Source organism: Mesocricetus auratus, unplaced genomic scaffold (assembly GCF_017639785.1).
Source record: "Mesocricetus auratus isolate SY011 unplaced genomic scaffold, BCM_Maur_2.0 Super-Scaffold_100004, whole genome shotgun sequence".
NCBI classification, from domain to species: Eukaryota; Metazoa; Chordata; class Mammalia; order Rodentia; family Cricetidae; genus Mesocricetus; species Mesocricetus auratus.
Window position 1 is genome coordinate 30,489,229 of NW_024429189.1, and position 144,179 is coordinate 30,633,407.

The window sequence follows — 144,179 nt, forward strand, 5'->3', positions numbered from 1 at the left end:
CTCCTCACCCAACCTCCCAGCCCCCTACCCAATCCCCACTCTGCTCCCCAGGGAGAGTGAGGCCCTCTGTGGGGTTCTCCAAAGTCTGTCATATCATCCGGGGCAGGGCCTTGGCCCTCCCCCATGTGTCCAGTCTGAGAGAGCATCCCTCCATGTGGAATGGGCTTCCAAATTCCATTTGTATGCCAGGGCTAAATACTGATCTAGACCCAAGGCCCCAAAGACTGCTGAGGCCTATTCACTGATACACATGTTCAGGAGGTCTGGATCAGTTCCATGCTGGCCTCTCAGCCATTAGTCTGGGGTCCATGAGCTCCCCCTTGATCAGGTCAGCTGTTTCTGTGGGTTTCTCCAGTCTGGTCTTGACACCTTTGCTCATCACTCTTCCCTCTTTACAACTGTTCCCAGGAGTTCAGTTTAGTGTTTAGCTGTGGGTATCTGCCTCTGCTTCCATCATCCACTGGATAAGCTCTAGGATGCCATATAAGGTAGTCGTCAATCTCATTATGGTGGAGGACATTTAAGGTAGCCTCTCCACTACTGCTTAGATTGCCAGTTGGTGTCATCCTTGCAGATCTCTGAAAATCTCCCTAGAGCCAGATATCTCCTCAAACCTCTATTATGGTATCTCTCATCATACTTTCCTCTATTCTTCCCCTGACTCAACCATCCTGCTCCCCCATGTCCTCCTCTCCCCTCCTCTTCTCCCCATCTTTCTCCTAGCCCCATGCTCCCAATCCTCCCAGTTCAAGAGATCTGTTCCATTTCCCTTCTCCAGGGTACCATGTATATCTCTTTTAGGATCCCTCCTGTTTTCCAGACTCTCTGGCTGTGGGATTGTAGGCTGGCACTCCCCTGATCCATGTCTAAAATCCACATATGAGTAAGTACATACCGTGTCTATCTTTTTGTGACTGGGTTGCCTCACTCAGGATGATTTCTTCTAGTGCCATCCATTTGCCTGCAAATTTCAAGATTCTAGTTTTTTTTTGGCTGAATAGTATTCTTTTTTTTTTTTTTTTTTTTTTTTTTTTGGTTTTTCGAGACAGGGTTTCTCTGTGGCTTTGGAGGCTGTCCGGGAACTCACTTGGTAGTCCAGGCTGGTCTTGAACTCACAGAGATCCGCCTGCCTCTGCCTCCCAAGTGCTGGGATTAAAGGCGAGCGCCACCAACGCCCGGCTGGCTGAATAGTATTCTATTGTGTAAACATACCACATTTTCTCTATCCACTCTTCAATTGAGGTGCATCTAGTTTGCTCGGTCAGTGGTGGCAAAAGCCTTTAATCCCAGCACTTGGGAGGCAGAGACAGGAGGATCTCTGTGAGTTCAAGACCAGCCTGGTCTACAAGAGGTAGTTCCAGGACACTCTCCAAAGCCACAGAGAAACCCTGTTTTGAAAAACCAAAACCAAAAAAAAAAAAAAAAAAAAAAAACTAAAACAAAAAAACTTTGAAAATCAGTATGGAGATTCCTCAGGAAAATGGGAATCAGTCTACCACAAGACCCAGCAATTCCACTCTTAGGGATATACCCAAAAGATGCACATTCAAACAACAAGGATGTCTGTTCCACTATGTTCATAGCAGCATTAGTTTTAAAAACACAAACTCTTATTAACCACTGAGCTATCACTCCAGGCCCAGTAACTGTTGACCATATTTTCTTAGTCTTTCTTTCTTGTGGGTTTCACTAAAGAAGGGGCACGATTCTGTAATCTGTTCTCTTCCTTCATCCAATAGATCCATGGAGATATTTGATTTAGGAATGCCTTGCCTTGATTTAGGAATGCCTTGACTTTTTTTTTTTTTTGAAGTTTAGAAACGCTTTAAAGATGAATTTTAGCACATTTGAGAAAGTGGGAGTAATCCGTAAACAGGGTGAATGACCTAAATGGAGACTGTATCTAGCCCCAGGTTGTGATAGAAACTTACCAATATTAATTTCTTGGGTAACTTTGCTTTTTGAATATCTAGCACAGAGCAAAGATAAAAAGGTAAAAGGCCGTTTATTGATAATTATGTAGAGACATAAGTAATTTTTTTTCAATACTGTAAACAGCTGAACTTAAGAGGCAGGAACAATGGAAAAACGTCAATTTTCCTTTAGATCTACAATCCTTTTAAGGCAGTGAAGGCAAAAGGGGGTAAACTGGGACATGGAAAAAGTTTGTTTATCGCTAAAACCCTCACCGCTGACCCTTATTCCCCCCACTTTGCTTCTCGAGAGACCAAGATAAGTTTAGTTCAAAGTTTTACTTTTTGAGGAGAGCCACAATGGCAAGGAACAGAATCAAGGAGATTCTGGGCTCCGCAAACGTAACGCCTCCAAAATTTCCAAACCAGGGAGACCGCGGCGAGGTCGGCTTGGCGCGGTGAGAAAAGCAGGAGGGTAGAGCCGTCCGCCCGACTTCCGCCTCCCGGGGACTGGGCGAGCGGCGGCCTGCGCGTGCGCCGTGCGCTCCTCTCCCCAAGCCCGCCCCACTCCCCAGCGGTCTCCAATTGGCGGGGCGGGAAAGGAAGCCGAAGGAGCCGGGAACCCGGAAGTACTTCTCGGCCGAGGCCTGGGCGACTCTTTTGAATGGAATCGGGCTGATTCATCGCCGGTTCTCGGATCCAGGTCCTTGTTGAGTGTGAGGTGCTGCTCCCGCCGCCAGGTTGCTACAAGGCCAGGTAAGGTACAGACCGCGACCTCCCTCCCGGCGGCCTCAGCCGAACCCCGAGGCGGGCCCGGGCAAGTCCGGGAGCCAGCCGCACTAGGCCGCCGCAAGCCCCGGGCTTTCCTGAGTCACGTTGCCCAGTCAGGTTGCCGATGGAGTCCGGGGCCTGATGGAGAGCACCGGCCTCTTGGTCTTCACTTCCTTTGTCTCCGGGTCTCTGGCTGGGTCAGGTCTGGATGTCATCTCCTACTGCTTCTCCCTAGCTTGGGAGCTTTTTCTCCATCCACTGGCAGAACCCTGTTTATGACCATTTGTGTTCGTCTTCAGTTCCTCCTGTGTTGAAAAACTTCCATACAGTCCGAGGAAGCAAAGGAGAGAGGATGGACTGAATTTCAGTAGAGTGCGAGTTTTCGTCATCGTTTGTCCTTTGGGCTTAAAAGCTCCCAGAGAGGCATTGCTTTTAATCCTGAATATTTTCAAAATAAAGTTTGATTATTCCTGCTGTGCCATTACTTGATGTATTGCTCCATTTGAGTGCTGGTCTGTGGATTACATTTCCTTATTGAGCAAAGTAGAAACCAACTACTGCCCCTGTGGCTTGTTGGAACTCAGTTTTCCTGTGAATGGAGCTCAGTGTCTCTGCCAAAAAGAATAACTTCAGCATTTCAAAGGAGTCTTAAATTTTGTGACGGTTTGTTTACTTATGAATTTTTGTTTGAAGACAAGGTCTCTTTATTTATGGTTATAATTAGGTACACCATGCTGGTCTTAACCTTCCTCAGTTTCCCAAATGTTGCAATTTCAGGTTTGTGCTCTCACCTCAGCACAGAGTGGAAAAAAAAAATAGGAATTAAAATAGCAACAAAGTTCCACCTGATGGTGAACAAGACAGCCTGGTCTACAAAAAGAGTTCCAGGTCAGCAGGGCTACACAGTGAGGTCCTGACTCACGACAAAAAAATAAAAGCCCAAACAATAATAAAGATTTCTATAAAAGGCTTTAAAATTAGCAAAGAAATACAGTTGGAGTGTGATCACTCCCAGCACTCGGGAGGAAAAAGGTTAGGGAACCACCATAAGTTTGGGGCAGCCTGGTCTGTGTGCTCTGGTCATAGGCCAGGCAAGGATAAATGGAAAGCCCTTGTTGTCTAACTTCAGATAAAAGTATATGTGGGATTGTGTGTGTGTGTGTGTGTGTGTGTGTGGTGTTTTTATTGTTGTTTGTTTTTGAGATAGTGTCTCCCTACACAACCCAGGCTAACCTCCATCTGGTGTGATCCCCTTACTTCAGCCTCCCCAGTGCTGACACAGGAATGTTCCTCACCACCCAACCCAAAAGTTGGTTGTGCTGCTGCAAACATAACGTAATGCAAGCAAAACAACAAGACAAGCACTTAGCCATGTTGGAACTGGAACCTGTGATGCAGTGTCCGTGAGGATAATGTAATGCTGGTCTTCTTGCCATGTTGGCTCACTATATGGTTCATTTTGATGTTTGAATTGTGTGACTTAGGGCCTAGAGAGATAGCTCAGTGGTTAAGAGTGTGTACAGTGGCATTCACCTTAAATCCCAGCACTCAGGAAGGAGGCAGAGGCAGACCGATCTCTGTGAGTTTGAGACCAGCCTGGTCTGCAGGATGTTCCAGGACAGCCAAGGCTACACAGAGAAACCCTGTCTCATAAAACCAAAAAAGAGCAGAGGACCCAGGCTCTGTTCCCAGCACCTGTGGCTCACAACAGATTGTAACTCTAGCAGATGTCTTCAGGCAGATGTACAGATGTGCAGATACCAGCCCACCAGACAAAACTAAAAATGATACAGATAAATTATTTAACTTATATTGTGTAGGCTGTTGTATGTTAAGATATACAGTGACTCATAATTAACTGTAGTTAAGGTATGCTTGGTGAAAAACTGAAAGTTGTCTGGAATTTGTCTAAAACAAAATTAAATCTTGCCAAAAGTTCATGAAAATTTTGAAGTCATTATCTTTTATTTTAGTCTCGCCTATTGGATTTGTGACATCCATCCCAGCCTCCCTCCCCCCCCATCCTTGATAATAATACATTGCTTTTCTAGTCAAAAAGCTGGATTTTAACAGCGATGTTTGGGTTCATTGTCTTTTTATACTTGCCATAGAAACCATATACTTAGTATAGTACATAAGTTCAGAATCATGTGTTTGAAAGTCAGTAACAAGGGGCAGTTGTGCCTTTTTGACTTTGAGTATTACAGAAGTGTTTGCTTGCTATTCAGGGTGTACCTGGGAAAGCTTTGCCCAGGTACTGAGTACTCACACCATGCTTGCCTGCAGTATTAGAGAATTCATACTTTGCATTGTGATAGCTTGTTATCCCCATCTGTCATAAATGAAATCGTTGGGTTGAATGATCTCTATCAGTTTTAAGATCGCTGTAACAATGTTGGCATTTATTGAGTACCTAGCATATTCCTTCCAGGCTCTGTGTTTTAGACACTTTCTATCAGTTGTGATAACAGAGTTTGCAAGGTTACATATTTTGTAGTTGAACTTTAGGGACTAACTCTAGAAGAAAGTAGCTTATTCTATATAAGTCAGTGGGTAGATGGTGAAGTCTGTTTTTAAATCTCAGTTGATTGATGCTAGAGCTGTTCTTAACTGTATTGCTGTCTTTTCCTATTGCATTCTTTAATCTTGAGTGTACGAGGTAGTACTTTGCAAGTATTTTGCTTAAATGTTGTACTTAGTATAGTAGCTATATTTCTTCTAAGACTAAATTCTTAGTCTTCTAAGTGAGGGTTGGAGTGGAATCTTGTCCTTTAAATAATGGTTCAGAGGGAGAGGGAGAGGGAGACGGAGGGAGGGAGAGAGAGAGAGAGAGAAAAACAGGAGAAACAGACAGACAGACAGAGAGACAGATGGGGTTGGAGGAGGGAGAAAGAGTCTGGACAGCCTGCAGCAGTTAGTTCACCACTGTGGGTTCTGGGTTTCAAACTAAGACATCAGGCTAGGCAACAAGTTCTTTCCTGCTAAGCCACCTTGCTGGCTGCTCCCAATCTTGCTTTTTAAATTTTTGTAATTCCGGTACTCAAGAGGCGGAAGTGCTAGGATTGCTGCAGGTGTGAGACCAGCTTGGTTTACAAGGTTCAGGCCAGCCAGGGCCATGTGGTGAGACCCTGTCTTTTAAAAACCCAAGGTGGAAAAAAATACTACTGAAAGAATTAAATTAAAAATTCACTCTTTCTGGTTCTGATTCTACTGGATAAAAAGTAAGGAAAAAATTCCTACCTTCCACAAATAAGAGAATAGAGAATTGAAGATGTAGAACTATAGTGAGATCACAAATACAGAGTAGTTTAAAAGGATTTACTATTAGTTTAAGAATATTAATGTTTTCATAGAGGAATAGGAAGTAAACCAGTGAAGTAGGAGACACGATGATAAACCTGAATGACTAAACACTTTGTGATTTTTATATGAAGTTTATGCATGTTTGGTATGTTGGGATCCCTAGGAAAAGTTTGAAAGGTTGAAAAATCCAAATTAATGCAACTTAGAAGGATCTGCTTTTTAGGTAGCCATTGTTTCAAATCGTTCCTGGAAATAGTTGAGAAGTGATTTAAAGCTAACATATACATGTTCTAAATTTGCTGCATTTTAGTCAAGATACTGCCCTGAAAGGTTAGGTGGTGAGTCATCAACTTTCAAGTAGATGCTTGTTTTATGCTCTCCACTATAAGGGTAAACGTTGCTGTGTGTGATGGTGTAGTGGGAATGTAAAAACACTTCATATGGTGTTATCATATTGGGGTGGAGATAAAGGGCTCAGTGCTTAACAGTACTTGTTCTTGCAGAGGATTCAGGTTCAGCTCCCAGCAATGACATGTTGGCTCAAAACCATTTGTAACTAGTTCCAGGAGATTTGACACCCTCTTCTGCCTCAAAGGGCACCAGGCATTCATATGGTGCACATCCACACATGCAGGCAAAACACTCATACACATAAAAAAAAAAACTAAAGAAAATATCAAGGCAAATCCATTATGACTGGGCTCTTAAATCTTCAGCTTTTTGATAGGTGTAAGCTTAGTTTAGATTTATAAACCTTGTACATTGCTTCTGTTTCTGAGAATTGAAGGTGTTCTAGCCAAGTCGTGGTGATGGCTCACACCTTAATCCCAGCACTCAAGAGTAGAGACTGGCAGATCAATGTTAGTTGGAGACCAGTGTGAGGTCTGCAGTGTGAGTTCCAGGACTATCAGGGCTACACAGAGAAACCCCATCTCAAAAAACAAACAAACAAAAAAAGCGTTCTCTTTCATGGTATGGTGCACAGCTTAACTTGTGAACCTCTTTGCTGAATTCTGAAAATGTGTCTGTCTCCAGTGTGATGAGTTTATTTCTGTGACATACCTGGGGTTGTGAGGTCTACTAAATGGCTTCAAAGTGAGAAAGGGTAGCTGTTGTAAGATGGTGAGTGCTGTTGATGCATAGCAGGTAGCATTCCTTGTTTGCTTATTATATGCCTATGGTTGTGTTGAATGTTTCCTGTGTGCATTGGTTTCTTTATTCTTCTAAACAGCTGCACAAAACATATTCTCTTTTTTTCTCATTTTGTGGATGAGGAAATTGAGGAGGAGAGGTAACTGAGGAATATACTGCTAATGAGTATTAGAATCAGTTGGCATTTCTGGTTCTGTGGCTGCAGGATGATAGCACTTACCCCTCATATACTAAGAAGAGTAGTTGTCTCATTTATGTTATCCCAGTGAACTGTTTTTATTTCTTGCCCTTTTAGATCATCTTGCTAATAATTTAAGATAAGAAAATAAAGGGATGGTGAAAATGGTGTTTGAGATGTTTGTAAGGTGTGGTGTAGCAAATGTTAGTGCTTATTCTGTAGTTTCTGATTTTGAAAGTATAGATAGCTCAGGTGGGCAACATGCTTTGTGAGTGTAAGTAGCTGCTCACTATTCACCATACATGAACCTGGAATATATATATTTATATGTCTCTTGTGAAGATGAGTTCAATAGGAACTGGATCTGTAGTCCAGTAATAGAATGCTTGCCTAGCTTGGAAGAAACTCTAGGTTCAATCCTCAAGACTGCCAAAAAATCCTGAAAGTGTAAGTACAATTTTAGTAGGACTGTGTGAGTGTGTGTGAATAAAATAGACATAGTAAAATTTATCATTTTAACTATTTTTGATGTGTAGTTCTGCAGCATTTAGTATATTCTCTTTGTTGAATCACTGTGTTACTACCAACCATTTCCAGAGCTTTTCATTTTCCTACCTATAATACTTTTAAAAACATTGACAGCTCATGATTTTGTTGAATGAAGGAGAGCCATTATATTTGCCTCAATTGTAAGACATCTTAGTTTTAGAGTTATAAATACCAATTAGAATTGACAAATGGTATTACATGAAATTACAAAGCTTCTGTACAGCAAAAAGCTTATATGCAGAGTGAACAGACAGACTGCACAATGGGAGAAAATCTTTGCCAGTTATACTTCAGATGGAGTTAATATCTAGAATATATAAAGAATCACAAAAATTAAACACCAAAACAGCAACCCCCATCTCTCCACACAAACAGTGTACACACGCATAGATATACACATAAATTAAATAAAATAATGTCTGTTAAGGAAAAAGCAGGCAGTCAATAAATGGGCAACTGAGTTGAACAGAGTTCTCAAAAGGTTTTCAGCATTTTAGCTACTAGGGAAACAACAAAGTAAAACTACTCTAAAGATTTCATCTCATCTCAGGCCAGTGACTAAGAACGACAACAAACACCCATGAGAGTGCTGGGGAAAGGAAATTTATTCACGCTGTTGACAATAGCAAGGAAATAGAACAATGGAAATGTGACCCATACAGTAAAGTTTTATTAAATTAAAAAAAAAAGATTGTGAAATTTGCAAGAAAATGAATGAAGCTGGAAAATAGCACATTAAGTGAGGTCACCCAGGCTCCTAAAGACAGATACCACATGTTATTCCTCATGCTCACCTATCTTCTGATCTTCATAGATGTGTGAGGCTGAGTGTGGGTAAAGATCGGAAGTAGATGGGGGCTACAGATGGGGAAGCAGGGTCTGCTAGAAAGGAATGGGGACGTAATAGAACAGCTGAAGCGTGAGAGTGGGAAGGGAACCCTGGGAATGGAATGGTGTACACCGGGGAGGGCACATGGAGATGGGGAAGAGGAATGATGGGACGAGTGGGGGAATAGCCAGAGTCAAGTATGTATGGAAATGCTGTGTGTTCAGTTGTCTCTATTTCATCTAGTAGACTTACTGCGTATTTCATACAAGTGGAATCACATGTCCCCACTGCTGTGATAAAAAACAGTGTAGGAAAGAAAGGAATTTTGTCTTACAAATCCAGATTGCCCCGTCCATCATCATTTCAGAGAAGTCAGGTTAGAAATTTGAAGTAGGCAGTTCCTTTACATAAACAGTTAACAACAGAAATGAATGTATGTCTAGTACTCAGCTAGTTTTCTTCTCTTACATAGTCTGGGACGCAGTACTAGAGAATGGTATTGCCCAATTTCTGGGTGTATCTTTTCATATAAATTAAGGCAATCAGGGCAGTTAAGACAATCCCCTACAGACCTGTTCATAGGCCAAGCTAATCTAGATAAGCTTTTACTGAGACTCTGTTCAACTCAGTGTAATTCAAGGATATATCAACTTGGAAGTTAAAACCGTCACACATGACATACCACATATTAGGCCTGGCTCACCCCTCCCTCCCTTTCTTTCTACCCTGCCCTCCCTTCCTCCCTCCTTTTCTTCTTGTGCTAGGGATTGAACTCAGAGCTTTTTACACATCAAGGCAAACATTCAGTGGCTGGGCTGCATTTTCAGGCCTTACATGTTTTCAGGTTCAGCCAAGTTTTAAAATGTATCATTGCTTTGTTCCTTTTTATAGCCAAGTAATATTTCATGTATTCTACCATATGTATATATGATAGAATTTGTTTATTCATTGTGTAATGGGCATTTGGACTATTGCCACATTTTGGCTGTCATGAATACTAATGCTATACACATGAATAAAATAACGTGTCTTATTTTAAAGACCTGTTTTAAATTTTTGTGGCATATATCTAGGAATAGGAATTTTGTGTTTAAATTTTTGAGCAACTGCCAAATTGTTTACAGAACTCCTTGGTATTTAAGTTTGAAAAATTTTCCTTAGGATATTGTTATCTCTAGATGCATAGCCTCAGATTTTGTTTCTAGCAATGCTTCTCAATTGAGAATGATGGTGTCTTTCCAAGGGACATTTAGCAATGCTTGGAGGCTTTTTTTTTTTTTAATTGCAACTGTTAGCTATTTCTGCTAACATATACTGAGTAGAGGTCAAAGATTCTTCTAAACACCCTGTAACACATTGGACAGCCCCCACAGCACAGTGTCAGTAGTACAAAGTCAGTGCTGATTTTTGACCCAAACTTTACTGTGGTCAGAGACAGGAGCGTCTGCTACTTCGTGTTCACTTGGGATTTTGCAAGAAGAATGAAACTGTTTTTCCTCCGTGTTTATCCCTTTTCGATTGTGGGTGGAAAATGTAAATTTCTAAGTTCTGAAGTGTGTTCAGAGAGGGAAGGAGGGAAGTAAAGATGTAATAGTGTTTGTAGCCCATTGTTTTCTTATGGTTTTTGACAAGGTCTTTTTGTGTAGCTTGGACTGGTTTGAAACTCAGGGTCTCCTGCATATTTTTGAAAGATAAATCAATGCTTTGGGCAGCACAGTAGGAATTAAAGATGATAGCGTTACTGTGATTTATTTCCCTCTCGCATTTTATACACTTTACATTTTTTATTATTTTCATCATAGTTGTGAATAATTAAAGGATGAACTAATTGCAAGGATCCTGGAGGTCAAATTTTCAAGATAAAAGAAAAACAGCACTGGTAGTGTCCTATATGTACAAGTGTAAAAATTTGTATTGAACCTGGTTATATAATAAAGTGATTCTTGTTCTTTTTAATGAGTAAATATTATTCTTTGAGGGACCTTGAGGAATACTGAAAGCAATAAAATATCAGTCCTGAGGGTGAGTGGCAAAAGTAAAATACATAAACACAATGTATCATAGTAATCTCTATGCCCAGGAACTGTGTAGGTGGTAAATAAGTTCACGCTCTCAAGAAACAATTACTAAAAATCCGTTTTAGAGCTGGCAGTATAAGAGGGCCTAGCATGGGTGAAGCCTCCCGTCTCCAGCATTGGGAGAATGTTGAGTTCTATTTCATTTGCAGAACTTTGTTTCTTTTAAAGGTTCTTTGGGGTGGAGATATGAAATGTTCTCAACTCTCAATTAAGTACTTTTCTTTTTTAGGAGAGAAAGAAAAAACTACTTGTGAAAAATTATACCTTCCAGAATTAGCAAGAATTGGAGTTAATAAGAAATTTGTCAAATTCAATAAATTGAAGCCTAACACAAACAGGTAAGATTTAAGACTGTATTTTACCTTTAACTTGTTTTAGGATCTGATAGATGCTGTGTAAATGTATTACTTTTAACAGGCATCAAATTATGAATATGTGTGGTAACCAGATTTTAGGAAGTTGTGTGATTTAGAATATTTATCAATATATTTCATTTCCAAATGTTAGTATTTTTATAAAATGTGTTCATCTTAAGTGTTTTAATTTGTTAAATATCTTTTCTTGTTTGCTGAGACATCTAATTTTGTGAAAAACACAAGTTTGACCTGCCAGATTTTCTTTCCCTCTGCTCCCCACATCGCTCATGTATATTCACAGCATCTGGAGTCTGTGTAATCTCATTAGAAACAGCACAGGGAACGTAGACAAACTAACACAGCTGGGAATCGATTGACTTTGGCCTAGAGTGAATCTGTGTATATGTATTCTGAAGTGTATGTTGCCACCCCCATTGGTTCTTTAGTTCTGTGAGCTTGAAATGGGCCAAAAGAATTTTAGAGAAAATATCTTTACTTTTTTATCTTTATTTTTTGGTTTTTTGAGACAGGGTTTCTCTGTATTGTTTTGGAGCCTGTCCTGGAACTCACTTGGTAGACCAGGCTGGTCTCAAAATCACAGAGATCTGCCTTCTTCTGCCTCCCGAGTGCTGGGATTAAAGGCGTGCGCCAATGCCTGGCATCTTTAATATTTTAAAATATACAAGATCATTTAAAAAGGATTGTACTGAATGACTATTCGAGCTGAGGAACTTGGTGGGGATGTCATTTGTAATTATAATTAGGCAGATAAGTATGGTTGTGAAGATTAGATTTGGTCTGAAACACCAAATTTTCTTGCCATTTCATTTGTACAGATGAATTATCTGTTGTGAATCTCACAGACATGTTTTGTGAAAGAAAGTCAGACAAAAAAATATCTGTAGTTCTGTTTTTATACAATTTGAAAGTAGCAGAGCTATTCTGTGCCTTTACAAGCCAGAATGCCACCTGTCTGGAGTGGTAGAGACTGGAAGAGGGCTTCAGAGTAGTGTCTTGTGGCTTTTTAATACAGGCAATGATGTCATCAAACCGAGTGCTCACTTTGGAAGTGTCCCCAGCTTTATCTTTTATGAAGTTTTGATTGTTAAATGTTAGCAGGATTAAACTGTTACCAACTGGCTCAGCAAACATAATTGGGCAGAATTGTAATGATTTAAGTACATTATTGAGGTTTAGCTTGCAGCAGTTCTAGTTGGTAAAGCATGAACAAAAATTCCTAATCTCTTAACACTTAGTTTAGTTTATGTTATAATTGGTGATGATCTAAGTATACATTTAGTAAGAAGGTGAATTTTAAGACACAGTAGTAGTTTTTAAGTAAAAAAATGTTACTTTGTTTTCATTTTTACATACTTTGTTACACTGCTATTCTTGAATAATTTGATTCCTTGTTCTGTAAGTACAACTGCCATTCTTTCCTTTTGTGAGATTCTCATGCTTATGAGTTTCCTCTTCAGTTATTCCAGATGCTGGAGATAAACTGATACCTCAAAGTTGTAATAATTAACTCTGAAATTGTGATTGAGAATAGCAGCCATGAAGGGATGTGTATCTCCACAGCGTCTGAAAGAAGTCTATCTGCGTGGGTTCTAGAACACTATCATAATGCATTTAATGTTTACCCTATAGTATTTTCTTTTAATATAATGAGTTCATTTTTAAGAAGCCTTTGATGCTAATTCAGAGATCCGTAATCTACTCACAATGTCTTTCACATGTAGTTTTGATGGTAACTGACAAGCTGTAAGTTAATTAGCACAGCACTTACTAATGAGGATGTTAAAATTTAATTTAAAAGTGTAGATTTTTATTTGTACACTCTGAACAAATTGAAGGAAATTCAATCATACATATGATAAGCATTCTAGGCACTTCCCCCCATCCAGGTGCTTTATTAGATAACAATAAGAAAATATAATTAACTTAAGGATAGCAAAGTTTTGAAAGTATGCTAAGATTGCTTGTCTTTAAAACTGGGGATAACCCAAAACCAAAGCAGTGAAATAAGGTCTGTTAATTAGCATGGAAGACAGCTTCTTGAATTAATATGTGGTGTTAATTAACAGGAAGTCTGATGTTGTGTTGTAATTACCACCAATATTTTTGACATACTGAGTGACTGAAGGTGAATTATATAGATAGCAATTGAGTAAACACTTTTGTGCTTAGGAACATTTTCCTTTGTTTCTGTTTTCTAGAAATATGGACAGACTTCTTAGACTTGGAGGAGGTATGCCTGGACTGGGCCAGGTTAGTATGCATACTGTTTCCTAGTGTGTAAGCAACAAGCTTTTATGTCCTTATCCAAAGAGGAAGAGTCAACAGACTACCTCGTGGTAAGGGAGAACACACCTTATTGGTGGTAGTTGAATTGCAACATCTTCATGGAGACATTTTTATCATTTTTTCCTGGTAATAAGAATTTTTGTTGTTTAGTTGTTTGGTTTAAAATGGTGGGATATGTGAGCTTATAAAGTTGCCTTTTCAAATAAAAAACTTAAAGCATGTCATTTTTGAGTTATAATACAAACTTTTTAATGTTGCACATGACTATTATAACATGGCATACTTTGTAGTGGATCAGAAAATGAATCCATTGACTCAGTATGAAGTCCTAACTCTAAACTTATACCAGTAGTTATGGTGCATGGGTGAATTGATAATAGCTATTTTTCCTTTAAGTTTGATATTTTTATGCTTTCTTTTATACTGATAATTAAAATCAAACGCTCTTTCAGTTTTACTATCACTTATTTTGTTCAGTGCTACAGGGCAGTTGATTTTTGGATAGGTTTGTGTCAGAAGGTCTTCAGCTAAATAGGTATTTCTCTTTTGTTGTGTTGAGGCTCAAAGCCAGGCCGCACATGTGCTAAGCAAGTGCTTTGCCTCTTTACGTTCTGGTTATATTTCTGGCTATCCGTGTCCTTAATTAATGAACGGTATTAGGTATCATTCTCTGCCTGCAACTGTGGTCTCTTAGCTCCCAGCTTTCCCTCATTTATGTATTATTGGTAGTATTTTGTCTTCTTTCATTCAAATTAAACTGTATTTAGAGGAAGAAACATAGTTTTGAGACTTAATAAATGTTTTAAAATCATCTTACGATAATCTCTGTTAGGCCTGTCATGATTTGTCATTGATAAATACTTTTAGAAGGTGCCATCTTTTTGTGATTCTCTTTTATAGTATGCCAAAGCAGACTTTTGTTAGTTTTGAACATTTCTCATGCTTCTTTATCATTAGCGAGTTTCATCATGAGACTTAATATTCTTTGTGTAAATTCACTTTCTGTCATGGAGATACTACAAATTTATGTGCAAATTTTAAGGCATTGCTTTAGCAGAAATCTTTTTTTTTTTTTTTTTTTTTGCTTTAGCAGAAATCTTAACTGAAGTTGAGTCATATGTGAACACCGAAATAACTTTCCTTAATTACTAGATATAAATTGTTATTTATTTTGTATTACAGATCTGCTCTGAAAAATTGCTATACATGAAATACTGGTCACAGATTGAGTTATATTGTTTCACAGTCATCTCTGTACACGTTTATAGAATGTGGAAAACTCAATGTTTGCTAAGTGATCTCTCCTCTGGTTCTGATTTATTAGCTAGCCTCAGGGCTTCATTTTGTGTGTTTGTTGGAACTTTAATATGTGTTACTAAAGAACCTACTATTTCATGACTATTTCATTTATTTCCTCCACATTACCTTCTGAGAGCTTGCCATCTCACCAGAGAGAGGAGATAAATGAAATAGTCATGAAATAGTAGGTTCTTTAGTAACACATATTAAAGTTCCAACAAACACACAAAATGACTTTCCTTAATTACTAGATATAAGTTGTTATTTATTTGTATTACAGATCTGCTCTGAAAAATTGCTATACATGAAATACTGGTCACAGATTGAGTTATATTGTTTCACAGTCATCTCTGTATACGTTTATTGCTGTGTTCCTTTAGCAAAATAATAGTACTATGTTTTTCCCTGGGTTTATGACCTGTATCTAGTCCTAGGTTCTTGGCCACTTTAGCATTGTTAGGTATGAATTCTGTCTTATGAACTGGGCTTTAAGTCCAAGCCATAAGTGGTTGGTTACTTCTGTAACGTTTATGCCATTATTACACCAGTGTATCTTGCAGGATGGTCATTGTTGTAGATACAGGGTTGGTACCTGGGAGATAGTGATGATTACCTTTCTCATCAAGTAGCATGCAGACTACTTTCTGGTACCATGAATGCTCGTCAGTGGTGGGTGAAACGTTTAGATAGGCACGGAGTTCTCTGATTTTAATGATGTAATATTGTCTTTAGCAGTAGGTCCTTACTTTCAGGTTGTAGAAAGCAACCAATAGCCTTGACCATAGCTTGTGATGTTTGGGGGTTTTCATGCCTTTGGCCAACATATCAAAATATAGTCCATTCCTTACATAGGAGGTTTTGCTTGATTGCATAAGATGTCTAGTTGGAACATTAGTGCCCCTACTATTTGGTGGCTCTATTTAGATTATTCTTGTATATGTATATATTAGGAAGCTTCTACAGTAGTAGGTGTTTCAAATGGCCTTTAGTGTTAGTTATCCCTCCCAAATATCCCCTTTTCTCACATTCCCTTCCCTATTTAATCTACCTATTTTAGTTTCCCCTTTGTCTTGCCATAACAATGTATTATTCTGTTTCCCCTTCCTTGGGAGATGCTGTTCTATCCCCTAGTCCTTTACTCTATATCTAACCTCTGTGGTTATTAGGATTGTAATACAAATATGGAAAGCTAACATCCACATATAAGAGAAAACCTGGATTATTTGTCCTTTGGGGTCTGGGTTTCTAGCTATAACCATTCGCCTGCAAATTTTATAGTTTCATTTTCATTATCCTTTCATTAGTTGCTGAACATCTATGCTCTTTCCAATTTCTGGCTATTATGAGTAGAGCAGCAGTGAACATGCATGAGCAAGTGTCTGTAATAGAATGTAGAGTCCTTTGTTTGTATGCCCAAGAGTGGTATAGCTGAATCTTGAGGTAGATCCATTCTCAGCTTCACCACACTGATTTCCCTATTAGCTGTACAAGGTAGCTCTCTTTCCACCAATGAATAAGTGTTTCCCTTTCCCTGCATTCTCACCACCATGAACTGTCATTTATTTTATTGATCTTGACCATTCTGACTGGGGTTAGAAATCTCAAAGTAGTTTTAATTTGCATATCCCTGATGGCTAAGAATGTTGAATCTTTTAAAAGTGTTTCTCAGCTATTTGTTTTTTCATCGATTGAAAATTTTCTGTTCTGTACCCTATGTTTTTCTTTTCTTTCTTTCTTTTGTTTTTTTGTTTTTACGAGACAGGGTTTCTCTGTATTAGAGGCTGTCGGTCCAGCCCGGTCTTGAACTCACAGAGATCCGCCTGCCTCTTCCTCCCGAGTGCTGGGATTAAAGGTGTGCGCCACCACCGCCCGGCTCTGTATCTCATTTTTAATTGAGTTATTTTCTTGATATTCATTTTTCTTTATATATTCTAGATGCTAACCCTCTCTCAGACAGTGAATTGATACAGCTCTTTTCCCATTCTGTAGGTTGCTGCTTTGCCTGAATGTTGGTGTCCTTTGCTGTAAAGAAACTTTTCAGCTTCATGGGGTTCTGTTTATTAATTATTGTTCTTAGTGCCCGTACTAGTGTTCATTCTCTTGTGATAATGAGTTCAATGCAATAGTCAGCTTCAGGAAAACTGGTCTTATATTAAGGTCCTTGATCTGTTTGGAGTTGCGTTTTCTGCTGGGTGAGAGATACGGATTATTTTCATTCTTCTGTATAAAGCCATCCAGTTTGACCAGTGTCATTTGTTGAAGATGCTGTCCAGAAATAGATCCATGTATGTTAGAGCTTGGTTTATAATGTAGGTGGCATTACTAGTAAATCAGAAGGCCTACCCAGTAAATGCTGTTGAATTAAGTGGCTTTCAGTATTTGGGACAATGAAAATTGGATCCCATCCTATGTATGCACAAATAATCCCTATGTAGTTCTCAGTAGATTGAACCATATACATAGAAAAACAAACTATAGTTTTGGACAGCATTCCTGTTGGGTGGCTATTATCATCCCAAACCAAAGTAGGCATTGTTAGGAATGGAGAAGTGGAACATTTGTACCTTGACAGAGAACATGAATGGTGTAGCTGTTATGAAAAATAGTGTAGTAGGTCCTCAAAACATTAACAATAGAATTTCATTACGATACAGCAGTCCTATTTCTGAGTATAGGACCAAAGAATTGACAGCAAGACTATAGCATGCTTATCGGTATTTAAAGCAAATTTATATAGTAGCCAAAAGATGGAAACAACCCAAATATCCTCCAGCAGCTGAATGGGTAAATGGGATGTGGCATGTATTTATTTGTACCATGAAACGTTATTCAGCCTGAAAGGAATGAACTTCTGGCATATGCTTTAAGATATACTTAAAATTGGCCTGGAACTTGCTGTGTAGACCAGAGCTCAGATTTACATAAATCCACCTCCCTCTGCTTGCTGAGCATTGAGATTAAAGATGTGTGCCACCATGATGATACACACATTTTAAATGAAACAAGGCCAGACCAAAAAGGCCATTTTGTTTTCAAAGAAACTTTTATATCCTTCCATCCTTAGGACAGGGCAAAGATTACAAGTTGGCTGCCTTAGGGTGATAGCATTACTTTTTTTTTTTTTTTTTTCGAGACAGGATCTCTCTATGTAGCCCTGGCTGCCCTGGAACTTTCTCTGTAGACCAGGGTGACCTCAGACTGCTAGAGTTGCCTACTTCTGCCTCCTGTGTGCTGTGGTCAAAGGTGTGTGCCACTAGTACTGCAGGCAGCCTTATTACTAGTTCTTTTTGGGAAAGACAGACTTAATGCTTAAAGATTACCAGCAGAGGAAAAAGAAAAAAATGACTACACATTTAGCAGAGTGACAAATTATTAAGACAAAAAAAAGAGAGAAAAAAAACACATTTTGTATTTGTAAGGTTAAGGATATGCAAAGATACTTGGCATCACTAAATCAGATAAATGACAAAACCATTAGTTTTGTGGTGGCTCAGGTTGGTCTGGAACTCACTGTCCTGCTTCTGTGTCTTTTGTCCTGGGATTTCAATCATATGTAATCATCTGTGGTGGTTTGAATGCGAATAGCCTCCATAGGCTCATGAGTTTGAATGCTGGTCCCCAGTTCATGGAATTACTTGGGGAAGATTAGGAGTTGTGTCACTGAGAAGATTTCAAAAGCCCATGCCATTTCCATTTCGTTGTCTCATAAAAGTGGTTTTCCCTTATTGGGGGAGTGGTGGTACGTGGAGTAGGAGTTAGTTAAGGGTTGTGGCTCAGTGCTAAGGTGTTAACTAGCAGGAGCTCACCATGTGACTCTGGCTGGCCTGGTACTTGTTATGTAACCCAGAGTGACCTCAAATTCAGAGATGCACCTTCCCCTACCTCTGCCTCCCCATGTAACTACAGTGCCTGGCTAGTTAGTGTTTTGAAAGAATTCTGAAGATGGGATATAGTTAAGTCAGAATGGAAGTAGAGACTAGCAGATCCTGCAGTGATGCTTTACAGTAACTGTAGATGAGAATATTATCTTTTGTTTTCACCTTCATCTGCTAGAAAAGGTATACCATGGCATAATGGCATGAGCCAGCATAGTTTGTGTAAGGTTAGTATTTGTAGCTGCTACATTTGATGAAAGTTTTAGTCTGCTATCAGCACTGGTGTGGCATGAAATGAACAGATTTTAAAAGGCTTTGTTTCTATTGACTGATAATTTTTCATCCAGATAAGTGCCTCTGTTTAGCTTTTTGAAAACTTTTTCTTTTAATATCTGATGTGATCCCCATACACTTATAATGGGCTTTACCAGATTACATATATTCAGTATTTTATGGCCGTAGACTAAAAAGAACCTTACTAAACACTGTTAGATTAACTTGGCTTTTTCCTTCCTGATAAGTAGAGAAATGTCAGGCTATTTTAATAGTTTTATTTTTTCGTTTAACTACAAATAATGGTGATTTTACTACAGAAACAGAGCAAAAATACCTGGTGTCTTTCAAAACTAGTTCCTGTAGTTTCTAATCATTTTGTTAATATGCTTGATTGATGTAGTGTTGAGGGAGAAGAAGGGTCAGGTCAAACGTGAACCAATTTGTGGTGTGATTCTGAAAAGACACCACACTGAAAATGTGGTGCTCTTGAGGGTACTCTTCTAAAAATAAGTAGAAACCATTCCTGTGGAAGGCATTGCAGTTAATTTGTGCTGTTTTATATGAACATTCTAGATGAGAAGTTTTTTTTAAGGGAAACTTGTGGTTACAAAATTTCAGTTTTGACCTGAAATTATATAGGTTGATTTGTTTTAGTTCTTTGGAATGTAAGAGAAGTGGTGATGTATTTTACTTATACTGAAGCTGTTCTGAAGAATATTCGAATTCTGATGAGATAAAATCATAATTATAAGAAAGAGTGAAATGGTGGATCGATATATCTGATTATCTTTTTATGAGATGGAACACAAAAAATCTCAGATATTGCAGTATAATTCTAATAGTCCACATTTTTGAGGATGTTATGATCTCAAAAATCCAAGTTGTGTTTTCTTCCTTATCTTCTACATTGTGTATGTTTGTTTTTTTGTTTGAGGTAGCATCTCATTGTATAGCCTAGGCTGGTTCAAGATTCTCCACCTAAGCCTTCCAAGTGCTGTGATTACAGACACCTGCTACCATGTTTTTCTATTGACCACTTCTGGCACACTTTGGACTTCCTATCTTAGTTTTGTATATTGAATTTATAAGTTTTCATTTCATGTTATCATTAAGACAGTTCTGTGTTCATCATACCCACCTAAAACTTGGGCATGCAGGACTGGAGTTGTCCTTCACCTCAGACCTTCATGGTTCTTTGTGGGATGTTGTCTAGGTTGAGTGCTCCAAAAGCATGACATTGAACAGAGCCGTGGTCTCCACAGGCTGCTTTTCAATATAACGTTTTTAGTTTCTACCAGTGATTTCACAAGCCCTCCTTTATAAGAGAGAATGCTTGTGGGAAGAGTGAGCTGAGCAATTAAGGACACTAAAGAGGAAATGAACTGTTAGGATAACCTTACTTGCCCAGGGCAGCTCCTGGATAATTAGTTCTTTATCTCTTTGTATTGTATTGTAAACATTACCTTGAATAGTTGAGAGGAAAATGCTTATAAAAAAAAATCCGACAGGAAGGTTGGAGAGAACATTTGGTGGTAAGAGTTCTTCATGCTTCCAAATGACCCCAGTTTTACCAGCATATGAGTAACTCTAGTTCCAAGGGATCGGACACTGTCTTCTGGCCTTCATACTCCACGTTCACTTTGCGCTGCGTGTACACACATTCTCTCTCTCTCTCTCTCTCTCTCTCTCTCTCTCTCTCTCTCTCTCTCTCTCTCTCTCTCTCTCTCTCTCTCTCTCTCTCTCTCTCCCTCTCCCTCTCCCTCTCCCTCTCCCTCTCCCTCTCCCTCTCTCTCTCTCTCTCTCTTTCTCTCTCTCGCTCCCTCTCTCCCTCTCTCTCCCTCGCTCACCTCCCCCTCTCCTCTACCCCGCGAAACATATATGATAGGATTGGGTGTAGCTCAGTGTTGGAGCACTTATCAGATAGCACAGTTCCCTGGGTTTGATCACAAAATCCAGTTGTTGATAAGTGCTTCTTTCTATTTGTAGAAAATTTCTGCTCCCATTATATAACTGTCCCTTTGGGGTGTTGGTCTTACTTTAGTCTACACCTCTTCCCCATTTCGGATTGCCATTGCTTTCCTGCTTGCAAATTCTGTGTGCTGTACACATTTCCTATTTCCTACTTTGTAGACCAAAAGGGGCCTTTGAATATTTTATTGCTGCTTTGCTACAGTGCTCTAGTTTAGAGGCTCTCAGTTTGATCTACTACAAAAATTGTAGGCACATAGGAAGACTACCAGGTACTCGGAATTATGAATCATTGCTCATGGAATTTAGAGCGAGTGTGTGGGTACTGAAAGAGAATCTACTTAAATATTGAACATTGTGTCAAGTTTCCTGTCTAGTACTTAATACAGTTGGGTCAGGTGAGTACAGAACTAGTAGACTAATAGAACAGTAAGTGGTTTTTTTTTTTTTTTTTGGTTTTTCGAGACAGGGTTTCTCTGTATTGTTTTTGAGGCTCTCCTGGAACTAGCTCTGTAGACTAGGCTGGTCTCGAACTCACAGAGATCCTCCTGCCTCTGCCTCCTAAGTGCTGGGATTAAAGGCGTTCTCCACCAACGCCCGGCCTGCACATTAGGTGTTTTGATGTGAGATTTTTTTTGTGTTCAGTTTCCTCAATCATTTGTCATAATAACCTTGCAAAGTTAGGGATAATTATTGCTATACTATGGTTTGAATCATATAGTAATAGGAAGTGTAGCTAGAGGTCTTTCAGATGCCAAACCCTGTGCTATATCTATAGTTAATGTTTCCTTAGGTAGATAAAAGGTATTGTTATTACTGCCTATATGCTTCAAAAGTTAAAATCAAAGCACTCAAATTGTAGTTGAAGAGTAATATACTTTTTTAAGTTTTAGAAGCTACAAAGAGTTTGAAAGGGTGTGGGAGCCCGTGTTTGTGGGGCTTCAGTCAGAGCCAGCCAACTTGTCTAGTTTGTACCTGAGAGGGGGAGTGTGGGTGAGAAAGGGTAGTAGGTAAAGACTTTTAGAGAAAGACAGAGACACAGGATAGAGTCAGGAGGGCAATCTAGTGAATACTGAATGTTCCAAGTTTATTCTTCACCATTAAATACCTTAATAAAAAAGGAGAACATGGTATCATGTGTACAGAACAGACTTTCTTCCTCAATTCTCCAAGGATTTGGTAACCACACCTTAGATTCAATTTCTCCTTATCTGGCCTTGAGGGCCAAGAGTTACCACATCTCATTCCAAGTCTGTTGTTACTTAGATAAGACACTCAAGGCAAGATTAAACATCCTACTGTAGCCATGTCTTAGACTGTTAGGTTTTATGACTTATTGAGGACAGTTTTGAACTCTCTGACTTTGAGTCAAAATGAAGTGGAGCCATCTTTATGGGCCCTGATGAAAATCAAATTTCTCGAAACCACCTGTAGCTCCAGCTTAGGGGGGTTCCGTTGCCTCTGGCCTCCATGGACACCTGAACTCATGTGCACATACACTTACAGTACACATAACTAAAATAATGAACATAAGTCCTAAGAGTAGAAAAGGGAGGGCTGTATGTCGTTCTGGCATGAAACACTTGGTCCATGTGTTAGGGATATTTAAACAATGAGAATAGTTTTTTATTTCATTTCCTGTGATAATGTGTATCTGGGCTTATTGATGTAGGTTCAGGTTACAAATAGTACAACTTCTAAAAGAAGATTTGCATCTCTGACTCCTAAACAACCGTTTTTCTCACTACTCACAAACCCTGAACTAATTGCCAAAATATGCTGGTTTACTAAAAAAATTCTTCTGGGAAAGAAGCCTTTCATGTTAATACAATGACCGTTAGGTTATACCTTGACTCGTGCAATGAGAAAGAGGCACAGGGAGCTGGTTTATTTGAATAATAGACTTGCCAATTAGCCATCAAGTGCTTCCATCTGTGAAATTGTTGATCAGATGGGTTAGCTGGGATGTTTCCAGACTAGGGCATCATAAATGGCACTTGAAAACTGTCACTTTGATGACGAGGTTTCAAGTACTACACTGCTTGGTGCTGTGGAACCTTTTTTTCTCCCCTTTGCAGCACCATATTTTTTTAGAACATACTGATCCCACTTATGAATTCCGTGGCATCCAGAGAACTCGGGAGACCTGCCACCGATGTAAAGTTCTGCTTAATCTGCTGCTCTGGCCTGTGCTACTTTTAGACCACAGTGGTAACAGCTTCTTTCATGGCCTTCGCAGTCATGGTGGTTGGTGATCTGACTGGCGCAGTCAGGCAGTGCTCGTTGCCTGTTGGCCATGTAGCTGCACACTGGCAAGTTTCTTTGTACTTTCCCATCAATAAAAGCTCATTTTCAAATGTCTCCTTTATAGAAGTGTACAGTAGCCTAAGGCCACATAAGTGTTGCAATTTCTCATGTAGCACTTGCGTGAAATGACTTTGGCATCTGTTCTTTACATTTTATAAGGACTTAAATCACTTAATGGTAACTTACATTTTAAAATGTATTCAATCATATGTACAATATACATATCTAATTATCATAAATCAGAAGCTTTTGTTGTAGTATGAGAAACAAACAAGGTGTTTTTATATAAGCAAATAATTACTTTTAAATATACCTATATTAAATACACAAATGTTGTGTTGCAGAATGCAGAAGTTATATTTGCTGAAGTTGAATTCTCATGTCCCCTCTGTCCTTGCTCCCTCCTAGAACAACTGTTACCTGTTTCTTTTAACTTATCCAAGATCCTGCCTGTCACTGGTGTCTGGAGTTCTCATCAGGTGTATGAAGTGGAAAGGAAGGTAGAGATATGTAGTCACATACCGACATCAAGTCTTTGAGTAAACTGATAATTACTGAAAACTAAATGTTTATTCAATTTGAATTTGCTCAAAGCTTCTTGAGAAAATTGGTTACTGTATTGGGCAGTATATTGTACATACTATTTATAGTCTACCATTAGGGTTATCCCACTCCCTGTCTCCCTTACCTGAGTGCTGGCTTTGTGAATGCTGGGTAAGTGCTTGCTCTACCATGGAGCTAGATCTTCAGTCCTAAAGTTTGGTTTTGTTGTTTTGAGTATGATGTATGTAGCTAGTCCTTATAGGTAAACACTCATTTCTTATCACATTTCAGGTGGTTCCTATCCTTTGGAAGTTGTAATAAGCCCCTCTAGGAGGTACACATACACACCTCCAGAACCTTAAATTTCTAGAATGGATTAGCTTGGTGTGGTAGAAATACTGCAGGCTTTGGCTCTGAGTTTAGGCAACACTGGCTAACTCTGAGTCTCCGCATCTTCATTTATGACAGGTACTGTTAGTTGCTTTCTGTTGCTGTGATAAAGCACTATGATCAAGGCAGTTAATAAAGGGAAGGTTTTGTTTGTGCCTATGAATCCAGAGGGATAAGAAGCTTGATAGCAAGCAGTGCAGCAGACACAGTAGCTGAAGCGGAACATCTCAAACTGCAAGCAAGAAGAGCAAAATGGTGGTTAGACCAGGCCTTGTAACTTTACCCCAGTTACCCCAGTGATGGACCTCCTCTAACACAGCCACACCTCTTAAGCTCCCAAAATACCACCACCAACTGGCTACCAAATATTCGCGTGCCCATTACTGTGGGGGCATCTCATTAAATTCACCACAGATACAGTAATATCTGCATTGCAGTTATTAATGTATGGAATGGATCTGTCAAATGGAGTTAGAGGCTCAAGTGAGAGGTGGTAATGATAGCATTGTTGTTACTTATTTTGTTGATAAATGAAACAAAACAAGCCCAGAGGCCCGTGGGAACGTTGAGTACAGTGGAACCTTTGGAATGGTAACTAATCTTCAGATTGTAAATGTGGCTGGTCATTCCATCCTTTACTTACCTGGCCTCCTTGAATTTCTAGTGGCTGTTTGTAAACTATGTTCATGTTGCAGAGTTTGTGTATCAACTTGCAGAACTGTACATTTCCTGTTGTTAGTGGTGCTTTGTCTGTCAGGCAGTAGTTAAATTTAGGAGGAGTCACTGTCTGAATACAAAATTGAATGTATTTGAATAGTGTTTGGCTTATCAGTAGAACACAAGAAAAAAAAAAGCTGCCGGACAGTGCTGGACCACGTCTTTAATCCCAGCATTCCCAGAGGCAGAGGAAGGCCAGTCTATGAGTTCAAGGGCAGCCAGGGCTACATAGTGAGCCCTGTTTTGGGGTGGAGGAAAGGAAAGGCTCAGGATATTTAGATTAAACAGTTTTAGGTTTTTTTTTTTTTTTTTTTTTTTTTTTTACGAGACTGGGTTTCTCTGTATTGTTTTTGAGGCTGTCGGTCCAGCTCGGCCTCGAACTCACAGAGATCGCCTGCCTCTGCCTCCCGAGTGCTGGGATTAAAGGCGTGCACCACCACCACCCGGCCAGTTTTAGGTTTTAAAATTTCTGTGAGTTTTGATATAGTTTGTCTCTTTAGTATTTACAATGATTTTGCTTATTTAAAAAAAACTATTATATTTGAAAAGTTAAACTTTATAATTTGGTTCCTTGGTCACATGTGAGTTTATATTAAAAGCTCCATGCAAACATTTAGCACTGTCATTTGAATATTTTAACTTTAGAAATAACTCATTCAGGGTGACAAGGTGACTCAGCAGATAAAGGCATTTGCTGCCAAGTCTGTTGACCCGAGTTTGGTCACTGAGATTCATGATAGGAGAGAGCCAATTCCCACATGTTGTTCTCTGACCCTACATGTGTGTCATGACTTCCTTGCATATGAGCATGAAGAAACAAAGAGGTATAATGTATTCAAATTACATTTTTTAATGAAGTGTTTGTTTGAAATCAGTAACCTAAAGTTTTCCAAGGATCCGCATTAAGAATCAGTTTCAGACATACTCTGTATTTGTATGAGTGAGAGGGAAATGTGTTCTGTTTGTTTTCCTATCTTTTTTAGTCTCTACCTAAAAAGCATATTTGTGTATTAAACTCAGTTCAGGGAAAAACACAGTATCGAACTTTTACATCTCAATTTAGTATACATTTCTTAAGTGTACATGTTATATTGAAATTAGATTTGCTATTTTTTGGTAGGCGCCAGTAATCTTAAGTATTAAAGGTTTATTGTTAGAAGTAGTAGGAGGAATAGCACTTATGTGCCAGGCTCTATACCAAATGTATTCCATATGTTACCTCATTTAATCCTTACATTAACCAGTATCATGTGGTATGATTAGCACCATTCACAAAAAAAAAAAAAAAAAAAAGCGAGTCTTCGCTTAAATGCAACCTCAGATGTAGGCTTTTGGATTCTAAAATATCATTGATATCCTCATTGATACATTAGTTTGGGAAGGAATTAATCAGATTGTTGCCAGGCTCTATCATCTTAAATACTCTACCTGTATGTTAGGTAGGTTAGCAGTGTAAGTTGTCATTTACAGATGCCACTGCAGTTGACTTGGAACCATAGTAATATGTTTTTCAGAGTGAATAAATATAATGGCGCATTTGCTGGGCATATTGGAGTGCACACATTTAGAGCCTAGCACTTGGGAGGCAGAGGTAGGAAGATCTCAGTTTGCATCCAACCTGGTCTATATATTATCAGACTTGTAGCTTGCACAAGTTATTCATCTACTTATATTTCCTTATATTTGCATTTGACCTGGTTAAAAGGTCAAGAAATAATATTTCCTATGTTTGAAACAAAGGATAATCAGTACTCTTCAGGACCTGTCTGGGTCTCTGAAGCATAAATGAAGTCTCATGAGACTGGATTAGTTAGCCACCAAACTGAGATGTTTTACAGCCAGCCTAGCACTTACTTCCTCTGAGAGTCTTTATTGCATGTATCCTCCCACACAGTAGCTTCTTGGCTGCTTTTGCACACCCTGGCATCATGTAAATTCCATTTACTATAAGGTCTTCACCAAAGCAGAATAGATACTCATGTCCTGTGCTTGGAGCTCTACAGCTTCAACTAAATACATGTTTTCTTTATGAACCTCCTGACTTCAAGTATCTTGTTACAGCAAGGAGATGGGGGAGACAAAATATAATCAAACTGAGTCTCCAACAGTGGATGAACAATTTAAAGAACGTGATGCATGTACATACTACAGTATCATCCAACAGCAGGAAAGGATGAAACAACAGGGTAGACCTAGATAGCATTGATAATGTGAAATAAGCCAGGCACAGAAACACAGACAACACATGGTCCTACATACGTGTAGGAGAAAAAAGTTCATCTCATGAAAGTAGAGAATAGTGGTTCCTAGAATCTGGGAAGTAGAAAGGGGAAGGGGCAGAGAACAATCAATATGTGAAATGCTATAGTTCTGGAAGATTAAGTTCTGGTGTTCCCTTGACTGTATAGTTAAGAAGGTACTATATGACAAATATACCTAGAAAGGAGGGTGTGCTAAACACACTCAAACACACACACACACACACACACACACACACACACAGCTACATGTTATCATAGTCTGATCATTGTACATCCATATATCAAAGCATCATATCCCATAAGTATGTATAATCATTTTGATAAAAAAGAAAAAGAGAAATGCATTTAACATATCTGCCTGCCAATCATCAGAGCTTAGTAACAGAGTACAGTATAGATTACTCACTATTTGCCTTTCTGGTTATAATCATGATGAGGCTGGCTGAGAGCTTTATCTCACCGCCACTGACCAGCATCTAAAGACTGTTACCATAGCTAACCTAGGAAAACCAAAACTTAAAGGGTAAAGTGTGGTTTCTTCTGACTACCCATTATTGTAAATACATGTAGTAGGGTTGAGAACATATCAATGGAACCACTCTAAGTCAGGGACTGTCTTTAAAGTGGTAAAAGCCAAACAAAGGCTATGTGCAATATGATTTCATTATTAACACAACAGGAAAAGAAATCTAATGTATAATGACAGCACAGCAGAAAGTAAAAGAATCACAGGAGTAGGTTGTCAAGGAGCATAAGTACATTGAATGATGGGTGTTCAGTGTCTTGATTGTAGGAATGTTTGCATAGTGTGTTCCTAGATATCCATGGGATCCGCGTTTTAGAATCCTCCGTAGTTAAAATCTTTGGTGCACAAGTACTTTAGCAAAGTCACAGTATTTTCATTAGTATTTATGCACAGACTCCTATATAATTTAAATCATTTCTAGATTACTTGTGACATGTGCTGCAATGAAAATGCTATGAAAGGAGTCGTTCTATATTGTCTAGGGAAGAAAAGGTCAGTATAGATGCACCTCCCCCAACTAATGGCTGTAGCTTGTGTCAAGTTAAATAAAACTAGTCAGCTCAGTCAAATTGCTTTACAACTGTCTCCACAGAGTATCTCTGGACCTTTTATCTTCTTAAATTGTAACTCTGTACCCATTAAACAAGAATCACCTCTTTTCCTGCATTAGTTATTTTGCTGGGGAAAAACTACCTGAGCAGAATCAACTTGGGAAGGAAGATTTATTTTAGCTCAGTTTCCTGCTTGGGGAGGCAGATAGTGATGGTGGCTCCTGCGTTGGTGGCAGATGCAACAGGAAACTAAGTATTGAGGCCAGAATAAGGACTACCTGTCATCTTCTAGCCCTGACATATGGCCCTTCTCCTGACAGCCTGGCCTCATGTCCAAAGGGGTCCACAGCTTCCCAAACAGAATCACTAGGTGGGAACCGAATGTTCATATCCATGTGGGAGACATTTTACATTTACACTATATATAACACTCTTCTCTGCTCACTGCCAGTTTCCATTGTATTTGCTAGTTCTAAATGTGACTACTTTAAGTACTTAGGTGACTGAGGCATATTTCATGTATGTGGTCTGGTTTCAGAATTTTCAGTACCTTTTAGGGCTGAATAATAATTTTTTATGTGTTGTCACCACTCTAGAGGTGGTGGGACCCTGGGAAAACTGAGCTGATAAATGAGGCAGACTGAAGTCTCATGCAATAGGCAACTTTATTTAGATCCTCAGGCAGTTTATACTCTGAGGGTGAAGAAAGGTCACCTGAGTAAAGTTCTGGTGAGATAAGCTGTGTACAACCACAGGGACAAGCTGCATGTGGCAAAGACCTGTTCTTCCATAGAGACGTAGAAAGGGTAGTGTAGACATTTGATTGAGTAACACCAGCAGTAATGAGGAGTAATCTTAAGTAAAGTCACTCCTATCTGTTACACCTGCCACGAAAGGACTTCCCAGGAACAATTCTGTGTCTTACAGAAGCGTGTCACAACACTCTTGTTTTCTTGGAGTGTTCTCAAGCACTCGGAATTCTCCTCATTGGGCTCCATTCCAGGACCGTGTTCTGACAGTATGTGTGCACAACGTTCTGGTCATCCATTCATCTACTATGGGCTGTCTCCTGCTCTTGGCTACTGGAAATAGTGCTGCTACAAACCCAGCAGACAGACATACCTGTTTGAGTATCTATATTCAGGTTTTTTTTTTTTTTTATAATGGAATCAAAAGTGAGTGGCTGGTTTTTAAAAAATTACTGTGCTGTTTTTCCCAGCAGTTCATTACCTTATGGAAAGATTTAAGGAAGGGAAAAAATCTGTCCATGTAGTTTTCATTCCAGTTGTTCTTTCCTTTGCGAAGATCATTTCTCTTGAGCATCCTTTTCCTTCTGCCTAAAGGACATACAATTTTGTGGTGCACATATGCTGTCCACCCTGATGGTTAGTCAGTCCTTCCACCCAAGCTTTCGTTTTAACTTTCTGAAAAATAGTTTGCTTTTTAAAAAATATTTTTAAAAATAAATCTGTTAATTTTAGGGGTCTTTATTGTAGGCACAACCACCCTATGTAATTTCAAGTATTTTCTCCCAATCTGTGACTCTTCTTTTCTCCATCTTGGTGGTGACCTTTGAAGAACAAAAGCTTTAATTTTGATGAAGTCCAATATTATCAACTTCCTTGATTTTTGTTTTTGATATTGCATTAGCTACTTTTCTATTGCTGTGATAAAACATTATGACCAAGGTAACGTACAAGAATGCATTTGATCTGTCATACAGTTTTTAGAGGGTTAGAGTCTATGATGACTGAGTGAAGGCTGAGAGCTCACATCTTGATCTACAGCAGAGAGAGAGAGACAGAGAGACAGAGAGAGAGCGCGCACATTGGGAATCACAGAGACTTTCTGAAACTTCAATCCACCCACCTTGACACATCTCCAATAAAGCCATGTCTCTTAAACCTTCCCAAATAGGTCCACCAACTGGGGACCAAGTAGTCAATCATAGGCGCCTTTGAGGCCATTCTTATATAAAACTGCCACAGGTGTTAACCCTTTTAAAAGAAACATAATTTAAGCCATGTTCATATTTACTTGGTGGTGTTCCCCACTGCACCCCCAGTTCTGGGCATTGATCCTAGGACCTCACACATACTAGGCAAGTATTTGATTTCCAAACCACATGCCCAGCTCCAAAGTTTTGGCTTTAATATTTAGTTCTGTGAACTATTTTTGCTTAAAGCAAGGTGGGAGTCCAAATGTCTACTTTTTCATGCAAGTATATTTGGTTATCTCAGCACAGCTTATAGCAAAGACAGTTCTTTCCCCTATTGGACTGAGCCTTTTGTCAAATAGTTAGCTGTAAGTACTAGGGTTTTTCACTGAACCTTCTGTTATATTCATGCATCTACTTTGTGAATTTACGTATTTTTCCCCTGGTATATTAGTGAAATTGTTTCCAGTGCCCCGGGAGTTTGACTTTTCCCTCTAATCCTTTAGGGTGATTCTCTAGACTCTGGTGATTCTTCATACACATGCACTGGTTGGTACATAGCTGAATTCTCCAAATCTGATAACCCCTAGTTTTAAGATGACTCCAGCTGTTTCAGTCTCCCAGTGATCTTGACTGTCGCACTTCATCTCACAAAGCCCACCCGACTGCCTGGATTTTCTACCCTGTACTTCACCCTGGGAAATGTCTCAGACTGTAAATTAGGATGGCTGTGGAATGGGATCATTATGTTTGTTGCCTTGCCTTGGCTGTTACTTTGTTACAAACTATTGATTGACATGGTTTTGTCTTTTGCAGGGGAGGGTAGAAATCTAAATTCAGTTCTTGATGTTTTTTGGGGGGGTCTTCTGTTAGAATGTGATGCCACTGAAAGTTTAAGTAGTTCGGCTGGCCTTGAGTAGTTGGTTCCCTTGCCTCAATTTGAGGAGTGGGATGACTGACAAGTACCACCACCCCTTCATTTACTTTTTAAGAGGAAGAATCGATGTTGGAATAGGTGTTCTAGAACAGTAGTTCTCAACCTACCTAGTGCTGTAACCCTTTAATACATGCAGTTCCTCATGTTGTGATGACTCCAACCATAACATTATTTTGTTGTTACTTCATAACTGCAATATTGCTGCTGATATGAAATGTAATGTAATCTTGTGTTTTCTGATGGTACTCGGTCCCTTTCTAGTGAAAGGGAAGTTTAACACCCAAAGGGATCACGACTCACAGGTTGAGAATTGCTGTTGTATAAGGAGTCTTTTCTATTTGAACTTTAAAGAAATGGCTATTAAAATACTATTTGATGATAAGAGATTGCACTTAAATTGAACAATTAATTGAATCCAACTTAGCAGAATAAATAAAATGAGGCTGAAGCCTACATGTTTATGTGTAATTAAAATGTGATGTGCAGGGCAAGATTTTTATGTGTGATAGTACTAATAGTAGAGACAGATTGATCCATTTACATTGACGTTTGAAACCTATTTTTCTCTAACATTTACAGTTTCCTTTAGTTAGGGTTTGTGGAACACTTAATATATGTTCAAGGCATTCTTGTAAATATTATGATTATTAAGTCATTGAAATGTTTGCAACTGTGTAGTTATGCTAGTGTTATAATCTTAATTTTTCACATGCATAGATGAAATCCTAGATTAATCAATCCCCAGTATGTTTTAAAAAATAGAAAGTTCAGGAGCTGGCCCAGATGGCACACACCTGTGATCCTTGTACTCCAGAGAACAGAACAGGATTGAAGCATACCTGAACGGAACAGTGACTTGTGATGGAGAAGAGGAGAAAAGAAAAAATAAAATCAAACAGTTGGTTTGTTTCACAGGTTGTAGTTTACTAAACCATTGTTAATCAGAGTAAACAAACTCATAAACAATAATCTGATTGTCTTAGTAGCTGAAGAAGGTGTACATAGTTGTGTTTAACAGTAGAATTATTGTAAAGTAGTAAAAATGCATGAATGATCATCACATTAGTGTCATTGATTTATACTGACATAATAAAGGAAAAGCAATTTGAGAAATTATATATTCTAAATGAATGCCTTAGTAAACAATTTGAGACATAAAAATAATACTGTATCACCTATATACAATAAAGAAACACATGATAAAGCCAGATAAATTGGTGCGTGCTTCTAATTCCAGCACTTGTGAGGTTGAGGCAGGATAAAGAGTTTGAGGCCAGCCTGGGCTTGTAGCTGATGACCAAACAAAGCTTGCTAATTGTTGAGCTAGAATAGTTGCTACATCTGGGTGTAGAGTGGGGCTGCAAATGGTCCAGGGAGAAGGATGCAGCTGCTTTAGTGATTTTTCTTTTAGTTTATTTTATATTTTATAATAAATTTTACAGGAAACAAAGGAAAGGAATTGGTAAGACTGTGTGTGTGTGCCGGGTGGTGGTGGTGCACGCCTTTAATCCTAGCACTCGGGAGGCAGAGGCAGGCGGATCTCTGTGAGTTGGAGGCTGGGCTGGACCAACAGCCTCCAAAACAATACAGAGAAACCCTGTCTCGTAAAACAAAACAAAAACAAAAAAAGTATTTATCTGAAATTAATTGAATTCATTATCTTGCATTTTAATATGGTCATTCTATTATGAGCAAATGCTATGATGTTTAATTTTCAGGAAATATTGATTGCTTTTATATTTTTGAACAGTCTTACATTATTCTTTTTTGGTCAGGGTCTAGCCAGTCGTTTGAAGATTAGATACCATGTTACTATTATAAGCTGTATTAATTCAGCTTTGGGGTTTATGTCAGATTTTAGAGCAATTGGAGGATCTTAGGTAATTTCCAGTAATCATCAACAAAAATTCATTAGAATGAGATAAAAATGGCTTTGTGTCTACACAAATCTGATTGTAATAAATCCCTGGTGTATTTTGTTGCAGGTTTGGTAAGAGTCAAGGGTTTTGAATTTTGAGATCCAGCCTATAGGTATTTCATACCTTCCATAATAGACTTGATATTTATCTAACTGGACAAGCCCCACCTACAACCATAGTGTACCCCTCTATTTTCTTGTCCCCACATAAGTAGTCCTCCAGTGTCCTCAAACTGTTTTTACGGGGCTTCTTCCTAGTGCTGCCATTGCTAATTCTGAGGGTTATGTTATCGGTGTGGCTCTCCCTGCACGCCTCCCAAGCAAACCTCCTACCATCAGAATTCAAGAACCCTTTAAAACAGAGTGCCGCTGACTTTCCTCCTGTGTTTAAACATTAGCTATGTTTAAACCTTACTGTTGCCAGGCGGTGGTGGTGCACGCCTCTAGTCCCAGTTGGACTCGGGAGGCAAAGGCAGGAGAATCTCTGTGGGTTCGAGACCAGCTTGGTCTACAAGAGCTAGTTCTGGGACAGCCTCCAAAGTCACAGAGAAACCCTGTCTCGAAAAACCAAGGGAAAAAAAACAAACAAACTTAGTGTCTTCGCTGTTGTCAGCTGTCTTCAGTGTTGGATAAAAGTTATACTACTCTGACCAAGATGTAGTGGGGTGTTTTATAAATTAATGAGCAGTGGAGAGCCACTGTGACCCAAGGGGTCTTTTTACTTCCCTAGGTATGGAAGGATAGAAGGGCTGTTTACTTATTTACTTACTTAACTCATGAGCTTTTTTTGTTTTGTTTTGTTTTGTTTTTTAACAGTTTGAGCTCCTGGTGCAGGTGTCTTATATTTTAAAGTAGCCATTTTATCCTACATTATTTTAATTACTTTAGTGTCCCATGCTATTTTGATCATTCTTTATAGGACTGTGAGATACTCTCTAATTTTTTTTGTGTTCTTTCATTATTAATATTTGCTACTTATTTTTCTTCTAGTCTTTTTTTTTAAACAGCAGCCTTTCTCTTTCCCCAGAAGTTATTTCAGTGTGTCTTATGCTTTAGAAACAACTGAATGACTCAGCATGACAAAGTTTTCTTTTTAGCCACACTGTGTGTGATGGTTCAGCTGGGTTCTCTGATACCATCCTTATCCTAGGATGCCAGGTAACAACATTATCACTCTTTGAAAGTTTTCATTGGACACAATACAGGTCAGGGCATTTCTGATCCTCTTTCAGTTGCTTGTTCATACCTAACTATAAGAGGTCAAGTTTGTCTAATACTTTTAGATGCCCAAGAGAACTCAAGAGTATTTTATACATAGCAAGAATTGTCACATGTCAGGTCTCCACACATGATTGATCTCATCCTACTTTGTGCTTCTGTGATATTTTGTAAACTGTTTACTTAGTGAGTTCCAGACCAGCCAGGGGCTACATTGTGGTACTTTGTCTCAGAAAAAGGGGTAGGGGGAAGATGCGTGAACCTTACTCAAGAGCAGTCATGCCAGAGTCTCAGGCTGGGTCTAGGCATCGGAATCATTTTAAATGACATGCAATTTCGAAGTATAAATGGGACTAAGAACCATTGATATGTTCATTGCTCATTTTCTGGAGAGACCCTTTGAACATCAGGCTTTACTTTGCTTTTATTATTCCTGAAGCTTACCATGTTTCCTGTCATTTTGGCCCCAAACCTGTGTTATATATTCATTTTTATATTTGTGTATAAATATAATATGTAGTTTTGGAGACACTACATTTTTAAGAATTAGCACTACATCTAATTAGTTTATCATATACATATCTAGTTCTTGTCATACTGTCTGTCACACAGGTTTTCTAAGTCTCTCTCTGCACACACACACACTCTGATACCCATGCCCACATTCATGTGTTTCTCACATGTTGTACTTTTGTCTTTTCTTTCAGTAGATGAGATAAATAACATTTGGGGAAGAAAGAAACGTGAGGATAACATTTTTAAAATACAAAGCAAAACTGCACACAGACAGGCAAGGTTATCAGTGTTCATTTAAACACCCTCAGGGCTTGGCTCTTGTGGCTGCTGTCTCTAACAGCTGACCACAGTAGCATCCACTTAACCTCCAGCTCCTTTGATCAGTGATGCAACTAATCCAATCCTGAACTGTGCCTCCTCCTCCAGTGATGCCCATTGTTTGGGTGTTTGATAATCAGATTCTTATAGTATGTACTGAAAGAGTATTACATTCTGGGGATAGCATGTTAAAAGCAAACCCAGATTTGAGATGAGACAGATACAGTATACACATTCCATAACTAGAATGATATTCTAATTTCACAATAATATGGTTATCTTATCCTTTGAGTAACAAGTCTTCTTTCTTTTCATGTGTGTCAGCCAATTATAAATTATTTTATTTATTTTAAGAGGTAAGCTTCTTATAAATGCAAAGTACAAGTAAGTTTACTTAATGTCTACCTTTTTGTGGGTGATGTGTGTGGGTGTGTGTGCATACTTGCACTCCTGTATACACATTATGGAGATTAAAAAGGACAATTTGCAGGAGTTGGTTCATTTTCCTCCATGTGGGTTCCAAGGACTAAGCTCAGGTAATCAGTCATCTCTCCAGCCCAGAAGGTCTGCCTGGGTGTGCGCTTGTGTGAGTGAAGGCAAGGGGGTAACTTTGGGTGTCATTTTCAGAAATGCCATCCACCTCCTTTGAAATAGTGTTGCTCTGGCCTGGAACTCGCCAATTAGGCTAGATTGACTGGCCAGTGAGCCCCTAGGATTTTCTGTCTCTGCCTCCTGGGTGCTGGGATTACAAGCACTCTCCACCATACCCCACCATTCCAATCTTTTTACATGGGTGCTGGGGATCAAATTCAGGTTCTTTTTTTTTTTTCTTTTTTTGGTTTTTATGAGACAGGGTTTCTCTGTATTGTTTTGGAGGCTGTCGGTCCAGCCTGGCCTCGAACTACAGAGATCCGCCTGCCTCTGCCTCCCGAGTGCTGGGATTAAAGGCATGCGCCACCACCGCCCGGCTCAAATTCAGGTTCTTGTAGTCACAAAGCAAGCACTTTATTGACTGAGTCATACTGCCAGCCCCAAAGGGTCTCCCCTTTTAAAAAGTTCTTTAGAAAAACATCCATTCAGATTGAAGCAAAATTAAATTATGTTTGACATCGAAGTTTCTGCAGTTTAGCAGCTCATATTGTTGTTTGGGAATCTCTGAACAATAATGCATAGGACAATCACTGCCATGTGTTTGTGCTTTCTTTTGCTTTGCTCCCTTCTGTTCCTTCCCCACTTGGGAAAGGCTTGTGTATTCTTCAGAATTTAGCACAAGGGAAGATGTTTCAAATTGGCTATTGTGATTGTGTGCTGTCTTTTATTTTTGTCCTTGTTCTAATGTGTTGCAGTCTTTATTTTGTTTCTTGGGTGCCTTCTACTTTGCAAACTTTTTAAAGGTGGAGAATTGCTTCCTTTTCATAGCCATATGACAGAAGGCCTCCTAAGCTTGTGATTATTGAATGAATAAATAAAAGCGTGTATTCTATATATCCATGTATATATGAGTGAAAAAGGTTGCCTAGAGTAACTAGGATATGAACTAATGAATTTTAAATGCTTCACAGAATGATCATTTGTAACTGATTTTGTAATTTAAAATAGGAAGAATTAGTTGGATGGTATTTTTTAAATGGGGCCAGGCCAGCAAAATGGCTAAGCTGTTAAAAGTGACTTTAAGCTTGACAATGTGAATTTGATCCCTAAAGCCTGTGATGGAAGGGGAGAACTGAATACTGAAGGTCGTTCTCCCAATTTTGTATATGCAAGCTTGCTCATGCATGCACATACACAAAAGTGTGTGTGTGTGTGTGTGTGTGTGTGTGTGTGTGTGTGTGTGTGTGTGTGTGTGTAGAAGGCTGCTAAATAGTTGCGGTGTCTCTCCCCCCAACCCCCTCTCTCGTTTTCAAGACAGGGTTTCTCTGTTTTGTTTTAGAAGCTGTCCTGGAACTCACTCTGTGGAGCAGGCTGGCCTAGAACTCACAGAGATCCGCCTGCCTCTGCCTCCCGAGTGCTGGGATTAAAGGCATGTGCCACCAACGCCAGGCTGTTGCAGTGTCTCTTAATGAACAATTTTGATGCTTCAATATTCTGTCTTTCCTGGTCTCCTGTGTGAGTTATAAAAGACAGTGTAGTTTGCTGCTCTCAGATGTTTATAGTTATCTTTTGGGTTCTAACATTTGAACTCAAAAAAAAAAAAAGTCACGTTTGACCCTTTCCTATCATGTGGATGGTAGTAGAAGTCACACAGAATGGAAGGCTTTGAGTCTGTTCTAGTAAGACAGTTTATAGATGTGTATTGTGACTGATATTCATGACATACACACACATTTTTAAGTAGGTGAAAATTGTTTCAAAGTGACTGTCAAAGGGTGGTCTTAAAGGGAAAGAAGTGTCCGAGTTGTGCAGCAGACCCTGGGCCACCAGTTCTTACGTTACTTTTATCAGCTCCCTCATGACTAGGTAATGGTGTCCTCTACGTCTCCTGCAGCATATCACATCACTTTCACCCCATGGCCGGTTCCCCACTGCACGTTTGTGTTTTTAAATTATTGGCTTTTATGGTGCCGCTTAGTTTGTTGTGTTGGAGAAACTCGGTAGGCTTATAGTGGAAAAGTTTTCCAAAGGGAGCTGAATTTGTCAGATAATTAGAGGGCTTAACCGGAGGTGAAAAGGATAAAAAGAATATTGTGTAAGAATATGCTGGACTTCCCAGTTTTTGCATTCTTGAACCATTGCATTTTTCTATCATTTTAAACTTCTAATGAATAAGTACATTTTTTTAGTTATAGTTACTCAGGACTGCAGAGGTATTTCAACAAGAAGTAAAATTATCTCTCTACCATCATATTGGTAATTATTTATCAATTTATCCCAAACATTTAGTGTCAGATATATATAAGGTGTAAGTTTTCAGATGTTTACTTCTCGGTCTGATAATGTTTTCAAGATTATTCAGATTCAAGATTATTCAGATTCAAGATATAGCATATGTACATTAATCTTCAATTTTAGTATTTTAGTATCTTGTCTATATAGTTTTTTATTTCTTAAAATAAAAATATAGGTAATATTAGTATTTATAAATGTGGCATTTGAAAAGCAGTGCATCATTATTTTGACATTTCCATTCTTATTTTCTTCCCTTTTTTGTCTCTTTCTTTTTAAAGAATTAATGTGCCATCTGGAAACCTGAGATCATGCCATAAAAGGAATTTTGGCTTTTTTTGGCAACCAGTCATCAGGATATGCTGTGACTGCACCTTATCAGAATAATGAAATATAATTAGAAAGGTGTATTAACTCCTATGCTTCAAAGCAGGTTTATATGAGAATTTTATATGCACATTGAAAATTAAAAATTTCCTGGCAATTTATCTCAAATGTTAATATGATTAATTGTATAGTTGTTGGATTCTCAAGCCTGATTGTAAGTGAAATTTCTTAGGACTAAAATGGTTCTGAGCTATTTCTAAACACTATGCTAGGTTTTTGTTCTGGTGTTAAAATAAGCAAATACAATTAGTTTATATGTTTATCTGAGGAGAGAGTTGCAGCATTACATTGCAATTAACTTGCTGTGTTCTTTTCTGAATAATGCAGTCACTGGAACTGTCAACCAAGGACTCCTCCCCCCTCTCTTGGAACAATTTTAACTCTAAAAAGTAACAAGTTTTTTAAAAATTAATTGAGAGCAAATAGCTGAAATCATGTAGCGAAAGGGTTAAGTCCACATGAAAGAATTCATTTCCACTTTAATGACCTAGCCTTGCTGGGTTAGGACAGTGGGGAGCATGCTTCTGACTTGCTCTCCTATTGCCAATTAACACCTCCTAGAACAGGTTGCTTCAGCTAGTCATTGAAGCTCAGGCAGCAGAGAGAGTTTACATGCAGCTTGTTTTTCACACTAGTTGTTTAATACTCAAAAATTAAAGTATTAAAAGGTTCTTTCTTACCTTGCTGGCTAAGAGATAAACAATACAGTGGTAGTTAGTTGTATATGTTTGGATTCACTTATTATTTTGTGTTTTTGTTTTTAAGAAGTTTTTAATTGATAAAGCTGATGGTGGTAGTTCACTGAATTTATGAATTTTATAATATAATTCAGGCCTATAAAATTTAAAAATATTTTCTGTCAACTGCTTAGCATACTGCACATTTGGGTTTGTTTCATATTAAAAATACAATCACCTTCATTTGTTAGTAAAGTCTCCTTTCTCTTTTTTAAAAAGCATGTATTTTAATAGACTTTTAAAGATAATTCCAAAATTTAGACCAAGTATACACCTTAAACAGTTATAATAAAAAATAAGTCTGTATGACATTTTTATGCTAAAATAACAATTTTGAAATGTTTCATGTCATTTCCCAAAGTAAATTTATATTCTTAGATATTTGGGGTATGTTTTAATTCACAGATACTATTTATTTTACATTTCTTTTATGTGACACTTTGGTTCATGATTAATCAGCAGGTATTTTAATAACATAATAAAATTGGCTAAATAATTGATACCAGTTCACACTAAGAGAAAGGTGGAGTAATATAACTAATAGTGTTAACAAATTTGTTAAAAGGCCTGAGTAGGTAACACTTTGTTGGCTATGGTTTTTATGCTGTTATAATGGCAAATGCCTTTTTTTTCCTTAGCACTTAGTCAACAAGGACTGCCCAAGTAAAAGTCACAGCTTTTTTTTTAAATGCTAGATAAGATTTTTAACCTTCTAAATGAGGAGAAAACAAGACAAAACAGAAAACTCATGTTTCACTTAATTTAGCTATATTTAATATTTGTAGACGTGTGGTAATTTCTGTTTTACCCATTGCACAGGGATAAGCTTTGTGCTGCTGTAAAGTGCATCGTTTTACATCACTGGTGGATAGATGTTCATCTGAATAAAGGCTAGTTATGTTGCCTGTGGATCAATTATTGACCCTACAGTTGTTTAGGTAATTGACTCCTATATATCTTCAGCTTTCAGATGTAGACCCCTTGTCCCCACTTTTAAAACATACTTTAAGCAGTCAGATTTAAGCAATTCCAAAGTTGACAGTAGGAATTGAGTACTGCAGAATTCAATAACAAAAGCCTGTCAGTTCTAATCTTTGTGAGGGATACATACATGTAGTGGGTTTAAAGAATCATATAACTGTAAGTCATTCTAATTTATATTTTTGTTTAAGACGTGGTCTTGCTATATATCCTATGCTGACTGTGCCCTCCCTGTGGCCAGAGTGGTCTCAAATGTGCCCCAGTCCTCCTGCCTCAGCTTCTGGGATTACAGGTGTGTGCTGCCATGCCTGGCAGATCCTGGGTTTTAGATAGGAACATTCCTTTACGTTTTAACATGTAGCCTTAGAAGACATCCAGATGGTCCTTACTTTATGGATCTGCTAGATATGTGTGTGTGTTGATTTTGAGTGGAATTGTATGAAATACAGACTGACTTTCTTTAGTTCTGGATTTTTTCCCCCTTGCTTAGATTACCTCTATTAAATTCCAGTGCTTTCAGTCCTTGCAGAAGTTGCTTAAAAAAAAAAAAAAAAAGAACCCTCAGCATTTAACCTATCTAAAATGTGCTTTGCATTCGTAATGTGCTGGAAAGTAGTTGTCATAAGGTCAGTAGAGTGCACATGAAGAGTTTGCACAGTATGGAAGCTGACAGTTTTGTAACTGTGCTCTTGATTAAGCACCCGAAAGAAGATACCTTGCTTTTCATTACTGTATGTTGCTGAGTATACAATTAACCTAATAGTAGTTAGGGAACTTACTGTATTGTTTGATTTGATTACCCATCAACTGTTTAATCTGAGCAGTCATACTTGACCTTGGTTACAGGAACTTCATTTTAATCTTTTTGTGTCTTGGGCTAGCATAAGGTTTTTCTCATAGTGAACCCCAGCTTACTAGCTTGGATGTTTTTTCCCATTGGCTTATAGTTCTGTACACGATGTGGTCTAAAGTCATTGGGCCTCAGGGTTTCATCAGGGCTTAGAGACATGGAGGGCTGGCCTCTTTAGAACTCTGAGTTCTGAGCTGTGTCCATAACTTCTGATTCAGTAAGAATGTGTATTGCTGACAAGTTTCCAAGTGATACACGTGGGGCTAGTTCAGAGTTGGTACTTTCATTATTAGTCTAACTGTTGTGTTCTGTCAGGTTTTTTGGGGGGGGGGTAGGGGCTTCTTTGCCAAACATCCTCAGTTTTCTTTTTTCTTTTCTTTTTGTTTTGTTTTGTTTTACGAGACAGGGTTTCTCTGTATTGTTTTGGAGGCTGTCGGTCCAGCCTGGCCTCGAACTCACAGAGATACGCCTGCCTCTGCCTCCCGAGTGCTGGGATTAAAGGCGTGCGCCACCACCGCCTGGCCTCAGTTTTCTTAATATTTCATGTGTGTCGTGATTTTTCTCATGATCCTGTCCTGTGTAGCTCTACATTTTGAGAGTAAAGGGTTCTTTAAAAGTGGAGTATCACTGGGCATTGGTGACACACACCCATAATCCCAGTACTTGGGAGGTAGAAGCAGGTGGATCTCTGTGAGTGTGAGGCCAACCTGGTTTACAGAGTGAGTTCCAGGACAGCTGCAGCTGTTACACAGATAAACCCTGTCTTGGAAAAAAAAAAAAAAAAAAGAAAGAAAGTGGGATTTCTTGCTTAAAAGTCAAGAACTGGCCAAAAATCTGCATCCTTAAGTGCTTAAAAATACTTTGCACTAGTAAACACTTAAGCCTACCTGTTTGCTTTGAGGATTGATGACTAGTGACTAGTTAACCTTCCCTTCCATCAAAGCCTTTCATGCCAGTGTATTTGGTGGCTACACTCCTTGTAAATTTCATTTTTGTTGCCTCAGCTTTATTGAGCTACAATTGACAAAATTGTATGGTCTTAAGTTATACATATGCATGATGATTTGATTTGCATATATTTTGTGGAATGATTCTCACAGTCATGGTAGTTTCATATGCATTACCTTTTTTCCCTGTGGCCCTCCGTCCCTCCCTCCCTCCTTTGCTTTCAGGGAGCCTTCTTTCAAGATGCTAAATTAAAAATATCTCCTATAGCTGGACTCAATCGTGCACTCTTCTAAGCCCCCTGCACAAGGCAGAGGCAAGGGGATGTCTGTGAGTTTGAGTTCCAAGACAGGTAGAGCTACATAGAGAAACCCTGTTCCTATAGTAACAGATAAAGATACTTGCTTTAAGTGTATGCTTACTGCTGTTAAAGATGACTAAAACCATCAGAGGATGAGGCTTTCAACTATGTTCTTTAATTGTAGGTTAAGTTCTTGGGTTTATTTGCATTATGTAAAGACAGTTATGAGCATTCTAGTTCCTGCAAACATCTTTGTTTATTTACTCAAATAATTTCTAGGAGTGCAAAAATAGGTCACTAAGTTTGTATAACCCTAATGCTGTTGCTATACATTGTTCAGCTGCTATTGATGGATTATACCAGTTCATATCACTACCAGTGCTGATCAGTGTTTCCTTTATTACCCTTTCCAAAAGTGGACACTGTAAAACTTGTCTTGTTGGGGGACAAGTCTTAATGTGTTAATTGGTATTTCTTTAATTAAAGAAGGTCAGCTAGGGAGGTTGGACACTTTTCATGTTTATATCATTTTGTATTTCTTATATAATTAGCTTCTATATTCTTTGCCTGTGTTTCTGCTGAGGACTTAGTAATTTTTAAAATTTGTATAATGACTTTTTTGCATATAGCTAATATGAGACAACTAATTTTCAGACTATTTTCCTTTTTAATATTCAGAAATTACAGTTTTTCTTTTGGTCTTTCAAGACAGGCTTTCTTTGTGTAGCCTTAGATTATGTTTTTAATTGTATATTCTTTTGTTGATGGTTTTGTACCTATCAGATGTGTTCCTGCTCACATAGACATTCGTTACTAGAAAAATTTTTGCCATGCATTGATTTTCTTTTTTAATGTAAGTCTTCAATCCTCTTGGTTAATACTGTAGCATGATATAAAAAGGAGATTTAGTTTTAAGTGCTTCCACTACTAAGCAAGATAAAAAGAAAAGATAGAATATGTTCAGGTTTATTGCGGCAACTTGGAAAGCTAATGAAGTGAAATGTCTAAAATAGCATAGAAGTCTAGTTAGGTTCAAAATGGAGATAACCTGAGTTTATCAATACCCTGATTGAAAAAGTTACAGAAGCCAGCTCTAAAAGTTGCTATAGAGCCAAATGTTTTAATAGTGAATTCTTTGAATTTTAAATTCTAGGTAATTTAATATGTGCACAGAACAGGATATAAAAATTGAAAACTTTGTAACTGGAAAATGTAAAAGTTTCCAGATTATTTTATTTATTTTGGTTTTTCGAGGCAGGGTTTTTCTGTAGGTTTGGCTACTGTCCTGGAACTTTCTTTGAAGACCACACTGGCCTCGAACTCACAGAGATCTGCCTGCCTCTGTCTCCCAATTGCTGGGATTAAAGACATGTGCCACCACCGCCCGGCCTCCAGATTATTTTATAAATTCTTCATATTGATACCAGAACCTAATAAACTTAACAAAGAGAAATGGGCCAGTGTCACTATTAACCTGAAAACCAAGATGTAAGTACAAACTATTTAGTTGGTTTTAGAAGTACAAAGAGGAGTTAATACTATACAGTATTATTCTGTTTCAGTGAAGAAGCAAAAGCCAAGTGAACTACCGTAGCCACTGTGACTTTTACAGAAACATGCAGGCCTAAAGTGCGCATCCAAACTCAACATTCAAATGTTTCGAAGTCACAAATAGTAAAGCACTCAAGAGAGAGAGAGAGAGAGATTTGTAGCAGTTTGATTTTGGGATTCTGGGTGCATAATTGGTTTAAACTGCAGATGTTCTGAAATCTGAACATGTCTGCTCCTGAATTGTTCAATTAATTCAGTTTCTTGTTGACTAATTTTCTTAGTCTTTGCATCATTACTTTTAAGCAGTATATTCATGAATTTCTACTTTAAATGAACTTGGAGCACGTGTACCTTTGTAACACAGGACATTGTTCATCATTGTATTTATTCATAAACAGTTTATTTCATCTTACCTTATCATTTAGTATTTTTTTATTTTTAAATTTTCTTGTTTTTTGATTTTTTTAAATGAGTATATGTGTTTTAAAGACTTAATTGGGTGGCTGTAGGAGAAACCTTTTTTACTGTCCGGTACACTGACCGACTCTTGTAGTTCACTAAGCAAACCTGTTTTTAGAAAACGGAGAAAGCAGGTCTCCCCATTGTGTGTCAGCTGTCCTTGAACCCACAGGCTTCCCCTGGCAGTCTTCAGTAAAGCCAGAATGGCCTCAGCCCCCAGCTTCTTCCAGTGCCTTACAGCAGTCTCGTGTTTAATTCCTTTCCCTCACTGACTTGGTAAGATTTACATACACCGTGCTTTAAGTTTTCAGGAGTTCAAAATGTCAAGCATCTTTCAAATCTGTACGTCTACAATAGTCACCACTGAGCTCTATCCCCCTCCATTTGTAAGAGATAATATTTTATTCTGTGTCACTGTATGAAACCTACAATAATGTTATTTTGCCCGTTTCTTCTTGTATAACTTCAGTTCTTTTTAAATCTTGTCTTTCTTTCCTCCAATACTATATTACAAACAAAATCACATTCTACTGAGAGGTTTTCTAAAATGTTTGTTATTCCAATTTGTAGATGACTTTTTGAATTATCAGTATCTAGTCTACAGAACTATTTACCAAAAGTCTCTAGTTGTAGATTGTCTATAATTCCACATTTTTCCCTGTTGAGGGCTGTCTTGGTTGTTTAGCCGCTTAAGTTTTTACATTCCTCTCTTAACTCTGTGTCCATGGTCTTTAATGACATCTCTTCTTTATTCTCTCATTGAGTCTTATTCAGAACAGGTGTGTTTGTGTAGAAACATTGTAGCCTGGATGAGATGCTCACTGCTCTCATGGTCTTCATATTTATCCCATTTTCTCCTCCCTTTCCTTTTTTCTGTCGCACTGTACATTTAACTGCTATCAACCCCTCTTTACTTGCCAGTACCCCACCCCAATGCGGAGTAATTTTATTCTCTGGCTACCATGATTAAGAGATAAAATAGATGACCCACACCAGAGAGATCAGGAAGCGGAAGGCTTTGAAACCAAACCAAACTGGATCAATTAGCAAGACTTTGGGGGAAGGGAGGGAAGGAGAAGAGGAGCAGGCAGAGACCCTGTTGGGGGTGGAGAGAGGAGAGAGCAGAATAGTAAATATCATTGACTGTTGTCCTACAACAGCACTCATACCAAAAAGGGGCAAGGTTTTTCCTAACACAGGGCTTTCTGTTAGCGTGATTGTGAACCCTAAGAAAATAGATTGTAAGAGAAACTAAGCTCTCTCTCCAGTTGCATGTGCTTGCCTCTGCTCATAACTGGTGGAAATTCTCCTTTTCAGTTCTGTTAGCTTTTTTGATTCATTTGTTTTTCAGGAAGTATTACTGAGTTCTTGCTATGTGCCAGATACTTTTCTACGTACTGATTATATATAACACATAACAAAGGCAGTTTTCTTCCATTGATGACTGAAATAGTTTCTGGATTATATCAGTGATATATATAGGTAAAATGAGATCTCTTTTTCTTTTTAAAAAATAATTCTTTTTCTGGCAAATTGAAAAAGGCTATTTTAATATCTATACATGACACACAATTTTTAAAGTTGTTCTGTTTCCAAGAAATAACTTGAATATGGTATTTATCACCTTAAGGCTAAAGTATAACTTCCACAAATGTATCATCGCATTTGATATGATGCAGTCTTCAACTTTTTCTTAATCTGTCTTTAAATTTTTTACTAAATATTTATTTGACAACCAATAGAGACTTGTTTTATATATAAAGGAGTTTTACCTACACATATGTCCTGGACCTGTGGAGACCAGAAGGGATGTGATGTCATCAGAAACTTAAGTTACAAGCAGTTGTTAGCCATCATACGGGTGCTGGAATTAAAGCCTGGGTCCTCTGAAAGAACAGCCAGTGTTCTTAATCACTGAGCCATCTTTCCAGCCCCATTTCTTAACCTTAAGTTCTTAGCTAAGTGAATGAAATTAGATTATTAAAACTTTTATAACTTCAGCAAAAATTACTTTTGCTTACCAGTTAGTTTTCATTTTGAAGGAAAGTGTGTTCAGTGATGATAAATGAATAGTTTGCGCTTGACAACCATCTATGCTTAATGCTTCCAGTAAGTATTGTAAGATTTTTAAATGCCCCCAAATGTCATGGAATTTAGTTATACATAGAAGTACATGCATGTAGACAGTTAGTGGAGTATGAGTAAAGCAACTATTTAATTTCAACAAGTAAAAGCATTAAAAGCAAGAGAGAATGAGTAGTTAGCATATTTGACACCGTATAGACAAATAAAAAGGGTCAGGTAGAAACTGTTCTACACATCCCAGTATTAAAGAAACACAGACAAACTTTTTTTTTTTTTTGGTTTTCGAGACAGGGTTTCTCTGTGGCTTTGGAGGCTGTCCTGGAACTCGGTTGGTAGTCCGGGTTGGTCTCGAACTCACAGAGATCCGCCTGCCTCTGCCTCCCGAGTGCTGGGATTAAAGGTGTGTGCCACCAACGCCCAGCTCAAACTTTTTTTAATGATGTGTACTGCTTGGCATGGAGTTGTATTTACTGACTGCTGGGGTGAAGGCACCTTGAGGGTAAAAGACTACAAGTTGCTCAGTGAGGCTCATTCTGACAACCAATAGAGACTTGTTTCTCTTTGTGAATAAGAAGGATCTTTTGGGAGAAACTTGGTTTCATTAGCCAACTAAGTTATAGTTATTGGAAGTATTTTATGCCACCTACCTGACCGTATCTAGTGTGTTCCACCTGAGGTGGTTACATTTGTTTTGTGTGGGAAGGGAACAACTTCATTAGGCAACTGCAGAGCGTGTTCATCCACAGCTCTTTTCACCTAGGGGTTAGAAGTCTTCTCCCGCCTTGCCTGCACTCCATCCCTGGATCTGCAAGGGATCTCTGTCCCTAGTCTGCATGCTGTCTGCAGCTAAAGGGGAAAGAGCTCAGAGGATTTGCTGATTTTGTTGATCAAGCTAGTCCAGTAGGTTTTGGTATTCAGATTATATTATCTTGTAATATGTGGTAATGTTACAGTAATTGACAATAATTATTTTGTAGCCAAGGTAGAGGAGTACTTTTTGGAAGTAAACTTTGGGCCCATTGGAAAGTTGTCAGGGAACTGAGTTTTGTCTGTTGCTTTTAAACTTTATGAAAACATTTCTAATTATAATAGTTTATTATTTATGTTGTAATTGGATAAAAAGATAACTTGATTTTTTTCCTAGAATGTTTTTAAAATAATCAACTTTATTTCACATGTAACTTTAATTCTATCTTCTCTAATCTGAGTGTTATGAACTTGTTTCTAGGGTCCACCCACAGATGCTCCTGCCGTGGACACAGCAGAACAAGTCTATATCTCTTCCTTGGCATTGCTAAAGGTAAGTAAGGACCAGAGATACTTGCCTTAGAGCCTCCTTTGCAGTGACTCTTTTACTTTGGCATTTTTATCACCTTAATTCCCTCAGGCATAAGTATTGTTTAGGGTACATCTGTAAAATAGGCTTTTATTACCACAGAAGCAAAATAGGTTATTTGTGTGTGTGTGTGTGTGTGTGTGTGTGTGTGTGTGTCTGTCTGTCTGTCTGTGTCTGTGTCTGTGTGTGTGTTTCTGTGTGTCTGTGTCTATGTGTCTGTGCGTGAGCGTAAATGCGTGCATGCATACGTGCATGTGGAGATTTCAAATAAATGTGCTTTATGTCTGTATATCTTCCTCTTTACAGATGTTAAAACATGGCCGTGCCGGAGTTCCTATGGAAGTTATGGGTCTAATGCTTGGCGAATTTGTTGATGATTACACCGTCAGAGTGATTGATGTGTTTGCTATGCCACAGTCAGGAACTGTGAGTAGTGCTTTTATGTTGGCTGTTGCTTGTCTTATTATTCTTTCTTTTTTTTTTTTAATTTAAAATAGCTTTCATCTCTTTATGCTTTTTCTTTGCTGTAGGAAGCAGCAATCATAGGACTAGTAGTAGTGAATTTTATCTTGTACTGAATTAAATCAGTCTTTTAACTGCACCATGGACTCATAGACTGAATGATGCTAGTACTACATTCTTTATTCTTAACTTCAGTGAACCAAACAAGCTGGATTTAAAAGTTAGTTGTTATAAAAGTAGGGTGTTACACTAATTTCTCTGAATTTTTGATCAAAAAATTTTAAAACTGTATAAAATTTGAATGTATGTAAATTAATCCTCCTGTGAAGTTTCCATTGTTTTGAAGTCTCTGCTTTTTTTAATGTGCTATATATGGAGGTGAATGACTCACCTGTTAAGTAGTAAAATGTAGACTTTTGAAAGCAATCTATACTGTTTAAAATAATGTCTTCTTTTTAGAGGTAGTTTTGCTTTGCCTTTTATTTACTGAAGGAGTTTTTTAATAGGAAGTAGTACATTTAGGATGTGTTTGTTTATTTAAGATGAGGGTTTCACTGCATAGTCCTTGTTAGCCTGGAATTCTCTATGTAGTGCAGGCTAACCTTGAACTGACAGAGATCTTCCTGCCTCTGCATTGGAGTGTTGAGATTAAAGGAGTGTGTGACAGTGTGCCCTGTTGGATTTAAAGAAACGGGGGTGGGGTAATAAAAGGCAACACAGCTACTTATGCCTGGAATCCCCACACTGGAGAAGTGGAGGAAGAAGATCATCCTTGTCTTGAACAGATTCAAGATCATCCTTGTCTTGAATAGAACACTCGTTTTGAAGCCATTTGGTCCCACATTGAGACACTGTCTTAAAACAAAAAATGATAGTATTAATTCTACCTACGTTTCAAAACATGATATGTACCATTCTCACTTCTGTGTTTTCTGTGTGTCATGGATGGAGGGTTCCCTCTGCTGTGACAGTGTTCTCGGTAAGGCTGCCAACACTTATAAGGTGAAGCTGCTTGCTCTGTTTGAGGGTCCTTACATACTAAAGGACAACTTATACACATTTAAACGATGCCAGGCATACATACACATATGAAACAAATTTTTTCTGTAGACTAGTTGCTGTAGTATGTAACAGATTTGAAAATAATACAAAACAATAGGAAAATCTGTAATAAACACATCTTGGGTTTTTTTGTTGTTTGGGGGTTTATTTATTTTACTTTTTTTGGGTAAGTTGATTTGGAATTCTTTTGTCTTTCTGGATATCTATTATACTTTAGAAGATACTATGGAAGCACTATATTATCTGCAATTTATATTTAGATTAAGTCTTGGTCTACTATTCTTTTTCTATCAAAATATATAAAATAATAAAAATGAACTTACTTTTGCTATAAGTAGTTCCTATGTAGATAATCAGGATAATAAATTATTCTGATGCATTATTATCACACTTTGATGTAAATGTTCTTATGTCAGTGTGAGATAGGATATTTTGATCATTATATTCACTGTGTAGTAAGAGTCAGTAGTAGACTCTTCTGTAGAGGCTTGTGTCTGCATAGTCATCCCCGTCTCTTCTTCTTTTCCCCCTTCCTTCTCCCTGGATCCTACCCCCCCTCTACTTCTTTTCATTCTCTCCTCTTTAAAATAATGAAAACAAAACCCCAAAAAAGATAACCTTAGCCCAGTATCAGAGTACATAGTCTTGCTATCCAGGGATGCCTTCTTTATTAGAATTCATTGTGCTGTTTGCTTTGGTTGGAGGAAGTGCTTATGTTAAACTGGTTTGTTTAGCTACATTAGACTTAAATTCCTGATGCTGGAATGGTATTAGGAGGTGTGCTCGCCATAGGTAGTTGCAACTAAAAAAATCATAGTTTGTCATCTATTTGGTACTTCTAATGATATATATGTGTAATCAGAAATATATATGTAGCAACAGCTATAAACTTTTAATACCATGATTGTTGTCCCAGTCATTAGCTAACAGCATTTGATACTTGGAAGTTTTAGAAATATTGTTGGTATAAGTCTTAGAGTTTAGTGATTTCACAAAATTGGGGTAGGTTTTTGTTATTGTTCATTTACAGTATTTTCTTACCCCCAAGGTTTCCCAGACAGTCTTTTTTTTCCCCTAATCTAGGGTGTCAGTGTAGAAGCAGTTGATCCAGTGTTCCAAGCCAAAATGTTGGACATGCTGAAACAAACAGGAAGGTAGGTGTTATACATTAGCATTTCTTATGACAACCTTTTTTAGAAATGTTCCTTAAAGTTAATGAGTATTTGAGTATCATTCCAAGGGGGAGAGTCAGTGTAGTTGATCTGCCTGTGTGGTGCCTCTTGACATCCTGAATGAAAATCTACCAATCAGAACACTGCCTTGTATTACGATTCTCATGTCTTAGTCTTGGACTATAATAATGTTCCTCTGTTTAGCATCTAGAGTTACTTTCTCTTCACTTGTAATCAAAAGACCTGGTGGTATGATGAATTGCAGCCGAGTGCAGTTCTGAATAAGTGTTTGTAGACAAGAGTATAATCCAAGCGTTTCCCCCCTCAGACTAAGTCTCCCAATAGTTGTCCGTTCTCTTGCTCAGATTCTTCTACTGTGGAGAAAACTCCAAGATTAGTGTTAGCAAAAGGCTCAGCAGCTGAGCAGAGCAGTGCAAATTGGTTTTTGACTGAGTTCCTAGTTCTACTGCTGCTTTAATTGATATTTAATCCTTTCACAACAGTGGATCCTGGTGTCCATTGTTAAAAAATGTACTGTGTGCCTGGAAAATCAAGCTCCCAGAGCTAAGGAGTTAAAGAGTAGATATTTACTTGAATGCTGAAAGGCTAAAAACTGGCTCTGAGAAAGTGTGGTAACAAGGTGAAAAACTGAAAGCCTTATCTACCACTGCTAATGTGCATCTCTTAATGATAGCACTCCTTTGTCACACTTACTCATTTCCATGTTTTCTGGGTAATACGGTGTCCGATTTCAGAGTTTCTAATGGTGCTTTTTCACACCTGTGTGTTTTTCATCTTTTCTTAATTTATACCCTGTTAGTGTGTTGTTTCTTTTCATATCATCAGTGTATTACTTGTTGTGTTCTGAGTGTCTGAATGCCCTCTTTGTTTCAGGCCTGAGATGGTTGTTGGTTGGTATCACAGTCACCCTGGCTTTGGCTGTTGGCTTTCTGGTGTGGATATCAACACTCAGCAGAGCTTTGAAGCCTTGTCGGAGAGAGCTGTGGCAGTGGTTGTGGATCCCATTCAGAGTGTAAAAGGAAAGGTAGAGTCAATTCTAACTTTATTGCCATCGACTGCCACTTGTTATACACATTCATCTAAAAAAATCCTTTTTATTTGAAAGTGTTTTGAATTAAACACACATGCACAGATGCTTTTTATTTAAATTCTACAAGTCCATGAATATATGGCATGGTATTAGCAATTTAACAGATTATATAGGGATTTTATTTTTAGTTTACTATTAGCATGAATGAATGTTTATCCTTAATTTTTGAAAAAAATCATAAATTTGAATGTTAAACCATACTACTTTGTCCGTCCCATTTCCATGTTTTAATCATCCTTTATATCTTGAATATATAGGATGTATAAAATCCTATGTATACATTTCATATATATAGTATTGTTATTCATATAAAACAGTATATATGTTTGCTGCCTTACACTTTCTATTAATATTTTAATAAATATCAGCACGTTTTAAAAATATTTATTTAAAAGGCTCTGTTTTTCAGACATTATGCAATATGTATTCTGGAGTTGTATTTTCCAAATATTTTAGACAATGAAAACTTGCCCAAAGACTTGGTAATCAACCATTCATGTATTTGTAGTCAGGACACAGATGAATGATTAAATATGCTGACTGATTCTGAAAAGAGGTTAACTTGCAGAGCACATTGGGTTATATTGTTCTTTGTTGAAATCTCTTTTGTTCTTGTTTAGTTCTCTCTCTCTTTTTGTTCGTTCTTTCGTTCTTTCTTTCCCCTTCTTTCTTTCTTTCTAGCCCCATATGCCATTTTCCTATTTCCTGCCTCATGACAGCAGGGTGCAGCTCTATTATCACCTTCACAGAGCTGTCTGCAAATGTGAGAGGCAATTCGATTTTGCTCAACCACAGGGAGAGTGGATTAGAAAAACTACAGAACATACAGAAATTGGCTAGGTGGTTACTGCTTTAAAATACTGCTGAGGTGTCTTGTTTGAGCATGTACTTCCATTTGTAGTGCAGAATAATTGTTAAAGTCAAATCACAATACACTCACAGAATCCTTTTTATGCAGGTTTTACGAATAATTTTTAAAGCACTTAGAAATAAATATTGGCTTGATATCTATTAGACCTAGAGTTTGATAGTGGTGTGGATTACATTTACATCTACTCAGCAGCCGAAACAAACTAAATGGGATTGTTAAAACACAGATTCTTTGTGTTACAAATTTGAAATAGAATGTTTTTTGATACCATATTATTATGATGTATAAAATTGAGGTCTTCTTTAAAGCACGATCCTATGAGATGTAATGTAGGTTTTCAAAAGCAAAAACTGTCCCCCCAAACAATAATAATACTACCAACTGATAGACTAGCAATTTAAGATAACTTCTAGCGTTGGCTGTGTCCCTGAATTTCAATTTATTTGCCTTTTTTTAACTAGGTTTGTTGTGACTTAATACTGATGAAGGAATTGAAAATTCTTATTGCTTACTAGCTTTATGGTTTAAAGTACATTATAATTTTCTGATGTTTAAGGTGCCTTTTCAGTAACATAATTTAATAGTAATTATTCTTCAAATACAGAATTAAAGCTTGTGAAGTTCCCTTCACAGTAGTCTACGAGCAATAATTAGGGCTTATCTCTCAAGTGTAATTCTAAATAGCAGTTTTAGCTTAAAAACTTATAAAGTGTTGCACAATAATGAATTTTCACTAGTTCTAGTTAGTTGCAATTCATATTCAATGAAAATTACAGTTAAAACTATACTTATAGCATAGGTTTTGTCAATGTCTAATTTTTAAGAATATTTAAAATTACTTTATGTTAACTGAAATGATCAGATTTTTTTCAGTATATAGTCAGTCTCTGTGACTTCTGAGTTTGGTTGTATCTTACTCCTTTTAACTGTCAAGAGCTTTTGACAGTACAAATCAAACTAAATGTTAGTAAATCCATGATGGGATATTTTAATTAAATCATGACACTTAAGAGTACAAATTTAAAAAAAATGAAAAATAGCATTGTACTTTTCCTTCCTAGTATGTGATTTATCAACACTGTCAAAATATTTAGTAAAACAGTGATTAGATCAAGAGTTAAAATAACAGTTTTAGTTCCAACTAAAGTTGGAACTTTTCATTTTTATAGATTCCAATATTACCTATGTTTTTGAGCAATTTAGTTAATTATGGATTCTTTCTTTGTCATCTTAATTCATTCCTAGTAAGCTCAGTTTTCTTTTAGGGTGACTTGAGTACAGTATAGTTTATTAAATAATATGTGCATTAGAGTAGTAACCATTTGGACTTAATCCACTACTTCTGTTACTGTTGCAATTATTACTACTGGCAAAAATAAACATAGAAATCCAACTCTATAAAATTAATAGCCCTTAAGCTTTTTATTTGCTCTTTAATGTTAAATTTTATGGGTTATTTATAACCAGAGTAACTTGGGAGTGGAAAGTGAGCACCAGAGGTCATTGCACAGCCTTTTAAGTTAGTGTGACAAGATTATCACTCTCTTCAGCTTCCTGTAGTCTAAGTCATGGGAGAGAGCTTCTGTTTCTCTCTAAATTCTCGACAGTAGTTCATACCGTTTAGTAGTCTGTACTATGTATGAATTGATTTTTCATCCATGTGGTGGGTGTTCCGTTTATCTTAATGTTATTCCCTTGGACCTTTGGTGACATTCCCTAGGACCAAATGGTAAGACCACCATACATAATAGAATGCATTATATGATGAGTACATACCATTCAGTGCATTATATACTTCAAATGTTTCTAAATGATCCAAGAGAAAGTCTTGCTGTTTGAATTCATAGAATGACAAGGGAGGTCAATGCAGTATGGAATATAATATATTTATTTACCAGAGAAAGAACTTACACATAAGCTGGGAGATCAGAAGCGTGGCAGGCTTCCAAAAAGGGCGCTCACTTTTTCTTTGCTTCCTTTTATTCTCACCTGTGCCCGTACCTTTTTCCATGTCCCAAAAGGGGCGTGGATTATATTATGAGCTCACCTCTCCAATAGTATAAGTGCAGAGTGAACTCACAGAGATTACCAGTGTGCTCTTGAGTTCAACTATTTAGTGAAATAGTTTCAAGATTGTGATTTTTAGTTTTCAGTTTATTTGTGAAGTACGCACATCCAAATATTTTATGCTCAGAGCTTCAAATGGCACAGTGGTAGCCTGTTGCCTAGTTTGCTGTGTAGTCAGACTGCAGTGGGGCTCGATCCACCCAGCAGAGCTTTAGAAGTTGACCCAGCATGTCACGCTGCTACACTTCTTTCCTGTGTTTATTGCAGGTTACTTTGAGCAACATCGGAAAACTACTATGCAACTCATTTATAGACTTAGGTGTTATTTCTTTAAAAATATTGTTGATTTAGAATACTAGCTTTTCTTGACCAAGTTGTTGTTAGTGAGTATGTAGATGCTGCAGTCATTCATAGTGCGTGTTTTCTGCTGAAAACTTAGAGAAATGAATGATCATTTAATCTAAGCCGTTGCTGGGTTTTCTTCAGCCTTGTTTACTTAACCTAATGAGAAGTAGTCTGTAAAGTTTTGAAAATGTATTTATCTAATTCCAGATCAGAGTCCCATATTTGCCAGTGTATAAGAGTACACTTTGGTAAGTGCAGAGTAATGTAGAAAGCAGTATGCACTGAGCAGAGCAGGTGCAGCTGAGGCTGAGCATGGACAAGGGAGGCGCTGCTCAGAGAGGAAGTGCTGTCTGTTTCCATTCTTTCACAAGAGACTAGAACTTCAAACAAGGGATCTTTTACTAACATGGAGCTCTGGAAAATAAATACAAACAGGAAAAATAAATTAGAGAATGAATATATGAATATTCCAAGGCCTCCCCCCCAACCCAACACACACACACACACACACACACACACACACACACACACACACACACACACACACACACACACACACACACATTTAGGGATTGGGAAAATGTAGTTTTCACACATTTGATATTAAATTAAAGGTGGTAGTTTTGAATTACTTAAATAATAGGTCTATTTTTTCTCATAAAAAACAAGTATGTAAATAAATAAAATCCATAGTATGTGTACAGATGATATAATTACCAATTTCCAACAAGATTTTAGTGGCATGTAAGGGAATAACATTATGTAAAGGCAGCATTTGTTTTAATGCTAAGCTTCTGTGTTAATAATACAATCACTGAGCTAATTGATTTTGCGTTAGTACTTGCTATGCATTTCCAGTGGTGTGATTGTGTGGAAAAATAATTTGAAAGCAGTTGCATTAGTTTAGGAAAAACTAGAGTTTAGGATGATGCATGTCCCATTACCTATAAGACTACTATAGGTATGACTTATTGAATGCTTTCACTTCCCTACCATCACTCACACCGTGTGCTGGGTATGTACTGGAGATACAGAAAAGACTAAGCTTCATCTCTTACTCTTAGTGGAAGTTTTGTGTGGATGAGCAGTGACTTTTCTAAGAAATCTTTCCTGCAATATCACGTGTTCATTTTAAAGATGATTTTGTACGTGATTCGACATTAGCTCTGTTGTCAGTTTTAGGGAGGCTTTTCTGAACCTAGGCCTTAGTTTTGAGAAATTTAATGTGTTACTATAATTTCCTAAAAGTACTGATAGTGGGTAAATGTTCTTCATAGCCTTGGGTTAATTCCGCAATTATTATTAGGCTGTTAGTTAGCAGAGTAGTAGATGTTTATTGCCACATTTTACATCCTAAATAGACTTATTATCTAGTTTTTATTCTAAAGAAAACAGTGTTAGGTGAGACTTTGAGTTTGGTCTGCCTCTACAAGTGCTACATGCATTAAACTAACAAGTAGTAAGAAAATGAGACTATATATTGTTAAACAATAAGGTTTCTTAAATAGACAATTGATAGCTTTTTTTCACACAAAATAGCACACAAAAATACTTGCTTAGAGTTTTTCATTTTATTATTTATTTTATGCCATTTTGGTGGTCCTTATTATTATCCCATAACTTACTCTTATGGAGTAGATACCCAGTATTGAATCCTTAAACCCGACTTTTGTATAAGTGAAATTTAGTCTTTTTTAGTTTTTGTGTTAGTCTCGTTACTATATCAGATAGCTTGCTAATAACTAGTGTCCATATGGGTACAAATCAGAGTTCTGTCTCTTATGTGTATGACATTTCATTTAATTTACTTGAGTTGTATAAACCTTAGTTTCCTTATTTATAAATTGATATTATTTTGGCTAGTATCCATTACAATTCTTGATTATTGAGATGTTTGGGAAAGACAATTTCTACCTATTTCTAAAATGTTACATGTAGAAATTTAGTTGATGCTTTTCATGCTAAATATATTTATCTCTTGAGAAAAGCTAATTTCAGCACATAGTTTGGTTGTCTTTAAAGATGATAGTTTAGCACAACATCCTATACCTGCCTATTGCCATGCTAACACCTTTAAACCTTAGTCCTTTAGTACCTAGGGGCTTTTCATCCTTTACTTTATGTGGGTCCATCAACAAGAGCTTCAGTTTTGTTACCACGGTTTGTATACCAGAACAGGATCTGAAATCACGTGTTCATTGTGTGTAGGGTGACTAGCTACCAAGACAACTGGCACTCTGAGTTGGTGTCAGACCAGCAACCTATAGGTGACAGGCTCTTGAAGCTTGTTAGAAGTCTCCTAAGGAGCTCAGTATTAAGTGTGCTATTGGTCACTTGTGAGTTAAAAAACATCTACCATGCTTGAGTAAAGATTCTAAACATTTTTCATTATACACGTGTGTGTGTGTTTATGTGTGTGTGTGTGTGTAAAGAAAAGGATATGCATTTGAAAAGGGAGAAAAGGGGGGTGTTCATGGGGTGGTTTGGTGGGAGAAAAGGGAAGGAGTGACAATATTTTGTTAACTGTGTCGTGTTAGATGCTGCAGGGATCGATCATATACCAAAATGAAATTAGACACGTGATAGATTTATTTGGAGAAAACACCTATCATGGATAAAGACATGAACTTTCAGACATGTTAAATTTGACCATGCATGGGACACAAAGAAACTGGCCTAAGGTAGAAAAAGCCTGACCATAGGCTGATGGGGCATTGTTGAGTCAGAGTTACTTTTTCAAAGATGCCTTTGTTTTGACAGAGATTGTTAGATTCTTGTACCATGGTTATGTTTAGTCATTGGCTAGGAGCAGCCCAAGGGATGTCTTGCCTGGTGTGGCTGCCCAGTGGATTAAAAGGTGTAGCAGCTGGAGTTTAGAAGTCAGCTGTGCTGTCCACAGCAGGTTCTGTTAAAAGAGAGAGATCTGAAGGGAACAGCTCTGTGAGTACCACAGTTAACCAGAACTGTAATCACAAGTACACATGTATTATTTAATCTTATCCTCAACTCTGTGAGTAAACAAGGCGATTGAGACAGTAAGTAACTTGTCTTAAGTCACTTGGCTAGCAGGGAATAGACAAAATTGTAGCTTTGAGAGGAGTGTGACTCATGCTTAGGCACTCAAACTCTTTACACTATGCTGACTGTATGCAGTCACTAAAAAGTGAACTTCCTTCTATAACTTAACTATATTGTTTTTCATGATGTTTCATGGATCTAAAAAATGTCTAATTACCTTTGCCATACTAGTTTCTGAAAATTGATTTGTTTTCATTAAGGGTGTGTGTTCAAAACGTGCGGGTTTAACTCTTTGAACTTTGATGCATGTCTTCACTTGTCAGAGAAATACATTATGCTAGTTCTGCCCCATCCCTAGTATATTGAAATTGTAGTACAGATCTGCAGCTACAGTAAGCAATTCTCTGAGGATGAAGAAAGGGACTGTACATTCACATAGGAATTTCTTTTCCAGAGCTAAAATTGACATTTTATAAATAATTTCCATGTTGCAAACTTGAGACCAAGAAATCACAGCAATTCAGTGATACACATTTGGCATGAGTCAGTTTTAGTTCTTAGTGCTTTTCATTGGAAATGGCATAAAAAGTAAGATATCTCTGAATTTTTTATGCTATGGGCTTACAAGAGACAGAAAATGTTTTTATCTTATAGTCGCATGGCAGTGCATGGCAGCAGAAGTAACTAAATGGTCACAAACCTCCACAGTATTTCCCAGGTCACATTCATTCTTAATTTTTAAAGAATCTAGAAACAGACCAACCAGTTGATAACAAGCCATTTCTAGGCAATAGTGTTTGGTGTGGTGTTGTCCTTCTTCTCATTTTCATAGTGATTTAGAGATAGGTTCTGTATGTCACTAAGTTTTCATGCTTTTAAATATGTAACCTAGATGGTCACTGCGTTGTCTTCCTCCTTTTTCTTTTGTAAGTACTTAGCATATTCATTACATATTCATTTATTTCTAGCTGTAGGTCTTAGGCTGATCTATAGTCATGAAAGATTCTGATTATTTATGTCCACTTAGCCCTGTAAGCTCAGGAAAATGAATGCATTATAAATGTTTTAATCTCAGTTCTTTCTTTTGCTGTGTTTTTGAAACATTTGCATTGGTCATTAGCTTCAGTGTAAGTGCTGCTGAAAGTGCCTCTGGAAGCTACAGTGAGGAGGAGAGGCATTAACAGTAACCACTGCCAGAAGTATATATGTAATAAAATAACTGTCATTAAAATATGCTGAGTGTTGCTTAAAAAAAATGTATCTTCCTTTGAATGTAAAAATAAGGATTGCAATGTATGCTTTAGAAATTAAGTTTGGTCTTTTAGTGACCTAGGGAAACATGGATTAAAACAGCATATCGAATGAACTGTGGTATACTCATAGAAGAAGTAAAAAAAATATGGATTAAATGAATATGAAAATTATTAGAGCTTAAATCCTAAGCCAGATTCATCATTAAAATGAAATGATAGGTCCTTGACCCTTGGGTGTGCTTGGAATAAACATGGAACTCGGTATTGTTTTCCAAACTCTTTTGCTTTTGTAAGCTAAGACAGATGTACAAGAAAGATGCAGTTTTTATTTTGTATTGGCAGCTTCCAAATATTTAGTATCTATTTCCAAGAGTTGCAATTAGTAAAGCAACCATGGTACTGAAGTCTGCACATCCCACAGCTAATTATATTTGCAAGGTCAGAGTGAATACATATTTTCAGAAAAATAAAGGGTTATATAAATATGTGTCTTCTACTTGGCTGTTATATCACAGTTTGTTGATCTGGAGTATAATGTGTACAATTCACAAATTTGTCTGATAACAGAAAGTGGTGTGTGATTGTGTTTATTTTACTAACCAGTATATTCACAGCAATCACTTCCAAATATCTCTCCAGTAAAGATGTGTTAATTACAAAACAGACAAGGTCTTCTATTATATTAAAGCTACTAACAAGAAGACAGCAGGAATCACACATGTAAATAGCATCATCAACCCCTATTTTAGTCCTCTGTTTTGATCTGTGAGTTGCGCATAGACCAAAGGTGCTATTAAAGACTGAGTGTATGAAATAGGCAGCATTATATGAACAAAATTTATTCAACAAGAAAACAGACCTTTAACATGAATTTAACAAGCCTGAGAAATTATAAACTATCATATGCTGCAGATTCATGCAGTGATAATAAACAAAAAAAGGAAAGTAAGAGGTTTCCCTAAGCTAGCCAAACTGCTAATGGTTTTGTTATAAGCTGTCTACTGTTGCAGTGACCTCTGAAAAGTCTCAAGGCACTTGTACCAGAAAAAATTAACTGGTCAGGCTAGGAAATAGAGATTCAGTGGGTTTGCAGAGCTTCAGCATGGACAGGAATTTTTTTATTCTTCATTCTTCAGTGTGGAGGTTATTGTTTTCTGTGGGGAAGTGGTTTTGATGCAGGTTTTTTTTTTTGTTTCTCTTTTTTTTAAATTTTGAGGCACACTAGACAAACTAGTTTCATGTATACACATTTCAAAGTGAGCCATAAAAAAACAGAATGATGAAAGGATGGATTATTCTTTCTTCCCCTGCTCCCTTCAGTATCTTAAATTCTTAGAAGCTCTTTGTTTAGTACATTACATCTTGCATTTATTTTCCTAACTATGGAGTGACCACTTTGCTGTCATTCTGTTGCATCATTCTGTAAATACACAAACATGGAGAAACACCCTGAGCCTAAACACACCTCCAAGTTCTCACTAGGGCTTTTTCTTGAATCTTACTGTGGCATAATTAACACCTTCTTCACCCATTGCTCATTAGTGTACTGGACATTAATGAGTCTATTTTGATAGGTTGTTCTAAAGAAAAATCCCCCTTATTCTCACAGCAGAAAAGGCAATTATAAAATTGTACAGAAATTAAAATGTAGAATATATTGCCATATTTTTTATTGCATGCTAAATCTAATTTTGGTCTGCAGGTTTTTGAACATGTTAGTTTCCTTAAGACAGTTGCTATAGCAATGGCAGAAAATTTCTTTAATCTTAGTGTAATCATTTCTATTGTTGCTCAGGAACTATCAATCTGAACATGTCATTTCATATGGATCATAATTTTTTAGTTGAACAACACATTAAATTCTTAAAGCGTTGTGAAGTACTCAAATTTAAAAAAATTTCAGTGTTAAAAATAGGTCAAGGTATCCCCCAAGACTTAACTGCCATTTTCATTTTCTTTTTATGACGTTTTATGCCTGCTAATATATTGCATAGAAATCACACATTTTTGCATGAAAATTGCCATCTAATGTTTTAGTTTGAAAGCAGTTAGTATAAAGATGTACAGAAACATTTCATTGGGATATAAGATGAAATTTCCATAGTTTGTGACATTTTTCCTAGAAATGATTTTTTGCTGAACTCTAAGATTGGAATAATAAAGCAGTTGAAACAAAACTAATGATTTGCTTTCTTATATTTACCATTAATAATTAAAACCAGTTGTGTAGGGTTATGGTTAAATACTTGGTTTTGGAGCAAAAGGAATTTGGGGAAAAATTCAGACCAGAAGAATTAAAAGCAACATTAAAATTTACCATTATCATTATTAGGACAACTGAAGTGTACAGAGACCTTAGATTGTCTTGTCATAATGTTTTGTTGTGATTTTATGATTGCTGTAACTATAACCTTTAGAAACATTTCTTTGTGTGAAACAGGGCCTCATCATGTAACTCTGGCTGGCTTCAACCTCACAGAGGTCTGCCTGACTCTGCCTCCTCCAGAATGCTGGGATTAAAGGTGTGCACTACCAGGCTTGCTAAGAAGCCCTTAAGATAGATTTTTAGACTTGATTATATGATTATATTACAGTTGGCTTAACTTGTAAATAATGGTTTTTAACATTTCAGTGTACTTTCACAAGTTGTATAACTGAAGAAAAATCTGGATAACGGTGATTTTTATAAAATGCTGACAGTCTCAGTTGTTAATACTTTTAAAGGTAAATCAAGAAATACTATACTTTCAAGTCTTGTTTCAAGATTGTCTTGGAAAGAGACAGTCTGACTTAGTATCACAAGGTTTTACTTGAAACTTCACAGTTTTAAAAGCTTTAAGTGCTTTCAAATTCAAATGATGACTGTAAGCACGTCAGCAATATGATAGTGGGAACTAGCTGATATGTGAGAGCTAATTAACATGATACTGGGTTATGAAGGAATTTGAATCTCTAGTAGACAAAAAGATGTATATATAGTTGTAATCTCTTTTCTATGAACTCGTAACCATGTTATATTGTTTCTGACTGAAAGCATGGGTGACCTTGGTTTTCTTATATTGTACCTCCTCCGCTTGGCAGTGACTTGGATGTTTAAAGCCATCAAACAAGGTATGAAGTATTTCAGAGTCAGAAGAAGTAAAGGCTATCTGACTAGTAGAGAATACATGAGCAAGTGACGTGCTGGCTGCAATTTTGTTGTCATTTCAAGTACTGTGATGGTGTAATTGATGTGACAGGGCTGGGTCTTAGATGTAGTCCCTTAGCTTGTGCTCACTTTCAGTTTTAGTTTCCCTGTCACTCATTTTGACTAGGGAAATTTTAGGTAACAAATAAGAACAACAATGAAGGTTATTTGATGTATGCTTAGTAATGACATATTTTTAATAATAAAGATGCTAAGTTAATGTTTTGCTGCTTCATGGAAATCGCAATAATTGGTGTCACCTTATATTACAAGATAGAGGGTGGTATACTGATGGCACTATCAGCAGGAGGTTCTTTTTATTAATATTATAATTAAATGATTTTCTGGAAATAGGCCAGAAACAGATGCAAGTTGATCTTGCCTTGTCCACTGTTGCTTGGCATCAACACTTGTTTTTAAAAAGAATTGACTTGACACCTTGTTTTACAGGTTGTTATTGATGCCTTCAGATTGATCAATGCTAATATGATGGTCTTAGGACATGAACCAAGACAAACAACTTCAAATCTGGGTCACTTAAACAAGCCATCTATCCAGGTAATGACTGTATTTGATAATGTGTTAGAACTCTGTTTTATAATGTTTAAATATGCTGTCATCATTGTAAGATCTAATTCTTAATCATTTTAATTTTCCTATAAAAGTCTTTTGTTATTGTTGTTTTAAAAGAGAATCCCAGCTTCTTTTGAGGCTTTAAATTTGAACTCAGCATGTGCAACAGAACAGAACTTATATATGTATTTATAATTCTTTTCTTGATATTAAGAAAAGATGAGCTGGGTGATGGTAGCATTTACCTTTAATCCTAGTACTCAGGAGGCAGAGACAGATAGATCTCAGTGAGTTCAAGGTCAACCTGGTCTACACTTCTGTCTAGTTAGTGTCTAAGAAGAGGACCAGTCAAAGTATTAGGTGGTAGCAGTTAGCCAACTTACTGATTTCTAAACAGTCTTTAAAGAGAAAAAAAAAAGAGTAAGGTTAAAACAGGCAGTATATTTGAAGAGGTTATAAGAAACAGTTCTTAGGTAGTACTTAACTCTTTCTCCTTTTTTTGCTTTATTCCCACCTTTGATTAAAATCCTATAGGGCACATGAAAACAATACTTTTGGTAAATTTATATTTTGTTCATCTAGTGTTATCAACCACTGTTACAGTAGTTGTTGGGAGTTCAAACACTTAATATCCTTTGAGTGATAAGTGTTTTCTTTGTTCCATTCACATTGTTTAAACACAAGTCTTTATGTCTGTAAGAAATTATGTTAAATGTGTTTTTAAGTGCACAGTCTATGTAGGTAATTATTTCTCTAAAGATTAATTAATAGGACAAAAATACCATGTTTAATTACATAGAACACTCAAGACAAAGACATTATAGTAGCTACTGCTATTCCCCTCCGTAACCTTGTTTTGCCTCAAGGTTGTCTTTGGGGAGTTGTGGCATTAGCAGTTCACCGTGGTCCAGCTTGGTTATACTCGAAAACTTTGTGTTTTTAAATTCTTTTGCTGTTGTCATTCATTCTAGCTCTTCATCATGTGAAATGTTTTGTCTCAAGGAACTGAGTATGTTGCTTTTGGAAAAAAATTTTTTTTTAACAAGTTAGGGAGAACTACGGAGAATAATGAGTATGAAATAAGCTACCAGTGATTTTGATTGGGCACAGACAAGCCCATACTTGCATGTTCCAAGAGAATATGGGTCTGTTTAGCCCATGATAATGACCTTTCTTGTACACCCCATAGCACCATCCCGCTTCATTATTTTCTACAAAAGGTTAAGTAGCATCTCACAATCTAGAATCATTGTGATTACTATATGGTATATTTCTGCCAGAAGTTTTCACTAATTGCAAGTCACCAGCTACCTGTTGCATATTTCTTTTTTTAAAATTAGAATGCTGTCTTTTAATTTAAAAGATAGAATTGATATTGATCTGATTCTTCTGTATCAATCCACTTGGTAGTTTTTAATCCTGTCTTCTATCTGGAATTAAAAATGACCTTTTGAAAGTTTTCAAGCCTAAGTTAAAAAATGGCATTATTTTTCCATCATTTTAAATTTGTTTTTCTTCCCAGTTAGAATCTGTAAATATATTTATTTCACAGTTTATGTAGTTCCCATTAGAATGGCATCTGTCTGGGTGCTTTACAATTTTAGGACAATTTCAACACTAAGGCACACAAGTAGGATCAAGCCAAAAAGGGGCACACACCTTAAAATTCTTTTATTTTGTAAGACAAGCTAGATGGAAAATCCACAATTGAATTTGAATGTCCCCATGTCACATTTCTAAGGTGGTGATAGAAAACTTTCAGAAATAGCATGCCTTTTGTCTTGAAGAGAAAGTTGTGTTAAGAGGAAACTTATTCCCAAGACAACTTAGAAGTTGTAGAAGTATGATAGCAGTCACTAATGTACACTCTGAAAGTCATTGATAACTCTCTAGCACTCGTGTGTCTATTGTACTTAAAGATGTAGGAGAATATTGTGATCACATTCTAAACTATTTAATAGTTACAGGACAGTTTAAATGGGATATACAAGTGCCTCATGTAGTAAGTACATGTTTTAGAACTTGTACCTATTTATTTATAACAAGATGTTGGATTCGCTTATTTCTAGGTAGTAGACTAATGGGATTAGATCCTTTGTTTTCCTTATCCATATTTTTAAAAACTTTGTACAGTAAAGCAGTATCTTTACAAAATAGTATTTTATGTGTGAGAGTTTTGCCTGCATGTATGTTTGTGTACCACATGTATGCTTGGTGCCCATAGAGGTTGGAAGAGGGCATCAGATCCTTTGGAACTGGAATTCTGTGTCATTGTGAACCAATGTATGAGTGCTGGGAATTTAACCCTGTCTTCTGGAAAACCAAGTGCTCTTAACCTTTGAGCCATCTTTTCAGCCCCAAGAAAATACTGTTTTTAAGGGCTCATGGCAATTTTGAATTAATTAACTAATAGTAAAGTTTATTTTGACTTTCAGAGAACCATATATAAGTAACCATGCTATTGGCTTCTATATTAATACAAAAAGCTATATTATTTTGAACATGGACTGTTTGACTATTATTGTCAATGTTTAGAAATGGCAGTATTTTTTTTAATGATTAAATCTTTTAAGTATTCCATTAAAAACATGTTGGGCTTTTGGTGTTTTAGATCCTTAAATGCCACAATAAATTTTGGAGTTGTCATCGTTTTGGACATTAGTAAATACTGGTGCCCCAATGTATGCACTGGGCTTTGAATCTCTAAGTGTGGCCCTGAGCATGCTTACATTGTGCAATAGAGTTAAAGTATTTGAAAACATTATTTTCAGTGATTATAAAACACAGAGATATAAAACAACAACCGTGAAACTATTGTAACAGCCCTAAGACATTCTGGATGAGGCAGCTGAGGCCCAGAAAACTGAGCTGCTTGAGTTACTGCTAATTTATGCAAGAACTGCTAGATCTTCTCATTCTTTTATATTATACTTGGGAATTTAATTAAATAAATGTTTGGGATAATTCATATGTTGCTTGTGTGATGGTTGTGTTTTGTTTTGAGACAGAGTCTCACTGTGTATCCAGGCTGACCTGACTCTGTGTAGTCTAGGGTAGCCTCAAATCCAGAATTGTGCTTTAACCTCCTGAGTGCTGGGATTACAAGCTTGTGCTGTAATGCCCAGCAAGCTGATTTATCAAACACCTGCTGTGTCACAGCCGGTAATGTATGGAGGTTAACCATAAATACACTGTATCTATACCTGCAGCTCTCAACCTGTGGGTTGCCGCCTCTTTGGGGGTCAAAAGACCTTTTCACAGGGGTTACCTCAGACCACCCAAAAGCACAAATATTTATAATATGGTTTATAACAGTAGCAAAATTAGAGTTATGTAGTAGCAAAGAAAATAATTTTATGGTTGGGGGTCACCAGCACATGAGGAATGGGATTAAAGGGTCACAGCATTAGGAAGGTTGAGAATCACTGTTCTATACAGTGCTCCTGTATGAGTTTATGGTCTGGGATGAATACCCTAGAGGTATGTAGTAAATGAGTAAGTAAAATTGGAAGACTGTTGGCTCTTTGTTTTACCATACACTTGCTAATGAGTAATAAAATTGAAGAACAAATAGTGTCACTAAGCATCAGGTTATTTGTTTCATTGACACTGGTGATTAATCTTTAAAATTAGGCCAGTATGTGAAACAGTGATTGGCCTCTGGGTTTATTTGTCAGAACCATTGTTGGTTTTGCCACCATGTAGATTTTGTAGTGCAGTTAGTCAGTGTTTTGTGCAAAGATCCTTGGATGATAAACAGTTAAATTCAAGCTCCACTCCCCAGTCAGGCCTTGTCTGCTTAGAGAAAGTTCATTCTTACCCAAATCTCTACCCAGAAGGTACACCTGATGTGTGCAAGGGTTAGTTCAGGGTTAGAGATTCCATGATTAGTTCTACTCCTGATCTGTATGGTACATTTTCATTCAGTGAAAGGTGACCTACTACTTCTGGTAATTATTGTAAGAGGATAAAGATTTAATAGGTTCTCTTAGTGGCTAAATTTCATGTAACCACTATTTGAAATCTACTGTTTCCTGTTGGCTTTATGGGTTAGTTTTATAAAAGATATTAGTAATGTGAAGATTGGTTACCCTAGGAAATATCATTTAATACTTAAATTTCAATTCTGATGGAGTGATTTTTTTAAATCAGTAAATCTTTAGAATAAGACTGTTCTTAAATGTATAGACTTAATCTTACCAGGGATTGCATTGTAGCACAGTACATCAGAATGGACATGGGTTATAGAGTCAGTGATCTGGCTTCAAATCCTCAGTGCTACCTCATATTAGCTATTAATTAAGATAAATTAAGAGTTAAGCCCCCCCCCTTTAACTCTTCTGTTATATACATATAGTCTGAGTCTACTAGATTGTTGCATTAGAATGTGTGGAATATAAAGCACATGCTAGGCAATCATCTCCTCTGTCTTAGCACTTTTAAGACTTAGATGGTAAAAACCCTAATTAGGAAGCAGTGGTTATTTGGTTAGCTCTGTCTTTATTTCCCGACAGTTAACTCCAAATCCTTTTGATTTTTTTACAATTGTTAAAAAATTATTAATTTAAATTCTATGCCTTTGTGTCTTAGGAGGCTTATGGTGTTTTTTAAATATATATATATATACATATATATATACATACATACATATATATGTGTGTGTGTGTGTGTGTTTCTTGAATACTATTATGAACCATAGTTGAACTTATGTTGCTAGAGTGTTAGATATTTAAGCAGTATACAACATAGTTATTTTTAATTTTTAATATAAAATCATTCTTTTTTCCCACAGTATATTCTAATCACTGTTTCTCCTCTTCCATCTGCTTCCAGATCTTCCCCACCTCCCCACCCACCAAACTACAAGCCTTCTTTAGAAAATAGGCAATGAATGAATGAATGAATGAATAAGAAAAAAAGCCTAAGAACCTTCACACAAACAAAACACATAATTGGAAACCATAATATTGAAACAAAAGACCTGTAAGATTAAAAAATAAAAGTTTCCAACTAAAGCAATTTGAGACAAAAACAATCTACAAAAATACCATTGAGTTAGTTTTGTGTTGGTTATCTACTGCTGGGCCTGGGACCTGCCCTTATTTATGTGTGGTTTGTATGCCCAGTGAGCCTTAATTGGGGAAAACTGATTTTCGTTTGGGAGTGGTGGTCATTGGTTAGGATGGGAGTCTGTGCACATTCCCCCTCTCAGAGCTGGGCCCCGTCAGTCTTGGGTCTGTGCAGGCCTTGTGTGTGCTGCCACAGTCTGAGTTAATATGTGTGTCAGTCCTGTGTGTCACCCCTCCCCCTGGCTCTTAGCAATCCTTCTCCCTTCTCATACACATGATCCCTGAGGAGTGGAGCTTGATGAAGACAGCTCATTCAGGACAGAGTGTTCCAAAGTCTCTCACTACCTGCACATTGTCCATTGTCCAGTTGTGTGTATTAGTTCCTATCCTCTGCAAGCTTCTCTGATGATAACTGAGAGAGACAATGTTGTTAGGATCATTTTGTTGCACATTGCTTTAGCAGAGCAATAATATTTGGTTTCCCCCTATAGTTACTTCAGCTTAAGTTTTTGTTGTGACTGACCTATTTATCTTGGAGATTGAATACAATGAAAATAAATTCTGATGAGTGAGATTTTGATTTCTTGTTACTGAATTACGGGTGTGAGTGAGGGGACATGTTAAAGAACAAGCTTCTGGATCTCAACAGGTAGCTCACTTGGTGACACTGCAGACACTCGACAGACATGAGGTCAAGTCAAAAGCCAGACAGTATGATTCTGTAATCCCAGCACTGAGCTAGGGCAGACAGACCCCAGAAGCCCATTCCCAGCCAGCAGAGCACAGTCAATAAGGTCCAAGTTCAGTGACTAGATCCTGTCTTAAAAGTTAAGGTAGAGAGCAATCAAGGAAGACTCTTCAAGTTGACCTTAGGTCTCTGCATGCAAAGACACACAAATACATGGGCACATATGTGAATTAGTACACACGTGCGTGCGCGCGCGCACACACACACACACACACACACACACACACACACACACACACACACACACACACCTCTATCTTCCTCATTGCTAATTTGGAGACTTGCCTGGACACAAAGTCTCTGAATTAGTTTAAGTTGAGTCAACATGGCACACACCTTTAATCCCAGCACTTGGGAGGCAGAGGCAGGTGGATCTCTGTGAGTTCGAGACCAGCCTGGTCTACAAGAGCTAGTTCCAGGACAGCCTCCAAAACCACAGAGAAACTCTTCAAAAACCAAAAAAAAAAAAAAAAAAAAAGGGAAACCCCAGATTAATGTGGATGGAGAAACACGTTGTACTGTTACAGAGTTTCAGATTTTTCTTTTGACATAGCTAATTCCTTCCTAAGCACTATAAAAATCAGTCAATAAATTATGGGTAGTTGGTTTGTTGTAAAGGTTATGATGAGTTCAGACATTTTGCTCTGGCCCCTTTGCAAGGCTATGGAAAGCTTTGAATAATTTGTCACCAGTCCTTTAAATGTTTATCATTGAGCTTGTGGGTGAGAAATATCTTAATTTACTCTGTGTTTATAATACAATCCCTTTAAATTTTACATCTAAACTATTACATTTACTTATGTCATGTTGAGGGGACTTGCAGGTGCCAGTTCTCTCCTTCTGCCATGTGGGTCCCAGAGATGGAACTCAGATGATCAAACTTGGTAGCAAGGGCTTTTACCAGTTACGCTAGGCATGGTGGGCACTTAGACCCTAATCCCAGGTCTCAGAAGCAGAGGAGGGCATATCTCTATGAGTTCAAGGTCAGCCCAGACAGAACTACATAGTGAGATTTTGTCTTTAAAATCAATAAATAAAGGTGATGTGGAAGTATCGTGCATATGCTGTGTCAGCAGTTTCAAACGTTTGTATTTGATTAGGCGAAGATTAACTCATCATTGAAAATTGTTTCTATAGGCATTAATTCATGGATTAAACAGACATTATTACTCCATCACTATTAATTATCGAAAAAATGAACTGGAACAGAAGGTAAGTTAATGAAAAATCTTTTTCTTTTTAAAGAAAAAGTGGTTTAATTATGTCTATGAATGTTTTGCCTGCATGTACATGTATGTATGTATGTATGTATGTATGTATGTATGTATGTATGTATGTATGTATGTATATGTGCCACTTGCCCTTAGAGATCAGAAGAGGCTGTTGAATGCCCCGGAACTGGAGTCACCGCTGGTTGTAAGCGTCCAGATGTGTGTGCTGGGAACTGACCTCAGCAAGAGTAGCATGTGCTCTTAACTGTAGAACCATCTCTCCAGCCCCTTATATTTATATTAGTAGTTGTTTAGTTCATCTGTTCTCTCAGAACAAAAGCCCCACCGTTGCCCTCATCCAGCTAACCTGGATGTTGAGCCTCATGCCTTTTCTGAGTGTTCCAGTGGAACCCTTGTCCAGGCATAGTAGGGATGACTATGTTGGTAAAATCCCATTCTCATCATTTGGTTATGGGCGATGTAGAGCATGGGTGAGTGCAACCTTTGGTGCCATCAGCTGGGACATAGAGAAGATGGAAAGTAAGTGAAGAAAGTGGAATTACCTGGGCATAATACTCTCTGCTTGGGTTTGTCTTGTTTTGTTCTGTTCTTGACCCTGAGACCAAAGGTAGGGACAAGGGAACTTTTACCGTAAAAAGCTTCATAGTGATTTTGACATGTGACTTATTTTCCAGCAGAAAATAGACTTTGCACATCTATCAAAGTAGCTGCAAACCTCTAAGTAGGATAATTAAAAAACAAATGAGCCAACCCAAGTATTTCCAGAAGTTATATGTTTTTTGTGATTGAACATTTAAAGTACACTGTGGGGGGTTTTGTTTATGTGTGTTGGGGGGGGTGTCAGTTCATCTGATGTTAGGGATTATAAAGGCAGGGTCTTGTGTGTACAAGGGAACTATAACCCTGACCCTAACATGAACTACTGTGTTTATAGTGTCACAGTAGCATCAGTCTGTTGCTGTGATGTTTTCTTCACCTTTCATATTACATTCCGTTATCCTAAGAAAAAATAACTTTAATTCAGTGGTAGTTCTTAACTGAAGAAAATTATCTTAGAATCACAAGAATGTGCCTGGAGAGATGGCTCACTGATGCTGCTCTTAGAGAAGGCCCAAGTTTGGTTTCCAGCAGCCGCATTAGGCTGCTCACAGCTGCTTGTAACTCTAGCTTCAGGGAATCCAGTGCCCTCTTCTGGCCTCTCCAGACACATGCACATATTCACATGTAAGTCGATTTTTTAAAAAGGAGTAAGTCTTATGAAAAATTTAGGAGGATAGTCAGGGAAACAGAGGCATGGGAGGAAAACTGAACTTGGGCAGGTGAGATGGTCCAGCAGGCATGGAGGCTTCATTCCAAACATGCTGTCCAGAGTTCAGTACCTGGGACCCATGTGGCAGAGGGGCAGGACACTAAGTTGTTTTGATTCTTAACGGATAGCCGGTCCCAGGTTATTGGTGTGTTTGAAAAGTGAATATGTCTGTGATGTTTTTCCTAGTTTTTTTTAATCCTGTCAACAAGTAAATATTAAGTTTTTATAGCAAGCGTGTATAATATAAGAGTTCAGTGCAGCCTTTGATTCATTGTTGTCTCTCTCTCTTTTTTTTTTTTTAAACTGCTGTGGTTAGATATTTTAGAATCTAGTTAGACCCTAGGGAATCTTAAACATAACTGGATAAATTAAAGAAAAAAATGTTCATAGACAGTATAAAAGTAACAGCAGGACAAGGGAAGAAAACTCTCTTAAGACAACGAGAGATGGTTGTTTTCGGTTGGTGTAGTTAGGAAAGGCATTGTCTCTAATGAGAGAGGACCATGACTGAAGGCATGCAGAGAGGGCACAACTGAGCCAGCACCAAAGGCAAGGGCAGGAGCACCTGGGTATATTAATACAAATTTAGGATATTTCCAGCTGGCACTTAATTTGAATGAATAAAATTAAATTCGTTAATTTTTGTGAAGTTTTTTTTTCTCAAGACAGGGAAAGGAAATATTTTTAAGGTAACAAAATAATTTCCCTTTCATTATATCTTTAGATGCTATTAAATTTGCATAAGAAGAGTTGGATGGAAGGCTTGACACTTCAAGACTACAGTGAACATTGTAAACACAATGAATCAGTGGTAAAAGAGATGCTGGAATTAGCCAAGAGTTATAATAAGGTAAAAATCATCGTTTTCTTGGTAATTGTTAAAGTGTATATAATTAGGTATCAAGTGGTTATACAGAGTAAATAATTAAAAATAGGTCTGTTTTGTTATGTAAATGCAGCCATAGAAAAGATGTGAAGAAGGCAAGTGTGTTCTTTTACAGTAGGCATCTGGGAGCCAGAGAGATATCCTAGTGATTATGAGCACCGTGCTGCTCTGAGAACCCGAGTGCTTCCCAGCCCCATGCCAGGCAGCTGACAACTGCCTGTCCCTCCAGCTCCAGAGGAATTGGCGCATGGCATATACATGTAAATACACATACACACTTACATACAAATAAATAAACAGATAGTGCTGGGTGGCGTGGTGTGCACTCTGGAGGTAGAGGTAGGCAGATTTCTGAGTTTGAGGTGGCCTGGCCTACAAAGCTAGTTCTAGGACATCCAGGACTGTTACACAGAGAAATCTTGTCTCCAAAAATTAGAAAACATTTTCTTTGCAACATATAATTTATTTAATGAACTTTTTTTTTTGGAGGGGGGGTGCATAGACAGGGTTTCTTTGTGTAGCATTGGCTGTCCTGGAACTAGCTCTGTAGTCCAGGCTGGCCTTGAGCTCACAGAGATCCACCTGCCTCTGTCTCCCCAGTGCTGTAATTAAAGGTGTCTGCCACCTCCTCCCAGCTTAGTTAATGAACTTAAAAAAATTTTTTTTGCTATATATAATTTATTTAATGAACTTCTACAGTTTTCATTTAATTAGTACTTACTGAAAACATGTGTGTCAGATACTGGGACATGCTAAAAAGAAAAGCATTAAAAGTCCGTATTGCCCAGAGAACTTACTTTCTATAAGAGAACATAAACAGAGACAACATAGTACATTATAGTTAGTACTGTGGAAAAAGAGCAGTGACTAGGGGGAGAGTGACTTTATATGGTGCCATTAAAAATCATATTGTAAAAAAAATCATTATGCACAGTCCCCTGAAAATATTTATATGGTAAAATATATGCGGTTATTGAATTGGGGAGGTAGCTCTGTCTGTAAAGGCCTAAGTTGCAACCCCAACCCATGAAAAGGAGTTTGGTGTGATGTCAGTGCTGCCTAGGTAGAAACAGGCTTGCTGAGCAATATGCAGAATTGCCAAGACAGACCAACAAATGAATTCTCTCTCTCTCTCTCTCTCTCTCTCTCTCTCTCTCTCTCTCTCTCTCTCTCTCTCTCTCTCTCTCTCTTTCTCTCTCTTTCTCTGTGTGTGTGTGTGTGTATTCACAATACAATACTGTTCAGTCATTAAAAATAAAGAAATTTTGTCATTGCAACACGGTGAGCTTGGAAAACATGCTTAAATGAAATAAATAAACTAGACACATAAAGAGTTCCTCACAAGTATGTGAAGTCTTAAAAAGCCCAAACTCAGGAGTAGAAAGTATGAAATCACAGCTTTCAAAGAAGCTGGTGGCAGGAGAGGCTGGGAAAAAGAGAAGGCATAGGATATATTTAGGAAAATGAAAAGGCATAGGATCCATTTGAATAGGCATGAGATACATTTAGGAAACGATATGTGTGGCTGGAGTGTATGAAGGGAGGGAGTTAGAGTTAGTTTGGATCAGGGGCATGACATGCCTGGAGCCTTAGAAACAGTAAGAGGAGATTTCAATGTGAGTTACACTAAATGGCTGTGGGAATAGAGACATCACTGGTTGGACACTATGAAAAGTGGAGAATTTTAGATGAATTTAACATTTCCTGCCTATATAACTAGAAGTATAGCAGTAACCTTTTCAGTGTAGGTAGAAAAAGGAATGAAGAAAGGTATTTTTTAAAAACTGGACATTCAAAGGAACAGGTCTCCTTGTGGCATTTTTTACACACTTCGTTTTGGTTGGTTCTCCCCATTCTTCTGTGCCTTATCCCTTCTGTGCCCTAGCATTTTGGCATTCCCTCTTTCCACTTTGATGACACATGTGTCCTATCGGCCCTCTCTGCGACACTTCCTGTTGTTTTCCCTCTCACAGCTCCCTTTCTCCTTCCATGACCTATACCAAACCCCTCTTAGAAACATGCACATATATAAAAATCCAAAGCTACATTCTTTTAAAAGTTTGGATCTCTGAGTTCGAGACCAGCTTGGTCTACAGAATGAGTTCCAGGAAAACCAGGGCTACACACAGGAACACCCTGTCTTAAGAAACACAACAAAACAAAAAAAAAAAAAAAAAAGAAAGAAAGAAAGAAAGACAGACAGAAAAAAAGAAAAGAAAATTGAAAGTAAAGGCTGGAATTCAAGATTTAGGAGTCATAGTTAAGACTGGTTATTATAAGCCAAGGTGTAGTGGCACACACCTTTAACATGAGCACTTGGGAGGCAGTGGATCTCTCTGAGTTCTAGGACAGCCAAGGCTACACAGAGAAATACTGTCTCAAAAAAAACAAAAGACTGATTATTGTAACACTAGAAAGTAATAGTTTTAAGTACTATAACATATAAAAATACTATTTAAGGATACAGTATGTAAGATTTACCAAATGTAAAAACTAAGCTTTGAAATTAAAAGTAACAGCCTTCACAACTAAATTCCAGAAGTTGGGTTAGGGTTTGACAAACATATCCTAGAGTATGATATTTCAGCTGGAACCCCCTGGTAAGTGAAATTTTTTTTATAGTGTTGTTTTCATGTTGTGGAGATGATACATATAAAGAGAAGTAGTTTATTATTTAAAATAGTTAACCTTTTATTGTAAAAAAAAAAGTTAGAACAAGTTGTTATTCAGCAGACTGTAGGAATGGTTTTTATTTCTCTGTGACACTACATTTAAGTAAATTCATATTTCCTTCTGCCAGGAAATAACCTATTTATGGTTTCTGCTGCCCATCCATAGACATTTTTTTCCTATATTACATTTTTAAAAATCTCTGTAGCACTAAAAATCTTGTAAGGTTTAGTTAAAAAATGAAAACAGTGTGTAAGCTGTGATATGAAGAGTCCAAATTTGGGAATGTAATTCCCTCTATGATTGAAAGAAATGCGGTGAAGTTTTTATAGTAACACTTAAAATATACAAGGAAAGGCCCATACTACCACAGTTCTTCATAGCATTCTTTTTAATTGGTTGTTTTTTTAAACTAAGGTAATTATTGTTAGATGCCAGTCAGGTCCTAAAGTAAAAGGAGTTTGAAGATAATTAAATTCTTGTGGTCTGAATTCCACACAGGAGTTCGGGTTGATTATTACTCATTTGGTTTTTCTAATTACTGAGCTGTAACACCTAAAGCACTGTACTCCAAACCCTGGATCTATGCAGACTAAACTGCTGCTGATAGATTTTAAAACTGTTAATGTATTTGTAAATGAATGTATAGGTGAAAATATATTGTAAAAGATCATTTTACAGCCGGGCGTTGGTGGCGCACGCCTTTAGTCCCAGCATTCGGGAGGCAGAGGCAGGTGAATCTCTGTGAGTTCAAGGCTAGCCTGGTCTACAGAGTGAGTTCCAGGACAGCCTCCAAAACAATACAAAGAAACCCTGTCTCAAAAGATCATTTTACAAATAACACAAAGCCAGACATAGTGGTGCATGCCTTTAATCGTAGCACTTGGGAAGCAGAGACAGGTGGACCTCTGTGAGTCTTAGGACAGACCGGTCTACAGAGTGAGTTCCAGGACAGCTAAGGCTGTTAAACAGAGAATCTCTGTCTTGAGAAAACAAAACAAAATCTTGCCTTTTTAAGCACATAACTCTATAAATTCTAAGACCTGACAACTCACTTTTTAGATATTTTTATATTCCATAAAAACCAAATATATTTGATTTGCCACAGTATATATATTAGGTAGAAAAATTTTTGTCCTCATGTAACTAGATAAAAGCAAGAGGATGTAAATATAGAGAAAAATGGGTCAAATCATCATTATTTAAATATTATGTGATAGATTGTTTGTAATCAAATAGAAATCCAAGAGAATAAAGAGGTAACTTTCAGAACTGTTAGGTCAAGAATGTTGTAGATGGTGGAAATGCTTTTTAAATGCTATTTAAAACAAATAGTCAAAAGAATAAGAAAACTGGTATTTAGCATGAAAAATTTTACTTTACTAAAGAAAAAGAACCTAACAAGTAGACATAACTTTCAACATTATTAAAAGTTTATAAAATGTACTACCTGTGGGAGTAATCTAATATTTTACAGGTTTATTTTATTTTTTATTTTTATTTATTTTTTATTTTTTTGGTTCTTCGAGACAGGGTTTCTCTGTATTGTTTTGGAGCCTGTCCTGGAACTCACTTGGTAGACCAGGCTGGTCTCAAACTCACAGTGATCCGCCTGTCTTTGCCTCCCAAGTGCTGGGATTAAAGGCATGCACCACCAACGCCCGGCAGGTTTATTTTATTTTATGTGTATGAGTATGTATGTATACAACGGACATTACATGCATGTATGTTTACCATGTGCATGCCTGTTGCCCAGGGAGGCCAGAAGAGGACATTAGATCTCCTGGAACTGGAGTTACAGAAGGTTGTGAACTGCTACATGGGTGCTAGGAACTGAATGAGTCCTCTGAAAGAATAATATGGGCATTTAACAGCTGAGCCATCTTTGCAGTCCCTTGAAAGTGATATTTATTTTAAATATATGTCATATGTCAACATTGTTTTAGTAACATTGTCGTATTTGTGATAGGAGATAGGAAATTCTATACTTACTGTAACTACTGATTTTTTATTTATTATTTTTTACTTGTAATGTCATGTTAACTCAAAATAGCAATTGCTTAAATAAAATTGAAGTTCTGTCTCTTACACTTTAAGGCCAGTTTGAAACTTCACAGTCAGATTCTGATTCCTTCTGTCTTTCTGCTCTACTTTCGTTGTATTAACATCCATCTTTTAAGTCATCTTAAGGCGCAGTGCAGTTACTAAACCTAATTTGATACAACTGGAGAAAAGGAAAACTAAGGGGTGAATCTTTTTAGGAGCTCTTGTATAGTCCAGCCAACAAGTCTGATTATCTCTCATTGGCAGAACATGGCCCAATGAGCACACCTGGCAGCAAGAAAGTCCACATAATGCATTCTTGTAGCTGAGAGCCTTGATGCCTTTAGAAAAATCAGAGTTACGTGTGAAAGAAGGGAAGATGGATATTGGCAACTAGCAGATACTACTTTTTTTCCTTTTTTTTTTTCTTGGCAGTTTCTCATGGAGCCCCAGCTAGTATGTACTATCTAGGCCAGGCTGGCCTTGAACTCTCAGAGATCCTCCTGACTCTACCTTCTGAGTGCTGAGATCAAAGGTGTGCGCTACCATGCTGGGCTCACCAGAACTCCTTTTATTTTTCAAAAAGTTGAATTACAAATTGCTGTTTCACATACAAATGTTTACATACTTGTGTGATCTTTATTTTATATCCCTTATTTGATCTCACTATACTTTAAAATTGGATTCTCTTTGGGGCTGTCTGGTAAATCATGTGTATTTGTCTTTATTACTATTCATGATGGTACCATCTTAAGAAATGAGTTTCCTTAGTACAAATGTTGCTATGAGCAGTGGTGGCTCATGCCTTTAATTTGAGGCAAGCCTGGTCTACAGAGTGAGTTTCAGGACAGGCTCCAAAGATACATAAATACATACATACACATACACATACACATACACATACACATACACATACACACACACACACACACACACACACACACACACACACACACACTACAATTTAGGTGGGAGTAGTCAAAAGTTTTATTGTCCTTTATATTCTTAGAAATTGCTTCATGTTTGTTCATTTTGCTTTCCAAAATTTATTTTGTAAAAACCATTTATTTAGATTTCCTGCTTCTGTAATCCATAGTGTTGTTGTAGTTATAGTCACTATGAAAATAAATTTTAAAAATCACAAGAGAAGTAAACACTTGGCAGTCACACAGAGGTTGTTTACTGGTGAAAACATGGCATGCGCCATACTAGCAGCTTCTTTATCTTTTGTTACATTAAAAATAAATTGCTCTAGTTGGGCGGTGGTGGCACATGCCTTTAGTTCCGGTCTACAAGAGCTAGATCCAGGACAGCCAAAGGCACAGAGAAACCCTGTCTAAAAACAAAAAAAATATATATTAAATTGTTCTATTGATGTATGAAAGCATGTACTTAAATGGAGTTTTAGCATGTTGTAGAATGAAGAAAGAACGTCAGTAAAGAAAAGGTTATTCAAAGGTATATTTGGAATAAGATGTAAAAGACAGTGGTTAAGGGTGAGAGAGAAAACAGGTGTTCAGAAAACTGGAGTTGCTCTGTGAATCTGTCAAAGAATGCTATTAACATGCCATGGGTCCAGTTTATATTAAAAGATAAATAATGGTGAAATTTGAGCTATTGTTCATTTGAAAATTTTGTTCATTAATAGAAAAAAGAGAATGGTATTAATGGGTTTAGTAAAAGTCTCTTTAAGATAGAGGGTACATTTGAGGGGATTACGATCATATAACAGACCAAATTCCAAGAATTTCTTAGAACTGTGCAGACCGTGCATGATGGGATAGCCATCTGGGGGTCTTTGTTGATAAACTGTTAAAAACGTTTCTAGTGTGAATAGCCACAAACATTTTCAGTGCTTTTTTGTTGGTTGAGTAAACCGAAGAGCACGAATGCAAAAGCAAAATTTGAAGCCAAATCACAGAAGTTGCCATAAACACAGAAGTTCCCTAGTGAGGACACTGCCTGTGCCTGAATTTCATTTGTTTTTGCTGCTGCCATTTCTTAAGTTTTCCTGGGGACTAGCCAGATTAGAACTGTGAGTGAAGACAGACTAGTCCTGCCCAGATGGTAGATGAGATCTAGGTGACTTAGGTAGGGAGGCAATACTGGGGACCTGGATGGCATGACCTGGTCTGTCTTATACTGGAAGAGATGCTTCCATCTCCTGGTGTGGGGGTTTGCAACCTTAGTGTATGCCTGAATCTGCAGCTGCTCCTCCTCTCCCAGATGGCACCCATGGCTGGGAGTACTTTTTACCATCTGCACTTCTCAAAGAGTTTGTGAACTCTCTTTAATTATTGGGGATAGAAAAACTAATTGGTAAAGTGGTTAAATGTTGTACAAGATTTTAAAATTTTATCCGTGCTTTTTATATCCTATTTGTCCTTTCAAATAATATTGAAAAGCTTTAAGTGCTTTTGACTTTCATCTTTGTAAATTTGCCATCTTTGATACTTGCATTAATCCAAAATATTCTCTAATGGTTATTTATATGCAGATTGGTATTTTGAGCCAAATTCCAAAAGTATTGCCTCCTTCCAGTACTGTAGTAAGTACTGTTGTTGCCATGTGTGTAGAACAGATAACACTGAATGGGTATGGAGTACACACTTAGGAGACTTGTTCCATTCATCTAACATGCTTTCAAGTCAGCAAAGGACAATGTCACAATTGTGAAAGTAATTTAGAAAGATAAACTATATCGCCTATCAGTGCTTCTAATTTTACAAGGCATTGAAAAGTAGGAAAAGCAATTTCCTAGTTAGAAATACTTGCATAACCAGCAGAGACTAATAGAGTGACATCTGACTTGGAAAATGAACATATTCTCTGTCTGGGGAATTCTAGTTGGAGTGTTTGTGACTTTTATTTTTCCTGCTTTCAGGTTTGAATGTAATTCCTAATATGTTATAAATAAGCACCCTCCAGTAATCAGCAGACACAGGAGATATTCACCATCTTTTCTCTTTAGGCAAGTTCTACTGGCGAAAATTCTCTAGATAGTTTGTCCATTTATAAAATTAGACACTTGCCATCTTTGCTCATTTTCAAGTTCTCTGTTTACAAAACTATTAAGAAGGTGTGAAATACAGCCAAACTTCCCAGTTTATGGGAAGTGTCTGATGATTGCATTTCCTACATGTTCATTGTTCACACATGAAGAAATTTGGCAGCTGTGAGATTATTAAGTTTAGAGTGTCCAAATCTAATCCTCCCTGGGATTTCGGTTTTCTGCTTTCTGACACTACTATTTTACCCCCTTTCGTAACCATCTTTGTGGTAAATGCTGTGGTAGCATTTTTGGAGGTAAGCGATCATTAAGTTTCTTCATCTTATGTTTATCATATGCCATGAATAAATTATAGATCACAAGTTCACCAAATGCAGGTTCTGTCTTTAGGCTCTAAAAGCCACACTATCCAAATGCAGATTTCTTCAGGATGGAATGCTCTGTGAAGGCTTGTGGGATGTGGTCATTGAGATGGCAATGCTGCAATTCTAGCCTAAGTGTTCTAATTATTGTGAGGTTTTCTACTACAAAGCTTATTCTAAGTCACAAAGAATTTGTAGTTAACTCTAAAGTAGTAGAAAATGGCTTTTCATGTGCTGTTAATTTGATTTTTAATTATTATCTTTTGGGAGGGACATTTTAAGATGGGGTTTCTCTGTAGCTTTGGAGCCTGTCCTGGAACTCACTCTGTACACCAGGCTGGCCTCAAACTCAGAGAGATCCACCTGCCTCTTTCCCGAGTTCGTGCGCCGCCGCCACCTGGCTTTTAATTTCTGTAATTAATTTGATGCTAAAAACTTGAAATTATTTCTTTGTAGTTACTTCATGTGGAATTGAGTTTTTTCCCTAATGTATATTGTAGAGATTTAAAGATATGTATGTAGAGATTAACTTATGATGGCATGAGTTAAGTTAAAACCCAACAAATCTTTTGATCCTTAATAATATTAAATAGGTACTAGATATACACAGGTTAGATTGGCAAAATAAATGAAGGAGAAATGGGAACTTGAAAGGGGGAAGCTATTGGGATGCAAAGGGCATTTAGTAACAAAGAGGCTACCCCAAACTTTCATCTCCTCATCTCTTCAATGCCATTTAGTGATCCAGTGCTGTTTTCTGGTATCATTTACATATTTTAAGTGTTTCTAAATTATGGGGGTAAAGATTTTCATTACGCCAAAGATTGTTCTGGTTTTGTTTGAATGAAAGACGCTCTGTGTGAAAATTATGATCACCTTTGCTTTGGTGGTGTTCTTCAGTGGGAAAAGTAAATACAGAATCTGAAACTCTGTCCTTTGTGTTCATCCACAGGCTGTAGAAGAAGAAGATAAGATGACACCTGAACAGCTGGCAATAAAGAATGTTGGCAAGCAGGTGAGGAGACTGTAATAGGTTATTCAGTTGTATGGTAGTATGCTCTTGTAGTGTTAAAACTATTTTAGGGACCATAGTTTTTTCTTGTCTGTTTATACTACATCTTTATTCTGTCATTTAAACACAGTAAATTTTAAAGGCTACTATATTTTTATTAAATATCAAATTCTCTTTGCTATCTGTAGAGAAGAAATCATAAATTACATACTATCCTTAGTGAAAATAGTATACTAAAAATAAAGGACACTTTAGTCCTGAGATTATTTTACTGTAGATGAGGTAAAATAAAAAGGATGATAGATTATTTTACTAATAACCATCTTCTTAATGATACATTTATCAATAGGTAGGTAGTATTCCTGCAGATTTACTTCATATGTAACCATTTTTAAAGGTATACTTTGTTACTATATAGCTGATACCCTAACCCTGAGACAGTTTAGAATTCTATTGACTGAACTACTGAACTGTGAGAAAGGGTTTAAATAGTGATTCTTTTGCTCTTCTAATATGAAATATATATTTAAGCCTAGTTATCAGAGGATGGGGGGAACACACCCAGCAATTAAAAGAATCTACAGATTAATTAGACTGTTTTTCTAAAGAATGTTGATTACATTTTTCCCCATTTCATGGAACATGGTTATCATATTGCTGATGTTGGCAGAATCGTGATATTTCAGATGCAAGACACTAAGCTGTCTTTGCTTTCAGCCATCCTACCATATGCTCTGATCCCATCACATCTCACAAGCTATGTAGGTTTGGGCCAGGACCATTCTTGGATGGGAAATCTCTAAGAATCACCCAGCTGCCACAAGTAATGTGGATAACTGATAAATGAGTTACTGGTTCACTGTAAAACCAATTAATCCAGCAGAGTAGTAGGGGCAGAGGTCTGACTTTATCATAAATTTTAAAGGAAGAACTCAAATATGAGTATGTTATAATTATTGCAGTTTAAAAATTAGTGCCCTCAAACCAAAATAAAATGAAGTTCATCTTATTTTCCAGTCTGTGTGATATCAGCCTTGTTTTCATTTTCTACTGCTTATTATCATCTAATATGTTAGATTACCAATTTGGAGCAGTACACTCTCTAGAACTCACTAAATACATTACTTTCTGAGGCTGTGGTTTCTTAAGATACATGTTTTCCTTTAATGACTCACAGGAAAATGAAAGGGCTAAATTAACATTGAAACTTGTGTGTGTGTGTGTGTGTGTGTGTGTGTGTGTGTGTGTGTGTGTGTGTGTGTGTGTGTGTATATATATATCTGATGAAGTTTAGAAATCATTAGGATCACCAGGCGATGGTGGCTCACACCTTTAGTCCCAGAACTCAGGAGGCACGGGCAGAGGATCTGTCTCTGTAAGTTTCAGGTCAGCCTGGCCTGTGAAGAGTTCCAGGTTAGTTAAAGCTATACAGAGAAATTCTGTCTCAAAAAAGAAAGGAAGCCATTAGAATCGTGGTGGGTTTTGTTTTTGTTTTTTGTTTTTAAGGCAGAGTCTCACTGTGTAGCCCTTGCTGTCCTGGTACTCACCATGTAGATCAGGCTGGCATCAAAGTCGAAGAGATCCTCCTGACTCTGCTTCCCCAGATGCGGGGATTACGGGCCTGAGCAAGGTACCCATGGCTTGCATTTCTCTTATGGGCTTTCTTGGTGCCTTCACCTGGAATGTGTTTAGGTTTAATCCCCAAATAATTGTGTAGTTCAGTCATTTTGGTTACTTGTAGCATGTGTTCTCTCAGTTGTACGTTGAAATTATGGATAAGAAAAGCAGAGCTAAAACTTACACAAGCCAGGAAACAAGATTTGGGTAAAGTAATGAATCCTAGGTATTTCAAAACACATGTAAGAAAATAATGCTTTAAAATTATTTCTTATTGTATGTAATATTTACCTTATTTTAAACTTTGAAATTAAGCTGAAATAACTTATTTGTCCTTAAACATGAGTAACCATTTAATTTTTTTATAGTGAAATTTTAAGGTTCATCTTTACCTTGACGTTTTTAAAAATGGATCTGATCTGGTTTAAGAATCATGTCTGTATAAGTTACAGTGATACAGTTTTCCAGAATATCTGGATGAAGCATTCTTAACATTTTAGAATTAGTCCAAATTATATTTATATTTTTCAGTTACAGTGGCTTTTGATCTGAGAATATTTCTGAATCACTTTCTTGAAATATTAAGATTTTACAGAATTTTATTTTTACAAAGATAAAACAATTCCCATTGCATGCTTACCCACTCCTAAAATAGAGTATCATCAGACATTAAAATACGTTAATGACAGAATGTACATACTACTCACGTACACATGATAAGTGTACCTTTTTAAATTGTATGATTATGAGTTTTACCTGTTACCCTTTATGAAAATCTATGGTACATATCTGCAACTAGCATTGATTGCACAAATCATTCTTTCATTGGGTAATTTTTAAAGCTTTTTTAAGAAAACAAATTTAGAAATCTTAAGAATGTAACAATGTGTAAGTAAGTTGAGTGATAAAATATGTAAATTTAGGCTTATTATTAATTTAATCTGCTCTTGAAAAAAAGCAGCTTACCAGTAATACGGCTATCTTTTTCTTTCACCTTTTTTTTCTTTTAGGATCCCAAACGTCATTTGGAAGAACATGTGGATGTGCTTATGACTTCAAATATTGTCCAGTGTTTGGCAGCAATGCTGGACACTGTTGTGTTTAAATAAACAATGTAGAGCGCTGTCAGTGACACTCTCGTGTATTTCCCTTCATTGTTCCTTCCTGTTGCTTACAGTCCAGGGAGCTCTGCAGCTGATGTGGTGGCACGAAAGTCACCTGTGCCACCCTCCATCTCACTTGTGCAGCGGCTTCTGCTTATTTGTCAGGTTTTGCAGATTCCAAAGTTGTTCAAGAATACATCAAAGTGGACAAATTTTGTTAAGATCCCATTTACTATTTGAAAAAAATCAGTAGCACAAATATATTTTGATTGTTGCTTACAAAATAAAATCCATTTACAATCCATGTCTCCCGAGGTCTTTTTGGCACTGGGTGGAAGTGACAGAATAGCATTTGACAGTGCTTTGGAAGTCACACTCAAAGCTATCCTTTTCTTTGCGTTTTGAAATCTTATAACACATGAAACATCACTGTGGTGACAAAATTTCACAAATTAGTGATTGCCATTAGTGAGTGACTTTCTCATTAGTGAGTAACCCAGATAAAATACTGAGCTTTTTTAAAGTCTTTCTCTCAAGCCAACATTATATATTCATATCTTAACATATTACACTTTCAGAATTTCAGAAAAGTACACTTAAAAGGCGGACAATCTAATTTTAAATTCACAATTTGAATAGTGTATTCTACGAACAATTTTGAAACTGTCTAGAAGTTGGCTGCTGGAAACACTACTAGTTTTCATGTAACCTAGTCATGGAAAGTTAAAAAAAATCCTAGTGTGAATTGAATATCATACGCTTATAAACAATAGTTTTGTTTCCTTTCCTCAATTAAATTGAAGTACTCAGTGTTTGACATAACGTTGATTATTGGCAGTTCTCATAGCTTCTTACCTAAAGAAAATGGTCAATACCCTCCTTGTTTATACTTACTGAAAAACAATTTAGTGAATACCCTGAGTAGTATCTAACATTATGGAGACAAAGATATTCTAGGTTGTACCCTTATGAAAATATGGTGGAAGTATTTCTAATACTTTGAAAGGAAGGTTATATTGGATAGCTTTGCCTACTGGGGATATCATGAATGCCATGGTATACCCAAATAGTGTCCTAATTCAACAATTCTATCTGTGCACTTTCCATCTGATGAAATTATCAGAAACTGAAGGTAGAGTTGTCTTAAATGTCCAGTATGTTTCAGTGTCTTCTTTTCTTTTTCTCTTTCTGTCTTGTCTTCCTTCCTTCTTTCCTTCCTTTCTTTATGGAATGATGTGTTCTGGGTACTTCTTGCTTGTTCTATAGGTTCTTTAGATGCAATAATAGTATTTTGTTAACTGCAGCATTACGTTATTAAGATCGCATCTCATCATTTAAAATTAAAATAAATAGAGGGTAGAATTTACCCCCTTTGATTCACACTTATGGGCATGTTTTTTGTTGTTGAATTTTTATTTTTTGTAGATAGAGTTTTCACTCTATAGAGTTTTCACTCTTTATAATTAAGTGCAATGATAATTTTCACATATCATCGAAGAACTAGGGGTGTGTGTGTGTTTCAAATAGAGTATGCCCTCAGCCAGGCGGTAGTGATGCACGCCTTTAATCCCAGCACTGGGGCAGCAGAGGCAGGCAGATCTCTCGTGACTTCGAGACCAGCCTGGTCTACAAGAGCTAGTTCCAGGACAGCCTCCAAAGCCACAGAGAAACCCTGTCTGGAAAAAACAAAAAACATAACAACAACAACAAAAAAGAGGTTTCCTTAATTTTCACTTAGTTTCCTGAAAATACCCCAGGTCAAATGCTGTGGCTAGGAAGGCCTACCTGTCCTGTCTTGCTCTTATTTGGCCTTGTGGACTTTTCTTGATTTCCAGTAGCCACCCACCACTTCCTTTTCTTTTAGCCTGCTTCATGTTGGAAACAGTACCAGTCTCCGAAGCTTCACACAATCAATCCCTCTTATCAAAAATAGTTTTTTTTTACATTTTTAAGTTGATCAAAATCAGGTCATTCTAACAGCCACTCATGGAATACCTTTGTCTAGTAATACATAACCATTTTATCAGCTTGATACCTTAGGCACAGTTAGGCATTGAACCAACTTGTTAAACACAAACTAGATACTCCCTCAACCTCTGCTACCCCACTGCCCAGCACACCCAAGTGGTGAGGAGCTAACCCTGATCCAGTAACAACCCCCCCCCCCTTGTTATTAATGCAAAGGTGTAATTCCACACTACGGAAACTGATTTGCCTGAACCAGTGTTAAGGAAACTCTTATACACAGTCCAAGTCTCACCCTAGACTTCTGTCGAGAACCTCATTTTCTTTGTGCATATACACAAAGTTCAGGGCAAACCCTCTATGTGAGGAACCACGTAATTCGGGCCTGATTACTGAAAGTGGGTCACAGTGCCTTTTCACCTCCAAATTCAATTCCTTAAAAACTAGGGAAAGCTCATACCTTGTCTATCCTCTTCACACTCTGATGGTCACTTTGGCTTTCCTTATGTTATTAAGAACCAGCATTTTTAAGAGGTGTCCAGGATGGCACAACGCTTCCAAAAGCTTAGGTGACACCCCACCCCCCCTTCCATATGTACTTAGGGCTCTGTGTCAAGCTCAGGGGGGCAACATGAGGTGAGAATCAGGAGGGAGAGGAGAGGCACTTGGTGACAGAAGCTAATGATGCAAAGAGGAGAGAGCACAAGCAACTCAAATGGGGCAAAAGTAGCTGCAAAGATTAAGGTAGGAAAATATCTAACACCATCACAGATACTCATCACCACCACCAACCCGCTGCTCCTCCAGTGCCTGAATAGCTAAGATCCTGCCTGTTTATGAAGCTTCCTGCCCTGGAGCTGAGGTTTGCTTTCAAAGCGAAAATGAGTCTGGTGTTATTTTTCTCCCAGAAAATTGCTTCTACTTGATTGTGAGACATCTGATCAACCTGTCCGGCCTATGGCCACCAGTGCGTGACCTTGCCCCTGCGCCCTTCGGAGGCCGAAGCTGGTACCCTCTTGCAGGCACAGTGCCATAGGCTCGGCACTGGCAAGGCTATACACTAAACACCACAACATACCGAATCAGTTAACCCTTCTCTGACCATGCCTGAGTCCCACCCCTCTTTCCCAGCATTGGGCTCTGCTGCTCTGGCCGGGGGTACTCGGGCGGCTGGATTGAAGGCAGAGACCCCACTTGTGTGCAGCACGGATGGAGTGTGAGCCTCCAGGGTCCGAGCCTGACGCGGTCGTCTGGCGTTCTCAGTCTCCCGGAGCCTGCCGCCTCTTGACCACCTTGCTGGCCCGAGCTGAGCTAAGCCGGGGAATAGCTCCGCATTCCTGCGCCTATCGCCTTCAGGGAAGAAAGCTACAGAGCAGGTTGGCTGTGCCTGGCCACATGCAGCAGCTCTGGGTTTGTAGAGTCAGGTGTGTTCTGGGCTTGAGGCCGGCGGCTGGCCTCCCGTGGAGCAGATACTGGGAGATCTTTTTCCCCAACATCTATCTCAAAGTTGCTTGGGGCCTCGTGTTATTCGTGCCAAAATCTCTTGAAACCGGTTCTTTTCTCTAATCCTTTCAAAATTACTGGCATGGATTCTTTTTCTCTCCCTCTGGATTATGTAAACATTACACCACACACACACACACACACACACACACACACACGAGTTCAGTAAGATCACTGCGTTGACACCACTTCCACTCTGTCTCCCCAGATCAACGCTTCTAGCGAACCCATTTGCACTGGGGATTCAGCCCTCTTTCCTGGCGAGGCTTATGAACCTGTCACCCAGCCAGTGCCTCCTAAAGGAGGAAGTGCGGTGGGACTCGAAGGATACATGGCGCCCGCCCCCAGCTAGCTGCTCTTCAGATGATCTGCAACCAAGTTGGCTGATAAAATATTTAGTAGCGACCCAGTAAACATGACTGCAAATACATTAAAGCACTTCAGCGCGGCGACGGCTTATGATTATTTCAAAACTTAAAAAGGAGATCATAGATTGTCACTGTTTCTGTACCCCAGCCGGAAACCGAACCTTCCCGAGGTGGGTTGATGGGTGGATGAGCTGCTTCGCCTCCCCTTCTTTCTCCAGCAGAACGCTGAGGCTTTCCGCGGCGGAGGTTTGTTTATTTATTTATTTAGTCCTGTAGTTTAAAGGTGGGGGAGGGGGCGTCAAGGACACACAGTACCGACTCACAAAGCAGGCTCAGGTGTGTGAGCTTCTGTGTATTAACTGGAAAAGACAGACTCTGGAAGTTTTACAGGGCGAGAAGAGGCCACCGGCTCGCGCTTTGTATACTTTGCACTTGAAATCGTTACATTCAACTGAATATTTGGCTCATTCAGATCCGAAAAGTCTCCTAGCATCATCGAATTCCCTCCTCCGCCCCTCCTCTCTAAAGGGGGGGGGTAGAAAATGTTTAGTAAATTGCACATCTTTGAATCTTCCTAAAGCAGTGGTCACAAAGCTTAAAGGTGACATAACAGAGCTCACGTAAACCAACACACTTCCCCCACCCCCCAAGCCAACAATAAAATCATCCCCTTCAATTTGCCATGATCGTCGCGACCAGGAGCCAGGTGATTATCCTAATTAATGTCTATCTAATTAAATTACTGTCAGCAGCTAACCAATGGCAGGAGCCGTTTCATCGGCTGCATAAGCAGCAAGATCAAAAGTGAGCCTTTTCTGATTGCTGCATAGTGTCAATTGGCCAATCTCTTCTCCCAGGGAAAAAAAAAGTAAATCAAACCTTTGAGAAGCATTTGCTGGTTGAAGTGCTTTCTGTCTAGTGAGGGGTCTGTGGATTCCTAGTTTATGATAAACAGGACTTTAAAAACCAGGGACGAGAGGGCGAGCGTTCAGGTTCTAGAGCTATGCAGCTGGAGCACTGCCTCTCTCCTTCTATCATGCTCTCCAAGAAATTTCTCAATGTGAGCAGCAGCTACCCACATTCGGGCGGATCTGAGCTTGTCTTGCACGATCATCCCATTATCTCGACCACTGACAACCTGGAGAGAAGTTCACCTTTGAAAAAAATTACCAGGGGGATGACGAATCAGTCAGATACAGACAATTTTCCTGACTCCAAGGACTCACCAGGGGACGTCCAGAGAAGTAAACTCTCTCCTGTCTTGGACGGGGTCTCTGAGCTTCGTCACAGTTTCGATGGCTCTGCTGCAGATCGTTACCTCCTCTCTCAGTCCAGCCAGCCACAGTCTGCGGCCACTGCTCCCAGTGCCATGTTCCCGTACCCCGGCCAGCACGGACCAGCGCATCCCGCCTTCTCCATCGGCAGCCCCAGTCGCTACATGGCCCACCACCCGGTTATCACCAACGGAGCTTACAACAGCCTGCTGTCCAACTCCTCGCCGCAGGGCTACCCCACGGCCGGCTACCCCTACCCGCAGCAGTACGGCCACTCCTACCAAGGAGCTCCGTTCTACCAGTTCTCCTCCACCCAGCCGGGGTTGGTGCCGGGCAAGGCGCAGGTATACCTGTGCAACAGGCCACTTTGGCTGAAATTTCATCGGCACCAAACGGAGATGATCATCACTAAACAGGGAAGGTAATGCTACTTTCTTGGCTGCCGCCGTTCCAGGCGTGACCCTGGACGAGCGCACCCAAGTTGCGACCGCCGGGCAGCGACGATGTGGGGTCGGGGAGCGGAGTGAAAAGGCGCTCGGTTGCGCCCTGGAGTTGGCTGGTTTTGGAAAAGGGGAAGGTGGAAGGGATAAGAACCACCGCGGTGATGTTGGTGGCAGGGAGCCTGCTGTACCACTGCGGTCGGAGAGCCAGTCAGTGGCTGGAGCAAGAGGAAGAGCCGTGGCCTCTGCCAGGCGTTAGAGCAACTCATCAAGGCTGGCCTGTGCCGACAGGTGGAGAAGCAGGTCGCCAACCCCGCTCTTCACCCTGATACCTGCCGGCCCCCTACTGCAGAGCACTCGCTGCTGTCTCCCCGACTTTGGCCTTTCGTCTTCCCCTCTCCCACTATCCCTTTTCCAGATCAGCGAATATTCAGTCGTTCAGGCACACTGTGAGGACAAGTTTTGCTAGGCTATATGGCGCCCCGCTTCTAGCATTTAATTTCTAACATTTATTTTCTTTTTTCATTGTTTTCTCTCCCTTCTTAATTTAAACAGGCGCATGTTTCCCTTTTTGAGTTTTAACATTTCTGGTCTCGATCCCACCGCTCATTATAATATTTTTGTGGATGTGATTTTGGCGGATCCCAATCACTGGAGGTTTCAAGGAGGCAAATGGGTTCCTTGTGGCAAAGCGGACACCAATGTGCAAGGCAAGTCCTTCCAATTAACACGTTTTCTTGACACTTATTTAGGTGAGAATGATTAATTAAAGCCTTTGTGGACTGGCTCGAGCGACTTTTAAAACGATCGGCCAATGACTTCCTAAAGAAGAGAGGGACAGAGGGACAGACTGAGCGGCAAGAAAGGGGAGGATTATGCAAAAGCTATTTTAATCATTCCCACTTAATGGGAAGAAATCGCGGCTTAAAAAAAATTAGCTCAGCTAATGGGCCACACTGTGAAGGTGTGTGTGTGTGTGTGTGTGTGTGTGTGTGTGTGTGTGTGTGTGTGATGTGGTGCAGAGTTGGGGCTGGACAGTAAACCTATTTTAATAATCCCCAGTTAATAGAAGAAAGTATGCCCCCCCCCAAGAAACAGCTAGTAGGCTTCACTGTGTAGTAAGGTGTGTGTGTGTGTGTGTGTGTGTGTGTGTGTGTGTATTTCATGTGCTAAGTAGTTGGGACTGGGCAGTGCCCATAGCATATGTAAACAAGCTATTTCTTTATCAAGGAAACCGGGTCTATATGCATCCGGATTCCCCCAACACTGGGGCTCACTGGATGCGGCAAGAAATCTCTTTTGGAAAATTAAAACTAACCAACAACAAGGGAGCATCAAACAACAATGGGCAGGTCAGTCTCCTCTCTCTCTCTCTCTCTCTCTCTCTCTCTCTCTCTCTCTCTCTCTCTCTCTCTCTCTCGACACACCCTTCTTTAGTTTACAGCAGCACGAAAAACTGGGTAGGATTTGTTTCCATCAGTGAGGACTTGGAAAATAATTTCTACCTCTCAAAATTATATTTAATCCATTAAGTTGCTTTCTTTGCCTTCCACCGACCTCATTCTGGAATTCACCTTCACAAACGCAAATACTGATTCGTTTTGAAAAATAAACGCACGAGATTTGAGATTTATAGGTGGTGAAAAATCTTTGTTCCTCTTCTAAGGAGGACTAGGGGAAAGGGACTGATAATTGGCATCCAGGCTTTGTTTTCCCCAGTGCCCAGAGGATCCTGGCTCCCAGAGGTCCGGGCCAGTGTGTCCTGGCCACCCTGTCACTGGGAGGCGAGTCCCATAGTCAGTATGGGGGCAGTGGGCTCCAGTTGGCCGAGCCTGGCCCAGAGCGAGCCCCGGGCTGGTGCAAACAGGCACGCGTTAAAAGGCGCTCTCCTTTCTCTTCGCCGGACAGATGGTGGTTTTACAGTCCCTGCACAAGTACCAGCCCCGTCTGCACGTGGTAGAAGTGAACGAGGATGGCACAGAGGACACTAGCCAGCCTGGCCGCGTCCAGACGTTCACTTTCCCGGAGACTCAGTTCATCGCTGTCACCGCCTATCAGAACACCGATGTAAGGAGGCTCGGGGCTGGGCGCGGGCAAGTGGCACCCCCTTATGCCCTGGTCTTTCATTACTCTGTGCAGACTAGCCTTGGTAACAGCTGGTCCTGCAGCACAGCTTGGGATAGGGCTAGGGGCCTGCCAGGCCCTTCCCCCAAATACCTAGCTAGTGGGGAAGCTCAGCCTGTGTGCTTCCAGCCCCGCCACGCGCCCCCCCTCCCCAGCTGTGTGGTGGCCACGATTTCTAGGACCGATCATTTTCGAGATTTAGTTTGGTCCTCAAACTGGAACACGTTAAAACGTGCGTTTTCTACCTTTCCAAATTCTCTTTTGGGAAACAGGCAGATCTATCCCGTGCATTTTATTAGCAAGCTATGAAATCTAAAATAAAAATGTTTCTAAGAATCTCAGAATTGGTGGCTAAAATGAACAGGTATTACTATTCTGAGAGTTCAGAACAGGAGAGTATATGCACATTTGTAGAAATGCAATTTGAAAACGCCAATAAAATAAAATTACAGGGAGTTTGCTAGCACTAGAACTTACGCAGTATTTGCATGTTTGCAAAAACTGATTTTAGAAGCTGATGTAACTCTAGAACTATAGAAGTTCCGTGTTTGGTCATGTAAGTAAAAATATCAGAAATGAAATAATTATTTTAAATCAAGCCAGTTTTAAGATGCAGTTTACAGTTTTTTAAAATTGAGAATCAGAATTGACCCATTTAAAAAATATCTGTGGCTGAACTCTTGAAACCAGTAAAGTGAAAGATATTAAAGATTTTTTGTCTTAGTGTGTTGCATGTAATCAGCACACTATGTGAATCATCTTACAGCATACAGGAGAGCTAACTGAAATGCTATCAAGTGTTACTAATTTAAAGCCAGCTCATTGCTTTTCCTCTCCTGCTGAAGTTTTGCTAGAGAACCTTTGCTATTTAATGACTCAGTAGGCCCAAGCCCCTGTCAATGGCAGATGATATATTCTCAAACATGCAGCCTTTCCATGCAGCAGGGGAGATCATAATCACCCTTCTCTTTTTCCAGATTACACAACTAAAAATAGATCACAACCCCTTTGCAAAAGGATTTCGAGATAATTATGACACGTAAGTAATCTTATATGTTCCTTCTCAAGTAGCTGTTGAACTGGCCACTAGCTTAAGTGAGGGTGGATTGTTGCATTGAAGTTGTTTGAGAGTCAAATGTAGGAGGAAATTGTATGAGATTTTTTCCCCCCTTCCTTATCATGTTGGTTCTCTCTATGCACCTTGTGGCTTGGTATTTGTGTGATTTTGGTTGAAAGTTTTCTCTACTTATTTTTAGATTTCTTTCAAATGCCAAAGTTATTGGCCTCCCTGGGGTTAGCTGGCTGGCTAAGGAAGCTGCCTTGGTTCCCCCCAGCGCATGCTGTATGCATGGCTGCAGATGCTCAACTCAGGTTGTCTGTGTCTGAACAGGGGCAAGTCTGCCTGAGAGTGCATGTGGCCCTGGCAGTTGTTACAGTCTCCTTAGCATATGTGACTTTTGTGTGATAGCATTTCCTTTGAAGTTTACTATGGACTGGACTGAATGAAAATGTGCACTCACCAGTTTGTGAGCAGAACTTAACTTATAGTCATTACAGGCTTTGAGCAGCACTGAGATGTGGTTGAATCTTCTTTGTAAGCTTCAGAAGAAAAATGTCTCCTCTTACTTTTTGCATCTATGGCTTAATTAAATGTATTGGTTCCCTTTCTTCAGGCCCTTCTTGAACAAGGCTGTGGTCTGGGTGCAAACTGAATTCTTTCTAGATTTGTTCTGGGTCTCTCATGCAGGGACTATATAGCACCTGAGAGTTTTCAGATAATGTTATATAGCAAAATGTAAAGTGGGATTGTGTCATTCGCCTACTTCTTTTTCTGACTATAAAAGATAAAGGGAAATATGTACTTTAATTTCCTGGCTTTGGGATAGAGCTAAAGCGGTGATGTCTTTGACTAGGATCAGATTATGTATGGAGGAAGAAACAGGGAGCTCCTTTGCCCCAATCTCCAGACACCATCTCCCCTCTCCATTTTTTAAATAACAAGTGGGAAAGTCATTGATGTTTATTGGCTGCAACTTTCTTATGTGTCCCTCCAAAGCAGTCCCAAAATTATGAATATGATCTCTAGAATAAAACTTTGCTGCTTCAGGTCTCAAAATATGAGAAAAAATGGGTCCAATACAGTGGGAAGAATGTGGTCCAAGAGACTAGGGATGCTGGAAGAGAGTTGTATAGATTTTGAGCTTTTAATTCTGTTAACATCTGCTCAAAAGCATCTATTTTGCACAAATCAATTCAGTAATCCCAAGTGTTTTGAGACCTGCATGGGCATCTTTTAACTGTATCTTTTCAGACTGCTTTATTTTTTCTTTTAAAGAATATTGTGGTGGCAAACAGAGAAGATACTTGTACCTTGCTAATTATGTTCCCTCCCTGCCTCCCTCCACTTAAGAAAAAAATTGAAGCTGGGATTAAATTTCAGGAGGGGATTTACTTTTTATTTTTTATTTCTTTGTAAACAGAATACACCTGAGCAGTCATAGTAACTCTCAGCTGTCCCTTGTCTCCTGACTGCCTTCTGCTGGATAAACCCCTCCTGTTCTCAAATCATGGCATCTTATTTATACAAAAGTAATGCCTGGGTTTAGGGGGATGAGAGGGAGTTGAGTAGATCTATCATTCTCTCTCCTCTTTCAGATTAGCAATCTTGGCCTGGTGTGATTAGAGAGCATCGTGGAGTGGATGGGCATGAGAGTTCAAGGGATCCTGGAAGGTTGCTTGGCCACACCCGGGGGAGGGGGGGTTCTCCTCATAGGATTAAGATCTGACAATAACAAGACACTCCTTTTAAAACAGTGTGTTGACTAAAGATGCAAACATTACATGTGAGCTAAATAAAAAGTGAGTTATGTTTGTATGTGTATGAGGAAACACAACATCGTTCAACTTCAATTCTAATGGGATCACCTAGGCCCAGGGCCTGAAGTTAGTCTTTATCTAAGAAAATCGCCCCCCAACACAATCTGTCTTGACTATTGGGCAAGTTCTCGGTTTCCTCATCGTTAAAGTGGAGTAATAGTACCTAAGAGAGTTGTTGTGAGTTAAAGAAATCTATCTGTGAATATGTAAATAATTTCCATGTGTCCAGCTAAGCTCTGTAAGGAAGCCTTGGTTATTAGTGGTTGGTTGCTTGGATGAAGGTGTTAACTGTAAATCTTTCCTGCCCAAAGGGCCTTTGTCCTCTTTTTCTTTTAGCAAAGGATCAAAAGCTGGATAGAGAAGACAGGAGTACACTTTTTTTTCCCTTAAAGAATTTTATTGATTAATGAGTTGCTTCCACGTAGTAATTTGTTTGCATTGGTAGAAATGGGAGTTAAAGGGTGTACAAAGGGGGAGGCAGCAGACAAAAGTACTTTAGAGGATTCCAGCAGCAATCCTCTGGGGCTCTGAAGGCCGGCGAAAGTCAGCCTTTGACGGTATTACCTGGACATGTCCGTCCCTATTCTCCACGAGGGTTTTCCCGTCTAGGGATTTCTTAAACTACCTTAAAAAAGAAAAGGAATCCCTTGAACAACTCAGTGGACTCAGGAGGTCTTAAAAAGGTGGAGAGAGTGGACCACTTGTTTAGAAATATCACCCATAAATTCGCCAGAGAGGAAAGGCCCAGCGGGCAAATAGCACCATGGTGCCTAGATAACTCTTCCATAATGTTAGCACCTTGCTGGACCAGTGGATTGAGGCCTCGTCTTGGTCCGCATGCACTTAAGAGGGAACAGGGGAAGATGGAAGACCTCCTCCACTCTTTGCTTTGTGTCCGGCTCAGGTTCCAGCAGATAAGCTGGTGTCACTCCAGTTTGGGCTATGGAGGGTGCGGGTCTGTGATCTTCCGCATCCTGTATGGCAAGCGCAACTTGCAACTTACGGAAGGACTGTTGTGCGGGTGGGCAAAACTAGAGGTGGCTTTCCCTCCAGGACCCCTAAAGGGACCTCTGCGCCACCCCTCGGTTCTCTCTTTCTCCCTCTCCCTCAGGATCTACACGGGCTGCGACATGGACCGTCTGACCCCGTCGCCCAACGACTCTCCGCGCTCGCAGATCGTGCCCGGAGCCCGCTACGCCATGGCCGGCTCTTTCCTGCAGGATCAGTTCGTGAGCAACTACGCCAAGGCCCGCTTCCACCCGGGAGCCGGCGCGGGCCCCGGCCCGGGGACGGACCGCAGCGTGCCGCACACCAACGGGCTGCTGTCCCCGCAGCAGGCCGAGGACCCGGGAGCGCCGTCGCCGCAGCGCTGGTTCGTGACGCCGGCCAACAACCGGCTGGACTTCGCCGCCTCGGCCTACGACACGGCCACGGACTTCGCGGGCAACGCGGCCACGCTGCTGTCGTACGCGGCCGCCGGCGTGAAGGCGCTGCCGCTGCAGGCCGCGGGCTGCACGGGCCGCCCGCTGGGCTACTACGCCGACCCTTCGGGCTGGGGCGCGCGCAGCCCCCCGCAGTACTGCGGCGCCAAGTCGGGCTCGGTGCTGCCCTGCTGGCCCAACAGCGCCGCGGCCGCCGCGCGCATGGCCGGAGCCAACCCCTACCTGGGCGAGGAGGCCGAGGGCCTGGCTGCCGAGCGCTCGCCCCTGGCGCCCGCCGCCGCCGCCGACGAAGCCAAGCCCAAGGACCTGTCCGACTCCAGCTGGATCGAGACGCCCTCCTCCATCAAGTCCATCGACTCGAGCGACTCGGGCATTTACGAGCAGGCCAAGCGGAGGCGGATCTCGCCCGCCGACACGCCGGTGTCCGAGAGCTCGTCCCCGCTCAAGAGCGAGGTGCTGGCCCAGCGGGACTGCGAGAAGAACTGCGCCAAGGACATAGGCGGCTACTACGGCTTCTACTCGCACAGCTAGGCCGTCCGGGCCGCCCGCCGGCCCCGCGCCCTCCCCGGCCCCTCTGCTCTGCCCCACGTCCTCCTCCCCAGGCCCGCTCTTGCGCACTCGCTCTTTCACTTGACCCTCGATGACCGTCTGCGGGGGATAAGTGCAGGTCTCCCATTCTGATTTTTAAACTCTGTTTCTTTCTTTCTGCACAGCCATCTCGCAGTTAGCGCACCGACCTTGAACCTGGCTGTGGACCTTGTGGTTTTCCAACTTTTCTTCTGTGAAGTTATGAGTTTCCCTGTCTTTCCCCCACCCCCCCCCCCACCCCTCACCACCTTCTTCTTTCTCTTGGAATGGAACTCTTCAACTTTAGGAGACCTGGGCATTCCTGTCAGGCAGCAGCGATCCCGACCTGCCTTGTCTTGGCCTCCCTATTAACCACATAGGATGTTGACTCTAGAACCTGCACCCACCCAGCGCGTCCTTTCTTATACCCGAGTGGATGGATGGATGGATGGATGGATGGATGGATGGATGGATGGTAGGGATGTTCATAATTTTAGTGGAACAAAGCCTGTGAAATGATTGTATATAGTGTTAATTTATTGTAACGAATGGCTAGTTTTTATTCTTATTGTCAAGGCACAAAACCAGTTCATGCTTAACTTTTTATTCCTCTCCTTCCTTTTCTTTTTCTCCTTTCACTCCTTCTTTCTCTCCCCACCCTCTCTTCGTTTTCTTGTGAGATATTAAAGATATTCTAAGAGGCTCTGGAAACATGAAACACTCCCTAATGATGGCGCTCTCACTTCTCAGTTTATTGCATGACATAACCACTCTGGGCCCCAGTGCATACCAAAAAGCTAGGGAGAATCCCCCGAACACCTGTAAAAGCTAGTTGTCCGTTCCTAGGCCAGTCGATTAAGTGGCATGATGCCTGCAAAGCAGAGTTAACTGGAGTTGTCTGTTTACCCCCTTCCTTCTGAATGGAATAGCTCCACATCAGCAATATTATTTTGCCTTATTTGTTTTTCCCCAAAGTGCCAAATCCATTACTGGTCTGTGCAGGTGCCAAATATGCTGACAAACTGTTTCTGAATATCTTTTCAGTTCCCACTCCACCTTTATATGCTGTAAATCTTTGTAACGAATAATCTAATGATATAGATGACTGAATTGTTGGTAACTATAGTGTAGTCTAGTGAAGATGAATTGTGTGAGTTGTATATTTTATTGCATTTTAGTTTTGAAAACGATTCCCCCCACCACTTAGAGACAGCTGAAATTTGACTTTCTTGGGAAAACACTAGCATTATTGCAAGTAAGACTGATTGCCCTCCCAGTCTTGTTATATTTGATAAGGAGCATTAATCCCCCTGGAAATAGATTAGTAGGATTTCTAATGTTGTGTAGCAAACTTATACTTTTTTGTACTTTAAAATCAATGTGAAATATGCATCATACACAATATTCAATCTAGATTCCAGTCCATGGGGGGATTTTTTTCCTAATAGGAATTCAGGGTCTAAACGTGTGTATACATTGGCTCTTCTGTAAATCAAATGTTGTGATTTTTATATTTGTTTTGTTTTGTCTGTGAACTGAATAATTTATACAAGTACACACTCCACTGAGACTCGTTTTGTTTTCTGCTCGTTTGTATCGTCTGTGTATAACAAGTAAAATAAACCTGGTAAAACGCTAACAATGGTGTTTGAGAGCAGTTTACAGTTTGAAAATAATTATTATAGGTTATGGCTTTCAAGTGTTAAGCAGTACTGGTCCCTTCCCTCTTTTCTGGGAGTCTAGTAATAGTCACCTCTTACATCCCCTGAATTTTGTTTTGTAGCACTGTAAGGATTATTTTTTCTTATTTACAATTATTTAATTCTCTATGAGTGTAGTTCTCTTTACTGCTGTATTTTTTTTTTTCTAGGAAAATATACACACCTTCTTTCTCCTAGCTCTACCTCTCTCCGAAGTTGAAGTGACTGGAAAGGGAGAGTGTTTAGATGAGTTTAGCATACCTTAAATTTCACAAGGCAAGGCCTTAGGTGAGAGCAGGGTACAATTTAAAGGGAGTCAAGACAAACTATTGACTGACTGCAGGTGCTGATAAATTTGGTTTTCCAAAGAGACCTTGGAGGTGATTGGCGAATCTTTATAAATGCAAACGCCCCGAAGGGCCCTACATCTCTAGAAAGGTCGGTTTTAGGTATTATTCCGGGTGGGGTGGAGCACGACCCGCAGAACCTACACGTGGAAGAGTGGTTTTTAAGGACTTAAAAACTTACTTTGGAGGGGGGGGGCTGGGGAGTGAGGAGTGATGGCTGGGGCGTCTACACTCTCGTCTATAATGGAATCCTTGCCGTAGTTTCACCCAGGTCAGGTCTCCACCCTTGTGAACAAATGGCGGTGAGGCATTTCTTGCGCAAGTTTGCAATTATGTTTTGCCTCGTAGAGGCGACTTCTGTACTTTTGTCTCCAAAGACAGGGTGACTCCGGAAAGGGGCAGGAAATGGTTCAACCTTCTCCTTTAGTCTGAGTTGGCCTGGGGCGACAGAACTAAATTTATCAGCACCCAGAATTTGTCCTGTGTCCCCTTTGTGGTGTGACAGATGTAAAGAGCCTTCAAAATTCCAATTAAAATGAAAAGTCGAGGGGGGGAAAATTGCACTGATTTGCCTTCCCTGGATAATCCCGCCGCTAGACGGCGTTCCGTGGAGTCTTGTGCGCCACAGACAGACAGAGAGAAAAACAAAAAACAAAAAACCGATGACTGATTTTCCTTTGTTTTTCCTTTCCCCTCTCGTCACCTACGAAGCAAAGACGACGACAAAAAGTACAAACACGGTGTGTGTGTTGGGCGAGGAGCGGAGCAGTGTGTTCCCGTGACCCAGCGCCCACCCGGGGGGCTGCGCTCCCAGCTCGCCCGCCTTCCCCGGGGGCCCGGCCGCAGCACGTGCAGCCCCGGGGCCGCGTGGAGCGCGCGCGCGCTCGTTCGCTCGCTCGCGGGGGGAACCGGGGCTCCGGGGCGCGTGGCCGCGGGCTGCCCGGGCGAGCACGCTCGGACCCGAGGCCGGCTCGCGGGAGCCCGGTCCCAGGGAGCCCGGGAGTGGTGTCAAGTGCGTAAGCGAAGCCCTTAGCATCCCGAGGAGAGATTTCACAGGAACGAAGCGCCTCGTGCGTGCGCAAAGACGCGCTCTGGCTGCTCTTAGCAAGCTTCAAAAACATTGGGGAGGTCGTTTCCCTCGCAGCTCCGCCATCTGCTGTGTGGACTGAGTCAGCGTGAGGTAAAATTTGCAGCCACGCGCTCCTCTCCTCTCCTCTCCTCTCCCCTCGGAGGCTGTGTGCTTTCTGGTCCCCTGACAGCACGGATCACTCCTCCTCCTCCTCTGGGTGTCGAGGGAGCGGACAGGAGCCGCCGCCGGGCGCAGGACTTGGCCCTGGGAGGTCCCGGGGCGCCTCTGACTTCACGCCCCAGGCTGCCGTCGCCGACGACCCAGACGGATGGATGGTGGAACTGTACCCTCAGCCCCCTCAGTGTTTGAAGGCGTGTTTCCACAGACGGGAAGGGAGGGAAGAGGAGAGCGCGCCACCCCTTGGCGGCCTTCGCCCGCTTCCCGCCCGCCGGTGGCCACTCGCAGCGCCATCTTGCTCGCCTCCAGCCCCTTTGCCCCGCCGCAGGCCTGGCCGTCGTCGAGAGCTGCTGCTGGGCCCCAGAGCTGCCGCCGTCGCCGCCGCCGTGAGGCCTAAGGCGCCTGGGGCCCAGATGCCTTCCCGAGGCAGCCAGTGCAGCGGGACCCAGGGTCTACCCGGCTGGCTCAGCCCAGCCCAGGCCTCAGGCCTCAGTGAGGCCTGGTGCGAGCCTGGGCCTCCATGTGCAGGACCGTGGGAGAGAGGGCGGAGCGCAGGCCTGGGGTCCCCCTGCTGGACCAGGCCTCCCGAGTCTTACCCTCAGGCTTTCCTGCCAAGCCTGCTCTCAGTCAGCGCTCGGTAGCCTTCAGGATGGCTCACAGCATTTTATTTATCGTTAAGCGTCAGCGGGAACTTTCTGACCCATTTATTTCACAAGTCATATTTGTTCCTGATTCTTTAAAACGGAAATCGTGGGAGCTGTTAGCAATTGGGAGCTTAGGGCCTATGGAGAACTTTATATCCTTCTATCCTGGAGTTATATTATCTTATAAATCCACCTAGTTCTTTTGTGACTCACCTTTCTGGGGGTGATACTTTTTATTTGCTGTTTAGGATACAGGCTAGGAAACAAAGCTTTATTGAATGGAGGCCATATATATTCTTAGAGAGTTTAAAACTAAGCGACAGTCGAACAATGTATGTTCATAAACGGTTTTGTGCACTCAGCTAGGTCTCAAGAGCAGCACGTGTCGCAGGTGTTTTGGACAAGGGATTGAAAAAAAAAGTAGAACCTGTGATCCCATTTTAAAACAACCTTGTCTAGATTCCCTTGAAAGAAACAGCAATAACGGATAAGCTTAGGTACAAAGCACACTCACCTCAATTTTTGAAATATTTAATTTAGTATGGCAGCAACTATGTAGCTAATTTTAATATTCGAATGGGTCATATTGTAGCCTAATATGAAATAAGCATTTTTAAAGGTGGTTGAACCTTCTAAGCACTTCAAATCTTTGTGAATTACCGAAGTCATTGAAGTTAGATTTTCTTTTCCCAGGTAAAGAGGATGTGAGTTTTTCTGAGAAGACAGACAAAACAGGCAAGAGTTTAGCCAACGCTTTTAAGAGTTGCATGTCTTTTTTGTTTTCCCTCCTTGGCTTGTGTATTAGGTTGTCACACTTAGAAATATATTCACTTGGAAGAAACCCCCACTGCTTTTACAATGAAGTAAACTTGATGGTGTGCAAGTCACTGGTCTCATCTGAGCTGATTACATCTGCCTTGCGTGTATTTTACACCCACAGTATGGTTTGCAGTGGTGTTCAAGGCATGGCGTGAAAAATTTGATTTGAATAGTTCCATTAATCCAATGGGGGGGGCGCGACATAGCTTAATAGACCTTCTCTTGATAGCTCCCCGTCTTACTATGCTAACTCCGAAATAAATATATAACCTAGTATTAGGAACATGGCATTTAAAAGACCCTTGCTGGTAATATTTAATTTAATAAATATACTAACTGTGACATTATTAGTACAATGAAGCTGTACCACAAGCTGATTCTTCCCAGTTGCTTGACCTATTTACTTGCCACTAGAATCCTTATAAACACATCCTGCAATTTCTACTTCAGTTTTGTTTTAAAGTTGTTTTGTATTTCAAGTCTTTGAAAATATTTGCACGGTAGAGCATCCTTGTGTATACAGGGGAGCAGTTGTCCTTGGTATCACGGTACGCCTTTTCTGTGAGGAGGCTGATGGTAAGAAGCATGGGAAGGCATCTCTAAAGACTTGCTTCCGACTGTTTTAGCCAGCATAGTTAATGTTGCTAGGGCAAAGAAGTACAGGGTTAAGTTTCGAGGTACCAGTTGGATCTGTATTTTTGATGGTTGGATACTAACTTTCAGGAAATGGTAAATTAATTAAACTTTCTGCTTGGAAAACAAAATAAATCCTATATCAGATTTGTTATTCAGATTTACTGTTTATTTTTACTAGGTTAGTTTTGGTTTAGGTTTAGTATACCTCTGCTAGAAAAAAAGGGTACTATATGGGTGGAAGAGCTGTTTCAGTGCACTGTTACCATTCAGGTGTCTAAGAAAAGAAAAAAGCCAGCTGTGTTGTTCTAAAACTGCAGCGCCTTCCTAATACACATCTGAACTTTCAGGGCGCATTTGTCGTTTATTTTGCCATTCCAACCACGAAAGAAAGGCATTTTCAATCTTAGAAAAATTCAGAAGCAATTTTTTGGTTCTCGGTTAATTCAGTTTCATCTTAAAAGTTCAAATTTAGCAAAGCACATGTTCCCTTGTTCATGCCAAGTGTGATAAAAACTAGTCGAAAAATAAAACCATCGCAAACAAGTAGAACACTGCACCCCACTGCACACTGCAGAGGCCACATCATTTGTGGGCACATGCAAATCTGCCTTTTTGAAAGTTTTTAGAAAGCCCCATTATCTCAGATAGATATGAGTTGTGCTTTTTAAATAGCTTCTTTCACTGTGATTAGTATACACATGAACATTCAGACATTTGCAATCTTCTATCAACAAAAAGTTATTCTTTCTATGGTTCCAGAAAACCTTGCTATGCACAGGAGATAATATTTTCTTGATCGTATCTACATTTTGAATTAATAAAGTCACCTATCCCTCTTTGTAATGTAGTCAGTTATAGGCTACTTTGTGGAATTCCAAATTTAATCTGTTTATAATATGTATCTACCATACACATGTAGAAATACATGCATATCTGTATGTATACATATGATAGCTTAATTGTGAGCTTCAATGAATAAAGTACACAGAGGCCTTATGTAGATTAAGTTTAGGCCATCTGTAATTAGCACAATGTTTTTTTTGAGAATGTTCAGTTATCATATATATTTCTGTTATTTCAAATGTCTTGCTCGATTGGGACTTTATGGAAGACAATGCGATATTTCTAATTAAAGTGTTTCCAAAGTGGCTAGTATTTTTTTTTACAACTTCTTGTGGTTTTGAATAAAAATTATAAGTTTGGATATGGTTTTACCAAGTGATAGCAGTGCTTACTATTCAGAACCTTTCTTTTGAGAAAACAGAAGCTATGAGAATTTATCCTTTCATGGTTTACCTAACATGGAATGTGATGTATTTTATTCAAATGAAATCTTTTTTGCTTTTCTTAAAATGACTACATTGTTAATAGTTGTTATAGCTCATTCACCTTTGGCACTCATTCTCTTAATTTGTGCTCACATTCTGCTTTGTTCCTGTGGAGAAAGTCAAAGAAACATACTGACTTCTTCCTCAACAAATGTGTCCCTCCCTCCTCCATCTCTGCTCTCTCTCTGACACTCCTGCTGCCCTTGCTGCAGCTCTTGCCAGCAACTCTTTTTGGAACCTACTCTTTTTTTTTTTCTTTTGCTACCACCCTCAACCAGAATCTTTATAAACGCTATCCTGACTCATCACTTTTGCTTATTTAAGTTTAAAACTTTTACACTTTGCCTCAAAGCAATTTTAAAGTGTGGGGGGTAAGTATTAGATGCATTATGTCCTTTTATTTAACCCCTCCTATTCTTAAATGTGTACTTTTTCCTCTATATGCTTGTATAGTCATTTCACCAGTATATTCACTTTTCTATGATCAGCATATTCACTTTCCTTGTATTTGTGAAGGGACTATTATTTTTTTCTATTACTGGCTTTGAACTCTTTTTATATAAAACCTCCTTAGCTGTGTGAGCCACTGCGTTTACCCCTGATCTCTTTTGTACTTAAGATCCATCTGTCAGTGCTTTCTTTGATCTTTTTCAATTCAGCTTCCTCATTTGTATGGACACCACTGCAGCCTCTCTTACGTGTTCACCAGTGCACTCCTAATTAAAGGCAATGGCCTCGCTACCCTATAGTCTTATTCTCTTAGCTATTTTAAGTCATAATTAGCCCTTTTGTGACTTGATATCGTAGATTTTGTAACTCCTTTACTTTCTCTTGCTAGCTTTTCTGGCTTTGTTTGCTCTGATTGCTTGTCCATTCATCCATCCATTCATTAAGAAAAGTTTCTAGAAAGTTTGCTTCTCAGTGTGTATGACCTCATATACGTCTCTTGTAAGAAAATGTGCCTGTCTCGTCCTGAGTGACTTGGAAGCACAGCTGGGAAAGATTGTCTGGTAGTGCTCTTCTTGTGGTTTTACTTAAACAGTCTTTGCTATTTATTTTACAGCTCTGTGCAGAACAGCTGGATCAGTCAGTGGTAATGGACCTCAGGAGGTTTCTAGGAAAGGACAGTTTGAAATCTTGTGCAGAATTCTTTCACCCCCATTCTGGATGATCCTGTGTTCCTTGGTTTCCAGGTGGTGAAACATAATGGCTACCTTCATTTTTATACTGTTGTTCTTCATGCACTTCTTCAACTCATTGTCTTCACCTACTTGATGACTTTTCTTTTGGTTTGATATTTTAATTTATAGTCTACATTTTTCCTATTTAGTCTCCTTTGAAACTTCTGATATAAAGGTCACACTCTATTCTTAACTCAAGCTTAACATGATGAGGATTAGAATGATTTTTTTAAAAGTTAATTTTTCTTTGTGCTAATTTAACCCCTCTAAGGCAGCAATATGCAGTATATGTATCACCCAAAAGGAAGAGATTCCATGTCTATACAATTATACATATTATATATATCTCTTAAAATAAGCACATCATTATTAGTCCTTTTTCTATATAGTCATAAAAACGTGTATGTGTGAATACTAATATGATAACAAAAATGTCAACGTGAGTGAGGATTTTTGTTACTACATGCATTTTTTTTTGCCTTAGGAACTACTATGCCCTCTATTAGAGCCTACAGTACACTTTATAGTCAACAGTCTCTTATTTTGAAAATAACTACTTCCCCAAATTATGATTAGACCTCTTTAAATTTATTGTTGCTTAATTTGCAAGAAAGTGTTGAAAATTTACCACGTTAAATAAATATTTATATAATATAAATGAACATTTATAGTTGACGCCATGGAAATTTAGAATATAAGTTACTTATATTAAATTAGTTTCAAAAATAGAGTTCAAGGAAATTTGTCTCTTTGTGGGTTGTAGAAACAGTGAATGCAAAGAAAGACATTTTATTGTTATTGTTTGTTCTTTTGAGATAGTATCTCACTGTGTAGCTTTGGATGGCCTGGAGTTCATGCTGTAGATCAGGCTGATCTTGAATGCACAGAGATCTGCCTGCCTTTACTTCCCAAGTTCTTGCCTGGCTACAGAAAAGACATCTGATGTCATCCTCTACACAGTAAACACCACATTATCAAGGACAGGCCTCCGGTGTGGAACAAGTACAGAATTCTAAGGGTGGTAATTCCATTTAGGCAATGCCTGCTGTAGAACAGATTTTAATGCAGTTACAGAGGGAGTACCTCTAAATATGTCAGGTAGAAAATTTCTTCTCAGTACAGGGCAGATGCAATCTGCTTACTTTCTCAGATGGCTTCATAGTTCACGGTATGTTCCCAAGCCATTTACTTTTAATGGCCACATCCATTTGAGACCATCCCCCAGAAAACAGAGTCAATAGCTTACATATTTTAGGAGCTTATTCAATATGTTATTATAAAAATATCATAGAAACTTGCAGTTTTTACTTGTTCAGATTTAGAATGCCCTAAAGTATGAGGGATATTTGATATTATTTTTCCCTAGGAAAAAGTTTGTATTATATGTTTGTGTTTTGTATATTATTTATGTATGGGAGAACTATAATTAAAGGATGAAATAAACCTGTCCATTTGTTTAGAAATAGAATGTAGATTACGAAGCTTTACCAGCCTTAGGACTTACAATGTCTAAATGCAAAGGCTAAAAGAAAGGGCTTTGGGGGGAGAGAGAGAATGTGTAACTGTTGTTTCCAAGTTCATGCTATGCAGCCCAAGATGGCCTTGAGCTCCCATTCATTTGCTTCTGGTTGCCAAGTACTAAGGTTACATGAGTGCATCACTGTATCTCGCATGATTTTTGTCATGCTCAACTAAGCTTCTGCAGTGGTTGCAAATCTGCAGCTTCTAGGATTTAAAAATAAGAGAATGAACAGGAAGAAAAATTAAAGTTATTGATCCTTATTTCTTAGATTCTTATTTCTACTACTGCTTTTCTCAACTGCAGTATGTCATCTGTGCTGGAATTAAGTATTTATTAATGCTCAAGAAACTAGGCAGTCATGTGACCATGGCTTATTATAGCTCGCTCCTAAATTTAGAAGTGTTCCCAGATTGAAAAATGGTAAAAGGATTAGAGAACAAATGCACAGTTTTTAGTTTATTACTTATTCTTGGGTTTAATTTTTAAAGCTAGATTTCATCATTCAAATCATATTATACCGATCCTTTAAAAATAACGTATGTTAAAAAAACCAAAACCCCAAAAATGTATGTTAGAATATTTTGAGACCCTTAGACTTTGTCTAAATTGTACTTTTGTTTGTTCACTTAGTATTATTCCTAGAAATTACATACAGTCAAGTTTTTATTACTGGGGCATTTCCCATTTTTGAATTATCTGTATACATTGCTTCTCACTTGTTTCCATCTGCCAATCTTTTGATTAATTTAGTTTCTTAGTTTCACTTGTTAATAAAAAAGGGAAATTATGGTAAAAATGAAATCTGTTTATTAGTGAATGCAATTTGGCAAGAGAGAAGATACAAATATTTCTAAAATAAAATCTTTGGACTAATGGGTTTTATTTATGCTTGCTCTTTTTGCAGTTTAAACTATAATTAAATGAAAAGGTTTTAGTTTGTTTTTGACAAACCAAAAGCAACACTATGAAAGTTTCCCTAATGAGTATGTCTCACCAAGGTGTACTGTTTAATATGCAAATACCTGAACCAGACCTCAGGATTTCTCTGCTATTATGCAAAGGCTTTCCTGGCTAGACTTCAAACTAAATGTCCCGCCAACCTGCTTTCTCCCTTATGGGTTACTCATTTAGGGAGGAGTAATGATGAGCAGTATTACAGTCATTGTTTTTTCCTTGCCCGCAGGTGATGGTGGTGGTGTGGTGCCCTACTGAGGTTTCTTAGAGCTGAGATGACCTCTCTTCATCTCCTTGTACTGCTGGTGTCTTTTCACAACTTAGAGAAATGAAAAGTAGCTTCTCTTTACAGAGTGATAAAAAAACTGGAGATTCCCCATTCAGTACAAACTGAAACAGCAAGAACTTCTCCTGTAGGTTGGATTACTATTTAATTTAGTGAGCCTTTGCTGACTGATATCACTGAGGCATGGATGGATAAGACACTGTGGAGACCTTAGGATGGATTGAAGGCTTTGTTCTCTGTGGTTTCTGGAAACATTTTTCTACGTGAAGGAAAACGGTGAAGTGATGAGTTCTAGAAGAACACAGGAGAAAACCCCTGGGAACATAGGTCCTGTATGACTATGTCCAGGTGAGGAAATCATGATGGCTTTGGATAGAAAAATGTCATAAGTGATGTGTGGAAGATGGAGAAGACAAAGTCTAATGAAGAAACCAGTAGTGAGAGGCTAGAGAGATGGCTCAGCAGTTAAAAGTACTGACTGCTCTTTGTGAGGACCTGGATACATTTCCCAACACCCACTTTGTGACTCACAACCACTCGTGACTCATGTTCCAGGGGATCAGATGCTCCCTCTGGCCTCCCAGGGCACAGTGCATACCCCTACGTATAAACATATAGTTAAGAATAAAAATAAATGTTGATACTTGGAAAACAGAATGTATCAGGGGACAATAAAAAGGGAAGTGTCGGGAACTTCCATACTCTCACTTAGGATTAACCAAGTCCTGGGTTCTATTCCAATACCGAAAAATGGAACTCTGACCAATAGAAATAACTGTGATAGCGAGGCGTTGGTGGCACACACCTTTAGTCCCAGCTCTTGGGAGGCAGAGGCAGGCAAATCTCTGTGAGTTTGAGGCCAGCCTGGTCTACAAAGCGAGTTCCAGGCCAGTCTCCAAAGCAATACAGAGAAACCCTGTCTCAAAAAAACCAAAAAAAAAAACTGTGATAAACTTAGATGGCTTTTAGTATATACTCTAAGAAACTGTGTGTGATTATACAACTTATATTTTCTACTTACTATATTTAGGCTCTATTTCCAACCAGTAATACTGTTTCATTCTTTTCGGTCGCTTTATCATTAATGCTGTATGGACAAATCATACCTACCATAACTAGCTCTTTATGTACTTGTAGTTATCGTTTGAGTTTTGCTACTGAGAAACAATACTTTGTATATTTATCCACATTTTTCTTGTATTAGATATCAATAGGGTAAGTTTCTAAAAGTGTAATTTCTGGTATATAAGCTATACAAATTTTTAGTTACTCTGTAAGTATGTGAAGATTTGCTTCTACATTTTCCTATCAGCTCCAGTTATGCCAGTCTTAACATAATTAAAATTTTTATAGTATTGATAAATTTAGAAATTGGCATCTATAATTGGGAGGTGTCTACTAACTAGAGAACATGTAACTGGGGATTGTAATCTTGCGATGGGCTAGCATAAGGAAAAACATGGAGGAATACTGTGAGACGCCTTTCTAGACTGTTCATTTTTCTGAAGAATTTGGGGGGATTGGGGCCGGAGAGATGACTCAGCAGTTAAGAGCACTTACATATACTTTATTGCTTCATATAGACTGGGGAAGCATAATAGTAAATTCAGCCTCTGCTTCTCAAGTGCCGGGGTTAAAGACATGTGCCGCCATGCCCAGTTCATCATTTGTATACATATGTTCCAATATGCAAAATGCTGTCATATATAAACCATACTAATATAATAAATGCTCAGTTTATTAATAAAATTACATTGCTCCTATATGCTACCTTCAAATTTTTAGTTTGTTTTAAACTGAAAATAATACGCATTCTTCTCAAATTCTTCTTTTCCTTAATGTGCCTGGTACACACGGAAGCTGGAAGGGGTCATCAGATTCCCTGGAACTGGAATAGCACACAGTTGTGAGCTGCCACATGGCTACTGGGCACTGAACCTGGGTCCTCTACAAGAAAGAGCAACAAGTGCTCTTAACTGCTGAGTCATCTCTCTGGCCCCAATCCCCCCAAATTCTTCAGACCAGGCTGGTCTAGAACTCATAGAAATCCGCCTGCCTCTGCCTCCCGAGAGCTGGGATTAAAGGCATGTGCCATCACCGCCTGGCAATATTCTTATTTTTGTTGATACTTACTACTTAAAATTATTGTAGTAGTCGTCAACACTAGGGCTCTTTATAACTTTAAATGTTCTGGGTAATCAATATAAGTATGTATGCCATTAAACTAACAGCTTTCTTCTTTCTTCTTTTGAGTCAGGGTCTTTCCATGTAGCCTTGGCTGGCCTGGAACTCAGAGATTATGTCTGCCTCTGCAGTCTCAGTTCTAGGATTAAAGGTTGGCCACCATGCTGTGCTCTAAATAGTTTTATAATTCGCAGTCTTCATTTGATTTTATTTTCAGTGTTCTTTTGCATTTAACTAATTAGGCAAAAGATTATTTTTTATTTTTAGGGATTTTCATGACTTAATATTAATTCTGGTTAGCAGCATGTGAATTCTCTGACCATTTAAATAATATTATTCTTAAAGAAAATATTTATGAGATGCTAATAAACTATTAAGTGAACAAGTAATACAATGTGACAATTTTTACACCCTTCCTGTGGTGTGTAAAATTTTAATACAAACTTGGTGTATACATGATAACAATTTACATGTTTATTTTACCATCTGGTAAATGTGTAAATGATATTTTGAGAAGCACATTTCATATTCACTTTGACAACTTATTCTTGACAATATGCGCCTTATCTTACATATCGACTGGAAAGATCTTGGAAATTTTTTGAAAAGAAGAATCCTGGAAAAAGGATTCATGTGCTAGTCTGTTTGTTTAAAAAACATTGGGAGAATTAAGATTTAGTTTTTAGTACCAAGCTGAGGAATTGTTTGCTGACTTTTACCATACATCTCCATATAGAGAGTAGAATAATCAGAATATTTCCAAATATTGTATCATGGACATCAAACAAAATTTTGTACCAATGCCACATAGGTAGCAATAATAAAATAAATTTGTGTGTTGTTGTATAATAGTATGACATCTTTTCCAGAGTGTTTAGCCTGCTATCACTTGTGTCTAAATATAGGAAGATCATGTTTTTCCAGTGTGTTGCAATGAACCTCAAGTGGATAGCTTTTATCAAATACTTTAACAGCTTTTATGACTCTGTGACCTTCTGCCTTTTTACTTTCATTCTTTTTGCTTACTGGTCTCACTGGACTAAATCTCAGGGATTTACACAAAGCAAGCAGACAGATAATTTCCTATTTTGTTTTGTCATAATGCATTCTTTCTTAGCTGGTAATAATAAAAGAGAACTTTGTGAAACTATAAGGACTATCTCAATATAACAATTACATACTAATTACCAACTGCCTATCTGTATTGAAGGGGTTTGATAAGAAAATTGTTAATGTTGGCTTTAACAAATTAATTATTCACCTCAAATCTTTACAATGAAAGCAAAATGCAGCTCAAAACTATATTTTATATAGTAAATTTAGAGATCAGAATATAAGAGTATCAAGAATATTTTTTGTATCAAGAATATTTTTCAGTGAATTATTCATCTGTTATTTTCAAATTCCAAAAAGCTATTCAAACTCCTCAATTCAGTTTTTTATCATTTTTCTCCTCATTAATTTGTGCCTCAGTGTTATGATCATGTGACATAACTCTGAGATATTTTACCTGTGCACATCTTTCTCTACAACTATGATTTGAGGTACATTATTACTGATACTTTACAAAGCTGACTGCCTACTCTTCTCTAATAACCATGAGTGATGAGCCCAGCTGCTTTTTCTATTTGAGGCACAAAAGTTCAAACTGAGCAAACGTTCCTTCAGTTAACAACTGGGGAGTGCAAGCAGGAATTCCCTGATAGCATACCCTTTTCACTACACTTCTGTCTCTAAATTTTAGTATGGAGGGAGAACTGTGTGTGCATGTATCTAGAAATGGTCTTGACATATAGATCAGGCTGGCCTTGAATCATGAGCCTTCTGTCTCAGTCTTTTAAATAGTGGGGTTATAGGCTTGCATCACTGTGCCCACCTGGGATCTGCTCTGATTGAAGTGTTTTAAAGTTCAGCAAGGAGCCATTTTGTCTTGGAAGGATAAGGCTGCCAGAATACAGGCATATTCTGGGGTAGAGCGGGAAGAAGTGGAGATGACCTTTTCGAATTTGTATAGCACTTTGAATTTTCTAAATCTGACTCCCTTTGAACTGTTATTGTTATACATTCAAATCTTACCATAAGCCAATTTCCTAAAGAGACAGTAAGTAGTAGTAGATGGGCCAGGGTTTGAATTCAGGAAGTCTACTTTTAAAATGATGACTGTCAGTAGTGGTTATATGAAGATAAATGACACAGAGGCTGGAGAGAGGGCTCAGTGGTTAAAAAATCCTTGCTGCTCCTCCAGAAGCCTAAGGCTTTATTCCCAGCGCGCACATGGTGGGTTACCGTCATTTGTAGCTCCTGATTCATAGTACCCAACACCCTCTTCTAGCCTCCAGGCATGCGTGTGGTGCACAGAAATACATGCAGGCAAAGCACTACCACATTTTCCCTTCATTTTAATCTCTTTGGATTATAATTACAAAAATCAGGATGAAGGAAAAATGGAGTCAAATTGTAACTAAGAACTCAAGGGAAAAATAAATTTCTAGTAGGTTTTCAGTGTATAGGTTTAATTCATTTACTGATGTTAAGTGTAGGCAAAAAAAATACATTCTTTGCTTTTAACTCTAATAAAGAAACAAGAGTTTCCCTGGGTGTGGTTGTGCATGCCTTTAATACCAGTCCTGGGGAGCAGAGCCAGGACAATCTCTGTGATTTTGAGGTTAGTCTGGTCTACATAAAGAATTTCAGACCTGGCAGGTACATAATGAGATCCCATCTAAAAAATTCTGTTTCAGGTGTGTAATATTCATTATTTTTCCAGATGGGATAATAGGGAAGTATTTTGTTTGTAGGTCTGCCAGCATTCCTCCTGATTAGGCTCTGTATCATTTTCAGTGGTGGAACTGTTTCAGAGCTAAAAGCCATTTATGCTGTGTGTTTTTGTTTTATAATAATGAACTGAGATGGTTTCACCTTTGTTCAGGATTATCAGTATCTCAATATTTTTGTCATGGGGCTTTTTTTATAACAGAAAAAACTATATCTGGTAAAATAGTTATTTACATGAGAAAAAGTCATTTTTACCAATAGCACAGCACATTTTTAAAGAAAGGACAGTATCTGTAGAATTCGTCAGTGTTCTAAACTTATGTTGTGGTCTAGTCCTTCATTTATATGACTCTGGTTGAAAACCACCTATTAGACTACTAAAATGAACATATCTTATTGTTTTCTGGTGTCTTATTTATATACAAAATAATGAAAATGTTTTTAGAGAACACTTGGTAGACCTAATTATTGGGTATGTAAGCTTAGAGGTCGTGTGTGTGTGTGTGTGTGTGTGTGTGTGTGTGTGTGTGTGTGTGTGTGTGCACAAGGCAGTGAGGGCAGGAGGTAGGCGGGTTTTATTTAAAATTGAGCCTCTACTTTGGTGCTTTATCATCAGACATAAAATTTGCTCTTCATTTTCTTAAGGAGCAGAAAAATAAATAGGACCTGTAAAAAAAAGAATAGTAGAATTATTTACTTGTGGAGTTTATTTGTATAGTTTCAATCCAATACATATAAATGTAAATTGTAAAACACTTGTTTTGGGATTAGGATATAATTCAGTAGTAGAACTCTCTCCTGGTGTGCATTGTTTCAACTAGTGTGTCCAGACCCCAGCAGAAATTTAAGAGCCACAGCATAACAAAGTTGTGTGTTTTTCTGAATGGGCCTTTTATTTTGTTGTCTCAGTTTGCAAATAAGGAGACTATAAAAGGGAGCCAAGGCTTTTCTGTGTTAATAATTATTTTATTATATTTTAAAAAATAAAATTCAAAATTCAAATTTCAAAAAATTTGAAAAATAAACAAATTATTATTTTATTTTATGTGTATGGGTGTTTAGCCTGCCTGTATGTCTGTGCACTAAGTGTGTTTCTGGTGCTTACTGTGACTGGAAGAGGGCATCAGATCCCCTGTAACTGTTATTACAGCCCATTATGAGCTACCATTTGGGTGCTGGGAATTGAACCCTGGTCTTCTGGAAGAGCAGCCTGTGATCTTAATCACTAAACCATCTCTCTAACCCTTAAAAATTATTTTAGAGAATTTATTTTATACCTTATTGTAGAAAAATTCACTGAGCCTATATGTGAGATAAAATCTTCAAGGCTCATTTCTCTGTTGGTGGTGGTAAAAATGATTTTTTTTTCCCTAGAAGTACTGCTCCCTCTCCTAGCATCAGCATCTGTTTGGGAAAGCTGTGGTTTGCATTTCATTGGGGGCCCCTGGAGGCCCAGTGGTAACTCTTTTGCTGCCCTGGCCTTTTCCAAACTATGTCTTCATTCTCTAGATGGTGTCTTGTCTCTGTATCTTTCTGAGTAACCAAAAGTCAAGCCACCAACTAAACAATAACTATCATCACCATCAAAACAGACACCCAAACTAAAGTAGTAATATTTGGAGAAGAAGGTAAGGCATTCACGATTTTTTTGGAGGTACCCCCAGATAATTCTAACCGTTAGCCAGTGCTGAGGTTGGAAAAAGAGATTTTGTACTTGGAGCCATGTGGTACCTCTGAACTCATATTGCACAGATAGTTTATTCATAGGGCTAGTATTGCTAGTAACCCATCAAGAAGAGGCCACCAAATTGTGTCTCCCAAAAGACTGTAGGGTTTGTTTCACTCTTGTTTATAATAACCTAGTAGCTGTCGGTAAGGAAACAGTGTATCGAATTTACATGTCTCCGCTCCCAAGAACCTGTATTGCTAGGTTGCTCAACATTTGAAATTTAAAGTGCCCTTACTTAGTCTATTTTTGCTTAGTGTTCGCAAAAATGTTGGTATATCCTGCAATAGGAATTGATGCTGATTTTAATAACTCTTGTCCATTATTGAAGTAGCAGCATAGAAAATAAAAACCACCTTTTCTCCTTTTAGTTAAATCAATAATTAATAGCCAGAGCTTGATAAAATCTAGTCACAAGCTCTGGCATGTAGATTAGGTGTTATCTGAAACTTGCACTGACTAATCGATTCTTTTAAAGATCTTACACTGAATTGCACCATAGTGGATCAAATACTTTTAATTAACTCAAATAAAAGCAGTATCCAGCACCTACCTCTGGCTTCAGAAATTGTTTTGCTGTTTGGTTGAACTGAAATTGGGCAGATGATTTAATAGAAGTTGTTCAAACTGGTTTTTAAGAAATTAGGATAGTTTGAGGAGTCCTAAAGCCCATATTATTTTAGATTAAGTAAGACTTCTATGAAAAACTAATTTTGTTTTGGAGAAAACAAAATGTGACACTAATAGTAACTTTTTGGCTTTGCAAATAATTTAATTTAGTATTGAGTATAATGATGCATGCTGTGTACTTATCACAGTGAGATTTGGGGAAGGAGGATCCTACTATCCATGAAATATTACTGAGTCTTAAGTAATTTTTGTTAAAGTATTTATTTTTAATTGTATACTAGTGTTTTACCTGCATGCATGTCTGTGTACTTCCTGTGTGCTGGGTGCCTACAGAGGCTAGAGGAAGACATGAAATCCCCTGGAACTGGAGTTACAGATTGTTGTGAGCTGCCCTTTTTGGTACTGGGTATTGAACCCAGGCTCTTCTGAAAGAGTAGCTAAATGGTCTTAGCCACTGAGCCATCTCCCTAACTTCTTGTTGAAGGATTTTAGTAAAATGTGTTTTAAAGATGATGAATTAGAATAGCAAAAATTGTTAATATAAGAATTCATCGGTGAGAAAAGATGTCATGTGCCCCACAAAATTTTGAGTGTTACTTTTTCTGTATCATGTACTAGACTGTATCTTTTTGGGGGTGGTGGAGGTGGGGGTGGTTCTGAGACAAGGTTTTACTGTGTGGTCCTGGCTGTCCTCAAAATCACTCTGTAGACCAGGTTGGCCTTGAATTCATAAATCTACCTGCCTCAGCCTCCTGACTGCTGGGATTAAAGGTGTGTGTCACCACTGCCCAGACAGACTGTATCTTAATGATTTACCCATGTCTATTTCTCGTACTAGATTTTATTCACTTCCAGAGCAGGAAACTATTTGTCTTTGTATAAACTTTAGTATATATTTCTTGGCACACAATCAATTCAATAACTATTTGCTCAATATCTTTCATTTCCTTATTTTTGAGAATTTCATACATGTATACAGTGAAGTGTGTTCAGATACCCCTTGTTTCACATCTTCATCTTCCAAACACATCCTCCTCCTGATTTCGTGTCTCCTTTTTAACCCACTAAGTCCAGTTAGTGCTGTTCATATATGTATGGGTAGGGGCTATCCACTGGATCATGGGAATCCTATCTGTGGTCACATCCCTCAAAACGAATGATTCTCCTTTCCCCCCAAATCCAGCTGCCAGTAGCTCCTCATTAAGGAGTAAGGTCTGAAGATCATCTATTTCATTTGTGCCTGAGTTTTGGCTGACTTGGTCTTGTGCAGCTCTTGTGCTGGCATCCATAACTGCTATGCATTCATGAGTATGATAGCCATGTCTTTTCCTGATGACAATTCACAGCACTCTTCTTTTTTCTTTGGCCTCCTCTTTAGTCATGTGTTCTGAACCTTAGTGGTGGTGGTGGGTGTTGACATAGGTGTCTTATTTAGGGCTGAACATTGTCTTACTCCCAGACTGATTATGCATTTTTCCATTGAAATGTAGTGCAAATATTTTTTAATCTTTAGTTATAATGTGCTTATCTCTGAAACATGGAAAATACTTCATACTAATTGTCATTATTAAGTAGAATGTTAGAAAGCATCTGCTATAATGTCTGAATACAGTGCAAAATGAAGCTTCTCTGACCAAGGTCTAGAGCAGCCAGGGTCTATGGGTATAAACATAGATGTTCAGGTGTCAGCTTGAAGCATGACTTCCTCAATGAATGTTCTTTGTTATCTTGAATAAAATATTTGATTGTTTTATAAAATCATTCTATTACTTTTTTTTGGAAATGATACTATTTGGAAATATTTTTCTGTGTCTGAAACTGCAAATTTAAGTTTATTAAGTTCATTGCTTTTGAAATGTGTATTGGATTGAGATGTGAATTACATTGTTAAAATTATCCAGTAAAGGATCAAGGTTGCTATTTCATAGTCAGCAGATGAGTTTAGATGCATCTTGATTTGAATTTGTCACTTTCAAGCTTAGTGGTTCAGGAGAATATTTTTTAATCTTTAGTTATAATGTGCTTATCTCTGAAACAGGGAAAATACTTCACACTAATTGTCATTATTAAGTAGAATGTTAGAAAGCATCTGCTATAATGTCTGAATACAGTAATAGCTATGATTAAGTAAGTTAGCAAAAGAGTTATTTTCAGGTGGTAAACGAATTAAAAATGTGTCTCTATTTTCTAAAAACAATCTCTTCTATTGAATAGGAACCCATGACTTTTTTTTTACTTTAATTTTCTGAAAATTAATTTTTGAACTGTTCAAAATGAGTATTGGGAAAACCTGAGTAGATATGTTTTATTCTTTGCTAATAAGGGATCTTATACTATAAAATGAAACAAAATTGATGGTTTTTCATCCTAGACCATGTTAATCTCTGTCACCAAACCACTACACAATTTGGAGCATTTGCCAGTGTTGGCTCAAGAGAGGCCAATCGAGACACTAATAGATGCATTTTCTCCATGAGTACACCCTTGGATCACACATGGAATTCCTATTAACAGCAATGAGAGTTAAACTTGTAAATCCCTTATGCATTGATGGAAGAATAGACCTTTTAGTTTACTTAGCCATCTTCCAGTTATTTGGCACTTTCCCCATCCCTTGTGAGTTCTCCAACATTTTCATTAAAGGCTTTTCTATTTTCTATTCTGCTTCATTCAGTTTGGGTTGTAATTCATGTTGGCCTGATGCCTTGGCAGCAATGAATGATTCTAATTGCCTCACTATCTATCTAGTCTGGCCTACTCATAAAGCCTTTCAACTTTTCATTCAAGCTTCTGCAGTATCAACTTCATGGGTCACAAACTTCCCACTCATATCTTTTTATTGCATCTTAGCTGCTTATTTCTTATGTATTTAAGAAGCTTGAGAGATTTCATTATTATTTCATTCCTTTTCTGTCACACCAGTTACCCTTTTTGTAAAATAAATAGTACTGCAGACACCCAAGGATAAAGGATGACTTTTGTTCAGCCATTGTATCAGAAGATTGGAAACCGTTGTTTGCACTGAGTTAGCTATAATAAAGGATAAGAAAAGAGAAGGAACATTTTAAATATTATTCTTATTTATTCTGATTTTGCTATAGTTTAAAATATACATTTCTTTCCTGTCTTTCTTTTGGTCCTGGCAATAGACCTAGCATGAGGATTATAATAATAAATGAACACAAAGTACATGCTTTGAACCTGATTTTCTCCAGTACTGTATGTAGTATGTAGTACTGGTGTTATGCTGACTCTGTGTGGTAAGCTTTTTGGCTTGAAGTTTTTATGGGATCCTTTTTATATGCTAAAACTTGTAAATGGGCTGTGGAGATGGATCAATGGGTAAAGTGATGGCTGTACAAGCGTTAAGTCATGACTTTGGATTCTCAATACTCACATAAAAGCCACTGTTTCAGCATGAATTTGAAACCCCAGCATTGGGGGTAGGGGCAGCTACAGAAAGATCCTGTGTGCACTGCAGCCAACCAGCCTAGCTGAAAGGAAATGGAAAGCTCCAGGTTTAGTGAGAGACTCTGCCTCAATAAATAAGATGGAGAATAATAAAGACAATTGAAAAAAAACCTTGACATATACCCTCCCCCCTCCACAACCTAAAAGGTTTACAAGATTATGGATTATGAAGAGATTTATTGCATTTTGCTATGTCCCTTTTCCTTTTAAAATGTTTACTTTTATATGTATGAGTGTTTTGCTTGCATATATGTAAGTGCACCTTGTGTGTGGAGAGGCCTCAGACATCAGAAGAGGGGTATCAGATCCCCTAGAACTGAAGATACAGAAGGTTGTGGGCTGCCATGTGGGTGCTGGTAACCAAACCTTGGTCTTCTGCAAGAACAATAAGTGCTTTCAACCCTTGAGCCATCCCTCTGACCGCCACTTTTCCTTTTGGAGAAAGGATCTCACACGTTTCTGACTAGCAAGGAATTTGCTATGTGTACCATGTCAGTCTTTAACACTCAGAAATTCACCTGCCTCAACCTCCTGCGTGCTGACACTAAGGTGTGTGCCACCATGCCAGACCCCTCTTACTTTCTAAAATAACATCTCTTCTTTCTTCTTCATGCTCTTCTCCTTTCCTTCCTCCCCTTTCTCTCTTTCTTCATAAGGTTCTGTAGCCTATACTGGATTTGAGCTCATGGAAATCCTCCTGCCTCTCCAGTGCTGGGACTACAGATGTGAGCCATCATACTCTGGCTTTTCCCCATTTCATTTACGTAAAACTAACACCCCCACATATCTATCCACTAAAAGATTTAGGGCATTTCTTAGAATCAGCTTAGATTTTTTTTTTTTACGAGACAGGGTTTCTCTGTATCGTTTTGGAGGCTGTCGGTCCAGCCCAGCCTCGAACTCACAGAGATCCGCCTGCCTCTGCCTCCCGAGTGCTGGGATTAAAGGCGTGTGCCACCACCGCCCGGCAGAATCATCTTAGATTCTTATGACAAGACTACTTTTTAGGGATTGAGTGTGGTGGCACACACCTTTAATCTCAGTACTTGGAAGGCAGAGACAGGTGAATTTATGAGTGTTTGAGACCAACTAGATCTACAGAGAAGTTTCTGGCCAGCCAGTGCTACAGAGTAAGATACTGTCTGGAAAAAGTAACCTAATTTTTAAGTGATAGTGCTTATTTCTATAATATTTGATTCTCTGTCAGCAAAAGGAGATGTTTGTATTGTCTCTATCAGTCATGATTTTTACTGTCAAGGAAAGTTCATATGGTTTTGCAAAATAAGACCTAAAAATTATATCAATTATTCATTCATTTATTAACTAAAAATTATAAAAGGTGTCATGTCCTTATTTGGTTACAAGATGAATCAATCAATCAATTAATTAATCCTTTCCCATTATCTGCCAGTTCAAAATAATGAAGTGAACAATGATGCATTTTCTTCTGCATAGACTTAGACATATTTGATGTATTTCAGTCTATAGAGTTATCAAAGTATTTCATCTTTGGTCCATGATAACTATAATTCATTATAAATCTTGCTTTTGTTTTCAGTATGAAAATAAAAACCCAAGGCCTTACAAGTGGTAGGCAAACATTTTGCCACTGAGCTATATCTCCAGCTCCAAACCTGGATTCCTTTTGATGCAATTGCCACCAGTATTTGATAAATTTTTTCTTCCTTATATAACAAGATATTTTAGTTGCATCTTGAATTCTGAATAATGGTCTAAATCATATTTCCCATCCAGCACATATTCTCTAATGAGCCATAATTAGAAACTACAACACCAGATATGAATGGTTGCTGCTACCTCACCAGTCCTTTCAGGGACCTTGCCAAGGAATTGTACACACATAAACATAGCTAATGCACATACACATTTGTAATGAGTTTATAAAGTAAAATGCATCACAGAATTGTACTGATACAGGATTTTATAGTTTTTTCCTTTTTATAATTTAAATTAGAAACAATCTTATTTTATGTATCAATTCCAGTTCCCTCTCCCTCCCATTCTCCCATGCTCCCCACCAATCCCCATCCTATCACTCTTCTGCTCCATAGAAAGGGTGAGGCCTTCTTTGGGGGATCATCAAAGTCTGTCACATCATTTGGGCTTAGGCCCTGCCCCATGTGTCTAGTCTGAGAGTATCCCTCTATGGGGAATGGGCTCCCAATGTCCCTTCGCACACTAGATATAAATGCTGTTCCATTACCAGGGGCCCCATAGACTGCCCAGGCCTCCTAACTGACACCCACGTACAGGGGGCCTAGTTTCATCCTATGCTGATTTCCAGCTGTCAATCTGGGAACAATGAGCTCCCACTTGTTCAGGTCAGCTGTGTCTGTGGATTTCCCCAGCATGGTCTTGATACCTTTGCTCATTACTCCTCTCTATAACTGGATTCCAGGAATTCAGCTCAGTGTTTAGGTGTGGGTCTCTGCTCCTGTTTCCATCAGCTACTGGATACAGGCTCTATGACGGCATTTAAAGTAGTCATCAATCTCATTATAGGGGAAGGGCATTTAAGATAGCTTCTCCCCTATTGTTTAGATTCTTAGTTGGGGTCATCCTCGTATATCTCTGGATATTTCCCTAGTGCCAGATTTCTCCTTAATCCTATAATGGCTCCCTCTATTTAGGTATCTCCTTTCTTGCTCTCCTCTGTTCTCCCCCTGACTCAATCTTCCTGGTCCCTCATGCCTCCTCCGCCCTCCTCTTCCTCCCTTCTCTTTCTCTTAACTCCGTCTCCCCATCCCCCTATGCTCCCAATTAACTCAGGAGATTTTGTTCATTTCTCATTCTCTGGGGGACCATGAATGTCTCTCTTAGTTAGGGTCCTCCTTCTTTCATAGCTTCTCTGGAGGTGTGAATTGTAGACTGGTAATCCTTTGCTCTATGTCTAAAATCCATAAAAGAGTGAGTACATACCATGTTTGTCTTTTTGTGAGTGGGTTACCTCACTCAGGATGGTTTCTTCCAGTTCCATCCATTTGCCTGTGAATTTCAAGATTTCATTGTTTTTTAGCGCTGAGTAATACTCCATTGTGTAAATGTACCACATTTTCTTTATCCATTCTTCAGTTGAGGGACATCTAGGTTGCTTCCGGGTTCTGGCTATTACAAATAATGCTTCTATGAACATAGTTGAACAGATGTCATTGTTCTATGAATGTGCACAGGATTATATAGTCTTATTTAACCATCTTCACCCTGGAAAACTGTTTCCTATCTCAGCAAGAGGATTACTTAGTTCATTTTCTCATCGATGTACTTACAAGTCTTACAAAACAATACCAACACTACCAGAATATGTCCATTTAAAATAGCTCACCACCATCTCTGTACAGTTCCTTTGAATACTAGAGTATTAGGCATATATAGGAATTCTAGGATATTAGGTAAATATCTAGGAATTAAGTAAATATAGAAAAACTGCTGTAACTTAAAACAACATGAAGTGTTTTTCTCTTCATAGCTGTGCCACTAACTGGTGCTATAATGTTATATTGGCTTCCTTAAAAATTCCATGTTTTAGGAGCCCATGAATCTATTATCCTATACAGCAAAGGAAACTGAAAAGAAAATGGGAGAGGGTAAGGGAAAGACTTGCATGGGCAAACTTTCTTGCGTTAGGTAGGTGACTTCAGTGTAACCCCCCAAATCCTTAGAAATTAAAGAAAGAGAAATAATTGGCAGTAGCAGTATGATATGAGAACTTAGCTTACCTTTACTGGTCTTTGGAGATGGAAGCAGGGTGTTGGCAATACATGGCGCTATCTTTTCATGAACAAAATATACAGGTCTGGTTGTCAAGTTAATTGTATTGGAATTACACATTTGCGAAAAAATTTGCTGCACTATCATTCCACGGATTGATAGATGATTGTTAATTTTTTTACACTTATCTACATGTACTCATGTGCACACTATAGGGTATGTCAGCAAACAACTTGTGGGTGTCAGTTTTTCCAGGTCGTTGGGCTTGGTGGCAGGTGCCTTTACCTGCTGCTTCATCTCACCAGCCTAGATGAAGCAAGCAGTCTATTCTTCAGTTCTAGTATGTTTAATTGATTATTATGAAAAATTATTGAGCAGTAACTAGTTAGTGCTGAATTACATTTCCCATAATGCTAGATTGAGGCTCCAGCTTCTGTGCCTTCCTTGTCTGAGCTGGTACAATGACATGTAGAAGCATTTCTGAAAGTCATCCTGACAGTGGGGCAGTGTGGATGGAGGTTTCTGTCCCACCGGGTCCTGCAGTCGTTTAGTCCCAAATAAACACTCAGAGGCTTGTATTAATTATAAACTGTTGGGCCAATGGCTCAGGCTTCTTATTGGCTATCTCTGTTTTAATTGTTAACCCACTTTTATTAATCTATGTATCCCCACATGGTCTTACATTACGGGCCATGCTGGGGTCTCTTGCTTCCTTGGCAGCTACATAGTGTCTTCTCGACTCTGCTATGTTTCTCTATCCATGTTTGGATTTTGCACCTGGCTAAATCCTTCCTGTCCATTGACCAAAACAACTTTGTCAACCAATAAGAGAAACATATTATTCACAGCATACAGAAGGGTGTCCCCCATCAGGGCTGCCAGCAACAACTTGTGGAGAATGTACAATTAAGCCTAATTAAGTGTGTCTTTGAATCAACTTCCCAGATATCTATGGTCACTCCAGCACCACCTAATGTGAGAAAAGTGACATACGGTAGTCCTACCTGATTGTGAACCTTACAAAATGATTCTGTCTTGTGAAACCATTGATAAAACAATTTCTAGGAGTATGTCTTGTATTAGTTTCTTATTGCTGTGGTGCCAAGTAACAGACATGCTTGCTTAAGTCAACCAAAATTTATTACCATGCAAGTCTGGAACTCAGAAATGATTTTTCACTAGTCTAGAATTAAGGTTTTGCTAGAATTATATTTTTTCTTGAGATTGTCTATGGGAAATTCTGTTTCTTTGCCTTTCTATCCCCTAGAAGGTCTCTGTAGCCTTAACTGATAGCCCTTTTCTCCCCTTTTCATTGCCACTGGGTAACATTTTCAGTTTTTTAAATTCTGATTGTGATCCTCCTACATCCTTTTTTTAAACAAAAGTTCTTGTGGTTAGAAATATCCTACAGGATAATTTTTCATCTCAAGCCTTTAATCAAATTTGCTAGACCACTTTCATCAAGTAAGGCAACACACTCAGAAAGATGGAGGGGGTGGACACTTGTGGAAAGCCATTACTCAGCTTGCCATTTGCCAAATGCAGAGCCATGAAATGAAGGAATCCTTAATTTCCTTATATATCCTTCAGTAAGGTTTTAATATTTTCTTTTTTCAGATTAAAAATTACTTGGATGTATGTGTGTCTCTATGGGAATATGTGCATGTATAGTAGAATGCCAGTGGAGTCCAGAAGAGGTAGATACTCTGGGGCTGGAGTTACAGATGGTTGTGAGTCAATGGACAAGGGTGTTTGGAATCAAACTGGGGTCCTCTACAAGAACAATACTTGTTCTGCTAACAATCCTCTAGCCCCTCATATTTTCTTTATATATGTCCTGAACAGTCACTGTTAAATGATCTCTTAAATAGTTTATAGTTTTTATTATTATAGTTACAAGTAAGTTATTCCTGTTTCTAGATGTTCATAATGGTGTAATGAAATTATGTTTTGATATTGCTTTCCTGTATTAAAAAGATGCATATAATTATTGTTTTTCTACACTAGCTATGTGACTATATCATAAACAAAAGATTGTCTCATGTTTTTCCTTATTGATGGTTTGTTTTTCTTCTTGCATTTGTAATCTGTACCCAATGCCCAGGCTTTTCTAAAAATTTTCATTAGTTTAGTTCCAGATTGCTATTAGATTTTTCATAGCAGCATGTCTCTTCTATTTCAAGAATTCTTATTTAGCACTCATATTACATATTTTTTTGGCCAATCTGTTATAGTCTACATGGATAATTAGGGGCTGGTTTTGCCCTCTAAAGAACATTTGTCCATGTGGGGAGACCTTTCAAATTTTTACAACTGGGGAGAAGAAATAATGCTAAGATCTAGTGAGTAGAAGTCAGAGTTGTGACTAAAAAATTTCACATGGGTGATCCATAATGCTAAGTTTGGGAAGATTAATTGATTAGCAGGGTTCCTCTACTCTTCAAGTGTTTTAAATGTCTTAATCTATCGTTCTGATACAAATACTATATTCTCAGATAGCTGCAGTTTGTCGTAGAATCTTTGTATTATTATGGATCTGCAGGAATCTTTATTATGCTTAGAAAGTGGATGACATAATTTTCATTGTAAATAACTTTAAAATGCAACTCAAAAATCCAATACCTAGCCGTAATAAAGATACTTACAGATCCATAATAATACAAAGATTACTTTTCTTTACTATGTTAATATTGTATTCTTTCTATTTTGTAAAGTTTCTGGTGCCAATATAAGTTTTTCATTTACTATGTAAACAACTTCTTCTTTAGGCTTCTTTAGCATGCTCTCTTATAGCACACAAGTACCCAGGGATGGCACTGCTTACAATGAGCTGAGCCTTCCACATCAATGAGCAATTAAGAAATACAGACTTGCCTACAGGTAAAGTTTATAGAGGCATTTTTCCCCAATTTAGAGTCATTCTTTCCAGAGGGCTTTTCAACTTGATACACAAGCATACCACTTTTTAACAGTAACCTTTCCTTTTTTGTTCATACCCAAGATCTCATATAATGTAACACTATAGACATAGTATAACACTAAAAATTCCACAGTCTTTAAAATTTCAATACTTAATAGTTTACATAACTGACCCAAAAAACTCTACCAGGGAACTCCTACAGCTGATGAATACTTTCAGCAAAGTTGTAGGATACAAGATCAACTCAAGAAAGTCAGTGGCCCTACTATATACAGATGATAAAAGGGCTGAGAAAGAGATCAAAGAAATATCACCCTTTACAATTGCCACAAACAACATAAAATACCTTGGGGTAATGCTAACCAAACAAGTGAAAGACCTGTATCGCAAGAACTTTGAGTCTTAAAAATAAGAAATTAAAGAAGACACCAGAAAATGGAAAGATCTCCCATGCTCTTGGATAGGTAGGATCAATGTAGTAAAAATGTCAGTCTTGCCAAAAGCAATCTACAGATTCAATGCAATCCCCATTAAAATCCCAGAACAATTTTTCACATACCTTGAAAGAATAATAATCAACTTTATATGAAAAAAAAAGATCCAGGATAGCCAAAACAACCTTATTCAACAAAGCAACATCTGGCGGCATCACCATCCCTGATTTCAAGCTCTGTTATAGAGCTATACTCCTGAAAACAGCTTGGCCTTGGCACAAAAATAGACAGACCAATGGAATCGAATTGAACACCCTGATATTAACCCATACATGTATGAACATCTGATCTTCGACAAAGAAGCCAAAAATATACAGTGGAAAAAAGAAAGCATCTTCAACAAATGAAGATGGCATAACTGGATGCTGGCATGTAGAAGAATGCGGTTAGATCCATATCTATCACCACGTACAAAACTTAAGTTCAAATGGATCACAGACCTCCACATAAATCCAGCCACACTGAACCTTTTAGAAGAGAAAGTGTGAGGTACCCTTGAATGAATTGGTACAGGAAACTGCTTCCTGAATATAACACCAGTAGCACAGACACTGAGGTCAACAATTAATACATGGGACCTCCTGAAACTGAGAAGCTTCTGTAAGGCAAAGGACACAACACAGTCAACAAGACAAAAAGGCAGCCCACAGAATGGGGAAGATATTCACCAACCCCCACATCTGACAGAGGACTGATCTCTAAAATTTACAAAGAACTCAAGAAGCAAGTCTCCAAAACACCAAAGAATCCAATTAAAAAGTGGGCTACAGAACTAAAATAGAGAATTTTCAATAGAGGAGTCTAAAATGACTGAGAGGCGCTTAAGAAAGTGCTCAATATCCCTAGCCATCAGGGAAATACAAATCAAAACAACTCTGAGAAACCATTTTACTCCTATCAGAATGGTTAAATCAAAAACACCAATGACAGCTTATGCTGGAGAGGATGTGGAGAAAGGGGAACACTCCTTCCTCCACTACTGGTGGGAGTGCCAACTTGTACAGCCACTTAGGAAATCAGTATGGAGATTCCTCGGGAAAATGGGAATCAGCCTACCACAAGACCCAGCAATTCTACTCTTAGGCATATACCCAAAAGATGCACATTCATACATCAAGGATGTCTGTTCCACTACATTCATAGCAGCATTATTTGTAATAGCTAGAACCTGGAAGCAATCTAGATGCCCCTCAACTGAAGAGTGGATAGAGAAAATGTGGTATATTTACACAATGAAGTACTATTCTGTGGGGAAAAAAACAATGGAGTCTTGAAATTTGCAGGCAAATGGATGGCACTAGAAAAAAACCATCCTGAGTGAGGTAACCCAGTTGCAAAAAGACAAACATGGTATGTACTCACTCATACATGGATTTTAGAAATGAATCAGGGGAGTGCCAGCATACAATCCCACTGCCAGAGAATCTGGGAAACAGAACCTTCAGCTAATGACTGATGGAAGCAGAGGCAGACAGCCACAGCTAAACACTGAGCTGAACTCAAGGAACCCAGTGACAGGGAGGAGTGATGAACAAAGGGGTCAAGACTGGACTTGTTTAACCCACAGAAACAGCTGACCTGAACAAGGGGGAGCTCTTGAACCCAACACTGGTGGCTGGGAATCCAGCATGGGACTGATCCAGACCCCTTGATTGTGGGTGTCAGTGAGAGGCCTAGGCAATCTATGGGGTCTTGTGTAGTAGATCAATATTTATCCCTGGCATACAAATGGACTTTGGGTGCCCATCTCACAATGAGAGATGCTCTGTCAACCGGGACTCTTGGGGGAGGGCCTAGGCCCTGCCCTGAATGAAATGACAGACTCTGGAGATTCACCATCGAGGACCTCACCCTCCCTGGGAAAAGGAGTGGGGATTGGGGGAGGGGAGATGGGGGATTGGTGGGAGGTCATGGAAGGAGGGGAGGGAGAGGGAGTTTGGATTGACATGTGAAGCAACCTTGTTTCAAATTTAAAAATAAAATAAAATAAAAAATTTACTCTTTTTAGAAATACATGAAGTCTTGGTTTGGAGAAATGGCTCAGTGGTTAAAAGAACTTGCTGTTCTTGCAGAGAACCCAAGTTCAGTTCCAGCACCCATGAGGCAACTTCCAACTAACTATTGTAACTCTAGTTCTAGAGAATCTGACACCCTCTTCTGGCCTCTTTGGCCACTCTTCCCATAACTTAAAAAAATTGAAAATAAAAACTATCCAAAATCTCTTTAATAACCCCAAAGTTTAAGACTCTCTAAGATATTCAAAATCTCTAAAATACCCACAATCTCTCTAAAATATCCAAAATTTCTATAGAATTCCAAAGTCTCTCAACTGTGAGCTCTTGTAAAATTAAAATAGTTAAATATATTCTTATTCCAAGAAGGATGACACACAGGGCATACTCACAGTCATATTAGAGCAAAACCAAGTCCTAACGGTGTAAAACTAAGCGTCAGACTTCCAGGATTCACTTACAGTCTTCTAGGTTCCCCCCAAAAGTTGGACAGCCATCCCTAGCACATACATGTTGTCTCTTAGGCTCAGGCTGGCTCCACTCCACAGCTGCTGTTGTGGGTGATCGTCCCATTGTACTGGCATTTTAAAATGCCCATGTCTCCAGTGCAACTGGGCTGCATCTTCACCTCTCCCAGGCTTTCTTCAGTGACTCTGACTCTGCTACATGGTGCCAAGCCTCAACTTCTCTCCATGTCCCCTTAAGTTCTGGGATTTCCATCGCAGCTGAGGATATACCTTCCCCAATGACTTCTCTTCAGGAATTCTAGAGCTACAACACAGTGGCAAGCCTCAGGTGCTCTCCATGATCTCTTCATGGCTTCAAAAACAGTGCCACCCAGGTGATTCTTACATAGCCAAGTTTGATCACCAGCCTGAAGTGCAGCCTTGGCTGCCCATGGATCACAGCTTCTTCATGCTAAGGTTTTGTCTCAATGATTCTGGCTCCTTCTTAATCACAATTAATTTCTCAGCTCCAGCTAGCCAATTGTTCTTCTAGTAAAGCAAAGGTTGCACTTTAGTGGTACTGGTATCTTGCTAATCATGGCCTTTATTCAGCCCCAACTGGTCAGAACTACAGATTTTTAAATTCAGAACATCAAAAACAACTCTCAAGCTTCCCTCTGGCCTTCACAAGCTAGGCCTCCGTCATCTGCACTGTACCCTGTATTTAAGTTTATGTACTAACTCATTAAGCTCTGAACTTGGCTTCTCCAGCCCCAAATCCTTCCACAATGCTAATGTCAGTGATTTGTATTTTCTCTTTCATCTGGATGGAAGTATATCAATTTTATTGATCTTTCAAATATTTTAGTTAATTCTTTATTTAAATTTTATTTTCATTTTATTTTCCACATGTAAGTGTTTTGCCTGCATGCACGTCTGTGTACCACATCTGTGCCTGATGCCCCCTGAGAGCAGAGTATGGCATTGACTCCCTTGAAACAGGAGTTATAAACAGTTACAAGCTGCCATGTTGGTGCTGGGAATCAAGTCTGGGTCCGCTGGAAGAGCGGCCAGTGCTCTTGACTATGGAACTATCTCTCCAGCCCCTAGTTAATTTATTATTTTATCTTATACAATTATTTCATTTTAATTTTGATTAACATCTATTACACATTTATGCATCATGTTATATTTAAACATATGCATACTATGTGTACTGATAAAATCAGGATAAGTATCATTTCTCTTTTTAAATAACTTCTCTTCATTTGTGTGTATGTATGTGTGTAGAGAGTGAGTACATTCCTGTCTCAAGGGATATTGGATGTCCTGCTTTATTCCTTGAGACAGGGTATTTAAATGGGCTTGGAGTTTGTCTGGAAGTCAGCAAGCCCTGGCAAGTTTTTTGTTTGGTTGTTTGTTTTTGTCTTTACTCCTCACTGCACTGGGGTTACAGGCATGCTCATGTAATTGGATCTGAACTCAAGTCCTCATGCTTTCACACGAAGCACAGTACCCAAGAGACATTTCTTGAGCCCCTCCTTATCATATCTTTATGTTTTGAGTTTTTGAGTCAGTCTCTCTCTCTTTCTCCCTCTTTCTCTATCTCCCCCACTTCCATCTGTCATAGAGGGTCTCACTGTGTACTGTTGGCTGGCTTGGAACATACACATAGACCAGGACAGCTTCAAATTCACAGAGATATGCATGCCTTCACTTCTCTGGTACTGGGATTAAAGACATGACGTACCATGCCCATTTTGGGCCTCTTCTATATTGTCTTACACATTATTTTAAAGACTTATTTATTTGTATATTAGTGTTTTGCCTGAACATATTCTTGTATGCCACCCATGTGACCATGGAGGTCAAAAAAGGGTGTGAGCCACAATGTGGGTGCTAGGAACCCAATGTAGGTCCTCTGCAAGAGTAGCTAGTGTTCTTAACTTCTAAACCAACATTCCAGCCCTGTGTTCTATATCTTTATAAAATGTGTAATACAGTGATGTGAATAAGTCATTTCACTGCTCTGTAGAGCACCAGAATTTAGTTTTTCCTTCTGTGTTTTCGTACTTGTTTTGCAGGTTTTTAAAAATTATTTTTATTTTTTAGTTTATGTGCGTTGGTGTTTTGCCTACATGTATGTCTGTGGGAGGGTGTCAATGCCCCTGGAACAGGAGTTACAGACAGTTTGAGCTGCCATATGGGTGCTGGGAATTAAACCTGTGTCCTCTGGAAGAACAGTTAGTGCTCTTAACCTCTGAACCATCTCTCCTGTCCCTTGCAGGTCTTTTTTTCTTGTATCTCATTTCTCCTTCCCTTTAAGCTTCTAGTAAGCATTATTTAATATTCAGAATGAATTTTTAGAAGCTTTTACATATGAGAGAGCATGTGGTATTTGCTTTTCTGTTTCTGGCTTATTTTACTTAATTTTTTTTCAGTTTCATTCATTTTGAAGCAACTGATATTATTTCATTTTTCTTTATGGCTAGGTAACATTCCATTACATATGAAAATGTTTAACATACTATTTATTACATTACTTTTAGTCTTTTTTCTCTGCCATGTTTTCGGGAAGTTGCTGTTAGTATGTCTTCATATTTATTGTATTCTGTTTTGTTTTGTTTTATGGTATAGGTGGGATGAACCCAGGGTCTTGTGTATGCTATGTAAGTGCTCTGCTACTTAGTTGTGTTCCCAGCCTGTGTTCATGGGCTTAAGACAGGGTTATACTACTCAGGGTAGGCTGACCTCAAACTTACTAGGCTGGCCTTGGAGGTTTGATCCTCTGGCCTCAGCATCCTGAGTGCTGGGATTATAGGTGTGTACCATTTTATTTGGCTTCATCATTTATTCGTATTCAATGATTTCTTTACCCATTCATTTATCATTGGATACAGGTACTGGTGTCCAAAGCTTTTGAACACCAATACATACCTTAGTTATTACGAATAGTAATGGACTTTTGCCTCTTTGTTCCCCAGCTGTCTGAAGTCCTGATAGCTTTTTGGTTAGTTGAATATTTTTTAGTTTTTTTATTTTAATTCTTCTGATGAATCTTTTAAAATTATATTTATTTTCTTGTCTCTTTAGTAGTTTATCCCTGGCTCATTTTCTACACACCTAACCTTTCCTAGTCTATTTAGTATTGTACCATTTCAAACCAAGTGTAGATGTCTTTTATCTTTTCTCATATACCTGTGGCTGTTACTGTTACGGAATCCCAAGTTTTCTCCTGTAGTAATTTTCTGAAGAATTTTTTTATTTATTTAGGTTTTTTTTGTCATAAAGAATGAAACTCTGTCATTTGAAGGAAAGTATGTGGAAGTAGAGATCATCATATTAAGTAAAACAAGCCATTTCTACAAAAATAGGTATCATATGTTTTCTGTCATATGTGGTATCTTGAAAAAGAACACATGAAAGTAAAGGTACCATTAGAGGAAGGGACAAGTGAAGGTGGGGCCGGGACAAGAGAGTGATGGGATGGAAAAGATCAAAGTACATTTTAGAAATGCATGGAAGTGTCATAATGAAACTTCTTTGTACAATCAATACACATTACAATACTTAATCACATTCCTTTTTAAGCACATTCACCCTTTATTCACTCACCCATTGATGTACATGTGGGGTTGTTTCCATTCCCCTTTTCTTTCTTTCTGGTTCCTCACTGTGACAAATATTCCCCAATTGCCTCTGGTCAAAAGTTCTTTCAGACAGTTCTACACCAGCCTTATTCAATTGGAGAATAGAACTCTCCCAGTCACCCATCCTGCGAATGGCTCTGCAGGTGGCATAGGATTTTAATTGGTTATTAAACCATCCTATGACTTTATCAACCTCAGCCATGTTCTTGACAACATTAACTTTCTGTAATTATCTCTTTCCAACCCCTGTAGTCTTCTTTCTCTTCCTAAATAGATCTCTCTTTCTCTCTCTCTCTCTCTCTCTCTCTCTCTCTCTCTCTCTCTCTCTCTCTCTCTCTCTCTCTCTCTCTCTCTGTGTTACCTAAGGCTCTACATATGACAAAAAATGATATTTGTCTTTCTGGGCATGGCTTATTTTGCTTAATATGATGATCTCCAATTCACCAATTTTCTTGAAAATGACGTATCTCATTCTTTATGTCTGAGTAAAACTCAATTGTGTATAAGCATTACATTATCTGTATCCATCCACCTGTTGATGGACATTTACACTGATTCTGTAACTTGGCTATGGTGAATAATGTCTCAATAAACTTGGATGAGTAGGTCTGTACAGTATGCTGACTTAGATCCCTTAGGTGTATTCTTAGGAATGTTAATAGCCATATCTTATTGTAGTTCTATTTCTCTCATCTTGTATAAACATCAATTCAAAACTGGGTCAAAGATCTTAATGTAAGAGCTGAATTGTAGACACTGTTAGCAGAAAACATAAGGAACACACTTTAAGTATAGGCCTTGGCAAGAAAAAACTTCAGTAGTTCAGGAAATAATTCCAAGAATTGACAAATGGGATTGCATGAAATTAAAAAGCTTTTCATAGAAAAGAAACATTGTAGTGAAGAAAAAGCCTGCAAAATGAAAGAAATTTTGGCCAATTATACACATGACAGGGGATTAATATCTGTATTATATAAAGAAATAAAAAATATCAAATATGCCTTCCCCTCTGTTGATGACTGAACAAGGCACCAATCTATGAGTACAACAGTATCACTAGGAATCATTTCATTGATTTCTTTTCTTTTCTTTTTGCTAGTTCTCTTTCATACTACCACAGGTCTCTGGCCTATCTAGTCTCCAGGTCCTGGCAGTGTAAGGCATGGGCTCTTTATTTCCTCCTTCCCTCTTTTCCTCCACTGGTATCATTTTGTCCCATAACTTTTTTGCTCATCTCCAAAGTTTTGAATTCTTATCTCTGTTCCTTCAGTTTAGCAGCTAGGCTCTGGCTTGATGCTGTCTCCTGGTGCTACAGAGATGGCCCCTGAGATTGCTTTGTTTCCTATCTCTAAGAATCAGATACCGTGCAATGCCTGGAGGCTAATGTTTATAATTAGTTGCTTTATGTGTTTTGTTTGCCCTAAAGTCCTAGAATAGTTTTATCTTTTGTGGATAGAAGCAGGGGTACATCTATATATACTTTTTGTTCTGTGTTTTGAGCTATTTCTTCTACTTATACTTTCAATTTGGGTTTTAGAAGTGGTAATCCTTTTCAGTTCAGCTACTGAATTTTGGAATCAAAAATCATGCTGAATTGAAAAAAATCTTTGTGCTATAAATAGATTTCAAATATCACTTTCATCTTTGTATAAATTTGTATCTTTGTCACATTTCTATTTCATTAGTGGCTTCTCAATTTTGTAGTATTTTATTAAGTGTTTGAGTTCCCTTAAATCCACCTTTCAGGCTTTGGTAATAGCTTCAGTAGCAACACAAACTCATTAATAGAAGGGGGAACATTATTTTTCTTCTCTGAGTTATCATATTGGCTGAATATTTGTTAGACACATGTCCTGCTAAAATAATACCCCATTTATTGTATATAGTGTCCCATTAGATTCCACTAACTTTGCTGCCTCTTCTACAGCTCTTTCCTGTGGTCAGGACATTTGGGATTTCACATGTGTCTTAGTTTCTTTTTCTGTTGCTGTGATAAAATACCTGACACATAGAGCTTGAGGGATAAAGGACTTATTTAGTTCATGATGTCAAGTTATATAGTCCATCATAACAGGGAAGTCACAATGGCAGGGACCAAGGGAGCAGAGATCAACCAATGTATACTTCTTACTACGTAGCTCACCTTCTCTACTCTCATCTACTCAAAAATTCCTGCTTAAGGAATTAAGGAATAGTGCCATTCACCTCAGTGTGTCTGCCCACTTTAATTAACATCACAGAGAAACCCTGTCTCGAAAAAAACAAACAAAACAAAACAAAACAAAAAAAGTCACCAAGGTAATACCCCACTGATGTCCACAGGCCAACCTAATAACCCAGCCCTTCACTGTGACTTCCATCCCAGATGCTTCCAGTTTTGTCAAGTTGAAAACTTCCATCACAATATGTTTCTCATTTTCATAGGCATCTTCATTTTTGTAACTGCTATATCTTTTATGTGGTTGTATTCGTGTCTGTTACTATAATGAAATACTCTAAGATGCATAACTGTATAAGGAGAAGAAATTTGTTTGGTTTCTAATTGTGGAAGTTAGACCTCAAAGTGACATCAACTTGTCTCTGGTGAAGGCTTCATGGTAGATCACATCACAGTGGTCAGAACAAATGTAGGATCAAATACCTTTAGGTCAGAGAGAAAGCCAAAGAGAAACTTGGGTCTTAACAGTTCTTACTGGGAGGAGGACTCTAGTTTACCTAAACACCTTTCTTTAGGCCCCCAACTCCCTTCTATCCCAGATCAACTCCTTCTCCTGTTCCTTAAAAAACAAAACCAACTAACCAACCAACCAAACAAACAAACAAAAAAGCCAACTCTCTCAGTAATATCCCCTGAACACGGCCTAACACAATACAGTAATACTGGGCACAAACTTTCATATCAAGGCTACTCAAGGCAACACAATAGGAGGAAAAGGGTCCCAAGTGCAGGCAAAGGAGCCAGAGATAGCCACTACCCCCACTGTTGGGAATCCCACAAGAATACCAAACTACACAACCATAAGGCATATACAGAGGACTTAGCTCAGACCAATACAGTATCCATGCTTGTTTCTTCAGTCTGTAAGTCCTGTGAGTCCTGCTTAGTTGATTCCGTGTAGGCCCCAACTCTTAACTTGACTACCTTGGAAACTTGGTCAAGCTTCCAAAACATGGTGAACAACCAGAAGATAAACTTGAATCATGTCTAAACCATAGCAATGGTATATTTCTCCCAGTCTGTCCTCCAACTTTATTCTTTCTTATTCATACTTTAAAGTTCAGATGAGAATGTGTTTTACCTTTAAAAGGGTGATTCTTTCACTTGTGTGTGTGTGTGTGTTGATAAGCTTGATCACAAAATAATTAATAAAATCTTGGCAAATCAAACTTGATAAATGTATTTGAATCAAAGGAGGAAATGCTGAGAAAATATTTTGTTATATGAACAATCTGCAAAGGATACTTAACCATCTTGCTGCTAATAGACTCTTGCCTTCATTCTACTGATTTTCACTTCTGCCACCACTACTGTGACAAATAATCCGTGGTTGTCTCTTTATCTTTTGTGAACTGTCCCATAATATAAAATCCCAATATGACAGCTCATACAAATGATCAAGCCTAGATCACAGGTATGCTTCCAGATTCTGGGGTATAGATGAGGTATTTGTACTTGAGTGCTTCTAGGGAAATCAGGGTTATGCCTCCTCTTATCTTGAAATTTCTCTAGTAGAGAATGGGCATTTGGATACTGATCTGCCAAAAATAGCAAATGTCCACTCTATCAATCAATCTTTCCTAAGTATTATTTATCTTGGCCAAGATTTTGATTGGTATTGGACAGCATGAGTTCAAGATTGTATTTGCTGACAACTACCTGGAGTGCTGCTAGTCTATGTTGCCAATTAAATAAGTACCCATATGCTTTCACAGACAGTTGAATTGGGAGTAGGACTGATATCCTTGTGTGAAAGTTAAGTTGCCTAATATAGAAACAGGGCTGGCTAGAAGGCCACCCCTGGTGCAAAGCAAGCTGTGGGAGTGCCCGTTAGCATGGCCAAAAATCACTTTAAAAATGATTATGAATTTAATCTAATAAACAAATGAAAGGAACATTTTTATCTCATCTCCTAAAGCTATGTTAATACTAGCTCATTAATTTTTTAAAGACTAATTGATACTGCTGTATCCTACGAAAATTTGACAAGGTTCTCATAGAATACAATGCTTGAAAATTGCTACTGAATGTTTTTACACTTTGACATACTTTTCAAAAAGAGACATGTGAGAAATACGCTTCAAAATAACTGAAAGAGGAAACTTTCATGCATTTTTCTTTTGAAAAAAAAAGAGTGTAAAAACACTTTATGTTAAACTTTAATTTCAATATGGGGTATAGTAGCACCAAATCCTAGTATTTGGAGGTAGAGGCAGGCAGATCTCTGAATTTTTAGGCCAGCCTGGTTTAAATAACAAGTTGCAGGTCAGTCAAGTGCTATATAATGAGATCTTATCTCAAAAATTATTTTGAATAGAAAATACAGTCACATGGCTAAAAATGGTAATCAGAACAAAAATCTCCCACATCATTTATTCAAGGTTATCTCCACCATGCTTAACCTCCTAGATTGCTTCTTACTCCATCTAAGGTTATTTTTTAAAATATACATGTGACCCTTGTTCCTTCAAAATCACAAAAATATTGTACAAATTCACTTTTATTTTTTAATTTTTATTTTTTGCACTGCTGGCAACCACACCCAGAGATTTGTGCATGCCTTAGAAAGTACATGCTGCCCTTCAGCTGCACTCCAGTCTCTCCATTCTTTCTTTTTCAAAGCAACATTATATTAGTGGTCTTTCAGCAGTGGTAGACAGAATTTTCCTGTCTTAAACATTGCTTTAAAGATCTGGTTTATCTCATCAGTTCTCTCTTCCTTTACAGTTTTCATAGATTTCTCTAAGGAGCTGTTGTTTTTGTGGTGCGGTAGGGACAGAGAATGGGTTATTCTATAAAACTTTCTGCATTTGTTTATGAGGAATTTTTGACTGCCAAGACTTTCTATGATTTTGTACTTCAGTTATTATATTCCATTACATATCATTGTCATTACTTTCTAAAGTTTTAATAATTTTTTATTTTTATTTTTTGCATTGGTAGTCATTTTGTAAACATTTTAAAATTTTTCAGATGAAAGAGCTTTTTCCCTCTGGTTGTATTAATTATCAGTTTTGTTATGGAGTGATTATTCTGTGTCTTTTATTTCTGTCTCTGGAATTTGTAAATTGAAAGTAAACCACCAGTAATTATCTGAAGCCAGATATCATTGAGACTAGCAAAATATATAACACAGTCTTACTCTGCTCACTATATTTTCGTTTCTTTTAGAAAATGTATATTTTTGATGGGCATATTCAATTTATTTTAGCATCCAATGTGTTTATTTCTATCTTAATAAGTTAATACACAATGAATAAGTAATAATTTAGCTTTAATTTCCAAGGAGTATCTATCTATCTATCTATCTATCTATCAATAAATCATATATCTATCCATCCATCTACTTATAAAATCTACATTAAATACATACTCTTAGTGATTATAAGTTTAAAGAGTTTTTTTTTATTTTCCAGTTTAAATTTAGATAAGAAACAAGGTTGCTTCACAAGTGAGTTCCAGGTCCCTCTCCCTTTCCCTCCCCTCCTCCTGTGCCCTCCCCCCAACCCCCCCCCGTTATCCCCTCATTCCCCCAGGGAGGGTGAGGCCCTCCATGGGGGTGTCCATAGTCTGTCATTTCATATAGGGCAGGGCCTAGACCCTTCCCCAAGAGTTCAGGGTGAGAGTGCACCTCACATTGTTCTATGGGAGTCCAAAGTCCGTGTGTATACTTGGGATGGGTACTGATCTGCTGCCCAAGGCTCAGTAGATTACCTAGGCCTCCTCACTGACACCCAGATTCAGGGGGTCTTGATCAGTCCCATGCTGGATTCCCAGGCTAATGCCTGGGATTCAAGAGTTAACCTTTGTCTGGTCAGCTGTTTCTGGGGGTTAAACCAGCCCAGTCTTAATCCCTTTGATCATCAGTCCTCCCTCTTTGATACTGGCTTTCTTGAGTTCAGCTCAGTACTTAACCAAGGGAGTCTGCCTCTTCTTCGATCAGCCACTAAATGAAGTTTCTGTTTCCCAGACTCTCTGGCCATAGGATTGTAGGCTGGCACTCCCCAGATCTATGTCTAAAATCCAAGTTTAAAGAGTTTTAAAAAGGTTTGAAGGTTTAGTGTGCTACAAAAATTATTGGCAGGACAAGATATGCCCACAGGTGCAAGAGTGGCACTGATAATATGGGGGTCACAAATGCTTTAAAATTATTTTATGTGGATGAGTGTTTTACCAGTTGTTATGTGCATGTGTCCAGTGCCCAAGGATGCCAGAAGAGGGTGTTGGATCCCCCTGAACTTAAGTTACAGATCTTTTTTTCAGTTTTCAACTGACATGTGGGTGCTGGGGTTTGAACCAAGGTACTCTGGAAGAGCAGCCTATGCTCTTAACAACTCAGTCATTTCTCCATCCCCACTACAGTTTTGATTGTATTAAAGGCTAGCTCCACAGGAGGAACTATGTGCTTGATGCTGTAAATCTGGCCAAAGGAGTTCATGGTTAGAGTTCATAGGCTCCAGGAGTAAGTAAATCTACTACTATTATTTTGCTAGATGGATGTATTATAAAACTTCTCTATTATTTTTGTTAAGTTTTGTTAATTCATTTAGTGCAGCTTAATTCTTAATTTATTAATGAAGCTATAAGACATTATTAGAAAAACTTCTTTATGCCTTAGGAGGAGGTTAACACAGAGACTCACAAAGTGGAAAGTTGCATGCTCAGCTACAAATGGAACATCTATATCACACCCTTAGCAAAAGGGAAATGGAAAGATAGCAAGGGCCACAAGTCAGCAAGGATTGGGGCAAAACAGTGTCTTCTGGATATAACAGGATAGCTACTGTTGTGAACTCACAGCAGCTGTGGTTGCTTGTACAAGATCAAGCTAATCAACATTCCTATGTGTGTATATGTGTATGTATGTATGTATATATATGCATATATATATATATATATTTGTCTGTGATCATAAACTCTAAACCCTAGTGGAGGAGCTATTGTTAGTTCATGGCTTCTAGGGGAGGGGATGTTGTAAGCTTTCTTTAAGGATGTGACCCCTGGTATATGTACCATTCTTCAGTGGATGGCTCAAAAGGCTATAAGGGCAGCACAAATTAAACTGGTGGTTATTGAGACAAAAAAAAAAAAGAGAAGACATGAAATTCTCATTAGGCAAAGAAAGACTTGATAAAATCCCAAATCCATTCATGATAAAAAATTAGAGATACAGGGTACATGGGGTTAGGGTTAAATATATCAACATATAAAGACAATATATACTGTCATGGTCAATAGAGAAAAGCTCAGAAGTATTTTCAATAGAATCAGGGACAAGAAAAGGATGTAATTTTTCCATTCCTGTTCAGTGTAGTGCTTGAAGTCTTAGCTAGTGCTATAAGACAACTGAAGAACATCAAGGGGATACAAATAGGAAAATGAGAAGTCAAATTATCCTTATTTGTAGATGATCTGATTCTGTACATAAAAGACCCTAAAGACTCATTGGAAAGCTCGTGCAGCTAATTAAAATACCTAGCAAAATAGTAGGTACAAAACTAACACACAAAAATCAGTAGTATCCCTATATACAAATTAAAAAATACAGAAAAAATAGACAAACAATCCTATTCACTGTATCTTGTAATAAATTTAAGGAATAAAAACTTTAAGACATTGGGACTAGGAGTTAAAAGATCAGGAGGTACAAGTGCTTGCTGTTCTTGCAGCACACACAGGTCCAATTCTAGCACCCAAATGCAGCTCCCAATCATCTGTAACTCCTGATCTAGAGGATCTGATGCCCTCTCTGAACTTTGTAGATACCAGACACATACACAGTATACAGACATAGAAGCAGGCAAAACACTCATGCAAATAAATAAATGAATAAATCTTAAAAATCGCAAACAAATACTTTTAAGACATTGAAGAAAATTTGAAAATTACCAGAAGATGGATACTTTCCATACCTGTGGCTTGTTTGGATTAATATTGTGAAAATGGCACACTTTCAAAAATCAATTTATAGATTTAACATAATCTTCTAGTAATTCCAATTCAGTCCTTCATATAAATATAAGTATTAATTTTAGATTTCATTTGGAACCCCAAAATCCCATAATATCCCAAACAATTATTATTGAATATATTATTGAATAATAAAAGAGCTACTGGTGGTATCATCCCTGACTTTAAGTTATAATAAAAATTTGTAGTAATAAAACAATGTGGTATTGGCATAAAAATGGAAACATTAATCAGTGGACTAGGATTGAGGATTTAGATATAAGTCCACACATCTAGTGCACCTACTATTTGACCAAGAAACCAAAATTGCACTGTAGTGTAGCAAGCTTTTTCATCTGCCATCAGCTCACAAATGATGATATGGAGACTCATTATGAAAGTTTGGCCATTAGCTTCGTGTTATCCCAGCAGCTCTTATAACTTAAATTAACCAATATTTTTAAATGAATCTACATTTTATCATCTGGCTTTTACCTCTTTCCCATTCTGTGTGTCCAACTCTGTTGTTTTTCATTAAATTCAGTAGCTGCCCCTTAAGAAATTTCTGTCCTTATCAGCAGTTGGGACTCGGAAGGCTACTAGTAACAGTTTGGTGGTATGGGCAGTAGGCTGCCCAGTATTCTGTTCCCTCAGGCACCAGCTCTATCATGGCCCTGCTAAAGAAAACTTTATCTAGATCTCCATTCCGCTATAGAACTTGGGATTCAAAGGTTGAAGTGAAATTCTTCTCCCTCAGAGAAGCTGAATAGAAAGTAGCTAACCTTTCCTAACTCACATCCGGAAAACAAGGTGTCCTTCTGCTCAGTCCCTACTTAAGAACCCTAGCTACACATGGTTCCTGTCTACCACTTCTTGTCAGGGAGTTGCTGACTCAGCCTCCTGACCCCAGGTTAATTGTATCTAATCAAACAAATGTAACCAGTATTTGCATCATCAATCAATGTTCCACAGCATAAATGAATGTATCACATCTTAAATTAATATTCCGCAACATGACTTGTTTCACATCTCGATGGCATCTTCTGTGCATAGATCCATTCCCTTTGTCTGTTGGGAAGTCCTGCCTATCTCTCCTGCCTAGCTATTATTGTCCATTTAGCGCTTTATTAACCCAGTCACAGCAATTTTTATCTTCAAACAGTCTACAAGTCCACAGCACTGTAGAAAGGACAGAATCTTTGAAAAATGGTGGTAGTCAAACTTGATAGCTGCATGCAAAAGAATGAATCTTGATCCTTATCTTACTTGGAATAAAAGACAATTTCAAATGGACCAGGGACCTTAACGTAAGATATGATATCTTGAATCTGATAGAGAAACAAACAGAAAATGTATTTTAACTTACGGGCACAGGAAGGACTTTCTAAACAGGACTCCAGTAGTACAAACATTAAGACTAGCAATTAATTAGTGGGACCTCATGAAATTAAAAACTTTTGTACAGCAAAAGACACCATCATTTGAGTGAAGAGACAGCCTACTGAATGTGAAAATGTTTACCAGTTAGAAATCAGACAGGATTATTATCTTTGATACAAAGAACAAAAAAAAAAAAAAAAAGAAAACAGACAGTCCAATTTTAAAACTGGGTACATGAATTTAAACAGATAGTTCTCAAAAATGAACACAAATGGCTGAGAAACATTAAAAAGTGCTCAATATCTTTAGCCATTGGGGAAATGCAAATTGAAGTTACTTTGAGATTTCTTCTTACCCCAGTCAGAATGGCCAAGATTAAAGAAGCACATGACAAGGGATGTTGGTATGGATGTGGGGAAAAGTGAACACCTATTTACTGCTGCTGGGATTGCAGATTAGTACAGCCATGATGGAAATTAGTGTGGATGTTCCTCAGAAAGCTGGAAATGTATCTACTGCATGAACCAGCTGTAACACTCTAGGGCATATATCCAAAGACTTTATCTTTCTCTAGAGATTTGCCCATTAATGTTCACTGATGTTCTATTCACAAGAGCCAAAAAGTGGAAACAGGGCAAATAGCCATCAGTTAATGAATAATTAATAAAAATGAGCTATATTTACATAATGGAATATTTTTCATTTGTTATGAAATGATATTGTCAAGTCTTCAGTTAAGTGGATAGGGCTGGAAGAATCATTCTATGTGAGGTAATACAGACATTAAAAAAAAAAAAACCTCTAGTCCCAGCACTCGGGAGGCAGATCTCTGAGTTCAAGGCCAGCCTTGTCTACAAGAGTGAGTCCCAGGACAGCCTCCAAAGCTACAGTGAAGCCCTGTCTCGAAAAACCAAAAAAACAAAAGCCAAAAAACAAAAAAAAACCTTAAATTTTCTCTCATTTCTATATGTTAGCTTTGAATCTTCAGACACTATGTTCCCTATGAATAACCCATAGGTGTCAGAAATTTAGTAAGGTGCCATGAGAGGAGAGATAGAACATGGTGATAGAAAGGGCTGAATGGATAATAATAAAACAGAAAAGATCAAAGTAGGGTAGGCGATGGGAGTATAGGGTAGAGGGGGGACTATAAGGAGGGATAACATACTAAAGACATTTTTAAAATGTCATATGGAAACCTACTGCAGAAGCTTCTATGTATATATATTTATTTTCCAATGGAATTATCCAACCATAAGGCAGGGACTATACCTCCCTTAGATACTTTATGCTAAAAAATAAAAATCCTGGTACCAGTAATATGCTATCTCTTTATGAGTTGTTGACTAGTGGGGTCACAAAGACCTCCAAAAATTACAGGCTATTGTCAATACTCTTGACTAACACGCAGAGCTTGATGGTAAGACCCTGTTCCTAAACATACCACATACTTGTGGCATGGAGCAATCAAGCTGGTACTCACCTGGAAGGTTTATCCCTATTCTCAAGCTTTCATGGTGCCAGAAGGTGCTATGTAAGGTACTAGGGGAGAAGAGTAATCATCATCTCACCCAACAGTGACCCCTTCAAACTACAATGACTGGCCTGACAAGATATGACTACTGGTGCAACGGTGGCATGAATGCTTTGGGAGTAACCAAGTGCTTTATGATTGGATGTTGGTCCTGATCCATGATATGGAATCCATACCTGGAATTGTTTTTTTTTTTTTGTTTGTTTTTTGTTTTGTTTTTACGAGACAGGGTTTCTCTGTATTGTTTTGGAGGCTGTCGGTCCAGCCTGGCCTTGAACTCACAGAGATCCGCCTGCCTCTGCCTCCCAAGTGCTGGGATTAAAGGCGTGCGCCACCACCGCCCGGCCCATACCTGGAATTGTTAAATGTACCAAAAGCCTGTGGCTCAATAGTTCATAGGCTCTTTGCAAGAACACAGTATTATCATTCTGCTAAATGAACATAGTATTAAAATGACTACTAATGACTAATTGACATGTACATAGCTAAGATCATCTATCAATTAGCATCAGAGAATGTAGTCAATGGCAATTAACACAGAGACCCTCTATGGTTTAGTATGTAGCATGCTGTTCTAACTTCAGCACCGTGGCTGCATCTTAATCTATTGCTATTTCAGCTAGCAATTGCTACTCCATAGTTACCAGCCTGCTTCTCTGGAATCAGCCCAGCTGCTCGGGTCACAGTCTGGAAAGAATTCTGTTCTTGCAGGAACTGGCTCTGCTGCTACCGTTAAAGGTAGCTTTAACTAAATATCTACTGTTCTATTTATAAATAAAACTTGAGATTCAAAGGCGCTGGTAGAAGCCTACTAGCTAAGAGAGGTTGAGTAGCATCTCACTCACTTTCTCTTCTTGCTGGTGCCTCCCAAGCAGGGCATCCTTCCTTTCTGACAAATAAAAAAAGCCTGGCCATTCCAAATCCCTTCTTAATACCGGTGTGTCTCTTTATCTCTTCCAGATGCCCTCTGATGCTCTATGATTACTTTCTGTCAACCAGTTGCTAACTCATCCTCCTGACCCAAGGTTAATTTTATTTAATTAATGCAAATGCATATTTGGGGTTCACAGTGTGATTGAATATCCTTCAACATTTCCCCCTTTTATCTAAATAACATGGACAAGTTTTAAAACTCTAACACAGTAAATCTATATACAATAAGAATAATTATCAGGTATTACCTAAATAAAAAGGAAAGGTTTTAACTCTAACACAGTAAAACTTATATAATAAGAACAGTTATCAAGTAAGGATTACATTCACAATGTCCAGTATATCTGTGTTTGGCAAATTCAGAGAAACTATTTTTATATTCTATTGGTAAGCCCAAAAGTTTGGACCTAATTCATTTTCTATTCTAACTTGTATTGCCAACCCCAAACTTTTTAGACCTCAAAACATTTCCTTAGATAAACATTTTAAGCTTTTAGGTCTCTCAACTTTATACACTTTATATCTCATATAATTTTCTTTTCTGAATCTGGTAACAAGGAAAATTGTAACTATCACTATCTCATCTTCCACTCTACTAGAGACCTGAGAAGGATATATTACCTGAGTAAACAGAAAGTACAGTGCAAACATCTTCCAAAAATATAGAAATTGCAGCAGCAGTTGGCTGTCTGGAAAGTCACCCAAGGTTCCTCTGCAATTTTGGGGCATCCATCTTTGGCCTAGAGGCATAGAATATCTAACAGACTTTTCTGTGAAGCAGGAAGTATGAGGGCCTGTCCTACCTTGTATAGCATGAGTTCTTATTGGTCATAATAATAAAAGCTCTGAGTCAGCTATCAGGGGGTGAAAGGTGAAGGATCAGAGAAGCAGAGTGGACAGCCACTAGAGTTCTTACTTCTACCAATGTTCAGACCAAAGGGGCGATCCTGTCCTCAGACTGTCTCCTCAGACAGCTTCCTCAGACTGATTGCCCTGCCTTATATTCCTTTCTCTATCCAGTCATATCACTTCCTGTCTCTACCTCCTTAGTGCTGCGATTAAAGGCATGTGACTCCCAAGTGCTGGGATCACTTTTATGTGAGCTCTATTTCTCACATAAAAGTGCCTGGTTCAATTTTGCTTAGCTCAGGGTGGCCTTTAACTAACAGAGATCTGCCTGCCTCTGTCAACTGAGTGCTGGGATTAAGGTGTGTCC

General features: G+C 38.5%; 2 protein-coding genes across 5 annotated transcripts; both read left to right on the plus strand.

Moving 5' to 3' along the window:
- The first annotated feature begins 2,536 nt into the window (after nucleotides 1-2,536).
- On the plus strand, nucleotides 2,537-83,993 carry Psmd14 (proteasome 26S subunit, non-ATPase 14). Its single transcript, XM_013112644.3, has 12 exons — nucleotides 2,537-2,669; nucleotides 11,003-11,111; nucleotides 13,349-13,400; nucleotides 47,400-47,471; nucleotides 47,814-47,933; nucleotides 50,115-50,185; nucleotides 51,098-51,248; nucleotides 62,506-62,613; nucleotides 69,583-69,657; nucleotides 71,711-71,836; nucleotides 80,910-80,972; nucleotides 83,597-83,993. Exons 3-12 carry the CDS (start codon nucleotides 13,353-13,355, stop codon nucleotides 83,693-83,695), a joined length of 933 nt encoding a protein of 310 aa, XP_012968098.1. The 5' UTR covers nucleotides 2,537-2,669; nucleotides 11,003-11,111; nucleotides 13,349-13,352; the 3' UTR covers nucleotides 83,696-83,993.
- Nucleotides 83,994-87,223: 3,230 nt separating this feature from the next.
- Nucleotides 87,224-97,888, plus strand: Tbr1 (T-box brain transcription factor 1). Of its 4 annotated transcripts, none has more exons than XM_040745447.1 (6): nucleotides 87,224-87,771; nucleotides 89,795-89,949; nucleotides 90,470-90,591; nucleotides 91,148-91,306; nucleotides 92,341-92,402; nucleotides 95,352-97,888. In XM_040745447.1, the coding sequence occupies exons 2-6, from the start codon at nucleotides 89,799-89,801 to the stop codon at nucleotides 96,211-96,213; spliced, it is 1,356 nt and encodes a 451-aa protein (XP_040601381.1). In that variant the 5' UTR covers nucleotides 87,224-87,771; nucleotides 89,795-89,798; the 3' UTR covers nucleotides 96,214-97,888. The 4 variants fall into 4 exon arrangements, with proteins under 4 accessions (XP_040601381.1, XP_040601383.1, XP_012968028.1 ...); XM_040745449.1 differs by lacking the exon at nucleotides 87,224-87,771 and adding an exon at nucleotides 87,894-88,231; XM_013112574.3 differs by lacking the exon at nucleotides 87,224-87,771 and adding an exon at nucleotides 88,247-89,220.
- Nucleotides 97,889-144,179: the final 46,291 nt, after the last annotated feature.

Excerpts from the sequence above, each read along its gene's own strand:
- Psmd14 (XM_013112644.3), top strand. The coding sequence starts at position 13,353 with ATGGACAGACTTCTTAGACTTGGAGGAGGTATGCCTGGACTGGGCCAG. Across the intron at positions 13,401-47,399 it reads GTATGCCTGGACTGGGCCAG|GGTCCACCCACAGATGCTCC; the intron begins GTTAGTATGCAT and ends ACTTGTTTCTAG. Across the intron at positions 62,614-69,582 it reads TAAACAAGCCATCTATCCAG|GCATTAATTCATGGATTAAA; the intron begins GTAATGACTGTA and ends TTGTTTCTATAG.
- Tbr1 (XM_013112574.3), top strand. The coding sequence starts at position 88,529 with ATGCAGCTGGAGCACTGCCTCTCTCCTTCTATCATGCTCTCCAAGAAA. Across the intron at positions 89,221-89,794 it reads ATCATCACTAAACAGGGAAG|GCGCATGTTTCCCTTTTTGA; the intron begins GTAATGCTACTT and ends TAATTTAAACAG. Across the intron at positions 91,307-92,340 it reads CCGCCTATCAGAACACCGAT|ATTACACAACTAAAAATAGA; the intron begins GTAAGGAGGCTC and ends CTCTTTTTCCAG.